This window comes from Rhinolophus sinicus, chromosome 17, assembly GCF_057876585.1.
Source record: "Rhinolophus sinicus isolate RSI-liver-muscle chromosome 17, RSI-T2T, whole genome shotgun sequence".
NCBI lineage: Eukaryota > Metazoa > Chordata > Mammalia > Chiroptera > Rhinolophidae > Rhinolophus > Rhinolophus sinicus.
In genome coordinates this window covers 187,388,758-187,510,653 of record NC_142517.1, presented here as the reverse complement: position 1 = coordinate 187,510,653, position 121,896 = coordinate 187,388,758, and the positions used below count along the sequence as shown (strand labels likewise).

The 121,896-nt window shown below is 39.3% G+C and overlaps 1 protein-coding gene across 7 annotated transcripts; it reads left to right on the top strand.

Moving 5' to 3' along the window:
* The first annotated feature begins 818 nt into the window (after window positions 1–818).
* INO80D (INO80 complex subunit D) lies at window positions 819–62,224 on the top strand. Of its 7 annotated transcripts, none has more exons than XM_074340838.2 (11): window positions 819–958; window positions 15,377–15,469; window positions 15,676–15,831; window positions 20,570–21,318; window positions 27,233–27,341; window positions 35,222–35,446; window positions 40,393–40,502; window positions 42,197–42,330; window positions 48,198–48,415; window positions 49,120–49,277; window positions 50,441–62,224. In XM_074340838.2, the coding sequence occupies exons 4-11, from the start codon at window positions 20,667–20,669 to the stop codon at window positions 51,601–51,603; spliced, it is 2,769 nt and encodes a 922-aa protein (XP_074196939.1). In that variant the 5' UTR covers window positions 819–958; window positions 15,377–15,469; window positions 15,676–15,831; window positions 20,570–20,666; the 3' UTR covers window positions 51,604–62,224. The 7 variants fall into 7 exon arrangements, with proteins under 7 accessions (XP_074196939.1, XP_019582452.1, XP_074196949.1 ...); XM_019726893.3 differs by having other exon boundaries at window positions 15,585–15,831; XM_074340848.2 differs by lacking the exon at window positions 819–958 and adding an exon at window positions 969–1,106.
* Window positions 62,225–121,896: the final 59,672 nt, after the last annotated feature.

Genomic DNA, 121,896 nt, shown 5'->3' with positions numbered 1-121,896 from the left:
TATCATGCCTTTCTGCACAGTCAATAGGTTTTATTTACATTGTATTGAGAAAAGGAGACAAAAGACATACCTTTACAATTGTCTTTCAGCAATCTCACCTTTGAGAATATATAACAAAATTTTATATATAAGGAAACATAAATATCTATATATACAAAAACAGACATAAATACACAAAGATAAAGTGGTTATCAAGTCTCTTGAAGTACAAATTTATGAACTGACCACTAGACACAGAACTTAGATCTATAATGGAAAAAAAAATCATGAGCCTGAAAAAAAACTAAAATACCACTGTCACTAACAAGAAAAAAATTAAATAGAAAATAGAAAACAATAATCACCGGAAAACCTGGGTCTTGTAAAGATTTCTTTCCATCAGAAGATGCAGAAACATTTTTCTCCCTGGTGCAAATGAAAACGTTTCTCAAGCATCCCCAGTTTCTTCCCTGCTTTTTCCCCCAGACGCCGGTGTAGACGGCCGGTGTGGATTTTTTCCCAAAGACGAGAAGTAGAAATTTGTACTTTGTCGAGAGCGGGTGCACTTTTCCCCCTCGCCCCCCTTTCCTCTGCCTCCAAGATGGTAGGAAAGTTGTCGTTTCGGAGGGCAGAGGAGCGGCTCTCTGGTGTTATGTCCTCGCAGTGCCTGTAGTGGTGCTGTAGGAGGCTGCTGCCTCTTCTTGTGCAGCCCCGGCAGCCCTGCCTTCTTGGCTGGAGAGTATATTCAGGGATTTCCCCTTAATAATCACAGACCCTGGGAGCACTTTTTAGTTTCCAAAATAAAAATATGATCCTCACCCCTCTTGCTTGACAGGGAAAGGCTCTCTCCGGAGCCCAGGGGGGAGCAGTAGCAGCGGCAGCCGAGCTTCCTAGTCCATTGCCAGCGCCTCTCACTCTGATCTGTCAGCCCAGCCGAGGGAAAAGGGGGGAAGGAGAAAAAAAAAAAAGCAGCTGAAAGGTAAGCAGAGGCGGCCCCAGGCCCGGCCCACATCCCCGGGCTCCCGTAGGGCGGCGGGCTGGGCCGCGTAGGCAGGGCGGGCGGCGAGCCCGCTTACGTGAGGCCGGGGATTCGCCGGCCCGCGCCAGGCCCCGGACAGAATGAAAGGGTGAGAGGGGCCGGCACCGGGGTGGCGGGGCCTTGGGACCTGGGGGCCTCGGGGGCGCCCGCGGGCGGCGACGGCGGGCGGGCGGACGCGGGTCCAGCCGGGGCCGCAGCAGGGCGAGCGGCGCGGCCTGCGGGCCGGGGTGGGGGTGTGGGGCGGGGTGGGGGTGCCGGCTAGGCCTTGGGCCGGCGGGCCCCGCGGCGACCGCGCCCTGCCCCCGTACTCGGGCCTCCCCGCGCCCCTTCGGGTCCCCCGGGGCCTCCGGGTCAGACGGCGTCGTTGCTGGGTTGAAGGCTGCGCGGGCCGGGAAGCTCCCCGGTGGGGCGGCAGGCCCGGGTTGCCCGGACAGGGGCGTGAGGGCCTAGGAGTGGGGAACGGGCACCCACCCACCCCTTCTCCCTGGTCTCTCGCAAACGCCCCCCTCCCCCATTCCGGTAATAAATTTATTTATCCCCCCTCCTCTGCGCTCCGGGCGGCCTGGCTGGGGCGGGGCAGGCGGCCTGGCGGGCGTGGGGTGGGGTGGTGGGGCGGTGAGGAGTCAGGTGCAGCCGCGGCCCGGAAAGTTTCCTTTTAGGCCCGAATGGGGGGCTGCCCTCCTTTTGGGGAGCCCCGGTGCTAGCGCTCGCGACCCCCGAGGGCGTTGGGGAGAGCACTCGGCTATTTTGAAACTCTTTGGCAGTTCCTGTCCATTGAAGGTACTCCGCTCCTGCACCCCTCGCCCGCGCCCCACCCCACTCCCCGGCGAGCCCTTCCTGGGCTGCAAACTCCAGCCCATTCCCCAGGATCCCCCAGGCTGGGGAGAGGGCCTTCTCTTCCCGTTTGGAAAACTTTCCCAGGGATTTTTCTTAGCTTATTAGTTAGTGACTGGGCTTTTTGCGGTGGGAAGGGAGGAGGTAAATTCAGGTGGTATTTCTACTGGGCAAGCTTTCCTAATCGCCTTTTTAGTTCTTACCCCAGAAACCGGGAGTGAGATTTTCACATCTAGCATCTCCCCCCGCCCCCACCCCACCCCGCCCCCACCCCGTCCTCGCGTCCAGGACTCCTTTGGGTCTCCAGCCCCTTTTTCTGGACTGCCCCCGCGGGGAGAAAGCTGCAGGGAGCGGAGAGGAGACTGTCAGTGAGAGGGGGCTGGGTTTCTGGAGCAGCCCCCAGATGGAGGAGTTTCCTGTCCTGTTTGGTCACTGTCCGATGACACAAACGCATGAACCGAACCCGAGAGGCAGCCTGGTTGTCAGAACGCTCGGAAGCATTAAAAATTAGGAGAGAGAGGAGGTGGGCAGGGCAAGCTCCTGAAACGAGGTCTACGGTTTAAGGATCAGTAGTTGATTTATTCCGATAATAGCTATTTGGATTGATGTGATAGCTTGTATTCCACCCTAGAAATAGAAAAATGGGGATTTTAAGGAAATTGGTTATTGCTGCCAACTCCGAAGGGTCTGTGGAAGAGCCCTCAGGGAACTGAACATAGCTGACACAGGGTGGTTTGGGTTTTTTTTTTTTTCTTTTTCCTTTTTTCTAGGTTTAAACGGATTCAATTTTAGCTATATTTTGGTGCCATGAGCTTTGGAAGTTTTTTTTAAAAGTTGAAAAGTTAAATTTCCAAATCTAGACATCCTGCTTTTCAGGGATGGGAGGTTTCCTGTGGCTACACTTAATCTCCTTCTGGTCGTTCTTTAGTATGGAAGTGGCAATGTTAATGTTCCCTGCCCCCCACTACCAGCCTCTGGTGTGGGCACGCTTGGAGAGGTTCTTTTTCCTCGTTCATTTGCCCTGCCCGCCTTCTCTTTTTAGTGGACCTAGGGCTGTATGTTGTGTGTATATGTATGTGTGTCCTGCCTGGTGGCAGGCTGGAGTTCGCTGGCAGAGGTGTTACACATTCTGAACAGTGAACCCCCAGAGCACTATCATAACCCAGTGAAACGCTGGCACTTTGCAGAGCAATTGATAACCCATGTGCGAATTCTGTCAGGCCTGGAAGTGAGACTTCTGTGATTCTTACTAAGTGTGTCTTTTTGTCTGCCTAAAATTAAACTTCTGTTTCTCCACGGTGATAGCCAGCCAGTTAGCATTATACTTAAGAAAAGCTTGATATTGAGGTTGTATAGATTTCATAGAAAAATGCAAATTACATTTAATGGTTGTTTAACTTTATTGATTAATTGAAATTGCTGATTAACTTGGGAGTTCATTTGCTTATATAGTTGTGTACTCAAAATTGTTACTTCTATTATAGCTTGTCCTTATTTTTTAGAGCATATTGGTTGGAAGAAATCATTCCATGAGTTTCTCTCTTTTTTTTTTTTTTTTAGAACGTTTTAAGGTTTTTTTTTAAAAAAATTTCTTTGTCTCATAATTTGATATTTTTAAGGTATAGTGTCGACTTCACATTCCTAAGTTTTCAAACACTGTATATGTACAAATACCAAAACTTTTGTACCTTTTCCACCCTGTCCCAAACATATATTAAATTTCCTAATCCAGTCGCCTCAAGGGCTACTTTATTTCTGAAGGAATGGCGAGTTTGATATTTTTAAAAGTTACATTTTATTTGAAACTAATAAAAGACAAATATGAAGGGTAACTATTGAATTAATTTAAAATTGCTATGGTAGTATACTTTTTCACTCTTAAATATTTAATTTCAAAAATAGATGTTTATTTTCATTTATAAGTCTGAAATAATGAAGTTTTTTCTTTCCTCTGAAAGATTGTACAATGAAATTTGTACCCCACCCTAGCTATTTTTCTCAGCATATCATGTCACTACCATTTTTAGAGAAATGAAATTTTAGTTTAGATGGATTTTAAAATTTCTAAGTCAGAGCATCCAAAATTAAACAAGTCATTTTAAAAAAAATAATAAATGCTGATCCATTCATTCTTAATCTGAGCTGTTCCCTCAGGGTTAGCAGCTCACACTATCCAGGTTTGGAAAATTGTATGGATAATGAGAGGCCATTTATATCTGAATGCAGTTAGTATTCTCAGACATGAAACACCCTGTCTCCACACACACTTGGTAACTTGTAAGCAATAGGTAGATAGGTGAGACTGGATTGGAGGCAGCAAATTGTCCCCAGAGTACATACTCCACTGCATATACAATGGAGTCACATCCAAATCCATTTAATTTATGCTAATGTAACTCTGTTTGTCCTACAGCCCTGACTGTAATGCTGATTTTAGACAGTACTTCTGGCTATTTTGAGACACTTGCAAAGAGACTCTCACTAAAGTTTAAGTTAAAACCTTAGGCCTCTCTCTTTTCTCTCCTTGCACTTAAGATGTTCGGCTACTTGGTTCTGATTCTTTCCCAGAATGTGATTTAAAACAGCTTTTCAGTTAAATTTTATTTGTAGCATGATATCCTATACACATTTGGACTGGACTTGGGTTCTCATCCCAGTTCTTCCGCTGGGTGGGTTATTCCACCTTTGGTTTCTTTATCTGTAAAATGGAAATAACATTTTTTTGATGTAAGCATTAGATGAGCTAGCCCATGTGCTTGGCTCTTAGTAGGTGTTCCTCAAATATTAATTCCCCTAGCACACCTTACCTTTCTGTTAGAGCCATCTAAATACCATTTTCCCTATTTGCTTGTTTGCGTTTTTTGGTTTTTCTAAAAGTAACACATGCTCATATTCATCCCATTCAGAACTACTTACCCCACTTAGGAGGCAACCATGGTTAATCTTTTTCTTTCTCTGTTCTTATGTTTTACAACGTAAACATAATCTTAGGATTTTCCATTTAGCAATGTTGTGTAGTTTTTTTTGTTGGTTAAAAGCTTGGGCTCAGAAGTCAAACTGGCCTTTGAATCCTACCTATGTGACTTGGACAAATTACTTAATCTCATTCTCAGTTTCTTCATCTGTGAAAGAGGGTGATAATAATACCTTCTTCATAGAGTTGCTGTGATGATTAAATGAGGAATTGCACATAAAGCCTTTAGAATGGTTCCTGTCTATGACCTTTAGGTAATATTTTCCTCTAAAGATTTTTAATACTTCTTGATGTGAATTTTTTCAATGTGAATGAGTTCTTGACTCAGTATATACTAATAATACTAGTGAGTATTTGAGTATAGATAGAATGTTATAATTACCTTCATGGGGCAAATAAATATTTTTCTGCTGGTAAAAAAATGAGAAGATATTCATAGAAACTTTCAGCAGCTTGATGTTAGCCTAGTCTTTGCTGTTGAATTCTGAGTTGTCAAATGTAAAGGAGTGCTAAGTAGACCAGTGGGCAAAGAAGGTGGGTTTACTTTCCTTCTTGCTCCTTTTAAATTCCTGAAGTTTGTCCTCCCTCCCTCCCTCCCTCCCTCCCTCCCTCCCTCCCTCCCTCCCTCCCTCCCTCCCTCTCTCTCTCTCTCTCTCTCTCTCTCTGGCACTGAATAGTTGGAGGTTTTGGTGGCTTCACCTTGGGAGGGGGGGATGTTTACCTGTGATGGTAGGAGTTGCTGAAGCCCGTGCTGTTTCTCATTCATTTAACAGTAGCTGTGGGCCTTGTAATACAAAGACACATTCTCTCCCCTTTGAGAAGTTTTTAGTGTAGTCAGGAAGAAAAGAAACCTGACATTTACAATTCTGAATGATAAGGGATATATTTGCCTGGAGGAAGGAAACCTATTTATTCTGGCCTAGGAGCAAGCCTTTAAAGTGAGCATTTTCCAGGGATGTTTCTGCCCTGAGCAGATGGGAGGAGTTAGGCATTCCAGGAGGTAAGACCTGCAAGCATGAATAAATGCCTAAGGACACAGGAGTATTCTGTGTTGCGAATTGTCGGAATTGTAGCAATAGGAATAGCGGGGAAAGGGGCAAGTCAGCCTGTCCTGGCCCAAGGACTTTATGGGTTAGGCAAAGGGGTTTGGATTCCTGTGACATTTGTAGGCAGACCCTGAAGGCCTTGGCCAAATAAAGTATTTGCATTGTAGAGGACTGAGGGTTTGAGTTGTACGTAGAATGGAAGAAAGGAGGGCAACACTGGGGTTAGGCCAGTGAGATGGCTGCTGAGAAGAGATTGAAGGTTTGAACTAAGGTGGTGGCAAATGGCAGTGGAGATTCAATTGGAAGAAGTGGAGAGTCTGCTAACTGAGGTAAGGGTGTGTGTGTGTGTGTGTGTGTGTGTGTGTGTGTGTGTGTGTGCAGGTTGACCAGATGTAGATTTGGGAATCATCCTCATGTAGATGACAGCGGGAGTTGTAGAACAATTTGACTTAGTTAGTGGTTCTTAGTCTTTTTTGAGAATATGATGAACTCTATGGACCCTTCTCCAGAAAAATGCATTTATTCACATTCAACAATTTTGTGCATTTGGTTTGAAACCTGGGATAATAACCAAGTGTTGAGGTAGATGTAGAGTAGAAATTAAAAGGAGAGCCTGTGGAAATGTTTTGTTTGACTCATGTTTGTGTGTGTGTGACTTGATCACTGCCATTTCATAGATGAGGAATCATATTTATAAAATAATCTTGTATTTTAACAATTTAAGTGAGCTGCTGACAGGAAAAAAATCGTATATTTTGTGGGAAGATTTGGATTTTTACCTTCTTTTGAAAAACATTGGAAGATCTGAAGACCCTGGTCTGCATTTTTTTCCCATTTAAATCGCGCCAGTTTGCTGGAACTGATTTGAGTCAGCCACCTTTAGAGGACCAGTTTGCCAAACTGTGCCCCTGGCCCACCCCGGTGGCCCATGTCAGCATTTCATCTTGCATCTCTATAAAACAAAATTAAGAGAATCTTGGGGAACATGGACATTTAAGTGTCGGGGCAAGAGAAAGGAAGCCATTGAGTAGTCAGAAAGGAGAGATTTTCAAGAAGGAGAAAGTGGTCAACAGAGTCAAATGGCTACGAGTAAGATAAGGATGGAACAATGTATGTGGAATTTAGCAACAAAGGAGTCATTAGTTTCAGATTGTTAGAACAAAAGAATGGTCTTTGAGGACTAGAGCTACAACTTTTCCCCTTATTCTACAATATACGGTTTCTGTAATAATTGAGAGGGACTGTGGCATGGATAGGAGCTCAGAAAGCATTTGTTGTAAAGGATGATTAACTGGAGCTAATAAATTCTGTAACCAAATCAAGCACTGCTAGTATTTTCCATTACAAGAACATCAGTATATAGAAGCTAAATAGAATGTAGAAAATATTTTTAAGGTTAGGTTTTTAATATGGAGTATAAGGAACAATCCTCAGTGGATTGTTACCATAGCCCCAAGAAGGTAGGAGGGCCCGACTTAATGGAGAATTACACTGTACATTCAGAAAATCACTAGCAGCTGGAGAGTACATTTTAGCTCTGCAGATTCTAGATTAAAATGGTAATACCAATAAACTACTACTTACAGCTTCTAATAGTAGTTAACGTTAAGTGATTACTATGTGCTGGGTGCCATGCTAAGCACGGTTCATGAAATACCTAATTCTAAACGACTCACTGAGATACATACTATTATAATTCTCTCTTTACATATGAGAAAACTAAAACCTAAATAACTTTCCCAAGGTCACAGACCTAGTAATTAGCGGAACCACATTTGAGCACATCTCTGATACCCACTAGAACCAATGAGTACGCTTAACGGCTGCCTGAGCGCTCCTTTACTTTTCGGATAAATCAGGTAAGGAATTCAAATAGCTTAAAGACTATTTTAGTTTAAATTCATATTGCAAACTTATTTGCACAGTGCAGTTTGAGCACAGTATTGGGCACATAAAAGATATTCAATAAGGATTTATTTGATTTAAAATATTCTTGTGTGAACTTTATATTGAATATTGTTTATATTTTGGGGTGATAGGCAATATTTCTCACTGATCTTTCTCTTTGAATCACATCAGTTGATAGACTTGCATCATTTCTAATTTTACTACTTTTCACACTGATATGTGAGCTGTTAATTTTTTTGTTTTTCAAATCAGTATACTCATCTGTGTAGTATTTTTTTACATTTTTTTGTGATCCATGAAGTTGAATTAAAACTCATTTCAAAAAAAGTTTAAAATTGGGGGGCGGGGGACTTTTTTTAAGACTTTAAAGTATGTGACTTTGTAATAAGTAAATATTCTTTTCATTTGTATTAGATATACTATAAAACTAACATTCTGAGGATTTAGGTTCATGCTGGATTAAAAAAAATGTAAGCTATGTTGTAGGTCTAGGCTCTTGAAAGGGAGTAGAATATAAAATTACAGATGGCAATTAGGGAAAAATGCTGGGGCCGTGAAATGAACATGCTTTTGAAACATGAGACTCAAAAGAACAGTAATGACATACAGAGATTCCACATGGAGGTGATACAGCAGCAGTCCCAAAGAGAATAATGTTCATATTTTTGTCAAATTGGTTTATGGTTGCTGTTGGAAGACCTAAAGGGCTGTAGCTTGCTTTTCTTAAAAGCTGATCTTCCTTACTTTTCTCCTGTAAGGTCTTATTCCTCTATTTTTGCCCACTATTCCTATAGAAAGGAATTGTTTTATTTTCCAATTAAATTTAGCATATAATATCAAGGGGGATTTAAAAAAAAAAAAAGTTTTTATACCTAACCATATTTCCTACTCGAATTCCAATATATGGATGTGTTTACTGTGGAAATATTCTTTCTGTGAGACTATTCTCGGTAATTGTTATTTTTGCTTTTTGGTAATAATTAAATAAGCGTATATTCTGCTGCTACTCTAAAGTGCTAATTACTTGCATTCTCCTCTTTAAGGGAGCGTGGATCCGTTTATATTCTCAGCAAGTGACTTCCATAGCTGAATATAATATCTGCTATAGCTGTTGATAAATGTAATCTGGTTCAAATTTTTTTTGTTTTGTTTTCTTTTTTAAATGATAGTCATCATGTGTTAAAAGGTAGAGCTTAGGTATAGCTTTTCTTCATGGATTAGACATGCGGTAATATTTAAATATCAGGGTCTGTAAGACATTGATTAAGATCATGTGGACTTTGTATATTCTGTGTTTCCTCTCTGTTTTGTATATGACAATGAATGTCAAAGAATGAACTTCACCTTTGGTGGAGTAGAGGTAAAGAACTTCAGTTGTAGGAGGCTACGTGTAAAGAATGAAAAAAATGGATGTTTTTCCCCTGAGATCTGCCCTAGTGCTTTTGACATGATTTCTTCCCGTTAAAATAGAGAAGACCAGATGAATAGTTGTTTCTAGGTTATAGACAGAGTGATGTTGATATGAAATACCTAGTACTCTTAGAAAGATGTGAAATTTCAAAGCAGAGGGCCATTTCCCCCCAACATTCTTAACTTTTACGGTATATAAAGTGAGTCAGATGAGGGAATTGAAAATATAAGTATAAAGATAAGTTGAACGTTTTTTTTTTTTTTTTAAGTGTGTTTTTGTAGGAGGGAAGACAACAGAAGGATAGGCAATTATCCTTAGTAGAATGTAATGAGTGCCCAAAGAGGGAAATGCACGTACCTTCATGGAGCCTGTAACTAACTCAATCTTAGGGAATCTGTCTGTGGTGCCAGCTAAGCTGTGTTCTGAAGAATTAGACTAGGGTTGGCCAGAAGAGGGGGTACAGAGAGAGGAGATGTCCATTGCTCTGGACAGAGAGAGCAGCCTCTTCTTAGGTATGGTGACACTAGAGGAACCTGGGGTGCTCAGAGCTGTGGGTGAGGTCCTCCAATTACTTCCTTCCTTGTCTTTCAGTGCATCTCATCTCCGAGATTATAAGGGCAAAAATTATATCTCTTACTTTTATATCCTCTACAGCTTCTGGGAAAATGATAGCCTTTCCATAAGTGTTTAAAATAAGTAAATACTTGTCATTAAAGCTAGAATCGTGAATTTGACATAGTGAAAATGAACTGAATCAAGTTTAGTAACTTCTTTAATAGCATGTCGATTCTTTAAAATAAAAAAATAGAAAGTTATTGCAAAAGAAACGTAAAAATTATATAATAAATTTGTTTTATGATTTTGATTTTATTTTGGTATATTTTAATATACAGAATTTTAAATGGTATTTCTGGTTAATGATGGCAGAATACCAGCATCTCTGTTCTCTCTTCTCTAAACCAACTGAAAATACTGAAAGTGAGAAACGGAAAAGACAATCTTTGATAACTATCAAAACCTTGTAATGAGAATTACTGCTATTAAGTGCAGTGAAAATTGAACAAGGGCAAGAGAAGATGCCAGGAGAGGATGATTTCCTCTATAGAACTCAGGCAAAGTGAGGGCAGCAGCTTTCTTCCAAGTAGGTGACTTACCATGGGGACAAAACGAATAACTCCATACGGGAAACGAATAACTCCATACGGGGTTGGTATGTACATTGGGCTCCCTGAGTGGCAAGAGAGGTGGGGTTGAATTACAGACTCTACAGTTATACTATTTTTGCAAGTTTAGAGTGGAGGAGAAACTGGCAGCAGGCAGCCTTACAGCTGCTGGTCTTGGTCTCCTGAAGTTAAGTAAAGTCTAAATTACCAGCCCCTAAAAATCTACGTCATGGGCCCCTGTGAGTTGGAGAAACTAGTCCAGCATTGAGTCACGCCTCAAGGGAGGACTGGATAAATGATAAGACACAGAAAGAGATAAGAGTGAATTGATGGATTCAGGGTACAAAATGAAAGAGAAAAATACAGTCATTATAGAAATGAAGGTCACTTTCAAAGCAGCAAATATACCCGGCTAGTTGGTGATACTGGAGGTAAACTTAAGAAATTTGAGCAATCCAAAATGGAAAAAGTAAACATTTATGAGGGAGGGAGGGAGGGAGGGAGGGAGAGAGAGAGAGAGAGACATGAATACAGTAAATCTAGCTTACCAGTAATTGACATCCCTGAAGAAGACAATAGAATAAATGAAGCAGAAAAAAATTTTCAGGACATTAAGGAAGAGTTTCCCACAATAAAAGAAGGCTTGAAATTCTAGCATGGTTTTTAGTCTTTAACTATAAAACCTTTTATTGTTACGTCAAAATAGAAAAAAATAATCAAGCCTCCTATAAAATAAAGAGGCTGGCGTCAGGCATTTCCATTCTGGAAGACATGGAAAAAAATATACAAAGTCGGTAGACCCCCTAAAAAATAAGGAAATATTAAGACCCAAGGACTTTATGACCAGGCAAGCTATAGTTTAAGCATAATATCGGTTTTCATAGATTTCCAAACAGGAAAACCATGGCTTAGCTCCCATAAGTCAGCCTTGGCGGGGGTGGGGTGGGGGGGGTGGGGAGTTAGAGAAGGGAGGTGACTATATTATAAACTGTTGAATCAAGAGATGAGTTGAAAATGAAATTAAAAGGATTAGTGATTAGCATTGAATAAATTTAAATGTAGAACTAACATTAAAATGTTACAAACTATGTCAATGTGGAAATAATAACATGAGGAAAAAATACTGAGTTGAGGTTGGGTAGGTACAAAAAAGAAAATTTTTCTCATTGTTCCTAACATGAAATCAATCATGATAATGCTAAGTATACTAATTTTCTTAGTATGCAGTAAAGCAATGTTATCTAAAGGACACAGACTATACATCTTCCAAGAAAACAGGCTATATGATGAAATATTTAATGAAAAGATAAACTTGAAAGCTAAATAAGCAATGGAAAAAAATAAGATGATAAAGTTAAGATGGAATATTTGCCATATAAATAATATAAAATTATAAATTAGATAAACTCATTTATTGAAAGAAAATGACACTCAGATTTGAGCAGAATGTCAACCCCATTAAGAGATGCTATCTAAAAAGGGACCAACAAATATTTGAGGCTTTGCAGTTATAAAATCTCTGTTGCAACTACTCAGCTCCACTGTTAAAGCATGAAATTAGCCATAGACATGTCCTGTAAGCCAGAGTTTTCTGACCCATGATTTGAAACAGTGACTTGAGTAAAAGGATGGGCAAAGACTTAATAGGCAACTTCAAACCAAAGAAATGTCAATCCAGATATTTGTGTCAGACTCAGTTGACTTCCAGACAAAAACCGTCAATTGAGTTTCATTTTCTAATCATAAAGGGTAATAGTCTAGTGGTTATTGAATCTCATAGGTCAAATAATACAACTTTAAAATTTATAAAACAAAAAATTTAAGGAGAAACAGACAAATCAGATTATACTAGGGGATTTTGATTGATTTCTTTCAGTTCTTGATAGAGCAACCAGACAAAATAAGTAATAACATAGAGGATGTTAATAGCTTGATATATGATATAACGAACGACATACCCTGGATACAATGAGTACTCTTTTTCAAGAACAACAATTAGGCTCCAAGAAAATCTCAGTCAAATCCAAAAAGCAGAGATATATGCAGATTATGCTCCTTATTAACTAGGACTAAAAGGAAAGCATAAAACTCTACTATCTGAAAAAAATTAAATAACTCTTGGGTCAAAGGAGAAATTAAAAAATCAATTTCAATTCAACTAGAAAGTACTGATAATCAAATGTCTGTGTATTTGTACCTATGGGATATTGCTAAAGCATCACTCAGAGGAAAATTCATAGATGTAACTAAATCACTAAGCAAAAAAAAAGTGAAAATAAAAGAATTCAGCTTAAGAAGTTACAAAAATAAAATCAATGGGAAGAAGGCAGAAAGAATTATCAAGGGTAAAAGCACAAATTGATGAATTAGAAAACAAAAAATATGAAACAGATAAACCTCTATTGATTGAACCTATCGTGAACAAAGGGAAAAAGCACAAATATCACGTATGAGTATGAATGCACACAATATGAGAGTGAATCATATATATTTAGGAAATTAAATATAAGAAGTCACATTGCTAAATTTTAAGTACATAAATTTGAAAACTTGATCCACTGCACAAAAAGCACTAAGCCGGCAGTCTTCTAAGGAATGTTATGACTGCAATGCTTTTTGACTTGTTCAAGAATGTAGAAAAAGAGAAAGATTTTCTAAATTATTTTTTGAAGTATATTGATACCAAATTCTTACAAAGCAAACACACAAAATAATAGACCATCCTCAAAATACAAACATCTTAAATATTATCAAGTATAACTCAGCAAGACATTAAAAGAATGTGTTAAAAGAATAATGACCACGTTGCTTTCATCCCAGTACTATAAGAGTTCAGTTAAAAGGATTAGTGATTAACACTGAATAAATTTAAATGTAGAACTAACATTAAAATGATACAAACTACTCGAATGTCAATACCTAAACACGATATTTTAAAAAGCACAAAAGAGAAAAATGACCATCTTCCCAGAAGCTGAAAAAGAATTTGATACAATTAAATATCAATTCTGAGTTGTTGTTTTTTTAAAGAAACAAATCTTAATGAATTAGGAATTACTTGATACTTCCTTAACATAACAGAAAATGTATCATGATAAAAATCAGCATTATTCCTCCCATTAACTTAAAGCCGTCTCAGTCATTTAAAGTTAGGAGTAATAGTGGTCATCATTATTATTAACATTGTTCCAACAGTTTTGGCCAATTCGAAAAAAATTGTGTAAGGTTGGGAAAAAGGGGAAATCAATCTTGACAGATATGATTACATACCTAGAATATGTCAGAGTAAAAAGTAAACATTGCCCTTCATATCCTTCCACCCCTGGCCTCAGACTTCTATGATTTATAAAATGTTAATAGGTATTTACATAGGCTGATTTTTTTTTTCATAATGACAATCAAATTGATTCTGTAAATTACTTTTTTCACTTACAGAAATCCAGTATATTTTTTCCCCCTGAAGTTCATTTAGATTTACTTGAACTAATTCATACAAGATTTATGTTTGCCAGGTGGATGAGCAGGCCAAAGAGAGTGTAAAAATGAAGCAGCACAGGTTTGCTTTGAAGTATTTCCTGTCCTGAATGTTCAGACCTTCAGGGCAGCTACATTTAGATCTTTAGTTCAATTTTTCTTCCTTCCACCTTAATAAAGTGAAAAGGAAACGGTCTTATTTTTGTTTTACATTTGTGTATGATTAGGTTTACTCAGTAATGACTGATTTTTATTAACTAAGCTAATATTTTAGGTTTTTGTTTTTTTCCTACCTGAAATGATTCTCAAGGGTACTACAAATTCTTTATCATCGGTAGATAGAATGTAGTAATAATAAGAATTAACATTTATAAAAATAAACTCCCATTTGTCTAGTGCTTAATGTACACAAGGCAGGGTACTTAATATGTTGTATACTTTGTATCATTTGATCCTTACAGCAACCTGTTGATAATATAGCTACTGTTATTATCCCTATTTTACAGATGAGAAAATTGAGGTTAAATGATTTGTTCAAGGTAGTACACACTGTAAGTGGCAGATTTTGGACTTGAGCAAACATGTCTTCTGATTCCTCAAGCATTTATGTATCTTGTCATTCACTGGCATAAAGAATTTCATAATGAGTTTTGTAAAGGAGAGAGTATTTCTTGAGTTTTTCTGTAGCTGGTATCTCAGCTGTTCCATTAGCTATGTGGGTGACTTTCGGAGTGTGGAGAAAAAAGTGGGTGAGACCACATCAGCTCACTAGTATGCTGACTTGACAAATTAGTCTATTTTCTTTCATTGTAGACTATGATTTTATGATATATAAATGCTATTGCTGGGCCTTTTGTGTTTGGAGAGGTAGTGAGTATTGTGTGACTTCTTCCTCCCATTTGCTTATTATACCTTCAAAGATTCATACGTCATGATTATTATTCTCCTTAGTGTAATTGAAAGTGCCATGTGGTACAGAGCACTGAACTGAATGGTGGAAGTATGGTCGGGTGACTAGTCTTTGGGCTCAAAATGTTTATAGTTTGGATGGGATAAGTGCGGGGAAAGATTAGAAGGGAAAATGACTTTTTTAAAAAAACGAATTTGTTCTTTTTTTGTATTTCATAGAAATATTTGTTACAAATTGCCAAATATTTGCCAACATGTCAAAAATGTTGACTTTCTGAGGGACGTTTTAGGTCTTTAGAATTCATTCCATTGGCATTATAAAGAGGTTTGGGTTCTGAAAATAGGCATAGTCTGCAACCACCAGTAATGAAATAAAAAGGCCTGCTTACCCTATGACCTTTGTTTGGTTGGAAGACCCCTAACGGCTTTGAGGTATTTCCAAAACTTAAACAGAGTCAAAGTTATGTAGTTCAATTTGGAGGGGTAAGATAACTTAGTATTTTATGATGCCTCTTATGATTTGAATTCAGTATTAGGATTTTGGATTACAAGAAGGGTGATATCCCAATATTTGACTTCCCAAGTGAGCCATCTTTGCTTATTTCTGTTTGTTAACTAGGCCTTTTGATATTTTTGTAGATAATCTGCTTCGTCTTGATTCTGCAGCATTCCACACTCTGGTATCCTTGGGGGTCTCTTAACAGTGCTATGGTGCAGAAGATTTAAAATCAGGTATGGCTGTGGGGCCACAAGTCCCTCAGTGAAATTCTTAACTTCAATCTGCCTTACCACTCTCTGATTTATCATTTGGGTTTCTTTTTTTATGTGTGTGTGGTGGTCTTTTTAGCTGATGTTCACAAGGAATAGAGTCACGTGATGTATGAAGGGAAACATATACACTTCTCTGAGGTTGACAATAAGCCCTTGTGCTCATATAGCCCCAAACTGTGCAAGCAGCGGCGACTCAACGGCTACGCTTTCTGTATCAGACACGTTCTGGAGGACAAGACTGCCCCCTTCAAGCAATGTGAATATGTGGCCAAGTATAACAGCCAACGCTGCACCAACCCCATCCCCAAATCAGAGGATCGTAGGTAAGAGTTAAGAATGGAACTCAATCTTTGATTTAAGTAGTAGGCTTGGATTTTTTTCTTCTTTTCATACAGTGAATTTAAATGTTGCGTTCTGGGAGTAATCCTAAGTAAACTCTGGAATGCTTCTAAAGATGAGAGATGGCAATTTTTTTAAAACGGAGTAGTAAATTTGGGGAAGTATTTGAAAAGTATCTTAGAGTGTTTCCTTTTTTTAATTGATTTAATGGACTTTCTAGGATTATGAAAAAATTTCTTTTTCCCTTGAAATTGTTGCTTGAAGTCTTGGTACTGACATGTTTGGTTTGCAGCCTTATAAAGTGTTTCTGACTTATCTTCTTAGTTTTGTCATTTGCCTAAATGAAAAAAATTGTAGGAACTACTTAGGTGTTATAATTAATGATAATAAGTTTGGAATTTTTAAATCTGTGCTTGAAAGGTAGCAAAGGGTATGTACTTATTGAAAAAGAATTATACAAAAGAATGATTACTTGAATCATTCAGAAGATTTACTTCCTATCAGACTTGTAAGCAGTGTTTGGCATTGTTTTTAAAACCTTGCCTCTTTTGGTTAAAAAGAGTCCATGTAGAGTATGTTTACTATAAATTAAAAACTGTAATTTCAGAGTAAGGGTAGGCTTTATCACTAGAATTGTGAATTTTTGCTTTGCTGAATTAAATAAAACAGGGTGGTGTTTTTAAAGAAGTCTTGTGCATGTTATTCAGCTTTCATATTCTTAGAAAAATTCACGTTATGTTTCACATACAATCTCTTTTCCACGTCTCTTTTTCTTGAGTTCTCCAGAACCCATGTTGAACATTGTAGGGTATTACAGAGAGACACGTGCTTATTTTACAAAAAATTTCAAATATTTGTTATCTTTAGGTAGAAAATTTGAATTTTTTTTTACTTCTACCTTTAATTTAAAAAATATATGCCGCCTTCAATTCATCCTTGTTCCTATGCATAAGCAAATGTCACCTCCATAAATTGGTTGAGAATGAATCATGTATTTTATCTGTCATGGTGAGCAATTTTTACACTTTTAGGGTGAAATACATAATTTGTGTTGATAGAGGTCTCACCAAAATGAGTATAGTATAATGTGGTGATTTGGGAATACTCTTAGAATTTCTTATAAGCCCTTAAGGCTTCAAATTACAATACCTGAAGGTTAGAAACAGCTGCTTAGTGAGGCAAGGAATAAAATTTTAATCTCAGGTGAGAAAGGGACCACTGTATTAGGCTAAGCTTATCTGTCCAGTTGGTTTTAGCAGACTGAAAATGATAATTTCTTACCCCTACCCTTTTTAAACTTGAAGAATGGATGAACTTGGATTAATTTTTTTTTACATTAAGCTCCACTGTAAACACATCTCTAATATTGTTTTAAATTCATTTTATCACAGTTGCAATTGTCAACCTTGGATATTTTTCATTTCAGATAAAGCAAGTATTGTGAACAAGAAGTAAAGTGAGAGTCATTCTGAATTTGTCTAAAATATTAATTCTGTGAAGCATGTCTTCACTTTTATAGTCTAGGCAATTTCCTTTTTAAAACAAGATAAAAAAGGAAAGGACTTTTTATTGCTGTGTCAAGAGAAGCTATATATAATAAGTACTAGGTTACATATATTTTTCAAAATTGGTCCGAGACTGAATGCAAATGATATTAATACTTTTATTGTTGTAGAGTTGTTTGAAAATAGATTAAAATAGGCATTAGCAGAAGGTAATATATTACCTCAAGAAATCCAGATTGAATTCATGTAATAATATGTCTAAACCTATGTATAAATATTGAGTTGTAACTATAGTACATGACATACTGTAGAAAAGATTAACATTCTTTTGAAAATATGCTTTCATTATTGTTAATGCAGCTACTCTTTGGACACTTAAGGATTTGAGGTGGCTTATGTTTTGTTTTAGGAAAAAAAATTTCCAAGGACCTTTAATTGACAAAATTATCTGGATGGTGGTCAGCTAGAGGAAGCTTCTTAATATCTGGTGTCTAGCTTATCTGGTTTGTATTATAAATGCTAACTTATGGTCTACCGTTCTGAAATAGAATAGTGTTATGTTGAGTAGAAGTACTGGTATACTTAAAAAGTAAAGTTCATTTGCTGATATACTTGTACAGTGGGAAGCTAAGGCTCATTACTGTAGCCTTTGTTTCTCAGAGATAAGAGGTTATATCAAGTTGGTTATTTTATGTAATATTTTAAATTTAAGTTTGCTATAATTTTATGTATAATTTTAGTAGTACATATGTATTTAACAAGGAATTTTCTTGTTATCTGTATGTTTATTTTTTAAAGCAGTTTAAGATATAATTCACATTCCATACAATTCACCCATTTGAAGTGTACAAGTCAGTTTTTTTTTTTAGTATATTCACAGGGTTGTGCAATTATCACAGCCTAATTTTACAACATTTTCATCCCCGCCAAAAGAGCCCTATAGCAGTTACTGCCCTGGATAGTCATTCTTTCAGACTAGAAATTCCTGTTTGCATACTTATTTTAAATGCTGTTCATAACTAAGTAAGCTTTTTAAACTCCAGTTGTGAAGAACTGCCCCTTTTAGCAGAGGCAAGGTTTTTAAGAGTTCAGACTCTGTGTTGTGACAGCGCTGCCAGAGTGGCTGGCGTGAGTTGAGGGTGAGGTTGCAGGAGGACTGTACGTGCGTTCAGGCAGCCTCTGCCCTCTTACGTAAGGAAGCACACAGTAGCCTCACTTACCGCTTCAGGCTGCCCACATGTACATGAGCAGGAAGTCTGCTTTCTAATTTAAAGAAAATACCCCATCTCATTTCCCCCCACTACAAAAACTCATCCTTTTATTAATTTGAGAATGAGTTGAAAACAACAAAAACCATTTACTCTTTTTTGGGAAGCTTCTTGGTCAGTAGTAGTTATCCCTGAAGCCCTTTCTCTTGTTCGCCACAGCTTTATGACTCTATTCTGTTTAAGGTGTATGTGGGACTTGGCTCACACCTGTTAGGTGTGTACACACACATACCACACACACACACACACACACACACACACACGCGGCGCCGAATAGGTTCTCTTTACTGTCCAGAAAACTTTTTCCTTAATAGTCGTATTGAAAATTAAAGCGTGCCTCTGATAGATTTACCGTTTTCCTAAAAATAAGACCTAGCCGGACAATCAGCTCTAATGCGTCTTTTGGAGCAAAAATTAATATAAGACCCAGTCTTATGTTATATTATATTATATTATATTATATTATATTATATTATATTATATTATATTATATATTATTATATTCTATAAGAACCGGTCTTACTGTAAAATAAGACTGGGTCTTATATTAATTTTTGCTCCAAAAGACGCATTAGAGCTGATTGTCTGACTAGGTCTTATTTTCGGGGAAACGTGGTATTTCTACGACAAACCAATAAAACAATGTTTCCCGATTATTTGGTGTATCTGTATTTTAATAATTAGTAAAAAAAAAATTTCGCTGCAGCTCAGTTTGATGATTAGCATTAATTATTTACGTTATTGCCTTTTTCCTAAACTGTGTTCTGTGGAGCTACCACAGTTGTGCTGCAAGAAAAATATGTGCCATTTTCAAATAAGTTTGGGAAATACTGCCGCATGGGTACATTTCCACCTGGAAACATAATGCACTTTATCATACGCAAATGCTCTGAGTAGTTGTTCAGCAGAAACAAATAACGAAATCGTTATCCTGTTTAAACCATCATTTCCCAAACTTATGTAAGCATGGAACAGTGTTTCCAGGGCGTGCTGGTTAACACACTGTGGGACTGACTGCATGAGGAATACCAGTTTGAAAAAACACTGCTTTTCTGCTGGTTAAAAACTTCCATAGGTTTTAAGTGTGGTTATATAACATGCATTCTACTTTCCTATTATGTAGAAGGGTTCTAGCCTTTCATAGCAGTTTTGAAATAGCATTTACATTACAAAGGTAACCTGCCCATTATTGAAGGCTTTGTGAGCTTTGATTTTTAGAACAGGTCTTAGCTCTGTCATTTTCCAGATGGATGATTTTAGGCAAGTTATTTAACTTCTATAAAGTTTAGTTTCCTTATCTGTATAAAGGGCATCATTTTAGTGCCTACTGCAGGTAGAAACTAGAGGAGATGGTCCATGACGTCCTTATATCTGGCTATTGAGGAACCCATTTCATCTATAATCCTACTGACTAGTTTTATTGCTTTACTTTCTCCTTCCTTTCTATTCTTATTCCTTCCCTCTTTCCTCCCTGCATTCCTTCCTCCCTGTAGAACATACAGTGGGCACTTGATATTCTTAAGGGTTATGTCATAAGATCTTTGTGAATCTCCAAATACTTGAATGGCATTGAAACATATATTTTTTTTCAATAAGAGAATTTTAAGTGACTCTTGATGAGTTAGTTACCTTGTTTGCTATGAATAGAGACTAACAAAGCAGTATGAAAAGCAATAGCTGGGCGGTTATCCAGGGCCACTCACTATTTCAATGACTTGGTTCTGTCTGACAACCTCTGCACATGTGCAGTTCACATATTCGCTTTAGCAAAGTTGCATGGACTTTGAGGATTGCTTGCGAGTAGTGCAAGTTGCATATATTAAATCCATGCACACCGAGAGTTACGCCTTTCTAACACAGGAGGATTCCTGTTTTATTATATGTCGTTTTATATCCTGCTTTTCCTAATATGTATCATGAGCATTTCCCATGTATATGTGTTTTTAAAGGTACTGCAACAGCCACTTGCAGGTACTTGGCTTTATCCCGAAAAAAGAGAGGAAGAAAAAGAATGATCCTATAGATGAGGTGAAGGTCAGGCACCAGATGGATGCCATGGCCTTCAGCCTGACGGTGCCCACTTTGGCCTTGAAGATGCCCAACGGACTGGATGGAATGTCCCTCTCTCCACCGGGGGCCAGGGTCCCTCTCCACTACCTGGAAACTGAGTTGGAAGACCCCTTTGCTTTCAACGAGGAAGATGATGACCTGAAGAAAGGAGCCACTGTGAGAAAGAAGTTGCAGAGCAAGTTGGCCCAGAATCGGCAGCGCCAGAGAGAGACCGAGATTTTAAAAGTTCGGCAAGAGCACTTTAGTCCCCCTCCTGCACCTTCACAGCAGCCGCCCCCGCAGCAGCACTCCCACCTGTCACCTTTGTCCACTTCTTTAAAACCTTCCGCGCCACCACCGCAGGGTTTAGTCTGCAAGTCACCTCCACCTCAGAACACCAGCCTACCAATGCAGGGAGTGGCCCCCACCACACACACTATAGCACAAGCCAGGCAGCTGTCTCACAAGAGGCCTCTGCCCCTCCTGCCAGCCAGTAGGGCTCCTGTCGCCGCCCCGCCCAGGACTGACCGGGTCCTTATGAAAGCCACAGCCTTCTCTCCACACTTCTCTTGTATAAGTCGGCTGCAGAGACTGGTGAAACTGTGCACCCAGAAACATCAGTTGGACACTGATCTGTTTCCCCATTTAGGTGAGTTAATATCTATTTTGCCTTATCATGTGTGCAGAATACAACAAAATGTGGCCTTTTGCACGAGGCTTTCTTTTAATAGCTTCCCCATAGGCGGTGGGGTAGAAGAGCCACTTGCACAGTATTCCAGTGAGAAAGCCTGTATGTTGGTAGAGCACCTTAGAGTAAATTGCTGCTGGAGAGGATAATAATCGGTGAACACAATGCAGAAGTTAGAATTCAAGTCCTAGCCTCTAGTAGTAGTAGGAGGAGGAGGAGGAGGAGGAAGAGTAGTAATAACAGCAGCAGCCGTATCAAAAGGTAGTTGTGTTTGGTTGTACGCCTCTGAGCTCAGTTGCCTGTCGGTCTTAAGTTCTCTACATGTCTTATCGTAGGACTTTGGAATAATGATAGCATTGTTAACATCTGCCAACAGTTGTGTGTTTTTTTTTTTTAAAAACAGGTCTTTGAAAAAAAATTCCCAAAGCATTACCTGTTCATGACTTAAAAGTGAAACAATATAGATAGGACCTGAATATAGTTCATGTCTTTCCTTTGTTGCTTCTGAGTTTTCTTTCTTGCTCAAGAAAATCTCTTGGATCCCAAGTTTATACAGATACTATACATTGTATATTAAGAATTTGATTGTTTTGTTTTTGATCATTTAAACTTTTCACTCATTTGGAATTTATTCTTGAATGTGGTATGAGCTGTGAGTCTGACTTTAGGAAAAATTATTTATATGACATGACAATAGAAAAATGAGAAAGGGATGGGAACAGAGGAAGGAGAAGTCTAGTCAATAAACAAATGAAACCCTCAATCCTCAGGCAGGGAAATGCAAATTAAAATAACAATGAATTATCATCAGGTTAGCAAAAATTACATCCAGTGTTGATGCGGCTATGGGATACATTGCTGGTATCTGTTAATTAAAAGTGTATGTATAGCTAGCATACTCACCTTTGGGACTCTCCTGTGGATAAAAATAATCAGAGTGTAAAGATATGTGTTCAAGGATGTTTATTACAGCATTGCTTGTAATATTAAAAATCTGTAAACAATTTTTATAACCAATAGGAAACCATGAGTAAATTATTGTACATATATGTTTTATGAAGTATTATGCAGCTACTAAAAAGAAATGAATGAAATCTATCTTTTACCTGGTTGTACCCATGATATGTTAACTAGTAGAAAATGATCAAGAGGTATTATATGATCTTATTTTTGTAAAAATAAACTCAATAAACAAGGGACATCAGTATATCTATTGATCAAGTATATGATAGATGTTTGCCTGTTAGGTCTGAGCATAGGTAAAGCGCGAGTGAATATGCATGACTAGGCCGTTAACGTTGGCTGTCACACAGGGATGGACTTGGACAGGATGTATTTTTAAGGAGATGGGAGTGGTAACTCTTCTTATATAGCTTTACATTGTTTCACCTTTTATTAAACCATGTATGACTTTGGTAATTAAAAAAATGAATAAAATTTTTAAAATATAGATAAATAAAAATAATAGATTAAAACACCTCAAACCTTATCAATACATATTTGTTAATACCTTGGTATATTCTTACAGATATATAAAAGTGGGTTCCTTCCATACATACAGTTGTTTTAAAATTTTTCCTAATGTATTATCAATTAGTAATTTTTCATACACAGCATAATTTGTTGTGTATGAAAACATAACACCTGAATACTTTCTCTAATTTAAGTCTTTTCCAGTTTATATCATTGTAAAGTATTGTAGCTGTATAGCCTTACAGTAAAATAATTACTGTCACATCTTTAATTTTTCCTTCAAATAGGTTCCTAGAAGCAGAAATTCTGATTCCAAGCTTACCATTTTTTAAAATGGTTTTTGATGTTTGTGAGTTTACCCTTTTCTCAGCAGTGTATGAGAGTGACAGGTTTTCTACATCTTTACAGCCCTGGATATTTGCATACCTTAGATCTGAGTGTTTCTTATATTTATATTTTTGGCCTTAGAATCCTTTTACAGTCTTAAAAAGTACTGAGGACACCATAGTGTGTATGTAAATTATATCTATTGACTACTGAATTGGGAATTAAAACTGAGAAATTTTAAAAATGCTAACTCATTTAAAATGAAAACAAACTCACTACATGTTAACATGTTCTTTTTATGAAAAATAACTTTTCCAGAATAAAAATAAATGTAATGTAATATTACAAATGCATTCTTTTACTTTACTTTATAAATCTTAATGTCGGATTTACTAGAAGACTGCTAGATTCACCTATTTGCTTCTGTAGTTGATCTGTCGATCTGTTGTGATACATGGTTTGGGTTAGTAGATGAAAATACGGTCTTACACATTTGTAGCTGGAGAAGGGAGGAATATTTTAATAGTTTTGTTTTCAAATAAGTGTCGACATTCTTATTTGATTCTACACCAAACCTTGACAAGTGGTAGTTTCTTGAAGATTAGTTACAATGTGGATTCTGAAACCGTATCGGGGAATCTTGCATACTGGTACATTAAAATCCATTGATCTACCTTGTACTTTGAATGGATCTTTTACCCATGCAAGGTTTTGTAACATCATGTGTTGATCATTTGGTGAAAATACTGATTTACTGAGTTTTACAGATGTTCCAAATGTTGACATATTTCATTATATAAATTTCATTATATAAAATACGTCAACATTTGGAACATCTGTACATATTTCATTATGTAAAATTTAAAAATTATATTCATTAGTTATTACCACCAATCTCATCAGAAACATCTATTAGGAAGTTTCAGTGATGAATTCAAGTTTTCAAAAAAATTGAGCTTTCAAGTAAAACTTTGAATTTTATTATTGGTAACAAGCACTATCCATTGTGTACCTTGAAGAGATGGTTTTACTGTGGTCATTTTAGAAAAAAATGACTGCCAAATATCTAAGTCTTACTAACCATAGATTGTTAGTAATTCTTTCAGATAAAAATGGTATTGAATGAAAAAAAAAAGCAGCTAGGTTAGGTCACAATTAAAAGTCACGCAAGTACTTTTCCCCAAGACAACCATCATACAGCAGAGGTGCTTTATATACTTCACATTTAGTCACACAAAATACTATAAAGACATGCTCAAGAACAATCTTTAATAAACAAGTGCTTTATCAAGGACCTTCTGGACACTTTTGTTTTTATTTCACTGCAAGTCATGGTGTGGAACATAGAATGACTACTAGTACAGTTGGGTGTCACTGCCTTGCTTCATGCTGAGGTGCCAGCAATTTTACCCGTCATGGTTTTTTTTTTAACCGTCAGTACAAATCTCAACACAGTGAAAAAGGCAAATAATGCCTTCTTAGTGTTGTTTTGAAGGTAGTATTGATTTAAGGAACTCCCTGAGAGGGTTCCTGGGACCTCTGGGGATCTGTGGACCATACTTTGAGTAAGAACTGCTATTTTGAATTAATAATGTAGTTTTGAATATTTGTTCATAGGCTATTTTGGATATTTGTATTTTCTATTTATTTTGCCTTTTCAATTTTTCACCCATTTTTAATGAAGTGTTCCTCTTTTATAGTGATTGGTAAGAGCTTTTTATACATATTTCATGTTTGTGGCAAAGCTTCTCCTTCCTCCCATTTGTTATTTGTTTTTAAATATCTGTTCTAATGATTTTAGAATTTAGAAGTTAAAAATTTTTATGTATTCTCTTTTTTAAGGATTTCTTCCTTTTGAATCAGGTGTTTTTTGTTTTTGTTTTTTTAACCCATGTTTGGACTCTCTTCATTCCAAGAGTATATAATTATATTCATTTTCCTTTAGTCCTTTTATTATTTACATTTTAGTCATCTATTTGGAACTCATTAGGCATTAGTTTTGAGACAGAGATCTAACTTTTTGCTCCCAAATATTTGCCTCTTATTCTACTGTAAGAATAAGTTTACCTCTACCATCTACAAGATTTTTATTTTTACTTTTGGAGGCTGATTTTTTTTTTTTTTTTTTTTTTTTTTTAGCTTTTGCATGTTGTGTTGGGGGCTGATTTTCCATCATTTTGAACAGAACGAAAACACAGAAAAACTATCGTCTTTTTGTTTTTTAACTCAAACATATTAGGGGCCCAAGTTTTCAAAACAAAGGTTCTTTGGAGAATCAGAAATTGTAATGCACCATTATGACCAAGCATAGTCTGCATTCATATTCGCAAAGAGTACTTCAAGACAAACGCAGTTCTTGTAATTAGCTTTTGTACTCCTGTTTGGGCTGGTTATCTCAGTTCGTTACATTAAAACTAGTGATAATGAAGCCAAGATCAAAGGTTTGCTTTATTGGACAGTTAATTTCACAACAAGAGAAATACTTCCATTTTAGTTCTTATGACTTAGATCTTGACTTTTTCAGAGAAAGCTTAGTTGTCTTAGAAATTATTGTAACTTCTCCAGATAACTCATGTTCTAATTTTTAAAAGTGCCTTAAGTGTCACTTTGTGTTTGAAAGACCTCACCTTTCAACATTTTGAAGCTGATGCTGTTGTGATCACTTAATTGTTTTTCACTTAAAACAAAACAAAAAAACAAATTACTGTTTTAGTTGAAAGAAAGTAACTTACTTTTTAAGGTGACCTCACATTTTGGATAGTCATCTTGTAACTAGATTTGAGGTTTCTTGATGCCAATTGCAATGTGTTATTTAAGTGTTTATAATTTACATTTCAGTTAACTTTTTCTTAATTTCCCTGTTTGGCACATGTAAATCATTTAAAATATGGAAAAAATCTCTGAGGTCCTTTTTTTCTTTTTTAATTGGGGAATATTGGGGAACTGTGTTTCTCCAGGGCGCAGCCCAGCTCCAAGTCCAGTTGCCGTTTTCAATCTTTAGTTGCAGGGAGCTCAGCCCACCATCCCATGTGGTAATTGAACCCCTAACCTTGTTGTTAAGAGCTCGCACTCTAACCAACTGAGCCATCTGGCCGCCCTATGAGGTCCTTCCTGATATAACTGCATCTAAGTTATGTGTCAAGAAGGAAGACGTAGAATACTAGTTATCAAGGTCTCTAAGTTTCATACTGGTATGAGTATATGAAAGTTATGTAGTCCCTACACACTGTCATATTTTAGGCTATGCAACGTCAGTGTTTATCAAGACCGCTTTAAGATGTAAAGCTTTTGAAAAGGTAAAACCCTTCTGTAGGAAGCTAGCAATTATCCAATTAAAACTAATAGCATTTAACAAAATCAAGCATTGTTCATACTATATTTCTCTACTTCTCCCTTGAAACTTGTTTTTCAAAATTGAACACAAAATGTGGCAGATATTATTTAAAAGAATTACACGAAACTCCAAGCCACGTTAGAAATAGAATTGCCATCTTACTCTTCTCTCTTCTTGTGGAGGGAATGGCCCTGTCTAGTGGATAGAGTCCTTTCCTGTAGAGGTGTTGGGATAGGGGAATGGAGTATTTACCTTGGGCAGTTTACTCTAGGGTCCTTCTTTGTTGAAGTATATGATTCCATGGACCCCTTTTGATTTTGTTGTTGCCCAAACTGCTTTTCTCACTGTCATGAATATGTTTTATATTTTTCTGATATTGTAATGATGTTTTGATACTTAAGGAATTCTACCTTTTTTGGACTTGAATTTGCTTGTGTTGTTTCTATTCCATTAGTGAAGTGTTTGACAAAAGAAGTTCATCCTTGGAATATAGATAGCCCTTTCTGTTATAATGTCATCATTTCGGACCTGACTGCATGTGATTAATATCTTTGTTAGACATTCATTGTTCATTATTACTATTAATGACTTTGTTAGGGATAAAACTCATCAGGAGGCATTTGTTCACACTATGAATGTACTTGCTGTAGATGTTGGGTTACGTATTTTAGGTGGCTTTTTATTTAAATTTTAAATAGAAGTAAAATTTTCTAACTTGCAATATCCTCTCATCTGTCCCAGGGTTGGACTGGTCTGAAGAAAGCGGAGAGGAACTGGAGGACTCAGAGCAGGCCTCACCATACCAGGTTGCATGGTCCATCCGAGAAACCCTCAGATATGAAAGACACACGTAAGTCTTCCTTTTTGTTTTTTTTCTAAATTACTGTAGTAGATTGATTCTTTCCTATATATGCAAAAGTGTTTTTTTTTTTTTTCATTATTGGATCTAGTTTTATTGTAAGGAGGTAAAATAGATTTCACTTGGGAAGAAATGTGCTATATTTTTTGAGGAAAGTTATTCTTAAGTTGCCTTGGTAAATTTATTTCTGTCTTTCCCCTTTATCACTGTAGGAAACAATTGAAATAGAATTTAGATTTGAAAGGGATCTTAGAGATGATTTGATCTCATTTCCTCACTTTACAGAAGAGGAAATCAAGGCCCAGAGAGGTTAAGGAACCTGCCCGTGGTCCCAGGGCTACATGGAGTCTCTCTGCCTGACTTCTCCATATCTTCTTTGGCCTAGCCCCACAGTAGCTGGAAATAGTGCTTTTTATTTCACCTCTAGCTTTGGCAAGATTGATCTATTCTGTAATATGTTAATGTGCTACATATTTCAAATACGCTAAAATGTTTTTCAAGATAATCTCATTAAAGGTTCTTAGTATCTACCTTACCAGAAAGCTGTAGATTAATGAACAGCCCCTGCAGTGAGAGTGAGGAAGCTAGTTTTCTTTCAGGGGACTGACTGCCTTGGCCTCACAGGAATTCACTTGGTGCAAGTTTGACAGTACTGAGGGAGATCTTTATCCGTGGGGGCAGAAGATAACTCAGAGAATCAGCTGATTATTTTTTTATTTTTTGAATGGATGCTCAGTGAGGTAGAGGGGAGACCAGATATCTGCCCCAGGCCGATACAGTATCATTGTATGGACATACATTATATAGGGTCTGGTTTTTAATTTATAGGCTTAAAAATGTGATTTGTGAGTACACCCAGAGGTGATTAGGCTAAGGGAACTGATTCATAAGAGACTACTTAGGTATTTCATATAAGTAGAATTATACAATAATTGTCCTTTTATGCCTGGCTTATTTCACTAAGTGTAACATTTTCAAGAGTCATTCATGTAGCACGTGTCTTATGATGTGTTTTTTTTGGTCTTTGTGGGGTCTATTACATTGATTTTCATATGTTGTATCCAGCTTGCATTCCTCGGATCAATCCTATTGGTCATGGTATATAATCCTTTTTTACATGCTTCTGGATTTGGTTTGTGTGTATTTTGTTGAAAAGTTTACATCTACATTCATAATGGATATCAGTCTGTAGTTTTCTTTCTTTGCGATGTCTTTGTTTAATTTTGGTATTGGGGTTATACTGGCCTGATAGAATGAATTGGGAAGTATTCCCTCATCATTTTTTCGAAGAATTTGTGATTGATTGGTGGTAATTCTTCTTTAAACATTTGGTGTAATTAACCAGTGAAGCCATCAGGTCAGGGGGCTTTTCTTTGTGGTAAGTTTTTGAGTACTAATTCAATCTCTTTACTAGTTAGAGGTTTATTGAGATTTTTCTGTTTTTTTCTTGAGTGCGATTCAGAAGCTTGTGTCTCTAAGGAACTTGTTCATTTCATCTTTATTATTTAATTTATTGGCATACAATTTTTGTAATAGTTCCTTATAATCTTTTTTCCCCTATAAGGTAGGTTAGTAATGTCCCCTCTTTCATTTCTAATTTTGGTAATATGAGTCGTCTCTTTCTTTTTGGTTAGTTGAGCTTTAAGGGTTGTCAATTTTGTTGATCATTTCAAAGAACCAGTTTTTGGTTTCATTGATTTTTCTTTATTATACTTTTTCTATTCTTTTTTCATTTATTTTTTCCCTAGTCTATTATTTCATTCCTTCTGCTTGTTTTGGGTTTAGTTTTCTCTTCCTTTAGTTTCTTAAGGTTGAATGTAGGTTATTGATTTGGTATCTTTATTTTTTTAAAAAAAGAAAGGGGATTTAGCTATACATCTCTCTCTAGTCTTCACTGTGAGATAATAGAAAAAATATATTGGTCTCTGTCCCGAGTTCCTGACACAGAGCTCCGGGAACCCTTGTAAATCGCTAAGTTATGAGAGCACAAAGAGCATCTCTTGTTCTTATGAGGTGACTCTAGGTGGGCTCCTAGATGGCTTCTGGCTGGGTGCTGGTCACCAGCAAGACCAAACCATAATTAGAAGCTTAGAGTTTTTAGCTCCACCCACAATCCTCCAGAGAGGGATGAGAAGATGGAAACGGAATTAACGATTGATCGATTGATCGTGCCTATGTGAGGAAGCTTCCATAAAATCCCAGGAGTGTGGGATTTGAGGAGCTTCTTGGTTGGTGAATTCATGGCGGTGCTGGGTGACTGGTGTACCCCTTCTTCCCACATACCTCGCTCAATGCATCTCTTCCATCTGGATGTTCATCTGTATCCCTTAATAAACTGATAAACATAAGTGTTTCCCTAAGTTCTGTGAGCTACTCTAGTATAAATTAATCGAACCTGAGGAGCAGGTCGTGTGAACCTCCTCTTTACCGCTAAATTGGACAAAAGTTGTGGGTAACCTGGGGACCTATTACTTGCGATTGGTGGCTGAAGTGGGGTGGGAGCAGTCTTGTGGGACAGAGCCCTTAATCTGTGGGATCTGAAGTCTGAAGCTATCTCCAGGTAGAGGGTGTCAGAACTGAGTTAAATTGTAGGACATCAACCTTATATTGCAGACAGTTGGTTGGTGTGGTCTGAGGAAAACCCTCCACACATTTGGTGACCAGAAAGGAAGTGTTTTGAGTCAGTAGTAAATGAAACTCACAGGAAAGAAAAAGCACTAAGGAAGAACTGGGTTTTCCTCTATTCAGGAAGGAAAAATCTGAGTTTTTCTTTTACATTCATCAATAAGTTATGGTATCTGTATTTCATTTTCACTTATCTCAAAATATTTTCTAATTTCCTTTGTGGTTTATATTTTGGCCAGTTGATCATTTAGGAGTGTGTTGTTTAACTGACATACGTTAATGAATTTCTCAACCTGCATATAGTTATTGATTTCTAATTTTCTCCTCGGTTGTCTTTAGAAACCTTCTAGGTTTAACTTTAGCTTTAACATTTAGTTCCATAACCCATCTCAAGTAAATTTTTATGTGTGGTGTTTTGGGGTCAAGGTTCATTCTTTTGTATATATGGATATTTAGTTGTTCTAGTACTATTTGTTGAAAATACATTTCATTTCCCATTCAAATGCTTTGATACCTTTGTCAAGAATTAACCATATAAATGTGAACCTATTTTTGAACTCTGTTCTGTCCCATTAATTAATTTTTAGGCTATTCTGACTCCCTGACTAGTTTTATAGTAAGTCTAGAAATTCGGTTGTTTGTATCCTACAACTTAGTTCTTTTTCATGATTATTTTGACTATCCTGGGTACTTCTCATTTCCACAGAAATCTTATAATCAAATTGTCATTTTCTGCAAACTAGCCTATTGTAATTTTGTTTTTTATTATAAATTCATTTGTGGAGAATTTATATTTTAGCAATAGTAAGTCATTCAATCCATGATTATGGGATAGATACTGCTCTAGTTAAGGTCTTCAAAATTTTTTCTCAGTAACGCTTAGTTTTTAGTATGTATGCCATGTACATATTTTATTAAATTTGTCCTGAAGTATTTTGTTTTTGATACTGTTGTAAACTGAATTGTTTTTGTAATTTTATCTTTCATTTGTTTGCTGCTTATATAGAACTAAAATTTGTTAGACTGATCTGCACTCATTAATATATACTTCAATTTTGATAAATTTACTTATTAGTTCTAGACTTTTTTGGTAAATTATGATTTTTTTTTTTTTTTGCAAATAATTATGTCATCCATGAATATAGACTGTTTTACTTCTTCCCGTCTTATGACTTTTATTGTTTTTTCTGGCCTTACTGCATTGGCTAAGACCTTCAGTAAAATATTAAATAGAAATAGTGGAGATGGGCATAATTGCCTTGTTTCCTTTCTATTGGGTAAAATGTCCACGGAATTTGGATTAAAATAATTTTTGTATGTAGGTATTACATTTATTTCCTTTTCAGATCTACTGATCGTTTCTGTTTGTCTTTTCTTGCTTTCTTACCTTTGTAAATCCATCCTTTAACATTTCATACATAACTATTTTATATTCAGTATCTCGTAATTGCAACCTTTGTAGTCCTTGTAAGTCCTTATTATTTTCTTCTTGTCATGTAAAGTGGTTTGCCTTCTCGTGTGCATGGCAATTTTGATTTTTTTTTAGGTCCTAGACTTATCCTAGAACTTTGGGTTGGGCTACTTCATCTTGTTGGAATGAGGTTTTATATCCGCTGTTAGTGCCTCTATCATCATGTGCCCTGAGTGCAGTCCATTCCCCCCGCCCTTTTGTTCCCTGCTTTTGACTTTAGCTTCAATTCTGATTTTTAAAAAAAGTTTGTTTGTTTGTTTGTTTGTTTGTTTGTTTGTTGACCAAGCGGTTTGGGGAAGAGATTCCCTCTACTTCTTTTGAGACCAAAAATGCGTCCATAAGTATGTCTTATCCTGTATGTAGTTGCTTTAGGTCCCCTGGAGTATCTAAATTGCCATATTGTCGCAAGTCTTTTATCCTGTTTTGTTTGTTTGTTTCAACTGTTATCTCTGTGAATAGCTCCCAAATCTTTTTCTCATGTCCCACCTTTCTTTTGAGTTTAAACTACCTATCAGATATTTCTCATGGAATGTTCTGCCAATACCACAAATTTAGCATTTGTAAAATTAAACTCATTATTTTCCTCAATATGTATATTTCTTCCTGACTCCCCTGTTTTATCAGAGATGTTGCCTCTTTGCCTTTTCGTTGTGTTTTAAATAAATTAAAATGAATTTCATTTGGGGAATTTCACGTCATGCCTTGAGATGACAGACAAATCTGAAGTCTTAGGAAATCAGGTTTGGAATTTACTGCTCATATTTGGAGTTATTAGTAGCATTTTAATAATAATACCTGTACTTATATTGTGATTTCACATATATCATTTCTTTTCATTCTCTTAACCTCAGGGGATAAGCAAGCCCACTGGGCATAGTTCTCATTTCACAGGTGAGGAAAGTTAAAGAAGGAGGGAAACTAACACATATTGAGGATGCAGGGGGTGCCAGGCCTGCTGTCTGCTGGTAAATGATGGGAACTGGCCTTCGTCTTCCCAGTTGCTACTCTTCCTCAGCAACCTGGTTTGAAACAGTATTGTCATGGCATCTTAGAGGCATCTTAGGAAGCATCTTGGAGATCTTAGTTTCGGACCGTGCCAGGGATGGTCTGTGGACCTATGCCAGCCTGCAAACCGTTTATTACTTACTGCTCCACATCAAGATAAGTATGGAAACCATGAATAAGCTTTGAAAACTTTTGTAATGATGTAGCATCCAGGTGCGCCTTTCTGTGGTTCACTTGAGAACCATTGCTCTAGGCCAGTCTTCCCTGCAGTAATAGTCTTTCCAAATAACACTTTTGGCAAGTGATTACTGCCCTCTCCCGTCCCCCCAGGAGCTTTACTTTCCCTTAAAGACTTGCTGTTTGTCCTCTCTCTTTCCTTTTTTTTTAATAGAATGACACTTCCATTCTCCTAGTTATGCAGATTCAAAGTCATTGAGTCATTATTGACTTTCTTATTCTTCATATCCAGTCACCAAATTGAGTTAATTCTTTTGTAATAGCTCTTATGTCTTGTTCTTCCTAGTATCTCTGTGGCCTTTTATTTTTAGTCACTCCCCTGTCTTTCAGTTGTTAGTTGTTGACTCTGAAATCTGTATCTCTTCCCTAAATGCGCTCTAGTTTATCATTTCCAACAGTTTTTCCACTGCTCCCTTGGAGATCTCATCTGTGCTTTATATTCCGTAGGTCTGAAATTTACTTTCTGCCCCAGATCTGGACTTGGCTCCCGTTCCCTGGTCTTTGCTGATGGAAACTGAGTGATAATTGTCCCTTCCATTTTCCTTGCCCAGTTGACAAAGTCTGTGTTTTATAAGTGCAGATTACCGCTCATCTTCTCCAGGCCTGCGCTGCCACCCTGATGTGGCTCCTTGTTATCTCTTATCTGGAGTTTTATAATAATTTCCCCACTGTTCTCCGCTTCTGTCTCTCCCTCCATTTTATTCTCTGGCAGTGTAATCTTTCTCATGCACAGCTCTATTACTGTTACCTATTTTCTTAAAAATCTCCAAGGTTCTTCATTGCCTGTGGAATAAAGGTTAAACTCTTTAATTTGGCATTCAGGTTCAGAAAGTTTACCTTACCAGGGTCAGTCCCCTCCCTACTCCACACCTTAGCAAAGCCAAGCTACTTAGCACTTGCTGTTCCCCATCCTGTTCATGTCTGTATCTTGGTTTATATTGTTTCATCTTTGTGATGTACCCTTCGCCTCTCATCTTCAAATTCTACCCCTTCTTCAAGATTCAGTTGTATTGTCATCTTCTCTACAAAGCTTCCATCCAATAATCTTTCTAGTGAACTTTAATAGCTCTTTCGCTGTACTTCTCTGATGTTAATTATTGTTGTCTACATCATGTTAAAGATATTTATAGCATGGGTGGCTCTACTAGAACTTACAGCTCCCAAAATGAAGATCTGCTGAGGGACTTGGTGGGGACAATTCAAAATAAAGATTCATGGGCCCCGTCCCATGGAAACACTGGTTCAGTAGATTTTGGAAATGTGAAATTTTAAAAAGCTCCCAGATATTTCTAATTCTAGGTCAGATATTTGAATCATTTGTCTGTCTGCCCCACAGTTTTAGTTATTGATTTTATCCTCTTTGCTTAACATTTGGGATGCATTTATCTTGTCTAAATTGCATTGCAGACTTCATGAAATGCTTTGTTTCTCCTCTGTAGTATTATACTTAGCATAATAGACATGCAGTAATTGAATGTTGAATAAATGAAAAGATTGAAGTAAGATCTTTCAATTGGTATATCTGTGGTAGAATGTACTCATATACTGAAGAGAACATGTTTCTTAGGACATATACTAAACGGAAGTTTACAGAGCAGCCTGTTAAGGAGCTGTTCTGAAGGGAAAAGGAGGGATACCACTTAAGAGAAACCAAGCAATGCTTTACGGAAGATCAGTAGGATAACATGTAGTTTGTAGTGTCACTGGTGTACTATTTATTTATGTTACAGTAGAAGAGAAAGAAGGTAAAGTAACATGGGTCAGTTTTCAAGTCTAGTGTGCATTATTCCTAACACTAAAAAGTGAGATCACATTTGTTCCATAGAAAGGGACCTTTCTGACCTCACTGATGGGACATTACTAACTAACTACAACACTCTGTCTTGTTGAACCAAAATGTGCCCTCAGCATCCTTTTCTATGGAGCACTTCCACCGATCAGTTGACATTAGCATAATTACAGAAAAAACCCTGGTATATGAAATGTTGTTTAGGATATCTCCTATAGTTAAAAAAAACAAAAACCAAAAAACCTGTAGAATGTTTGTGATCCCTACAATCAAAATTCTTCAAGAAAAAGGTAGTTGAAAACCAGTACATCTAAAAGGGCAGTTCTTTGATAATGCACTGCTGGAATTCGCTGCTCTATTTCTGGTATGACCTATCTTTTATGAAATTTTGCTGTATTTCCTCATAACTGCCATGCCATTTACTCAGACCCTTTTGTAAGTAAAGGTAAAGAAAATGTATTCTTCCCAAGAATTCCTAGTCATTTAAAATTTGGAAGACACTGATTGTGACATGCTAAGAAGGTTAAGCGTCTTAAAGCATTGGGTTGTCTCTATCCCCCTACTTATTGTTGAAACATAGTACTTTTATTTTCAGCTGTACTGGAATTCTCTTCCTCTAACTTTGTTAAAGTGTGTGCTCAAATGCCTGCCGCCAAGCTTTAACCCTGTGCATCTGGCTACCCTTCTTCCCCTGCTTTTATCCACGTATAATCAGTTTTTCATTTCTCTCCCTGCTCCTTCCAGGTCTGATGACGATGATATGGAGAGTAGGAGCTCCAGGGTGACCCAACTTTGCACTTACTTTCAGCAGAAATATAAGCATCTCTGCCGCCTGGAGCGGGCAGAGTCTCGTCAAAAGAAATGCCGGCATACGTTAAGGAAAGCCTTGCTGCAGGCGGCTAGTAGAGAACCAGAGTGTACTGGTCAGTTAATGCAAGAACTGCAGAGAGCTGCAAGCAGTCGAACCAGGTTAGAGCCCGATGCAGTCACTTGTTTCTAAGGAATTGTCTCGGTCTGTTTCTGTATGTTTTGAAAGGATAGTTAAGACACAATAGGTGGTAGGCTTTTAAGCCTGAAATATTTATGCATTGTATTTTGGTTTTGTTGCTCAGACAAAGTTCTATTCTACACTGGTGGAGAAATAATACTGCCATGAGCTGACAGTAAAATTAAAGCATTACTATAATTTTGCTAGAGTTTGATTAGAATTTATTCAATACAGGATTTGAGAATGTTACCTGTCTTTAAAAAAATACAATACTTAGAAATTTCTTACGTTATTTAAAAGTAATATTTAGAGTTTTTTATTACAAAAGTACCATAGTATGTTTTCTATTTACATTATTTAAAAATTTTTTCAAATGTATTTTCTGTTAATATTTACATTATCCCCCATATTACGTGTTCAAAATGTTTCATTACATTGGATTTCTTTTGAGGAAAATTCCTCTGTTTATAGTATAGATACTTGCTTACTTAAAAAAATTTGAAAAATATCAATAAAAAGGGAAAAACCTCTGTCATATCACCATTCACAAAGCAGAAAGAGCACATTTTGATTCTGTTTCATTCTAGTCTTTTTCTGTGTGTGTGTGTGTGTGTGTGTATGTGTGTGTATGTGTGTGAGAGAGAGAGAGAGAGAAAGAGAGAGACAGAGAGAGAGAGAGAGAGAGACAGAGAGAGACACAGAGAGAGAGAGAGAGAGAAATCTCCCAGGAGCTGTGTGTTCGTATTATAAAGCAAAATTGAGATCATGCTGTATGTATTTTTTTAAAAAAACTTTTATTTATTTAAGTATGTTTTTTGAGGACTCATCAGCTCCAACTCAAGTAGTTGTTTCAATCTAGTTGTAGAGGGCGCAGCTTACAGTGGCCCATGTGGGGATCAAACTGGCAACCTTGTTAAGAGTACTGCATGTGCTCTAACCCACTGAGCTAACCAGCCTCCCCATGCTATGTGTGTTTTTTATTTCTTGCTTTTTTCCCATCCATTTAACACTGAATTATGATAATTTTTTTCATGATATTAATTCTTTAAAACATGACTTTTAATGGTTTTATATTACAGATGTCAGTCCTCAGACCTTTTCTATTTTAGGTATGTAATTAAGCATAATTCGATATAGACTATTTGAATTATGTGTCCAGTTTTTTTTCCCCATAAAAATATGTCATAGCCATTCCCCTGTTTTCTTAAAGATTGTTTTGAAAACAGGATTTATAATGTTTACATAATGTTTTATTGAATGAAAATCCGTATATTGGAAATGTAGAGTTAGCTGGTATTTCAATGAAGAAATTATGATATTTTACCATTTTGGAAGTTTGTTCATTTAGGTAATAAAAACTTAAGTCAAATCATAATTGCTTATATTAGATTATATACCTTTTGAAAATACTAATTTAATTGAATTTCCAAAATATCTCCCTATTTAACTAAGGAAATAATTTTCAAATTTAAAAGGCTTAGTTCCATATTGAGTTTATTATTTCACACTTTTTACTTATATTTTAAAACAACCTTGACTATGTACAGTATATAACATTTTATGAGTTTATATATCTAAATATTAGCAGTGGTTATCTCTAGATGATGGGATTATTGATGAAGTTAAAAACATTTGTAGTCTTATATTCTGCTTTTTCTATATCGATCATGAGTTGCTTGAGGAAAACAAGGGTTTAAAACAAACAGAAAACTAAAGAAACACCTCTGCTTTGTAGCTATCATATTTTGTTATATACCTATATTTTGAAATTTCATTTTAGTTTTGTATGTTTTGGTTTTCACTATATTTGTTGTAAAAAAAAAAAAGTAACCTGTTTTTGAATTGTGTATCTTAAAAAGATACTGTGCTCTGAGGAGTTTTGTGCTTCTTGGCATATTTAGAATTGTTTGAAACTATGTATGTGTATCTAATATACTTACTTAATGACTATAGTATTTCCCTATAGTATTTTCCCTCACTCTTAGAACTCCCAGTCCTCTGTAGGGGATGTAGTGTCCGTTCTAAAACATCCTTTAGGTCTTAGCTTACGTATTCAGGGACTTACCTTTCTCAGAGAAACACTTCTGTATTCCCTTGACTATGTTAAGTCCCACTATTATATATGCTTATTGTGCTCTGTACTCTGCTTCACTGTAGAATTTTATACTCGCATCAATGACTGTCTGTCAGGCTTGACAGTAATTTCTATGAGGGCAGGAACAATGTACACTTTGTTCTTAAATCACCAATGTTGATGAACAAATGAATAGAATTGAACCAGTGAAGACACATCTGTTCACTACTTGTTGAAAGAATTCACTCAGCTTGACATAAGTTTTAAAATGATATCTAAAATTTATATTGTATACGGCATTCAAGTGTATCATTTCAGTAGAAACCTTAAATTTTGTCCAGCATGAAACAAAGTATGTGTAGAACATTGAGTCTTAAGTGCATTATTATGACCTTGTCAAGATGTAAGGGACTATTGTATGAGTTTGGGACTGTTTAGTGTTTATGTAGAACACGTATTTATCTATGATTTTTAACTACAGAAGCAACTCCTTCCTTTTCAGAGCATCTGCCAAACTACCTTCAGTGATTTTTTAAAAAAAGTTTCACGATAACTCAGTTTTGCAAAACAAATATCAAGATGAACTCTATTATAATTCTCACATGTATTTGATGTCATTTAGTTATGTCACCTATGATTAGTAAAAGATTTATTGCCCAGTGCATTACTGATAATCATCTATGAGATGATCGTCACTCCTTGGTGATTGGCAGCTTACTACTTCACATTGTATTTTAGGCTCACAAAACTCAGCTGTCAGTTGGATAATGCCCTCTGATATTTTTGCTATTGAAGACTAGTTCCACAAAAGTTGCTGTTAAATGTTTTAGAAATTCGAACTTTAATGGCTACCTCTTAATAGGTATTTTTAAAAATATAACTCGGGTATAAACTGAATAACATTCAAGTATTCTTACTAATAACTTCATCATATTTATTGGTGAATATGTGGAATAAACCATTGCATTAGCTTAAAGTATGTAAACCCAAATCTAAGTATCTTGTAGCCTACAAGCCTAAAGAGACTTGTGTTGTTTGTGTGTCATGTATTTGTGTGTTGTTTGTGTGGAAACTTCAATAGAGCATACAAAAGGGAAGCCTGTAGTATTTTCATAGTAAAAACATCAAAATGTTTTGGTAATTCTCCCTTTGTTTTGGTAATAAAACATACCCAATTTATCAGGCATTTTTATCATAATTATCCATGGAGATATCAAAATTCTAACTTTGGGTAATTTATTTGTAGAAATAGATTGGTGATTTGGAACATATTTGTGGTTTAAAAAAATGGAAAACATGGTTTCCTTTGAAGTCTAGGATAAAGAAAATGAGGGCATGCGTTGTGTGCTGGGCTTGGTAGGTGGCTGAGCATAATTATTCAAGTGTTCAATGAAAATTATCCATTCAATATAGAGAGCTACCTTCTTTTGAAATCTAGACCAAGAGAATGTGGGCTTAGCTACCACAATACTGAGGAAAACTTCATTTATTTGAAATTGTGTATCCTTTTTAGAGGGCTGAAATTAATGACCCACTTCCCCACTCTTGTGTTCCTAACAAATCTTGCAGAACTCTTAATTAAAGCAACTTCTGTGGCAGCACGGCACCTGGTTTTCTATTTTCATTTACTGTTTATATGTTATAATAGAAATATACTTTATTTAGATTATATGTAAAGTCATATGTAATTTAGATTCTTTATGACTGTCTATAGTTAGAGTAAATCATTCCTTTGAAATCCTTAGATACTAGAAACAAAGGATTCAAAAGATTTCTTGTTTCTGATGCCTGACTTGTAACTCAGTGCATTAAGTTCATTCTTTACACATGTGTATACTCAGACATGTGCAAAGGCTTAGTAGTTTGTGATGCTTTATAGAGTCACATAGGATAATTTTTGCACTACTAAGAATTTAAGTATTGTTTATTTTATTTTTTTATATGTGTATAAAACTGGAAGGATCTGCAAATTACTAAAATGAATACTTACAATAGAGGGATTGGGAACTGGCAAATCAGGACAAGAATAGAACGGAGGTTCTTCACTGGCTCCTTTCCTACTACTCTTTGATTTTTGGAACCATGTGAATGTATTGCCTATTCATAAACATTTTAAATAATATTAAAATATTTAAATATTAAATGTATGAAATGGAGATGGCATTTAATGAAAGATGGAGTTGCACGTATAATACAAGGTTAAAAAATATGTACAAAGTGAGTGCATTTTGGAAGATGAGAGCAAATCAGCCATTTCTGCATATCAGTATCCCCTTCCTTATGTTTCAGATCAAGGTTTTGCAGAATAACTGTTTAGCAGCTTGATATGCCCAAAATCTAATTAGGATGATAATAACAGCAGTTAACCATTGACTGCTTACTATGTACTGCGCTATATACTGTGTATGATAAGTGTTTTCAACATGTTATCTTATCTCTTATCTCCACTTTACAGGTAAGGAAGTTGAGGCTCAAGCAAGGCTAAGTAACTTGCTCAAGGTCACACAGCTAGTAAGACGTAGAGCTGATTTTCAGAACCAGGTCTGACTGATCTAGTCTCATGTTCTTCATCACTTCACTATCCCTTTGAGAAGCAAAAGGAAACAAAATATCACCTAAAAACAAACAAACGAAAAAAACAGCTAGGCATAGTTGAAACTGATTATAATGTAATTATTTGTTTTTCAGATTGGGGAAATAATAGGAACTGGTCATTGTAACCCATATTTATATTTTATTTAATGAATGTAGAGAGGTAAAATGTTGGTGTTGCATTGTGGTAACACAATGTAGAAAAATTGCCCTGGATTCTTAAAGCATTTTTTAAAAATTAATTTTTCTTTCCTTTCTTAGCATAAGCCGGACCAAGTTGAAGGAGGTGGAACCAGCAGCATGCAGTGGAACAGTGAAGGGTGAACAGTGCAAGAACAAAGCCCTTCCATTCACCAGACATTGTTTCCAACGTATCCTCGTCACTAAATAGAATGTGCATTGGAAAGTACTGACCCAGTCAAGGCTAGTTATTTCATTCTTTTTTTTTTTTTCATTCTTAAGCCAAGTGAATGACTTGAAATCATAACCATTTAATGTTTAAAATATTTTTTATATAACTTCCAATTTTCACACTGTCTGCTAATTTTTTCTGTTTGTGTCCTTGTGCTTCTTTATTTAAGAATCACATCAAAATAAACAAAATTGACAGCACATAGCAGGTTCTTCCAGTGGCTGTCATTTAATTAAATTTTGTCAACGGAATTCCAATCCTTCTGGGGTTCTAGGTGATTTGTAAGAAGCAGCTATAACACTCATTGATGGAAAAATCAAGTATTATTCAAAAACTGTTTTTAGTTTTCCAAGAAGGTTATACAATTTTACAGTGTGCTTTTTTGCTGTGGGAATAATTAGCTATTTGTATCAAGTACAGCACTGATTTGAGATGAATGAAAGATAAACATCACTGACTAGGACAGAAGATACCTTAAGAAAGAAAATACTTGGTTATGAAATCTTACTATTCTTACTTTTATTAAACGTTTAAAATTGAATAGCATTTAAAACATTTGTATAGTAACAATTTCTCTTTTTTACTACCTGTTTGACTTTTGCCCTCCCTTCTGTTCTTAGAGTTACAGTTTCACAACTTGTTCAGCAGCAGTAAAGGCTTTTAGAGTCTTAACTATAAAAGCATAAAAAAAAGTAGAAAGATACTTCCTTAACAGATATAAAGTAAATCTGGGGGAAATGTAGTTAGTGGCTAAAAGTATGGATGCTTAAAAATGTTGATGCTGTAAAGCTGCTATTCCAATTTTAATAGTACTGTTTTGATTTAAAAGTAATTTTTCATAAGTTGTGAGTTTGAGTGTGGTGTTGGAAATGTGAAATGAAAAATCCAAATTTGGGTAGGTGAGGTTTTTTTTTTTTTTAGAATTCTATCTTTAAATTTTTATTCTTGATGAGGATGATATGCAGAAGTTTTCCTTAAAAGAAAGGGTTTTTTTTGTTTTTTTTAAACCATTATGGTGGAACTTTTAGGAGTTAGTATGTGAAGAAGGAAATGGCCCTGCTTCTCCAAATAATGGAAGTCAGAATGACCATAAAGGAGACTCATGTTTAGGAACCCATTAACAAAATAGACTCCTTCAGACATACCGTGTTTCCCTGAAAATAAGACCTAGCCGGACAATCAGCTCTAATGCGTCTTTTGGAGCAAAAATTAATATAAGACCCATTGTTATTTTAATATAAGACCCCGTCTATGAAATAATATAGAGAAGTTTAATGAGCTGAGCCAAACTGACGACAGTTGCCAGGAAGCAAAATCTCAATGGATTAAGAAATTGCTCAGGAGAATGGCAGTTTTGCAGCTTATTTTATACATTAGAATAAAAAAAAAGTTACATTAATTTTTGCTCCAAAAGACACATTAGAGCTCATTGTCTGGCTAGGTCTTATTTTCGGGGAAACAGAGTATCATCTGATAAATAATGATGAAACTATTATCATTTTCAGGTATCAGTAGTTGGGTTGGTTCTTTAACTTTTATAGATAGTAAAATTTATACTTACACAAGGAAGGGAAGAGGAAATTTTTTTTATAAAAATTGAGCAATTAAGTAGAGTTCCAGTGTATTTTATCCCTAACTTAAAAAACAACCCAGATATCCTCTTGAACCGCTCTCAGCAGCTCTTCTCAAGCTGCACGGCCAAGTTTGCAGATGGACAGCAGTGCTCTGTGCCCGTATTTGACATCACACACCAGACACCTCTGTGCGAAGAACATGCCAAAAAAATGGTGAGTTCAGATTTTATTTCTGCAACAGAGGCTTTCAAGCTTTTGATAGCTATCCATAGTAGGAAGCATTTTGTGACTTAGTACAAACTATGTGTATACAAAATCAATGAAGCAGGTTTTATGAAACAATACTTTTGGTACCTGATATTTTCTAGTCTATTCTGTTTTACCCAAAAAAATCCTTGTTATGACCCACTGAGTTAATTTCCTACCCTCATTTAAAAAACAACAACACTGTTTTAGTAGTTACTTAAATGTGGTTATTTTGTTTATTATCTATTCTGTACCTCTCCTTTTCTTAAAATACATTTTCTTATACATTGATTTCCTAAGCTCTTTTTTGCCCCATTTCTCTAGGTTTTTTTGTTTGTTTGTTTTTAATATACCGTGTTTCCCCAAAAATAAGACCTAGCCGGACCATCAGCTCTAATGCATCTTTTGGAGCAAAAATTAATATAAGACCCGGTCTTATTTTAATATAACATAAGACTGGGTCTTTAATATAATATTATAATATAATATAATATTAGGTCTTATATTAATTTTTGCTCCAAAAGGCACATTAGAGCTGATGGTCCGGCTAGCTCTTATTTTCAGGGAAACAAGAAACATGGTATACAATTCTATGGATGTCTTGGATATTTTATAAAACTTCTGTAATTCTACTGAACTTAATTATTGCTTTTCTTAATGCTATTATCATAAGCCCTAATTAATTCAAAATAATTTGGAGGAGAGACAAGTCTGAATTTAATGAGCTATCTGAATTATATAGTCATTAAATGCATTTGTATTATTTTCACCCATCAGACACTTATTGAGTTCTATTTGCAAGGTATTGCACAAGGTATATGTACTAAAAATTTGAGTGAGACAGAATTTTTTGGGGTAAACAGGGTATATGGGCCATATATTTTGAATATTTGTATACTAAACTGCATATACAAATGAATAATTATTTTACCATTTTAACTTTAAAACATTTCAAATATAAAAAATTTTGTTAGCTTATTCAGGCTCTATCATGATTAAGAAATGATTTCTATGTTTTGAACCACTTTTGTGGACCTTCACTGATGATTTCACAGACCCTTGGTAATATAGGCACTGCACTGCAGCTTTCAAACCACTGAAGTAAGTCATCTTGGTTGTATATTTTGATTTTAAAGTTACACTGTTTAGCATACTTCTAATCAGACTCGGAAAATATTAAATAGGGAGGCTATACTTCAGGATCTCATGTATTTATTTATTTATTCATTCATTCATTCATTCATTCATTCATTCATCTATTTATTTATTTTAAAGATTTTATTGGGGAAGGTGAACAGGACTTTATTGGGGAATAGTGTGTACTTCCAGGCCTTTTTTTTTCAAGTCAAGTTGTTGTCCTTTCAGTCTTAGTTGTGGAGGGCGCAGCTCAGCTCCAGGTCCAGGTCCAGTTGCCGTTGCTAGTTGCAGGGGCACAGCCCACCATCCCTTGCGGGAGTCGAACCAGCAACCTTGTGGTTGAGAGGATGCGCTCCAACCAACAACTGAGCCATCCGGGAGCTCAGCGGCAGCTCAGCTCAAGGTGCTGTGTTCAATCTTAGTTTCAGGGGGCGCAGCCCACCATCCCTTGTGGGACTCGAGGAATTGAACTGCCAACCTTGTGGTTGAGAGCCCACTGGCCCATGTGGGAATCAAACCGGCAGCCTTCGGAGTTAGGAGCATGGAGCTCCAACCGCCTGAGCCACCGGGCCGGCCCCTAGGATCTGCTTTATTGATTTCATAAGTTTTTGATTAGTATAACAATTATTACGTGAATGCTTTTAAAGAAATTAAAAGCAGTTTATTCTTTTCATCTGATTAAATATTCCTGCTTAGGCAAATTCAGCTAGGGAAACATAAGTTTAAACTAGTGTAATAAAAATAGTCTTAAAGTAATATACATTTTATATTATATAAATAATATTAATCAGGGTTTTAAAAGGTATTCACAATACAAAGTTTTGAAAATGTTTTTTTCTCTGAACATAGAGAATCAGACACTAGTTTGAACTATTTTTGTTTTAAGTTAAAAATTACGTTAAGTGTATATAGCAAACACGTGTACCCCATCAGTCCCCCACTGGGAGAGACTTACACTGGGTGACAAACACTGTGCAAATCTCTCAGCTCTGCTTTCAGACCACATCTTGAATGCAAACACATTTTACCACCTTCACTGCTACCACCCTAGCCTTAGCTACTATCTTGTTTGCCTGGATTATTCTCATAGTCTCCTAATTGGTGTTCCTTCTTCTTGCCGTGCCCCACCAGCCACACCCAGATGTGTTTTCCACATAGCAGCCAGTAGATTCTGTGTTTGTCTCACTTTCTTTGAATTTACTCACAGTAAAGTTCACTCTTTTTGGTGTACAGTTCTGAGTTTTGACAGCGCATACAGTCATATAATCACCACCATAATTAAGGTGTAGACCAGTTCCATTACCCACCAAAATTCTCTTGTTCTGCCCCTTTGTAGTCAACCCTTTCCTTTGCCTCTGCTGAGCTGTTTCTGTTCCTATAATTTTACATTTTCCAGAATGTCTTATAAATGGAATCATACAGTATGTACCTTTAGAGCAGACGTTTTAGAATATACATCTGATCATTTTAGTCCCCTGATCAAAACCTTCCAAGGCTTTCCATTACATTGAGAACCAAATCCAAAATTCTTACTGTGGCTATAAGCCACTTCCTCATCTGGCCCTTACAACCTTTGTAGCTTCATCTTATACCCTCTCATTTCCGGAGTTCCAGCAACGTTGGCTTTCTGGCTATTTCTTGAACACCCTAAGTATGTTTCCACCTCAGGGGCTTTGTACTTGTCTTTCTCCTTTCCTTAAATGTTTTCTACATGCATCACTTCATTTATTCAAGTTTCTGATCAAATGTCACTTCATCAAAGAAGCCTTCCACCTCCCCTCTATCCTGTCAGTTTTTTATCCTCATATTCCACCGTATTTTTCTTCCTTATATTTTCATGTACCTACCATTACATTATTTATTAATTAGTTTATGTGTTTATTGTCTGTATCCCTCTACTAGAATGTAAACTTTTCAAAGGCAGGAGCAGTTTTTGTTCATTGCTGTATCCTCAGATGCTCAATAAGTAATTGTTGAATAAAGTAAAAGTTAGCACATAGCTGACGGGTTGAGATTCAGAACTAGAGGCTCGCACTACAGAAAGTCCAGGCTGGCAGACAGAACATGGTATTCAATAGGTATGAGACCATACAACAGATGGTAAGTTAGTATATGCGTTATTGTCCCAGCATATAAGTAGAATGAGACAGTCGGGAGTGAATAGTGTTTGTAGTAATAGTGTAGGTAAACGAACAGTCAGCATTAGGAAAGCCTCTAGGCTAGAGGGGTTCTAGCTCTCTGGAAAAACGGAGTGAGGGACTGCCAACGGCAAGGCAGGGCCTCAGTCATGGGCAATTCTGTGTGGGGTACTTGGCACATTACCAAAAATGTTGCTGGGTTGTGAGGCATAAGCTTAGGAGAATAAGACACAAGCTTAGAACTAGAAGCAGGTGATGTTGGAGGTCTTACAAGTAGGATTTGTGTGTCTTGGCCTAGAGCTGACTAACTTTCTCTTGCCTACAATCCACTCCGGTCCCAGAGAGAAAGCCTGGAGTGGATGCTTACCTCCTGGTGGGTTCTGCTAGTTGCTCAGTCACTATTCGTTGAATTGAATAATAGACATACATGTAAACCTCAGGTATTGACCCAAAAGAAGCAGCCTTATTTTTTTGTAGTTTTATAAATTTGTGCATTTTGACTTGAGCCTGTAATTGTGTTTGGATTCAAGTATTTGGCTGGGACTAAACTTCTTTTAGGTTTCCTAAATTTGTTTTAATTTTATTCTTTCTTGTTTTGAATTTGTTTGATGCTAATAATAGTTATTAGTCTTTAAATACTATTTCCTATACTCTTTATTTAGTTATGAGTTATTACTGAATTCATCAAATCAAGTGACATCAATTGTAAAAAAGCACTATTGTTTTATATACCAGCAAGAAAGAAAAAATGCTGCACAGTGCGTTTCTTGTCACATACAATATTTTGTTTTATACTTGCTAAAATAGCTTCTTTAGACTTAGATGTAGATTTTATCATCTGTATTGCTCCTGGTTGTAGCTGAATTACTTGACCTGTGAAAAGGCAGTATTTTCTTACATCACCTATAACACAGCTTCGTCTTCTTTGTGGTTATTTTCTTTTCTCATTTGGTTTTTGCTTTAAAAAACAAAGAAAGAAATTGTGGTCAGTTCTTTAATAATGAATATTTGTTTCACTAATAATAATTTTATACCCTGATGTTCTTTGTGCCTTTCTGCATGCACAACAGTTTTTCCTCTACATGTAAAACCAACGATGCACATACCTTAATTCACACGATATCAGACAAAGAGCTGTGACCAACTTGGAGCATGTGTGGGCTCAGTGCCAACGACTGTCCCCTGGCCTACATTATAAGATGCCATTATTGTAAAAGGTCCCCAATTGCAGAGATATTAAAATGTGCGTGTTGGAATTGGTGAAATGCGGCATTCAGCTTTAAGGGTGCTAGCTGAAAAAAGCTAGCTATGTGGTCAGTTTCTTCTTCCTTTGCCTACTCACTTCATGGCAGCAATTTTATGAAGCTGTGCTCCTTGTCTTCTGCCTTTACCTTTTCTCCCTGAACCATGTCAGGACTGAAGGACTTTTACTGTGTCATGATTTCCAAGTCGACACTTCCATCCCTTTCTTGATTCCCCTGCACCAGATACAGTTTCTCTTACCTCTTGGACATCTGCATACCTCAAACTGTATGTGAGCCGAACTGAATTCCTTAACTTTTGGTAGGAATCTGTTTATTCTGCTGTGTTCTCCATCCCAACTGATGGTGTCATCATTTAACAATTACCCGAACTTGAAACCCTAGAGACATTTTAGAGTTTTATATTCCCTTTGACCCCGCCACATCCAAGGGGCTGTCAGATCATAAGATTCGACCTCGACAGTCCCTTGCTTTCCCATTCCCACTCACTCTGCCCTTCACCATGTATTTCGTATCCACTGTTGAAAGAGCCCTCATATTGGAATTGTTGCCTCCATTCATTTCTAGCTATCTCTTTACATTGCTACCAGGGTTAAATGTGTTAATCCTTTTAACACATTTGTCAAGTCACGCTGCTCCTCTCATCAAAAATCATTCCCCATTGCCTACAAAAGAAGTTTAAAATCCTTAAACTTAGGGTATTCAAAGTCATACACGATCCGGTCCCAAACTTCTTTAAAGTGTATATTTATATTTCATCCCCTATTATGCGCCAAGCACCCGTCAAACCCTGTTGCTTGCTGTTCTTTTTCTCTGGTTTGTGCCGTTTTTTGTAGCCTAGAATAGTCTTCCACTTGCACCCAACAACTTAAAATCCTACTTTTTCTCTAATCCCACAAAATTGAAAATAATCAATTATCCTTTTGTGTACCCATACAAGGTGTGCATATCACTATTGCCCAATTTTCTCTGTACTGTAGTTAGGTAACTTGTATTCATATTTTTCTCACGGGAGAGTAAGTTCTTTGAGAGTGCAAATTTTCTTTATTTTTTTATACTATAGCACCTATCTCAATGTCTTTAAATGTAGGATGAACTATATGTGTACGTTGCATTAATCTGAGCTAAATAAAAATGAGTGTTCTATTCATTTACTTATTGTTATACCTAGTTTTAGGTAGACAGTATATTTTAGGCATGCTATAGAATATGAAGAGATACAAGTATTTTTTTAGGTAGCTGTTAGGTTTTTCCCACATAATCTCAGTTTAAAAATATCCATTTATTCATTCCAAAGGATAATTTCTTAAGAGGAGATAGCTCCCGTAAAGTTCAGCACCAGCAGCAGAGGAAACCCAGGAAAAAAACCAAGCCTCCTGCACTTACCAAAAAACACAAGAAGAAGAGAAGGCGTGGACCTCGGCGACCCCAAAAACCCATTCCCCCTGCAGTCCCCCAAGGGAACCTCAGCATGCCCACCAGCGTCTCACTGCCAGTGGGGGCCTCTCAGATCCGGTCAGTGACGGCGCCAGAGTCTGCATTTCCTTTCCACATTCTGATTGCTCTCATTGCCTTTTCTGGTGTTGGAACTAGGCTACAGAAGCCATTCAGTGTATCAACCTAAACTGTTTAGTTTTCAGCGCAATTTTTATAAAATATCTGACTGGGTTAGATCTGAAGTAAAGCTTTTGATTAAAACAGAGAGAGCAGATGTTGAAATTGAGCATTTAATGGCCTGCCCTCAGATTTTCCTATTTTAACAGAAATTCCATACATATCCCAACAGAAATGTTCCATCAGAAATCTGATGCCTTATTAATTTTGGCAGGGGTAAGCATTTTGACCATATGAATGAGGCCTCTGTTGCAGTTAAACATTTTAGTTTTATCTGTTTATTTCATCGTTTTAAATTATTATGTTGACCAGGTTTGAAATGCTCTAAAAAGTATTAAGACACACCACTTGATATACCAAACCGTATTCGTTCTACTAATTTGAAGTAAAAAATCCCATCTTGAAATGATTGTCTTAATGCATAGGTAGAGGTTGTAGAAATATGTGACCGCATATGGTGGGGTCTGTTTGCTTTCAAATTTCCTTACAGTAAGAAATGTTGAGTTAGGACTTCCCATTTTCATGTTTGATGCACTTGTCTTGCTGCCGTTTGTTTCGTGAAGCTGAAAGGGGAGTGGTGGGGCCAACCATGTCGTCTTCCCCAGGAGCCCATCCACGCCAGAGCTGAGTGCTGATGAGTTACCGGATGACATTGCCAATGAGATCACTGACATTCCACATGACTTGGAATTGAACCAGGAGGACTTTTCAGACGTCCTGCCACGGCTACCTGACGACTTACAGGATTTTGATTTTTTTGAAGGTATGGCCAATACTGGGATTCAAGAAAACTGGGTTTTTAAATGAGTTCTTAAAAAGGGAAACAGTTTTTGGAGGTGTGTTTGAAGTATTCCTCTTCACATATAATATCTTTCACTGTAGCTAGAAAATATCATGCTGCTAAAGCTAATTTACCCTTTTCAGAAGGTAAGGCATGTGCAATTTGTTTAACCATATTATATAGACTTAGTTGATGGATAGTTTGATAACTAGGTTTATAACTTCGTTCCTTTAAAATGAGTAATTTTACTTGAACATATTTTTGAGCGAAGACATTTCAAACCTGAGTTTATTGAAGCCTTTTAGAACTTGTCCTGATTTTAATACCCCACCTTGTACTTCAATTGAAGTGCTTTTCCAAAACAAACTTTACTTTGTCCCGCCAATTCTCTGGTGATTTCAGGAGACATCTTTTATATTCTTAGAGTGTTCCTTTCACTGTTAAAAACTGGATATTTTTGTGTTGATTAATCAAGTTCCTAACAATAGATGTTTTTATATTGGAAATGAAGTCAGTGTAGACCCAAAGGTTTCCATACTATGAAAAGCAGTTAGAAATGGGAGAAGAATGAGAGGGAAGGATTAGAGAATAATGCAACAGCATTTTAAAAGATAATCTATGAGATGAGCTGAGTGGGTACTTAGTGTTGTGTTAAGATCCATGTATGAATTTCTGTGTCCTAGTCCTTCCACAGCTGCCCCTCCGGCTGGAAGAGTCTAAGAGAACAACTTGGTGGACTCCTCCTGCACAGCCTTTTATCGCAAATCTGAACTGATAGGATATATTTTCTATTTTAATGACTTTAATATAACTTCAGGTAAAAACATCTGTGTATTCAGACAGTCACAATGAGTTTTGAATTGGTAGTGTTCAGAATCCCTAAGAACCTAATACTTTGGTGAGCTAATTTTTGAGAGTACTATAAATAAGCTGAAGATGTGATACAAGTTCGAGGACAGCTTGACATTTCAGACCTGTCCTACACGTGAATATTTCACTTTTTCCTTCCGGTCCAGTCCTTGGAAACTTCTCTTTCAACGGGGCCTCTGTAATAGAATATTGTTAGAAATAACTTACATGCATAGCTTTTGTGGTCTGGGACAGCTAAAAGCTCTGCTGATTCTTGATGGCTTTTGCTTACTCAGGAAAGAATGGAGACCTCCTCCCAACCACCGAAGAGGCTGAGGAACTTGAACGGGCTTTGCAGGCTGTAACTTCTCTCGAGTGCCTGAGTACCATTGGGGTACTTACCCAGTCAGACGGTGTGCCAGTCCAGGAATTGTCAGACAGAGGAATAGGGGTGTTCTCCACAAGTACTGGAGCTTCAGGAATTCAGTCCTTGAGCCGAGAAGTAAACACGGACCTCGGGGAGCTGTTGAATGGGCGCATAGTACACGACAATTTTTCTAGTCTAGAGCTGGATGAGAACCTGCTCCGTTCTGCTACCTTGTCTAACCCACCTACACCCCTGGCAGGGCAGATCCAAGGGCAGTTCTCTGCCCCAGCCAACGTTGGCCTTACTTCTGCCACTCTGATCAGCCAGAGTGCACTTGGGGAGAGAGCCTTCCCAGGACAGTTTCATGGACTTCATGATGGCAGCCATGCCTCCCAGAGGCCACATCCTGCCCAGCTGCTGAGCAAGGCAGATGACCTAATCACCTCACGACAGCAATACAGCAGTGATCATTCACACTCCTCGCCCCATGGAAGCCATTATGATAGTGAGCACGTGCCGTCTCCCTACAGTGACCATATCACCTCTCCCCACACATCTTACTCTGGTGATAATATGGCAGCTACCTTTTCAGCAGAGATGCCCATCATGACGCAGCACTTGCTCCCAACCCAACTTGAGGTGCCACTTGGAGGAGTCGTAAACCCCAGGACTCACTGGGGCAATCTCCCTGTCAACCTCGGAGATCCCTCTCCATTTAGCAACCTTCTCGACGCAGATGGACATCTTCTTTCCACGTCCCTATCCACGCCACCCACCACTTCGAACTCAGAGACCACACAGCCTGCCTTCGCCACCGTGACCCCCAGCAGCTCCAGTGTGCTCCCGGGGTTACCGCAGACCAGCTTCAGTGGCATGGGGCCTTCTGCTGAACTAATGGCCTCCACCTCTCCCAAGCAGCAGCTCCCTCAGTTCAGCGCAGCCTTCGGCCACCAGCTGAGTTCTCACAGTGGCATTCCTAAGGACCTGCAGCCCAGCCACAGCTCTATAGCGCCTCCTACAGGCTTCACAGTAACAGGTGCCACAGCTACAAGTACCAATAATGCATCCTCTCCCTTTACCTCCCCTAACTGAGTGCGTCTGTGTGTTTGCAGGCAGGTGGGGAACCTGGTGTTTTCTATCTTTGTTTCCTCTTTATCACTCCTTTCCCCTTTTCCTAAAGAAGATTTTAAAAATAACAGATGGGGACTAGAGGGGAACTCCCTTTTCCAGTTAAACAAGTTACCCTGCAGTGGACCTTGCTTCAGTGTTCACATGTGCTCCTTTGCACTGGTGCTCATTCCCTCCTGGCAGGGTCACTCTACCCCAGTGGTTTCCTTAGTGGCTCAGCACAGTGACTGGACAGAAGCGACTTTTAGCAGCGAGTCCTAGAAGTGGAAGATACCTCAGATTACCAGTGCCCTGTTTCCTAGGATTCAGATCAATGCTTTTCATTCGATTACCAGGTATTTACATAGGTGGTTCTTGGTAGAATGATGCTCTTCATTGCGTCTCTGTGTGTAAGACGTAGCACATGGTGTGCAGCGGCAGATCAAGACAAGGCTCTGACTTAGCACCAACTGCTCACTACCACATGAGGCCAGGAGTCCATTCCTAATTGTGATCATGTTTAATTAAAAAGAAAAACACGAGTCTTTTGACTGCCTGTGTGTATGTGTGCGCCCTCGTGTGTGTTTTTTGTGTAGGGCAGGAAGCAGCTGTCCCATTGTTATTGTTTTTTTTTTCCTAATGAGTATAAGGCTCTTCTCCTTTCCCACGTCTCACAACCCTAATAAGGTTGGTCATTCTTTCCCACTGAGTTAACTAAGTTTCTTTACTAAAGAGGGTGGTGGTCTGGTCGCATAAATAGCCCAACCCTTTTCTGCTAAGTTATCCCGGAACACAAAAAGCTGGATTCATATTAGTGCCGTGGGGATGTCCTGAAAAGCTCGCCTGGAGTGACTGCAGGGTGGCTGAAATTCTGAGGTCTGGTTGTTATATTGCCTTTTTAGATACGCATTTGTTCCTAAATCCCTCTGTCATGGAATACATTCGCAAGATGTAATTAAAGAAAATACTTCGATGTGAAACCCAGGATAGGTCAGATAGATTTGGAAAGATGGGATCTGTGAACTTCTTGATCCATCTTTTACTTTTAAATTTTTCATGTTTACAGTAGTGATTCTTTGGTGAGATTTGTAAAATGTTGAACACGCTTGTGGAATCAATGTACCAGTTGTGAAGTGATATGTAATATCTGAAGGATACACATTTTAAAGTTTCTTTCAAAGCAGAATATGGAAATGAGACATAAATTTTACCTACCCTTTGGTACTTTTAAAATAACTTAAGTACTTAGGTTTAATTTGGGGGAAATTGTTTTAAAGTACCAGGATTTTAGGCTTAAAAATCATGGTGGGTAGTTTAGTAAGTTGGTGACTATGAAATGAACATGTGAGTTTTCTTTTTACCTGCCTTCTCCCTTGCCCTCCCATCTCCTCCCAGAAGAAGGGTGGAACTAGATTTTAAAGGCATCTGTGCTCTGCTTTTGCCGAGATGGTTCACTGTCCCTTGAGATAACCATTGGCTATTTATACCTGAGTCTAGTCTAACTTACATATATATATTTTAAAAGATGATTAGAGAGAGCATATCTATTAATGATGTGATATAATGATTCATTTGTCAGGGAATATTTGATCTTAATTCCTTTTCAATAGGTAAAGATTTGGATGTATTTTCCTACTTCCTATAAGTATTCTCTTTATGCCATGCTAATTCTAACCAATCCCTTCTTTTGAAAGCTTTTCTTTCTCTGCTTTTTAAAGGAATGATGGTGATCAGCAGGCATTATGCAGATACCACGTGCCTGAGATTATGGAGGGGAAATGTCACATGACTGTATGAAATCATTATATGCCCTATTTTGTATTTATTGAAGTTTCTTTTTGTGGGCCAAAAATAAGTTTGTAATATATTTAGTTTTTTTTAATCATGATAATTGGAAGATTTATTTTTAATAGCTTTGTCTTTTTTGCAGATTGAGAAATTTCTAAATTATAAATTATGTCACAAAGCAAAATTATATTTGGTATCACCATAAATTTCTATTGTGAACGGTGAGAACAGATAATTTGACTATTTCTCACCTGTGAACCTGTTAGTAAGCTTTTTTATTTTAATGTACTATAAGGAAATGACTATGAGTAGTTATCTCTGCTCAAAAGTGTCATTTAGTTTGCTAAACTCTTTTCACACCCCATTGTAATCATTACTAGATAGCTGTCCATTCCCAGCTATTTGGTTTGTCCTCCATTGTGTACTAATGAAACATTGTAGGGAGCAGCGCATTGACTTTCTTCTTATCAGCCCTTCTTTGACAGCAAAGGGAAAGTCATGGGTAGTCGATCTGAATTTTCATGGCTATTTGTCCCCTCATGGTAGCTGCTTAAAATTCTTCAGTTATCAAAACTGAGTTTGCAGTAAGTTGCACATTTTATTGTTTGCAATTTTCTGTTTTATGTGCATTTAAAAGCCCTTTTCTGCTTTCTAGTAAGGAAGCAAGAAATGATCAGGAATGTTGCCAGTTACAGCTTCACACCAAAAACTTTGAGTAAATTCATTTTTGTTTAGATGCCCACGATGATCGCTTGAAGAAAGGGCACCCGGTAGAAAGTCCCAGTGTGGACTTGAGGAATTAGTAAGAAAGGAAATTTTCCTCTCATTTCATCTACTTCAAAACAAACATCTGAGCTTACAATTTGCTTTGCTCTTGCTGTTTCTTGTTTGAGTCCCTATTTGGAAGAGAGAAGAACATCTTGTGAACCCAGAGATATCTGTTGTTTTTCTTTTAGCTAACGGAGCAATTCTGGTCTATTAGTAGTAGGTTTGCTATTAATGTGTAAAGAAAGGAATGAAGTGTCTTTTACTCCAGAAATAGGAAAATTAGTCTCTTTTAATGCTATAATAAGGCAATACTGGAATCAAAAACAAATTTTATATAAGGTCCTAATTAGGTGGAAACTAGCTTTTATTCTAGTGTTCAACTCATGAGAAGTAGTAGCAAAGAAGGTTCACTCTGTTTCTGCAGTTTTTGGGGACCATTTATAAAGGCCAGTTAGACTGTGTTAATGTGATTTGATTTACAGAGTTGCTGCAGTTAGTGGATACGTTTTGTGTTCTGAGAATCTGAATTCCATTCTTATGTATGATGTTCATTGGCTGTGATCTGTAGCATCTGAGAAAAGACGTGTTTTCTCTCCTTCACTCTCTCTACATAATTGTTAATATTATTTTAATTAAAGAACTTATGACATTGTTTTTTCCTCTGTTAAAAATGGCTTAGCAATTTGCACATCTGGGTAGATTATGTAGCTAGTAAACAATTCACAATAGTTAATAGCAATTACACTTAACCCACCAAGTGACAGACTATGCAATGAAAACATTTTCTAATTATCGTCGCGTAGCTTATACGGCGAAGGATTATTTTCTCTAGTAACCTACCATGTGAGATATGACTGCTTTATAAATGACTTCCTGAGCAATTTCATGTTGGCAGGCAGCATGTTGTGTCTAGTGTCCCTCCATGAAAAGATTATAATTTAATGAGAAGCAAATAGTAGGTATGAAAATAAAGTTGGAAAAATATTTGTTTTTCTTTTCCTTTCCTTAAAATTGTAGTTATATGTTGAGTGGCTCAAGGCTAAAGAAAGCTAACTAACCCTTTATCTTTGCCAAATAATTATTTATAAGCATATTTCTTAAATAAGCCCAATCTCTCCACTCCAAGTTAGGAATCACCATTTTCTGTGACTAACACTAAAACTTTTCCTCATCAGAGCTTGTTCTCAATCCATGATCACAATCCAGAGCAGCAAAGACAGTTCTTTGATTTGGAAAGAAACGGTGTCTGGAAGACACACAGGTGCCCTCTCGGTACAATTTTCTTATGTGTAAGAATTTCTATGTCTGTGGACCTGTACCATTCAGTTCTTATCAATTGGCACTAGAATTCAAGCCTGCAGGGAACTCCTGTACTGTCAGTTGATTGACACTTGCTCCCTCCATCCTGTGCCCTGGTACCATGGCGGTGGGGGTTGGTGATGATGGGTCAGAGGCTTCATCAGCAGTGTCGTGTGAGGCAATTACCTTTTCTCCAAGTTAGTTCAATAGGTTGTCGTGGATTGGTATTATTGTAAAAAGATGAAGATATTAAAAACACTAAATGAATTAATAGGTTTGAAATTCATTTCAAATGTTTTTAGATATTTCCATTTTCTTCATCCTCTTTTTAGCCTTTTAAAATTCTTTTAAATTCTGTTTTTAATCTAGTATACATAGAATAATCTAATATAATGGTCTTCTAAATGGTCAACAGAATTCTACAGTTTATTGAGGCAATTTGAAGGATTCCTAGAAAAAGAAAATGTAGTCCTACTGAATAGTTTTCATTTGTATCTCTTTCATCACTAACACCTACATTGCTCAAAGGATTTTTTTTTTCCTGACAAGAAATATATTTCTTGGGGGTAGAGGTGGGGGATGGGAATATATATAAAAAATAGAACTTAGATTTCCCCCCACCTCAATACTTTGAAAATAATTGAATCGTCACTGGCATGCTACAGAAAGGTAAAACATTTAATGACTTCTTAATATCTTGGACTTTATAAGCATTCCAATATTCTGGAAGGAACCAAAATCCATGGTTAGTAGATTAAAGTAATATTGTAAATGCTATTTTTCAAGAGATTTGTTATAAAATACCAGTGAAGATCATATTCGTTTTCCCCTGACCAGTGAGTTAGGAAAGAAAACATAAAACATAAATTAATAATTATGTCTCTCCTAAGAACCAGTGTCATCAATGTGGAAATTGTGGGTCAAATTTAGAGAGCCTTATTTCTAACTAGCAAGAATTTTCTTTTCACTCCAGCTGTTTCTTTTTTTTGTTAGCTTTCCTCTCTCTGCACTGTGATACAGAGCTAATAAAAGGAAATGGGGCATTTCAGAGAGAGAGCAAATTTGGTAGGACTTTCCTTCCCCTAGGTTCCCAGATCTTGGGAATGTTAGGCTACTTTCAATGGCAGAGTTTTTGGTGATCCAAAGTTTAGTGTGAAAAACAGTCTCATAAGAGAAAACCTGTCAAACTTAGGAAGCTAGGCAGGCAGCACAGCTTCCTTTCCTTTTCCCTTCTGCCGGCTTGCTCAGCCCATGTCCAGTCCTGAAGTATGCACACGTACACACGTCTGTACTGATCCTGGCCTAAGAGTAGTAGAATCCTCTTCTTTCGCTTTTTGTTTATTTGTTTGTTTGTTGTTTGTTTTTAAGCTGGGGACCACTGAAGTAAGCTCTATATGCACCCAAAGTTCCCCTTGGAAAAATTTTCAACTTGCAACGCAGCAGGCTCCCATGCAGCTAAATGCCACACCATTGCTTTTACTTGGGGAATAGACTGATTTGCCCTGAAATGACTCCACCCTGCGTGGTTAAGGTACAGTGGGTTCCAGCAGATCAGTGCAGAAGTGATGGGAAGTCTTAGTCGTGACGTTGTCTTCATCTGCTTGGAAGGGTTGAATCAGTTCCTCTCAACAGTGATCGTTCTTTTCACTGTATAGTGTTGAGTATGTCTCAGGGATTCCTTGTGGAAATGAGGGCAGTTTTTAAAATAAGAAAATAGTTTTCAAGAAACTAAAGGTGACTCATCATTGAAGAGAGCGCAAGAAAGAGAAAACATTTGGATTCGTAGCCCACAGTGTCTTGCATAGGACTTTCTTCCTTTCTCCTTCAGCCTCTCATCTCAGCTTCAGCATACAGAATCCTTTCCCATCACGCACAGCTTTAAAACTTTTATTTAAAAATCTCCTTCCCCAATGAGCTTTCAGAATACTTATTGTAGATTTTAAGAGAAAAGGTATATTAATTTATGCTATTAACATCACCTCATAAATTATAAGTTTTATACTAAAGCTGTATTGAGTGTAATGAATTATGTTGCCTATGTGTTTAATAGCTAAAAAATTATATATGAGCTTTTTTTTTTTTTTTTTTTTTTTTTAAACAACAAACTAGTGAAGCACCTTTTTACACTGGATCTCTGCCGTGTCAAGGTGTATAGCTATCCTTTGCTACCTTGCAGATATATAAAATAAAAGGATATTCTGGGGCCTCAAAATGTAGAACACCATTAGACCATTTATTACTACTCATAGAACTGTTGAGAATCATGTTTCTTTAGTAAATGATCTGTGGTTTACACTTAAGATGGCTAGAAGCTTAGTTACAGGGTAAATAGAAATACATAGATCAAGTAAAATTCCCAACTACTGTAGCTGGAATTTGTAAACTAATTTAAGACCTCTTTTATTTCCTATGGATTTATTCTTTAATTTACAGTTGATTCTGTAAGTTGGGAAGTAAAATAGAGAAAAAATAATAAATCTAGATGTTCTCAGTGTCTTATTCAGGAACCTTTTTATCCCTCCTCACTAAGGAATTCCCACTGTGACTTAAACATAGAATTAAATTACTTGTGTGTATGTATATGTCTGTGTTTTTACACACATGCAAAAATATACATTGGGGGCACAAGTGTGAGAGAGATGAATGTGTGCTTCAGTAAAAATAGAGAAAGGTAACAATGTATTGTAGAAATATGATTTATTTAGTTGAGGGTATTTTGTTTAGTTGAGGGAGTTACTTTCTCATTGTCTCTTGTATAAATACACCAATTTCTTCATCATGTTATCTTATGTTAAAAGGCTAGCTCTGATATCATGTGCATTTTAACATTTTGATTATATGCTATGTTTTTAAAATGACATGAGAAACAATAGGTTTTAAGACCAGCCTCTTGCTTTTGAGCATAAAAATAAGAGAGAGAGAGAGAAAGACCAAGACATGAGCTGTGTTTATCTATTGGGGTGATGGGACCAGAGATCATCAGTTGAACTTTTTTTTTACATTAATAGATTTTGTTATATTCTGAGTTAGAAAATACTATTGACCATCTTTTCTTGGTGAAGTTACCAATATTATAGACCTTTTATAAAGAATGCCACTTTTTGAAGCAACTGCTTTGTTTAAAGTGATGGTGGGATCATTTCACCATGCACATTTCAAAGCTGGGATGATTGCTGGTATTTCCAAAAATTAAAAAAACAATTACTCAATTGTGCTATTACTTATGAAGTTAGCATGTCCCCCTACCCCGTATTTTGGCTCTAGGAAGAATTATGCTACCTTTGACTTGATTCATATGTAATTAAAAAAATACATTCCTATATTTTGAGATTTGTCATTTTGCTATACACTCATTACTGGAGTATCTGGTGGTCTAAAATAGTCAAAACTAGAGTTGTTATTAAATGCTCCAATCACATTTATTTTTAATATTAAAAAATCATGTACTTTGAAATATGTCAAAACAACTTTGGATAATACACCTGAATTTGTAGTTATCTTTGAAGCCTCATTCATCTTATATATAGTCAAGACCTTGGAAAGCTTTATATGTTGTTCTTTTTACAGTTGTATTTTTGTAGCATCTCCCAGTTCCATTCACTCTTGCTTTATAGATTTTTTAAAAATCTGCATATTTCTTGTACATATGCATGCAAATGAAAGAAGGGAGTTTGTATTGGTGCCATTTCTCCCTTCAGTTACTAATTAATGGGATTTGCTAGAATAAATTCCCCCTGATTGAAGGGTGAAAATAGACCCTTTGTGTATATCTGTACAGAGATGTGTATATGGGATGTGGTGGCACTTTGCTGAATGTGAACTTGCCTTGTCAATGGAAAGATTGAGAAGTATTATGTTTATTTATACATTTGTATAATCTATATATACACGTATGTATATGTGTGTGTATAGATAAAGCTATATACATATATTTCCCTAAAAAAATGTGTGTGTATAATAGATAAACAGCCTTTGTTAAGCAAGATTATACATCTATGGAAAATTCTGGGTTACTCTGTAAGCAGGAGGAAGTGACAGTCGAGTACATCACCAGAGCGTACTAAAATGGAAATCCTTTCTGTTCTAGTCTTGTTTATGGTTAGTATAAATTAATTTCTCTTAGAACTATTCTTACTTGCCAATTCCATTCATCTTCACTAACTTCTAAGTCAATCTTTCAACATTTAAAAAAATCACACTTCATCGTGTTTTTTTTCTCCTTTATGAGGTCCTTTCTAGCCAGAAGCATTTGTCTTAAGTGTATTTCATTAACTTCTCAATTGTTTCTTTTAAAGATCTTTATCTCTGAAATTTCCCAGAACATACAAGTTTTGGTAATATTTTCTATAGTATATTTGAGAATCAGGCATTCGTCTTTGTCTCAAAAACAAAAATCAACATTCAGTCAAAACTGATTTAAAAATTTTACCTAGACAATTTTGGGATTTTTTACTTAAATTAAAAAAGAACATTATTATGATTTTATTATTGATATTAGTGTTAGGTTTATTTCCTTATTTATTGTCATTTGTCATTTGAAAATTTAGTTTACTTTGTAATTTTATCATAAGTTTACCATTTTCATTTTAATGGAAAGTATACAAAGTTACATGTAAACGTCTTGAATTTTATAACTAACTCATTTTACTCATGATGAAACTGCTTTAATGAATTCTTGTCTAATGAATTCTGCTCTATTTCCTTTTGACTCTTCTCATATTTTGTGACATTCTGTTTAACTCTGCTGCAGCTCTTTAGCAAACTTGCATCTCTCTATATATTGTGCCTTTAAAGCTCTTATGCACACACAGACAAAAGTGTATATATACATGTCGGAGCATGTGTACATATACTTTCGTATATACTCACACAGTATGTCTCTAGTATATATTGTGGGAGTGGATATATAGATACTCAAAGGCAATGAAATGTTGCTCTCTAGATATATATGTATATAAATAATGTTGATATACTGTATATACACATGTACATGTATGAGTTTTAAATGGCAATCTTTTACATTTAGCAAAATGCTGCCCTACTGGAATATTGTCGCTGCAATGGCAGTTGTATGTAATGATTTAAAATACATTATCAAAAATTATTTAAAGAACATTTAAAAGTCTCATCTAAAGACATCCACACATTATTTATTTATCTTCCTTTTCCTTGTTATGTTATTTTTTTAACCGAAAGGGAGACTGTCATTTTTTAAATGCCATGTGTCTCATGGGAGAAGGCGAGAGCTGGAGACTCACTTGAGGAACCTTGTGCATTTTTCCTGTCTCTGAAATGGAGACGTCCCACAAACCAGCCTGTTTATTTCAGTTATAAAGCAATCCTAGTATTTCCATTAGTACATGTCATCCACCATCTCCTAGATCAACTTAATTCACCAATCTGCCTCTTCCTTTCATTAATAAATAATGATCGTCCAGATCATTTCGCCTGGGGGAAGTTAACTACTCTCTCGCTGCAGGGAAATATGTTATTCTGCCTTCTTCAAAATTCAACTCAGAGAGAAGGCAGCACTCTCATGAAGCTGTCTTAAGCATGTTTTGCTATTTATTAAAGGTCTTCCCAGACATTTTTTAAAAAAGAACTCCAAGTCTGCATGCACTTGACATAGATTTAATTCTTATTCCCCACAGCTTCAAGTATTTTTCATTAGTATATCAAATTGATAATTGATATTAGACACACCAAATGAGAGAATATTAAGAAAATACTGTTAAATATTTTATCTTGTGATGAGTTGGCAGCAGATTTCGTTTCACGACCTTACAGAGAGAGGATTGTAGATGGATAAGCCTAAATTATAAGATGTTACAACAAAACGGTGGGTTAAGAGTAGCCCCAAAGACTAAAATAGAGAGGTTGGGGTTTGAGTGATTTCAGAGTAGCTTAGCTGGAACTTGATATCAGAAGCAGCCTTTAACAAAAAGCCTCTTGGCGACTGAATGGTACTAACTAGAGTCCTGAAGTGGAAGTTAAAACCAAGTTGCAGTGGGAAATCAAAGGTGAGGTAGCTTATTTGAAACCAGTAAAGGACAGACAGGTTGCACAGTTTTAAAATCTCTTTTAACAAAGTAACTGCACGGTAGCAAGGACTAGCAGTTCTCAAAACCCTTCTTTTTCAGTGTTCTCATTCACCTTGGCACACAAGTATGTTTAACAGCGCATACATTAAAAATATTTACAAAAAGTTGCTTAAAGGGAATTTACAAACTGAGAAGCTTCTATGTATTTGTGTTAATAGTGGCTGGAAGCTTAGTTATATGCACAAAAGCAAGGAGCCACTCGTTTCTGCACAGACCATAGGAGCAAGGTGAGACTGGCAGGTTTTGGTAAGAGCCCCCCCGTTTTGAAGGAAAGGCATATCTATGGCATTGGGTGTGATATTGTGGGGGGAGACCACATTTTGGGAGGTACTGGGCTTTTGGTTTGTAATTTCCCTTTAAACAAGAAGAGATGGCTCACATTTTCCATATATATCTCAATGAATGTACTGTATTACTGTTTTAAAAATTTGATGAAATAATAATGATTGGTCTCCTTTTGTTATCTGGTCCTTGTTTAATTTGTTTAAGGGTTTTTGTATACAAAAGTTTACATTTTTATGTATATTTTTCTTGTGTAAAAACTGATGTAATATGTGTATAAAACACTGTATGTATTATCTGTATATAGTGTGACAAAATGATTTTTCTTTCTTTCTTTTGGATGTATTAATAAATCTTGCTGTGAAGTAGCCTTGTTTTGGGTATAATTTCCTTTACTTGGATATTGATGGAGGCTACTAATCCAAGGGAAGTATATTCCCCCTTCACTTTGTTATTTAAGCAGAGTAAATATTTTTTTTAATATCTTATATGTTATCAAGAATTCTAGAGAAATACATTCATGGTTCTTTATGACTAGACTGCCAATGACTAATATTTGTAACAGCATCAATTAAATGCTAGCCAAGGTGACTTTAATGTGGTATCCAACCTTGAAATCCAACCAGAAGTTGGATTTGAAATTGTTACTATATATGCTGTAATGGAGGTCCTACAAGCCAATTTCTATTTCATTTAATCAGACGCCCCTTCTCTCTTCATTTTCATAGCTTCACAAGTATAAGAGCAATTTCATGCTGTATAACCAAAGTTTAAAAAAAAAAAATCTTGAAGCAACACTCTTTTTTCCTTTAAGGTATTGCCAAGTGCGTGCCTGTATCCTTGAAATAGAATTGTTCCTTTTTTTTTTTTTTTTTTTAATATGTCAGTTGGAACTTTTCATTTTCTGTGCTGTCTTGTTGCTGAGGGATTTTGTGGAACATATAGATGCTAGGACAAAATTTGCAAAGAAAATTTTGTAATCTAAAATTACACATTCCATTGTAGAGATTCACTATTTTTTATTTTTGTGGGTCATTTTGACTTGTTTTCTTTGGTCTTTAATCCAGGCATGTTTAAGATATATTCTACAACTGTGTTTTGCTTCTCTAAAAGAAATTAACATTTTGACGCTAGAGGCAGATGTCAACAGTACTGTGTAGTAAGCTGACCAGCACGGACAGAATGTCATCCATCAATTCCTCTGCTTTTGAAATTGACCAGGTATGAAGAAGAATGCTTGAAATTATTCTGTCCTTTTCTTCAGTTACATGGTAACTTGTTGCTTTAAAACTCTTTTACTTTTTTCTAATTAAGGATGCTTCTTTTATAAATCTCTGCACAAATGCACAAACTTAATATTATTCTAAGTTCTTTATTTGATTTTTAAAAAATAGTAGCCTTAAGGGGACAAGCTATTTATTAGTGAAATGTTTGAGTTGAGGCAATATCTTTAAAGGGGTGGTGCTGAGAGCCTGTGGATGGCCATGTGACAACAAAGATTAGACTTTAGAAGAGCATATATTTTAATTCCTTCCTTAGCATATCTCCACCTCCTTGCTCTTTCCTCTGCTTCATTAACAATAATTCTTTTTTAAAAATTGTATTGTTTATAAACCTGCTTATTTGAATTAATTTATTTCTTTCAGCAATATGTGGATCTGAACATTACGATGGTATAATTTTTCTCCTTTCACATAACTAGCTCCTGGAAAATTCTTCAACTAACACGTGACTTACTCAGTTATTTTTCCTACTTCAAATCCCTGTAACGGAGATACGCCTATTCCTTAGCACTCTGAAATCTGTTGTTTCTGTTCTTCTATCTTTCCAATCTTCTGTCTTTCCATCTTCCATTCATTTTTTTTAAAGTCATTTATATTTTTGAGCACTTTGTGTTAGTGATAGCGGATGAATCACAACTGGATTCTATACTCAAAGACTTTGCCGTGTAGTAGGAGAGAAGATGGGTAGCTATACAAACAATGTAAAAACCATCAAGTGCTTAGGAGAGTGATAAAGGGCTGTGTATGTTCATGTTGGAAAGAGATCACTTCCAACCAAAGGACATGACGTTTTGTAGAGGAAAGTGCATCTGAACAGAGCACTTTCAAGGATGGGCAGTATTTGGACATTCAGAAGTGGAGAAAATTCCAGATGAAGGGAGCAGTATAAGCAAGATAACTCATGGTTGGTGTGAGAACGAAGCATTTCAACTTCAGTGTAAAATGTATGGAGACTGGTGACGAATAGAGTGGAGAAGCTAATAGGGGTGTGAGCAGAATGAACATGGAAGGCTAGGCAGTGGACAAGGGAGTGATGGGTAGCTGTGATTCAGGAAGGCTAATCTGGCGTCACAATTTAAGAGACAGGTGCATAGCAGAGAGGTAAGTGAGGGAGACTATGCAACAGACTACTTAAGGAAGTCGCAACTAGTGGCAATAAAAATGTAAAGGAGGGAGGAATTCAACGAGACATGGAAACAGACGCATGGAAACAGACGAAGTAGCTGTCGGGCAAGGGAGGAGGAGGAATCAAAACAGTCTTCACCCTTGAATTTCTGGAAGAATAGTGGTGCCAGTGGCAGAAGTGGGCTGCACTCCTCCACACTCAGTGATTGGGAGAGAGCCAAGGAGTTTTAAATATGTAAAGTGTGAGTAGGAAACGGGCCTCTACGTGGAGATTGCCAGTCAGTAGTGGTAGTTAGAGCTCAGAAAGGAGGCTCAGGCTCAAGTTCATTTAGGAAGGTACGGACATAGACTTGTGTGTTGAAGCCCTCTATAAATGATCAAGGAAGAAAGATAAGCATAGATTTTGGAGAACCGCTGTATGTAACCTGTTATATTTTATTTACAAGCCCAGAAAGAGCTTACATAATTTCCCCCGGTGTCTCCCACCTAGTAAATAGGGATCTGGAATTCAAAGGCTGGCAGGCTAACTCACCTCCTTCACATTCCACTGGGATTGGTGGTATTGAGGAAAGTCAGCCCCTCCCCCTGACCCTGACCTAGTGAGGGCCGGTGGCTGTGCACTCACCCCTCACACACCATGCTAATGACTTGTTTACCTCATGTGGACAGTATGTTCCAGTGCCTGTCTATATCGTTAGGCCCTGAGACCCCAGCCCCTAGCACAGCGTGCTTGCCTGTAATCACACAATAAATATTGCTGAATGAAGTTAGTACTCTGAAGTTCCTGAGTAGAAAGAATGCAAATTTGAAGAGACTTAGAGGATCTGGTGAAAGGCAGTGTGGCAGTTGGTTAAGGCTGTGGTCTTTGCGGCAAGACGTCCTTGGTTGGAATCGTGACTCCATTATTTGCGAACTGTGTGAGCTCGCCTCAGTCATTTAACCTCATCTATAAAATGCACTAGGAGGAATATGTGACGCAACCCGCAGAACACTTAGAATAGGCCCAGCACATATTAAGCGCTTGGTCAATTTTAGTTACGCTCATTTTATGACTAGAGGGAAAGATTGAAGCAGGATGGGAATAGACAAGAGCTTGGGCAAGACGTTTCTGATGATAAAGGGAGTCTGATAAGGGAATGCTGATCTTTGTGATGTGAGGACGTAGGTAACCAACAGAGAGGGTTCCTTTTACCCAATCAAGTTCCAAAATATTCTAGGATGTGTTCAGTTCCTGGAACCCTATTAACTGAAATATGTTTGCCTTTTGCTTTATAATACTTTAAAATTCTCCTACATTTCCTCTTACGTAGTGCAAAGCACCATTTAATGGAACAAATGATATCATTGTATCCTGGAGAATATACTCTGGGCTAAAAACTATTTAAGACAATACAAGTGTAAAGAATTAGAGGGTCCTTTATCAAAAGATGTGCTTGTCACCTCCTAAACGAGAGAAGTAGAAATGAAATTAAAAGAGCCAGACCACGTACTACTTCCACAGTCCACAACAGCCAAACAGGGTGCCCTGCCATACTTACCCTCTGTACTGTGGATGGTTAAGACTAAAATCTTCCCTCTACTTTATTTTCCCTCCAATCGCCATCGTTATTTTTACTGCTAAACACTATACTTGCTCTTTCCACTATTACTCTTTAACCTGTTGCCATTTTATTCTCCTGACGCTACTCATCCCAAGGCCATCAGTGACCTTGCTGTCCTTTAAACTCGTGGAATCAGTCAGCATCGAGGACATTCCGTTGTCCTGTTTGTCCACTTACATCTCAGATTATGTCTTTTGTCGGTTCTTTGTTAGTTCCAACTCCTTTCTTCTCCCTCAATTTGAGCATGCCTCAAACTAATTCTTCCACCTTCTCTGTTGTTCTTACCCTGCGTAGGAGCTCCCAGTGAGGGACTGCTGTCAGACTTGGGTCTCACCTCTCCATCTGCTTCCTGAGGACCTCCACCTCCCTATTCGATCAGGACTAAAAATTTAGTTTATCTAAATCCACACTTCACCTCTTTCCCTTTTAAACCCGTTCTCACTCTGAATTTTTGCCCTTGTTCATTTGTTCATGTCTGCATTCAGCAACGATAAAAACTCCCAGTCACACCAGAATCTCCAGTCATCTTGACTCTCCCAGTCTCCCTGCTTTTCATGACTTGGTGACTGAAGAGTGCCGTAGTTTCCTAACTGATGTCCCTGCTTCTAATCTCTCCTCCCTCGGCTCAATGCTTTACATACTCTCCTGCCAGACAGAGCTCCCCAAGACATTCCAAAATTGGCCAAGAGTAATTTATGATTTTGGATCTGAGCCTCCTTCATTTCATCTTCCATTTCCCCGTTGGAAGGTCCTAACATAGTTTGGTTTTCAAGGCACCTCATAATGTCTCTTATAACCTTTTTGAACCAGATTTTATTCTGTGATCATGATTAACAACACACGTTCTTCCCTTCACAGCCCATCTCTTCCCGCCAAACTTACCTACACTACACACATCTCTGCACACGCCCCTCGTCCTGTCTGGACCTATGATAGTGCATACTGTGAAGACCCTCCCTTTGCTTCGCTAAGAACTACCTTCTTTCAAACTTACTTTCAATCCATCCTACCCTTGAGAAGACTTCCCTCTCCCGAGAAATCCTTAGTCACCTTTCCTTGGCAGCACTGCCTGTAGCACTACATAATTTGATGCAGCTTATGCTTCCCCAGCTTTTATTTATCTTTCTATATCTTGTGCTTCCTCAAGAAGACCAAGCCACGTTAGGCTAAGGACCTGTCTTTTTAAGATTCTTACTGATTAAGATGGTGGCCCGATGCATGTAGCAGAACCTCAATAGACTGTTGTTCCTTATGATGCTCAGAGAAGCCAAAGAAGACATCTGATTTCTTTGGGTAGGGGGAAGACAAAGAACCTTCAAATATATCTTGATATTCAGAATTAGCGGTCTTGCCTATAACACTCATTGGTCACAGCATATGGTAGGTTATCAGCGTTTCATTTGTCCATGTCCTGTCTCCCCCAAAACATGTACAGAATATTAATCATTAAGGACGTGTATCCAGTGTCTTTTTGTTTTACTTGATTTTTATGTATTGATGGACTAGCAGTGCTAAAATTGTGTTTGAATTTTGGTATTGAAAGTATAACATGTTTTTCTGTTCATAGCTACAACATTTCTCTGAAAATAATAAGAAACTTGGGGATCTAATTTACTGGTATTATTATTTGTTTCTCATCATACTCCTGTTTAATTAACAGGCTACTTGACAAAATAAATTTATTCCTGAAAAGTTGGCAGTAAATCTGATTTATATTAATTAGTCATATTTTCTTGTTGACATAAATTACCAAATTGGAGATGCTCTCCTATGGGAAGTGTTTTGGGTCTAAGACTAAAAAGCCTTGCTGGAAAATGCAATTAAATATTAAAATCACATAGTCTTAAATTTCTGATAAAATAACGCTTACATTAACTAAGAATGGAAGCTATCCTTGATGCCACGAAATTAATCCAGTAGAAAAAAATAAGTGATTTTATGAAAGCATAATTTCAGTCTCAGAACAAGTAGAATTCTAAAAGTCTCATTTTTGCATTGGAATAATTTCTTACTGGTGTGAATTTGTATTGGCAAACCATTTATTATAGAAATGAGTAGTTCGCTAGAAATAGCACTGGACTAGGAAGAAACACTCAAGAAAAAAAAGCAAGCTGTTTCTTTAAACTAGATGTTTAACCTTGGGAAAAGAACGTCCTTCTTCTGGACCTTGTTTCCTCATCTGCACACGAAGTGAATTTAGGCTTGATGAGTGGTTTGCTCCGTGAGTGTCCTCAAGGCCCCTCAGAGTGTGGGCCGGATGGACTCTCAGACTCCACGTTCCCCCTTCCTTTTTCACGGGCTTTTGTTTGAACAGTGAGTTCCCGAGCTAAAAATTAAAAATGTTTGAAAAAAAAAATCTTTGAATTATAATCTCCAAGTTTCCTTCCACATCTAAAACAACACTTTTATTTTTGTTTTGAAAATAGTATCTTTGCTGTGAAATACAGATCGCTAAGCAAACAACGGTTTTGGACCCCCTTTAAAAAAAAAAAAAAAAAAATCACGTTTTCCCCTCGTTGTCCCACCATGTTCTAGCTTTGTAGGGTCGGGAGGATCAGGAAGGTCCATGAACAAAATCTGCTGAGCACAGTCAGGGAGCACCGAGCTATAACACTCTTCAAATGCATAGTCACGTAGCAACAATAGTTTTCTCAACGTATTTTGTTCTTTTTTTTGGTTAGCCTTTAAACGTTCTTTGTCCCGAAAAGCTGAAATCTTTCTGCTTTTGGTTTTGCGACTCTAACTGTCGTGTTTCCAGATCTGTGCTTGGGGGATACCTGGGACTTCTTTCCGCTGGTAACTAATCTGTGACTCCTGCTTCCTAATCAGAGCCCTTTGGGCTATTTTTACTGACATCTGCATGTCCTTCCTCCATCTCTTTCATAATCTTTCCCAAGAGACTCGGTCCCCAGGGGGAGCGGCTCCACCCTGGCCCCCTGGCCATCTGCATATCTCCACACTGGTCCTGTAGCTGCCTCAGAACGTGAACGGCTCGTGAGGAGATGCTGTGGGGCCATTTCCCACTCACTCCTGTACTGCAGCACCTAGAACTGTGCCTGGCATATAGTAGGTGCTCATTCGTTGAAGGAAGGAATGAATGAATGAAAAATACATGATTTGTCATTGGTCCTTATTTGCTATGAAGACTGCTTATAATTTGTTTATATAAAACATTATTTAAGTGTATTATACAAGTACAACATGTTCTTATAAAAGAATTAGAAAATGCAATTAAGCAAAAAGACTAAAATACCGAATGCTTTCACCCATAAATAACCTCTGTGATACATTAGTGAGTATTCTAGACTTTTCTCACTATATATCTACATGTATACTTACATTTTTTTAAAAAATGGGATCCTACTATACATCTGGTTTTCTAGCCTGCCTTTTAATGATTTAACATATGGTGAAAATTTTTCAACGTCAATAAATCTACATCTCTATCATCATTTTTCAAATGACTGCATAATAATCCATTGTATGGATGTATTACAATTTATTTAACTAATAGTCTTTCTGGACAATTATTATATATATATATAGGTCTCAAATTGATGTAAAGGTGTTGGCAGATTTAAATGGGAAGAGATCTAGGGCAAGCATGCCAGAACAGCTGTCTTCAATTATTTAAAGAATAGGGGTGACATGTATTTCACATAGTTCCAGAAATCAGACTTGGATTAGTGGGTGAACATTAAATGGAGGTCAATTTCAACTGGACAGAAATAGCTTTGCAATATTTCTTAAAAATGGAAAAGGCTGTCTTACTGAAGTAGTGGACTAACTCTGAAAGATCTCAAGGAAAGTTTGGCTGTCCTTGTTTCTGAAACAATTCCTGCCTTGAAGGAAGTTTGAAGTTACAGCCCTACAGTTCTGTGACTTCTGTAAGCAAATTCCGTAAAAGAGTCAGGAGTGATCCCCTCATGCTGGTTTTTATGTGGCTAAATGCTATGGTTTCAAGCTCTTCCTGTCTAGGCTAAGGCAGAAAAACTAAGTCTCCAAAATTTATCTTCTTGTGTATAGCCTGGGAACTAAGAGTGAGGAAGTAAGAAAGAAAATAGAGGTTAAATGTTTAGAAGAGTTTTTCTTTTTCTTGGGACTCTTTTATCCCCCACTTGTCTCCCTTTCCTTTTTTCTCTTTATTTTATCCTTTAATTTCTTTCTGTCCCTCTTTGAGTTCATTTTTGACTTGAAATTCAAGCCCTAGGATTGGTGGATTTGGCTGTGACATGAGGGTGTGTGGCATGGACCCTGGCAGCTCTGGATCAGGGATGGCTGGTGAGGGATGGGTGCCCAGGGAAGGAGCTCTAGGGCCTGTTTCTTGCCCTGCCTCTCACCCACTGGACTTGGCCATCGCCCCAAGCTTCTAGTGTGCTTGCCAGATTCCCTGTTAGAAGGCAAATAAGTTATTATATTAGTTACATATTGAAGTGATGATACTTTGAATTCCTGGGTTAAAGGAAAGTGTATTAACATGAATTTTATCTTTTTTTTTTTTAATTTAGTTTTTATGTAGCTACTAGAAAATTATGTATGGATCTCGCTTTTTTGCCTTGCCTTACATGTTTATTGAACAGCGCTGTTCTAGAACCTTCCAACGTAACATGTGCTCCCTGCACTGGCAGCATCAGCATTTCCTGAGAGCTTGTTAGAAATGCAGACTCTCAGAGCCCACCCCAGACCTAACGAATCAGAATCTGCATTTTCATCAGATCTGCATGGATTCGGGTGAGAGTTCAAGTTTGAGTAGTGTCTCTTAGACGGCGTCCTGTCGATTTAGTGGTCCATCTGCTACCAGGAATGCATTCAGCATGGCCATTGCCCTGTGGCATGGCGGACAACACGTGAAAGGCTTTCAGAATGTTGCTGCCAATACTGTTTGTTTTCTGTCTGCCCCCATGGGCTGTTTGGGTTGAGCTAGATTTCCACAGGGACGCTGTTGTCTGATCACACTTACCATAGTGGGCTGAGAGGTGGGGTGGCAGATGTAGCTGTGTCATAGTAGAAGGGGGAAGCATCAGAGAAAAAGACAAAGTCCTTGTTTGGCCTCAAGTTAATGGTTAACTTACCTGGAGAAGGAAGCAGTTGAGACCGTGGACTTTAGCTTCTGGCTTTTTTTTTGACAAACTTCTGTGGCCTTGGTTTAATTATACTCCCATCTTGGAGAACTGCAAACACTGGGAATGGATTGGGCTCTTTTCTATCAAGTTTTGTGAGCGAGGGGATTGAACAAGAAGCGCAAGTCTAGGCTTTTCACTGTGGCCTGCTTTTTGCCCCTTGTCTGCATAAGTCAGATGTGTCATTTAGCTTTGTGGATCCCCAGTAAGACCTCCCACCTGTAAATTATGGATTAGTGTTTTGAAAATAGTCATGAGTAAATGACTCAAGCAGAATTTGTAACAGCTGTATTGAATGTCTTCGTCCATTTGTGTTGCAATAGCAAAGCACCATAGACTGGATAGCTTATAAACAACAATTTCTGGAGGCTGCAAGCCCAAGGTCATGGTGCCAGCATGGTGGAGTTCTGGTGAAGGCCCTCTCGCAGATGACCACCTCTCTGTGTCTTCACATGGCACACAGCAGAGAGGGAAGCAAGCTCTTTCTTTGCTCTCATTAGGGCGCTAATCTCGTTCGTGAGGACTCCATCCTCATGACCTCATCTAATCCTCATTACCAACCAAAGGGGTAGTAAATTTTGGGAGGACACAAACATTCAGTCCATAACATTGAGACACAATTTACATACCATAAAATTCACCCATTTTAAGTGTAAAATTTGAGTAGAATTTTTATTAATAGCTAAGTAGGAAAGAAATGACACTTGCCTCAATCCTCTTGTACTAGAGTCAATCTCATGAAATTGTGGATGTTTAACTGCTTTGAACCTATGATGTTATTTAACCTTAGCTCTGAAATGCTGTTTGTCAAAATTTTTTCAGGCAGAACAGGAAAATATTTTCCGTGAGCATGATGTCATTCCATATTTTATCTCTCTCTTCAAAGTGCAGTGCAGTGGGAGATATGTTACACAGATCTAGATGTGATAATTCTATTTTTTCCAAATAACACTTCATACTATACTTTGTTTTACACTTGGAAAATAGATCTCTTTCTTTTTTTAAATTTTATTTTATTAGTTTCAGGTGTACAAAACAACATAATGATTAAACATTTACGCCCCTCACAAAGTGATACCCCACCAAGTCTATTGCCCATCTGACATTGTACATAGCTATTACAAAACCATTGACTATATTCCCTATGCTGTACTGTACATCCCGTGAATATATATGCATATATATATAATGGATAGATACAGATAAATAGATAGATATATAGATATAGATATTTATATTATGTAAATATAGATAAATATATAGATATTTATAACTGATATTCAATATTATTTTATGTTAGTTTCAGGTGTAGCACAGTGGTTAGGCATTTATATAATCTATGAAGTGATCCCCCGATAAGTCCAGTACCCATCTGACACCCTACATGTCTTTACATTATTAATTATATTCCCAATACTGTATTTCACATCCCCATGACTATTTTGTGACTACTAATTTGTACTTTCTAATCCCTTCACCTTATCCCCATCCCCCAACCCCCCTCCCATTTAGTAGCCATCAGTTTTTTCTCTGTATCTATGAGTCTATTTCTGTTTTGTTTGCTCGTTTATTCTGTTCTTTAGATTCCACATATAGGTGAGATCATATGGTATTTGTCTTTCTCGGTCTGACTTATTTCACTTAGCATAATATCCTCTAGGTCCATACATGTTGGCGCAAATGGGAAGATTTCATTCTTTTTAATGGCGGAGTCATACTCCATTGTATACATGTACCACAAGAAAATAGATTCATTCAATAAACAAATCTAATAACTTCTGATAAAAATATTTTTCAATATTTAGAAAAAAGAATTAAAAGAGTTTTGAGGGAGAACTAAGCATGGATAGTTTGCTGTGTATAGAAATTATGATTTTCGTTAAAAAATACATCTAATAAAAAGCAGAGATGTAATGGAGGAATGAGTAACAAGTACAAAGCAAGTAGCAGAGCCAGGCTTGCTCATGCCCATTGAGCTCCTCTGGCTGAAAATGAAATGGGAATATTAACACTCTATCTCCTCCCCTCAATTTCTTCATAACATAATGGAGAAACACATGTTTGAAGGATACAAATATCCATTTCATTTGTATATATCTGCATGTGTTTTCTTCTTGGTTACAAAGAAATGACTTGTTCTGTCCTCAGCTGTTTCTTGACATGACTTTATGGGGTCTCTGTCTCTCTCTGTCTCTCTGTGTCTCTGTCTCTGTCTCTGTCTCTCTCTCTCTCTCACACACACACACACACACACACACACACACACACACACACACACAAAATCCATTAGGCAGAAAGAAAAGAAAACTGCAAGGTGAGTAATAACGAGCCTCCCGGACTCCAGGTGGATAAAGTCTGTCCACACACCCAGGCTCCCTCATGGGTTGTTGATGCTAGAAGTGTTGTGAGGAGCCTGTTCTCTGCCCTTGGATGCCCTGTCTCTCTCTACTGGAAGTCAGTGATTTTCCCTCTCCTGCCCCATCCATCGCTCAGGCCTTTCTTACTCCTTAGTAAATTTAGACAGGTCCACAGCCCCGTGCTTGGCACCTGTGACAGGTGCTCAAACAGGTGCACCAAGCATGTATTTTGAAAGTAGACTGAGTGAACTTTTTGACCTGAACATGCAGTGGATAGGGGGCAAAAAAGCTTCAAAAGTCGATGTCAAGGAGAAACAAAATCCGCACAAAAGGGGGCAGGAAGAACGCTCCCTTGAAATCTTGTGGGGAACTTGACACGATGACCCTGGCCTCCGGGAGGACAGCTCAGGAGCAGTGGCAGCCAACTGTCTTTGCTTTTGTTTCTCATCTGGGTCAAATGCTCCATTGCTTCTCACCCCGCCTACCTCTTCCCTCTGGAGAATGGCTTTGAATGAAGGGTTGTTGTTTTTGATTTCATACAGCTCAGCCTTTGGCGCTGATCGTTTGTAGAAAGGAGGAAACCTGTAGAGGGACGTTAGATTGTTGCCTGTGGAGACTGCAGATTTTTAGGCCTCGCCTTTCAGAAATACTGCAGATTAATTTATTTTCCCTTTTATTTCCACGAATCAAGCCGAGGAAGCCCCTTACTACTTGATGTTTACCAGTCTGAATCAAAGACATTTGCTTTGTGGCTTTTGTGACTCTTCCTCCAAGAACCCCTCAGACCTTCATTTCCATTGAAATCACTGGGGGTGCACAGTGTGTAATTGTGGTAAAGGTTTGACAAGGACAAGCTTTCATTGGCACATTCATACCCAGTAAGGCATCTGTCACTGTGCCTCCAGCCTTAATGGCTTCATGCCATGCATCTAAATAGGTGGCCTCTCCCTCATTCTTAAAAAGCATACACATTATCAATCAAACAATTCTCCTAAGGCATAACACAGGAATAGCTGCGTCATTCAGTCGTTGAATGGGAATGGCTTTAGCAAAAAGAAAAGTAACTGAAAGATAACATTTAGATCGAACCATCTCTCTTTTTTACTTTCTCTCAATACCTTTCTTTCTCACCTCCCCATGTTTCCCCTACTTTGCTTCACTGCCAGCACCATAAACCCAACAGATCACAGATATCTGCATGCACACGCACACACACACACACTGAAAGTGTGCATGTGTTTGCCACCTTCTGCCAGAGACTTGCAAGGCCCTGGTGTTCTCTCTGGAGAATGGGGGAGGCTGGTGGAATGTTCTTTGCTCTGACATATGCAAATGCTCACCTGTGGCACCCTGCAGAGCAGAGCTAGACTTCTAGGTTTTTTTAATACGCCTGGAGGATGTTGTTTCAATTATTGATGGAAAGAAATTGTGGCTTGAAGGAAGGGCTGGGGGTGGAGAGTCCAGGATTCCATTTCTCTTTTTAGGTTTATTTTGGGCAGGTTGGTGTTTTTCTTTAATTGGTAATAAATTTTCCTTTTAGTATTTGAAGCTGCTATTGAGAACTGACCCTTTAGAATTTAATATCTGCAGTTGTGGTGATTCCAAATATTTTCTTTCTTTTTCTGGTTCTTGGTCTCTTTCAGTACCAAAAATGCAGTATTTTCAACTTTGCCACTTCCTCTGGCCACTCTTCACATGTGAGTACACGTGTGCGTTTTGACTTACTCAATCATGTAAAAAATATTCTTCTGCTAGAACATCTTATCCCCAGATTGCCAACTCTTTTCCTTGTTGTGCCTTTGCAGCTTCTTTTCTTTCCCCTCCACAACTTCCCTCTTCATAATCGGAGTCGTTTCCCTTTCTCCACCCAGCCCTTCCACTAGCTCAACTTTGGGGTCCAACAGCCCAGGATTTGAACCCCAGCCTCCACACTTACTAGCTGTGGCCTATGCAACTTACTTTATCCTCTTGGAACCTCAGTTTCCTCTTGACTTATAATGAGGTGGACTGTGGGTCTGAATTTGGCCCACAGACACAGATGTGTTTTCCTTGCTCTGCAAATGTGTTAAGGATATTTAACACTAAGGAAAAAAATGTATATATGTATATTTATATACACATACACACACACACAGAGGGTGCAAAAAAGTGTATACACATTTTCAGAAAAGAAAAAACTGTGTTAAAATTGTAATACTCAATATATACCGATCACAAAAGATGAATACAAGTCACGTTTGACTTTTGCAATTACAAGAGGTGCTCAAAGTGGTTACCATCAGCGTCCAGACACTTCGGATTACGGCAAACTACTGCTTGAGCAACGTTGACCAAAGTGTCCACTTGTATACATTTTTTCAGTACCCTCGGGTGTGTGTGTGTGTGTGTGTGTGTGTGTGTGTGTTTGTGTGCATAGCATTTTAAAATATATTTTTATGAAAGTTTTTCTTCTTCCCTTCTAGGTTCTTTGGCTGGCCTAATAATTAAATTGATATAAGAAAGATTAACAGAAGAAAAACAAATTTAATTTTGTACATACAGGAACCCCAGAAATATGATACTCAAGGGCAACTGGGCAATTAGGTTTCTATGCCGTCCTGAGCTAAGGACTGGGATAGGAGTCTAGGGCTTCAGAGTGGGAAGAGTAATTCACAGGAAGATAAGAAAAGCAGATGTTTGGTAATCAGATGTTTGCCCTGTCATGCAGGCAAGTTTTTCAGATAAAAAGTTATCTCTGGAAATAGCTCTGTTTCTGGGTCATCCCCAACCCCCTTCTAAATTCTTTCAGGCAGTTAAGGGAGTGGTAAAAGTTTTCTCGAGTCTGTTGGATCTTGCTTTCCTTTAGCTCAAAGTAATCCACATGCAAAAGTGGCACATTTTGGGGTGACCTATTCAGCTCCCCTTCAATATGTGTGTGTGTATAAATATATAAATATATAAATTATATATTATATCTAAATTATATTATATATTATTATATAAAAATTATATATAAATATATATATATATTTATATGTGTGAATATATATATACATATATATATATGTAGCTTTGAAAAAATCCCCAAATCTGGCTGCTGTAACTTTCCTGTGTGGCAACAATTGGGCCGAGCTGAGCAGTGGCTGTCCTCCTTAGATGACGTGCTCTTTGTCACCAGCCCTGCCACGTGTCAATATTTTAATTTCCAGTTACTGACTTATCTGAGTTGCTCTGGTGGCTCTTGGAGCCCCCTTGACTCCCTTCTGAACATTCCTGAGGACAGGATGAAAGGGCCAGGAGATAGGGGTCATTATTGAGGAGCACGGCGTTTGTCGTGGGCCTTTCTCACCAGCTTGGTATAGGACTGTCCGTCCTCGGTGCTTTACCAGAGAAGGCACCAGAGTAAAGGGTGCACATCATTTCCTTGGGTGCTTTTCCTGCTGTCCGTCAGCTTTCAGAATAAGTCCTTCCTTTCCTTGGTGTCCCTGCCTCTGCTGAGAACTGGTCTCTGTCATTTACAAGTGTGCTTTCCACGCCCTACCCCAAGGCAGGGGTCCCATCTCGCTCACCTCTCTCCCTTTCTTGCTCTCTAGACTTCTGGCCCTGAACACACTGTCCCACCCCAAGCTACGGGCTGGGTAGATGTTTATTGAATTGTATTGAATTCCTTAGGGAAATTCAATTTTCTATTTTCATATTACCAATTGAGAAACTAATGCATGAAGAAAGGTACTTGTTCAGGTCGTGGAGCTCGTGAGAGGAGGAGCTGGTTAAATCTGACTCTAACTCATTGCTTTCACAATGCCTGGCACATCATAAGAGTCCAGTAAACAATGAATAAAAGAAAGAATGAAGGAGGTATTGACAGCAAAGGCCGGAACCCAAGTCTCTTTTTCTCCTCTCTAAACAAGAATGATATGCATTAAACCAATTTAAATTCTGCACTGGATATGAATTGGCCTTCTCAAGAATGTCCTCGCTTTTGTCTCTCCAATTAAGAGACTGCATTCTGTACCCAAAGAAATGTTGTTCTTACCATCTCTAGTCGTAGGGACTTCTTGTAGAATTCAGATATTGCATTTTTCTACATTTGGCCTATGCCCCACTGAGTGGTGGAAGAAAGTGAGAAAATCTCTAATAATGAAACTGGTAGATTACTATGTCTTTGTCAGTTTGATACAGAACATCAGCTCTTTCTGTTTAACTTCTTAGACCTTTGTTCAGAGAAATCTTCACATCGACCTTCTCTAATTCAAACTTGCTCTCCAAAAATGAGTACAGCTATTATTCGAATGCTGTTCAAAGATGAGAGGTTCACACACTGGCTAGTGGCAGGTACCAAAAGACGATTTTCACCTGACTTGCTGCATTTCTACTTTATATAACTGGATGGCAGATACATCTGAAAAAGCAACATTAAAGTTGAAGTTAACTGTTAGGAAAAAAGAGTTCTCACTATAAAATTCTCTTAACATACTCCTACTTTTTCCTAGTTGATTCTACATCATACGTGACAGTTTCTAAAATCCTGGATGAAAGTGGAACTTCTTTTTTAGTGTATACAGTATGGCAGTGTGGCCCTGCCCAGGAAGTATTTTTGACGTCTTTAAGATCTAGGCATTTGGAGTTAGTTCCAAGATTTTTGCTTCCTGTTATAGGTTGGATTGGGTGTCCCCTCAAATTCAAATGTCGAAGTCCTAAGCCTTAGTACATTGCAATGTGGCCTTACTTGGAGTAAGGGTCATTGCCAATGTAATTTTCCTGCTGTCCCTCAGACAGCAGGCCCTTAATCCATTATGACTGGAGTAAGGTGGGTCCCTAGCGTAAGGTGGGCCCCTAATTCAATATGGCTCTCTCCTTGTAAGGGGGAAAATTTGGAGACAGACAGGCACACCATGTGAACATGAAGGCAGAGGTCGGTGTGATGTGTCTATCCACCAAATGAATGCCAAAGATTGCCATTAAAGCACCAGAAGGTAGGCAAGAGACTTGTAGCAGATTCTCCCTCACAGCCAACAAAAGCAACAAGCCCTGTCAACACCTTGATCTTGGACTTCCAGCCTCCAGAGCTGGGAAACCATACATCTCTGTTGCTTAAGCCATCCACTTTGTGGGTCTCTGTTTTGGCAGCTTTAACAAACTGATATACAGGCAATCCCCGTATAACACGGCACTTCTATAACACGGTTTCGCTCTAACAGGGTTCCAGGAGTAAATCCCCGAACAACACGGAACGTAATAAAAGTTGTTAAGAGCAAAAGATACCTCATTTGAAATTTTTCCATTCGAGTGTGAATGTCGTATCAGATTTGACTGCAGAATTTTAAAATTTATTAGAATTTTAAGTCCATTTTGTTAGTGGAGGATTAAGTTCAGAGGATGAAGATATCTTGTCAAAAAGAAAACACTCTCGGTTAATGGTGCTTGGTAGTGATGAAGAAAACATTATTTAATACATATTAATATGTTATACTTTTGGTGAAAGTTGCTTTAATAAAGATATTTCTTTTAATTATAAAAATATAATAGTATGTTTTTTTTTAATTTTTGGAACCTAACCCCCTTTTTTGTACTAGTTCTTTGTTTTGTTTAACATGGATTCTCATAACACGGATTCTCATAACGTGGCATGTTTAGGAACCTCACAACTGTGTTATATGGGGGTTAAACCTGTACTTTCCTTTTCATGTACTTCTCTCCCCAAAAGACTAGCTTGCAAAGGTGAGGTGCTTACCTGAAGGCCTGGAGGGGGACTCAGAGGAAAAGAAAATTCTAGCTTTTCTATTCCTGGTGTCGCTTTGGCTTCCTTTGCCAGCAACAGGATACAATGGTTAAAGGTGTGAGCACTTGAGCTGAACTTGAATTTTGACACCACCTAGTTACTTACCCTCCTTATCTCTATAAGTAGGGAATACAGAATAGCGCCACCTCCACAGGGTTGTTGTGTGGTTTAAATGCGATAAATCATAAAGTGCTTAGAGTGTGCTCAGCACACCCTAAGTGCCCAATAGATCAATGTTAGCGCCTGTTATTATTCTACTACTTGGCATTTTCCAATGGAATCTCTCCCCACGTTTCTCCCCATCCAGGCTGTTTGATTCTGGGCCCTTCCTTTTAGCCTCTATGTATCTTCATGTCACCCATCTGCTCAGGTGAGCTGGGAAAAGAGGTGAGACAGTTTACCTAGGGCGGTGGCTCTTAAAACCTGGCTGTGAAATTGACATCATCTGCATCAGTATCACTGGGGACTTGTGAATGGTGACACTTAGGCTACCGCAGACTTCCTTAAGGAGAATTGCTGGGGAGAGGCCCCAGCAATCTGTTCTAGGTGATTCCGTGCTTGCTGAAGGTTGACAGCCACAGATGCAGGATGACTTTTCTATGTCTACAAACAGCAGCTTCTCCAGATGTGCCTTCCTTCTTCCCTCCTGCATGCTGTTTCTCCAGCCCTGTTGGATCACATCTGCTCAAAACATAGGAGGTGGTGACACTGTTTATGCCCTTGTCCCCAACCTGGTTCTCTGAATTAATAATGCTTCACGGAGTCTAAGAGGAGAATGCCTTTCTCTGGCAGAGAACACAGGAGGAGCTTCTTCTGCTTTCTTTCCAACTGTGAATGTAACTATCTCCCCTACTCTGTTCAGGGGCCACATCTCAATCTCTCCATGTGCTCAGTGCCTGCAGCAAGCAGGCCCTGAAGAGGACCAGAATTTGCCATCCAGAATTTGGCATAAGGATGATTTTAGGCTGATTATTTTAAAGAAATAGCAGACATAGTAAAAGCTCTGAAAACCGAGTGGAAGTTACCCTTGTGTAAGAGCAATTTACATTTATAAGGGAAATCTCCATTTGTAGGGAAGGGTATCTCACCCTCTCTACCTGGAAGAGGAGGATGACCAAATTTGTAGAAACTCTTATCAATGGAGAAGACACTGACCTAAATCTGCATAACAACCATACCCCTGTTCACCGTGCTTTTCCTGCTAACCTCCCATAACTGGCTTCCTCCACCCCCACTCCCACATCTTCTTTAGTCTTTAGCTGAAGATGGTAGCTAAGGTGGTGGCTTGTGCCCTCTGGGGATTTACTCAGTTTTCCTGAATCTCTCCCACCTATACAGGAGGTCTACGTGTGATTAAACCTCTGTTTGTTTTTTTCCTGTTAATATATCTTTTATGACAGGGGGTGTCAGCCAAGAACCTATAAGGGTGGAGGGAGAATTATTTTTCCTCCCTACAACCCCCAGTAACGTTTACTGACATGGGGACAGAATGGTAATCTGCTGATCACCTACACATTCCTTAGTGCAATTCCTTCTATCGAGACAGGCGAGGGCTAGCTGCAGAACTTGCATCATTTGTGTTCCATTTGTGCAGAACCGAACCACAGCCAGCTACCTGAGGTGGGGGAGACACGAGTTCACCAGTCTCTCCTTGCTGTTTGCAGCCCATCCCTGGATCTCAGCGTCGTCTTCTTCCTGGGCGTGAGGCTGCCTGGGCCCTGGCATCCTTCTTAGCCTATGATGCTGTGCCAGCCAATGACTTTCACATCCTGTCCTGATCTGTTGTTAACCTACTTGAGGTCTTTCCTGATCTGTACCGTAGGCCTACTCTGATCTGATGTGGGTGTTCCCAATGTCACCTCAGGGCGTGCAGTGTGGTGAAAAGAGGCTTGGGATCTCGGCGTGGGGTGTGTGGGCTTGTCTTTGCCACTCTACCTTCACCTCCAGTACCTCACGGAAAAGCCCCAGATGTTCCCGTACTCCATGTCCTCTCTGTCTGTCCCAGATTGGGGCACCCTCCATCCTTCACCTGATCTCACCTGTGGTCAGACTCTTTGCAGTCAGGCACAGCCCCCTCCCTCCTTCCCTTCCTCCCACCACCTGCACGTGTCCACCTGCACGTGCACACATATACGCACGAGTCCAGCTGAGTCTCACAGGGGTTTTTGCAATAACACATTTGAACACAGATGGCCAGCAGCTTCTTCTACAAGTTTTTCTTCCACCTTCAGGAAAGATTGCTATTTCATTTTATTTTTTAAAGTTTTTTTATTAAAATGTAGCTAACATACAATATTATATTAGTTCCAGGTGTGCATAAGAGTTATTCAACAGTACTCACCTGGCACTATACAGTTATTACCATTTTATTGATTATATTTCCTATGCTAAAGAGGTGATCGCTATGATAAGCCTAGCAACCATCTGACACTGTACCATGCTATCACTATATTATTGACTATATTTGCTATGTTGTGTGTTACAGCCCCAAGAGTTATTTGTTTTATATCTGGAACTTTGAACCTCTTATTTCCCTTCACCTTTTCCCCACTTCTTAAAAATTTCAATTACAGTTGACATTCAATATTACTTTGTATTAATTTCAGGTGTATAGCATAGTGGTTAGATATAATTTATGAAGGGATTCCCCTGACTAGTACCCACCTGGCACTATACATAGTTATTACGATATTATTGATTATATTCCCTATGCTTTGCTTTATATCCCCATGACTATTTTATAACTACAAATTTGTATTTCTTAATTCCTTCATCTTTTTCACCCTGTCCCCAACCCTCTATCACCCCAACAAATCTAGTACCCATCTGACACCATACACAGTTATTACAATACTATTGACTATATTCCTTATGGTGTATCCTACATCCCCATGACTGCTGTGTAGCAACCAATTTGTACTTTTTAATTCCTTTCCCTTTTTCACCCACCCTGAAACCCATCTGGCAACCATCAAAATGTCCTCTGTGTCTATTAATTTGTTTGTTTATTTTGTTCTTTAGATTCCACTTATAAGTGAAATCATATGACATTTGTCTTTTGCTGTCTGATTTACTACACTCAGTACAGTACCCTGTAGTTCCACCCATATTGTCCCAGGCAGCAAGATTTCATTCTTTTTTACATTCTCTTTTGAGTAATATTCCATTGTATATATGTATCACCTCTTCTTTATCCATTCATCTATTCAGGGATACCCAGGTTGCCTCCACATCTCAGCTATTGTAAATAATGCTGCAATGAACATGTAGATGAACACATCCCCTTGAAGTAGTGTTTTGGGTTTCTTGGGCTAAATACCCGAAGTGCGATTACTGGGTCCTTCTTTGTCTCTTGTTATAGTCTTTTTTTAAAAGTCAATTTTGTCTGGTATTAGTATTGCTAACCCAGCATTTTTGTTGTTTCCATTTTCATGAAATACCTTTTTCCATCCCTTTACTTTCAGTCTGTGTGTGTCTTTCAATCTGAAGTGAGTCTCTTGTAGGCAGCTTATGTAAGGGTCTTGCTTTCTTATCCATTCAGCACCCCTATCTTTTGATTAGAGCATTTAATTCATTTACAGTGAAAGTAATTATTGATAGGTATGTAGTTATTGCCATTTTATTATTCTTTTATTTATTTATTTTTTCATGTTAAAGAAGTGCCACTAAGATTCTTTGTTAATACTGGTTTGGTGGTAATGAAGTCCTTTAGCTTTTTCTTGTCTGGGAAGTTCTTTATCTGTTCTTAGATTCTAAACGATAGTTTTGCTGGGTAGAGTCATCTTGGTTGTAGGTCCTTGCTTTTCATCACTTTGAATATTTTCTGCCAATCCCTTCTGGCCTGCAAAGTTTCTGTTGGGAAATCAGCTGATGGTCTGATGGGAGCTCCTTTGTAGGTAACTAATTGCTTTTCTCTTGCTGCTTTTAAGATTCTCTCTTTGTCTTCAACCTTTGGCATTTTAATTATGATGTGTCTTGGTTTTGGCCTGTTTGAGTTTATCTTGTTTGGGACTCTGTGCTTTCAGGGCTTGTATGTCTGTTTCCTTTGCCAGGTTAAAGAAGTTTTCTGTCATTATTTCTTCAAATAGGTTTTCAATTCCTTGCTCTCTCTCTTCTCCTTCTGGTACCCCTATAATGGGAATGTTGGTACACTTGATGTTGTCCCAGAGGCCCCTTACACTCTCCTCATTTTTTTGGATTCTTTTTTCATTTTGCTGTTCTGAGTAGGTGTTTTCTGCTACCTTGTCTTCTAAATTTCTAATTTGATCCTCTGCGTCATCTAATCTACTGTTCATTCCCTTTAATGTATTCTTCATTTCCAATATTGTATTCTTTATCTCTGATAGGTTCTTTTTTTACGTTTTTAATCTCCATTTTTATGTTTTCTATCTCTTTGTTGAAGTTCTCCCTGCGATTATTGAACATCCTTATAACCAGTGTTTGGAACTCTGAATCTGGTAGATTGCTTGTCTCCATTTTGCTTAGTTCTCTTTCTGGAGCTCTGTTGTTGTTTTATTTGGGAAATGTTTCTTTGTATCCCCATTTTGGCTGTCACCTGTTTCTTTTTTCTATGTATTAGGTAGGGCTGCTATGTCTCCTGATCTTATGTAGTAGGTATCCTATATAGTAGGTATCCTATGGGGCCCTGTGGCACAGTCTCCCTTGTGTGTCCCTTGTGTGGGTTGTGTGTGCCCTCCTCTTGTAGTTGAGCCTTGGTTACTGTTTGCACATCAATGGGAGAGATTGACCCTTGGGCTCATTGGTTGTAAGTACTGGCTGTGACTACAGTGGAAGAGTTGTGGTGCAGGGGCTGACCCTACAGAGCAGGATCTGCCTCAGTAGGGCTCTAGTGCCTGCCCAATCCACCCCTTGCATGTGTCATCCTTGGAAGTGGCTGGGTGAAGCTCCAGCTCATTTACAAGCTGGCCACTGGCTGTGCCAGCTCCAGGGCTACCTGGAAGTGGACCTGCTGCTGGCCAAGTTCAGCTGAAGCCCATACCCCATCCGCTGCCACCTGGTAGGAGCCACAAAGCAATCCACAGCTGGCCGCCACCTGTGCTGTGCTTGGAGCTGCCTTGAGAGGCCAACTCATGAACCAAAGTCAGTTGCCACTATTGCGTGGCTTAGCGCTGCTCAGATGGAGGTATGGGACACACTTAAGCCAGATGCTGCTTGTCTGGGTTCTGAGAACCTTTGAGAGACCCTAGGAAAATATGTAGCATGAGCCAAGGCAGGTGGTTTGTATGAAGAAACCACTGGAAGTGGCTTGGGTGTGCCTGAAAGTTGGGTGGGGCAGGGTCTCGAATCAGCAGGGTGTGGCCAACAAACAGCATTAGCCAGCTTGATGGAGACTCAGATATGAAGGCCACCTGTGTCTGCAAGCTGGGAAGGGGGAGGGCTCAAAAAAGAAACAATGGCTTTTGCCACAATTCCACCTGAGAGAAAGCTGCCCCTCCAGCCCTCATCCTGAAGGTAGACAACTCAGTTCCCCCCAATATGTCCCTTTCAGCTCTTCAGCTACTGCCTCAGCACTGAGCTCAGAAACAGGGATTCCATCAGTAAGTAAGTGCGCATGCGGGCCCTTTTTAAGAGGAGCGCCTGGGAGTGCAGTTGTCTACCATCTTACTCAGTCATACTCTCCACTGGTTTTCACAACCAGAAATTATGGGGACTTCTCTCCCTGGCACTGGAACCCCGGGCTGGGGTGGATCTGGGACTTCTCGTTCCTGGGGAGACCTTCGCAACTGAGATATCCCACCCAATTTTTAATGGTCACACACAGGTGTGGGACCAGTCCTTTCCGTGTCTCTGTCCCTCCTACCAGTCTTGAGGTGGCTTCCTCTGTATGTCCCTAGTTGGAGGACTTCGGATCCGCAAGATTTCAGGCGATTCTCAATGATGGCTGTTTGTAGTTTAGTTGAAATTTTGATGTGGTTGTGAGAGAAGGTAAGCACAGTGTTTACCTATTCTGCCATCTTGACTAGAACTCTGAGATTGCTATTTTATCATTCTCCCAGGAGTATTTACACATCAATAGGAGGCTCTTGACTATCAAAGCCTTTGAGTCTCAAAGTAACAAATACTTTAGGGTGGAATACAATTATCTGAGTCAGACAGTGGGGAAGCTCTACGGGGGGGGGGGGGGGGGGGGGCAGGCCTAAACCTTACCTTCCTACCAGAGGCCCTTCCTCTGGGCTGACCGCCGGCCCTGAGCCTTCTTGCCCAGCTACTCTGTAAATTCATCAGTCGGTGTCTTAGAAGGCTCTTGCATAGCCTAGTGTTTTTGTTGTTGTTTGTTTTTTATAACAACTTTATTGAGATATAATTCAAGTACCATAAAGTTCACCCTTTTAGAGAGGACAATTCAATTTTTAAAAGTACATTCAGAGACTTGTACAACCACCACCATGATCTAGGTTTAGAATGTTTTCATTATCCCCCCAAAAAACTTGGTATCCATTTGCAGTCACTCCCAGTTTCCCCTTCCCCTCAGCCCTTGGCAACTACTGATTTACTTTCTGTCTCTATAGATTTACCTATTCTGGACATTTCTTATACATACAAATATGTGATCCTTTGTGTCTGGCTTCATTCACGCAATATGATGTTTTCAAGGTTCATCTGTGATGTAGCATGGGTCAGTCCTTCATTCCTTTTTATTGATGAATAATATTCCATTGTATGTATATGCCACATTTTGTTTATCCATTCATCCACTGATAGGCATTTGGGTGTATGTTTGGTTTTGTTCACCCATCATATGACCCAGCCATTTGAATTAAACCTAATTTGTGGAGGGGAAAAAAGACCCCACTCTGTCTGGTTTCATTCAGTTTCCTTGGATGTGTATCTCCTTTTCATGGACCCCTGCACACTCAGCAAGAATAAGTTTACTATTTAGCATATTTTGTTAATCATTCTTACACTCATTTTGTGTACTAACCATGTCTTTTATTTTCTGGGTTTTGATGCTTTGTGATCTGGGCCTTTGCTGACTCTAGAGGAACTGTCTCTGCCCAGGGTGACCGATTCCTAGAAATAGTAAACAGATTATTTTCAAATGCAAACCAACCACACCCACCTCCTGTATTGGGCTTTCACACTCTGGGCCACTATCCACCTGCCCCAATCACCCTGGGGCCAGGTACCAGACAAATAGGGATAAGTTTTCCAGAGCCTGCCCAAATTATTCAAACTAGCCAACCCCAATCCTGGTTAGCCTGCTTACCCTGCCTTGCCCATTCTTTCCCACGAAAATTGCAATAATGACCCTTGCCCATGCCCCTCTTCTATCTCCTCGCTGACCTTGGTGTTCCCCGTATGCCGCCCCCCCAAGAACTGTGAGGGACAAACTAGCTTTTCTTTCTTCCTTTTATACTTTCTTTTATTATTTAAAACATTTTTTTCAGTTATGACTTACAATATTATATTAGTTTCAGGTGTACAACATAGTGATTAGGTATTTATGTAACTTATGACGTGATCACCCCGATAAGTCTAGTACCCATCTGACACCATACATAGTTATTATAATATAAAATGACTATATTCCCTATGCTGCACTTCACATTCCTGTGACTATTTTTATAACTGACAATTTTTACTTCTTAATCCCTTCACCTTTTTCACCCATCCCCCAACCCCTCTCCCATATAGCAACCATCAAAATGTTCTCTGTATCTATGGTTTGTTTCTGTTTTATTTTGTTTTTGAGATTCCACATATAAGTGAAATCATATGGTATTTATCTTTCTCTGACTTTTTTCACTTAGCATAATACACTCTAGGCCCATCCATTGAAAATGGCAAGATTTTATTCTTTTTATGGCTTAGTAATATTCCATTGTGTATATGCACCTCTTTATCCATTCATCTATCGATGGGCACTTGGGTTACTTCCATATCTTGGCTATTGTAAATAATGCTGCAGTGAAGATAGGGGTGCATATGTCTTTTCAAATTTAAGTTTTAGATTTCTTCAGATATAGGCCCAAAAGTGGCATTTCCGGGTCATAGCTTCAATTTTTTGAGGGACCTCCATACTGTTTTCCATAGTGGCTGCACCAATTTGCAGTCCCGCCAACAATGCATACATGGGTTCCCTTTTCTCTACATCCTCATCAACACTTGTTTTTTGTTGATTTATTGATGGTAGCCAATCTGACAGGTGTGAGGTGATATCTCATTGTGGTTTTAATTTGCATTTCCTTGATGATTAGTAATGTTGGGCATTTTTTCATATGTCTATTGGCCATGTGTATGTCCTCTTTGGAGAAATGTCTATTCATATCCTCTGCCCATTTTTTTATTAGATGGTTTGTCTTTTTGGTGCTAAGTTGTATGAGTTCATTAACGTATTTTGGATATTAACACCTTATCAGATGTATCATTAGTGAATATCTTCTCCCATTCAGTAGATTCTCTTTTCATTTTGTTCATGGTTTTGCATGCTATGCAAAACCTTTTTAGTTTGGTGTAGTCCCATTTGTTTAGTTTTTCTTTTGTTTCCCTTGCCTGAGGAGACATATCCAAAAAAACATTACTAAAAGCAATGTCAGAGAGTTTACTCTTTATAAGTAAACTATCTTTCAATGGCAATTGTCTCCTAACCTTTGGCTTTACCATATCTACACAGTAATACAACCTAACAAAACATCTTACCTAGGACATCATCAGATCTTTTATTAGTGTTGGCCATCACTCATCAAATTGTTTTTCTCACTAGCTTTGTATATAGATTTTATTTTATTTTTTTTATCATCTCCAGCTTACACTGTGAAATAAGACTTCAGAAAAAAGCATATCATGCAAAGCATCTTTTATGAGATTACATCTGTAATCTGCTGTAAAGAGAGGTGGCAATGGTGTGTATTTTGATCTTATTTGGGAAGGGTTGACAGGTATTCTTGCAAATGCACCTGTTTATGAATGGTCCCTTCTGCACAAGGCCTGGGACACATTCTAGCAAGCTGAGTGTGTATAGATAGTAGCGCTTTATTGTGGTAAAAGAAGAGGACAGCTAATATATATATATATTTTTAAGATTTTATTGGGGGAAGGGGAACATGACTTTATTGGGGAACAGTGTGTACTTCCAGGCCTTTTTTTCCAAGTCAAGTTGTTGTCCTTTCAATCTTAGTTGTGGAGGGTGCCGTTCAGCTTCAAGTTGTTGTCCTTTCAGTCTTAGTTGTGGAGGGTGCAGCTCAGCTCCAGGTCCAGTTGCCGTTTTTCTAGTTGCAGGGGGCACAGCCCACCATCCCTTGCGGGAGTCGAGGAATCGAACTGGCAACCTTGTGGTTGAGAGCCCACTAGCCCATGTGGGAATCGACCTGGCAGCCTTCGGAGTTAGGAGCATGGAACTCTCACCGCCTGAGCCACTGCGCCGGCCCCGAGGACAGCTAATCTTTTAATCTCATTTGTACAGTTGTATTACATGTTCTAGCACGTAGTTTTTTGGGTCAGGTAATACATTATTGGAGTTGGTGGGTGGGGGGGGACAGTCTTGTGCATTGTCAGATTTTTAGCAGCATTCCTGACTTCTACCTACTAGATTCCAGTGGTATCCTACCCCCTAGTCCCAGTTATAACAAACAAAGATGTCTCTAAACATTAAATGTCCTTGGTGATGGGGTGCAGGGGTGAGGGTGGGTGTGGGGGAGGACAAAATTGCTCTAGGCAACCACCCCTCTAGGGTTATGAGGGACCTTGAAATCCAGCCACCTTCTGGCTGTGGGAAGCCCTCTTCATCATCACCTGGGGTGAAGGGGGTGAGTGATGCTTGGACACTTCCAACAGAGCTGGGCCTCCCACTCCTGAGGGAATTTACTTCATTTGGTTAACTTTTCTTCAGTTAAACTTACTGGCTGCTGCCCTCAACCAAATCATTCTTTCCCGGAAAGCTCCAGTGTCTCTCTCATCTCTATGATCACAGCGTGGCTCCAGACTTTGAGTGGAAGGAAGAACTGCACGCAGCCTGGCCTGAGAGGTACAGGGATTGGACTGGGAGAGCACTACCCCATGTAATGGAGTCCTGAGCAGAGGTTCCAATATCACCTGAGGAGTGTATTGCAAATGCAAATCTCTGCACCCCAGCTCTGACTAGGGCTGAATAAGCCATCAGGCAAGCCTGGCGCCTGCTGAGAACACTGGCAATGCAAAGGCGTGTGCAGGAAACAGACACAGATTAGAAAATATTTCAATGTAGAAAGACACTATTTAAACTTCACAGCCATTATATATGTATTATGTATTGGATGACTTAGGGAATCAAACACAGCGTCATGGTTTGGTATTGTTTGAATTATATGACGGGTGGAGCGCTGTGGCACTCCCGGGATATTTAGGGCATCTAGAAAGGTCGGGACTCTGAGGGTGAGGCCTGTGCTTCTGCATTTTAAGTAACTCCCCCAGGTCGTTTTTATCCATTTCAACATTTTGGGACCCTCACTTTAGCATGAATATCGGTAAGTGTGTTCTTAAAAAATGTTTATTGGAGCTTTTCCACTACAAACACATTACATTCTTATTCTGGAAAATTTGGAAAATGTTAAAAAGGAGAAGGAAGTGAAAACAACGCCCAAGACCTCACTATCCAAGATTCCACAGCACCTTCTTATGTGTCTCTTTCATTCTAGTCTATTTGTTTTTCTTTTAAAATTTGTTATTATTTTTTAAAATCGAAGATATATATGTATATAGCCAAAAAAAATCAGAATCAAACGTTATATGGAGGAAAACATTACTTTTCTGCTCCATTTCTCTCTGCTCTCCATTTTATTTTCCGGAGGCCCCATTTAGATCTCTCTGATTGTTGTCTTCTGTATGGACTCCATATTTCTAAATAATGTGCTTAGCTTATTATGTATTACTTATCTATTTTGGACACAATCCTTGACTCCCTGGAAGCTGAGCATTTAGCTCCCTTACACACCCCTCCCTCCTCTCTGCCCTTTTCTTCCCCATCGTCCCAACATGGTGATATCCCAATTGGGACTTAATAGTCATGTCTCTTTACTGCTAGGTTAAATTATACAATGTCTTGCTTTTCCTGGAACTTATAATTATCTTAACTTATTTTTGTATTTTCTATGGATCTACCACTGTACAAAAAAGATTTTTTTTTTCTAAACACAACAGACCTTTCCAATAGAAATTTCCAAAAAACGTTCTAATGGTTTTTCCAAATGCTCAAACAAATCATGCAGTCCATCAGTCCTACGTATCCTTGGCGTCTCCCCACCCTCTGTGATCTGCTCCAGTTCGTGGGGTGCTCTCTGGCTGGATGCACATGTGACTTCCTGTGATTTCCCTTTACTGCTCAGACAGTTCCATTTTCTCTGTTCCTATTTTCTGGAACTTGTGTTAGATGTGAGTCTTTCTCAATTTTTCCAATTCCCTCTACCTCCATTTTTCATCTCATTGTCTTTTGGTTTAGCTTTTTGGAAGACTTTGTTAGCTTTTTCTAATTAAGCCTTCTATTGAATTTTTTATTTCAACTACCATGTTTTTACTTTGTGAAAGCTCTTTCTTCTTCCTTGTTTATTCTTGTCTGCTCCTCTCCCTCAATAGCTTCTGATTCTTTTAATGTGGGTGCTGTACACTTCTCTGAGGATTTTAATTAATACCTCATTGAAGTCTTATTTTGTTTATTGCTTTTTCCACATTTTATTATTTTTTAATGATTGTTTTATTCATTTACTTATTCATTAAATAGTTATTGAGTGCCTTTTATGTGCCATGTATTGTTCCATGTGTTGGGCATATAGTGGTTAATAAGATAAAGTCCCCCAACATTATGAAGATTATGTTCTAGCAAGGGAGAATAATAAACAAATGAATCACATTATGGCGATGAATAAAATAAAGCAGAATGAAACTGTTGTTTTAGATAGACTAGGCACGGAAGCCTTCTCTGTCTAAGGCTTCTTTACTCCCCTGTCTGCCACCTAGGCTAGGATGATTCAAAACCTGGCCTCACCTGGGCCTGTGGACCAGCGTGCCTGCATATAACCATTGCTTGTAGCTTGGGCTCCCTCACAGCATGGCGTCTGGGATCCAAGCCGGAATGTTCTGAGAGTGAGCTTTCTGAGAGACCAAGGCAGAGCTGCAAGACTTGTATTAGTCATAGGAAAATCATTAAGGCCAGCCCAGATTAAAGGAGAGGGGAATTAGACTACACTTCTTGATGGGAAAGTGGTAAGAAGAACACATAGGATGGGAGGAAGTGTTGTGGCCATCTTTGCAAAATACAGTGTACTATATGTTATGACTTTGTCCATTCTGTTAAGCCAGTTGCTATTTTTCTGTCCGCTTCGCATGTTTTGAAACTGCGTATATTTAGCTGTTTCCTCTTCTATTCTTTTTATTCTTGTATATTAATACCCTTTTATTAATCCTTCACAGCCTAGATAAGTGTGGGGAGAGGAAGGGAACAAATGTGTGTTGTCAGTTGGCTATTTCGAGAGGGTAGTCACAGATGCATGGCTTTAGATAATCTGCAATGGAAATTGTTGAAAGTTGACTGTGTATGGCAGAGTTAAGAGATGGCCAAAGTAAAATATCTTTTCTCTCTTTTTTTGCTCTTGGATTACATCTGAAGAAAAGAAGGCACACAATGCTTAGGTGACCTCCCAAAATATTGCTCAGTTAACACAGAGCTGAGACTATATTTAGATTTATGTTTCTCAAATTCTCTGGGTTATACTGAAAAATAACAATAAAAAAAAAAAGACAAAAATATAACCAAAAAAAAAAAGAAAGAAAGAAAAAAGAAAAGACAAAAACACCTATTTCGAGGTCCAAGAACCTTAGGAGATTCTGAGTTAAGCAAAGTTAAACAACTTTTCTGCAGGAGTTCTCAAGGTTGTCATATGCTAAAGTACCTTATGAGTCTCCAAGGAGGGAGAAAAGAAAGATGTGCTAGAGAAAGGGCGGGGAGAGTGCTGTCAATTTTTCAAACTCTGTGACCCGTTCTGTCCGTTGTCTCTGGGACTGGCGTTTTATAGACCAGACTCTGGGAAGTGCTCATGCAGACGCAAACGATTTAAGTACATTCACAGAGGCTCCCCGAGTGTCCCAGGTGCCTTTTCTCATCTTGTAAATGTACCACCAAAACGAGCTACTTGTTTCTCTATTTGACCACCAACACAGATGCGCATGACACAGATAGATGGCCAGTGAATACATATGGCCAAAGGGGTTTGCCGACTTAATAACCGCTATTTTTCTGCACATGTGTTTGGTAACCAGACAGGCTCATCTAACCAAGCAATGTAAGAGCCTTTCATTCATACCTGTGAGGTTTAGAGAAGGAGATTCTTTAAAATTATCTTTTTTCAGGATCTCAACTTTCACTGCGTATTGGTAGCTTGGACTTGAGAAAATCGTTTCGTTCATGATTACTGTAATTTGTATGACTCACCTACAGTATTTTCAGTCTTGGCTGAGCATTTAGGGTCATTTCACCTTTGGCCACCAGATGGCAGAGCACTGCCGGGTTATGATCATGATTTTTCTCTGCGGAAGGTTTATGCCGCTGACTGGGGAGACGTCCGCCTTTGAGGAACAGTTGTATTTTTGAAACACTTTGGACATTAGATTCTAGCTTGTTTTAATGATACTTGGATTTATTTTTGATTATGTCGGTACTTAGGACAAGATAACTGAGCCATAAACGGAACCTTTAATAAAAAGTGCTTCATTTTTCCTTAATGATTTGTCAGTTGTCCTATTTACTTGTTGGCATTGTTGTTTCAAGGTCAGTTTTCTGATAACACAACAACTACATTTTTTAATTGGAAAAAATAAATTAAGACATTTTTTATATTAAAAAATGCCCTCAATTCAGGTTGCTCATTTTGAGTATTGTAAGGAAGGCCTGAAGGACCTGAAAACACTTTTCCCTTTTTGTATTTGAATCTTAAGAACAAGGATATTGTTATAGATTTTATGGATGCAGCATAGTTTCTACTTTTCCAGTCAAAGACAAGATTATCTTTTTCAAAGGAGATGAGAATTAAGATACACCCAAGATTCTGGAGAGATGGGGCCCCTGAAGGAAGGGAGAGATCCCAGAAAATAGGAGACCCTTGGGTAGTTCAGCTGGACCTATGATTTTGGAACCCATGAAGAAGGAAGGAGTTCTCAAGGGGACTTGAACCCGGTGGAATGAGGAAAAATTAAATATTAGCATTTTTACAACTAATTTGCTGGACATTCATTCACCTCAAACTGGTTCTTCAGGATGGGAAATGAGAAGACGAGGATAACCAAAAGCAAAACTTTATTTCCTCTCCTCACTTCCTCTATCCTTTTTGTTCAGCACCAAGATTTAGTAACTGTAGTCCTCTGTCACTCTCCCCCCACATCTGGAAATACGAGCCATTCCTTAAGTGCTGGTCATGGCGGCTGGGAGGTGAAAGGTGAGGTGAGTGGCTATTCACCCTCTCATGCCACGTCCCTTCTCAGCATCTGATTAACAGCCTATAAGAGGAATGGACCTGTAAGGAGCCCTGGCTTGAATGTTTACTCTAGGAAAGAATGGGGCAGCCAGGGCTATCTACCACGTGATGGGTCTATGTCAACATGGTTTGGGTCATGGCCAGGTCCCAGGCACGTGCTGCCCCTCTAGGTGGCCAGATTGGCCATTTCCTGCCAAGGTGGCGCTCTGAGGGCCACTGCTGTCTTCTGCACCACCCAACCAGCCCTAGGCCACAAGCTTCTCCATCTCATTGGGAGGGCTCTGGAGCTCATTGTGTTTTCTGTCCTTGAGTCTGGGAGAATCGATTCCCTGAGGCAACTAGGAAACTTGTCGCATAAGTCATGGGCTGCACGTGTGTCCTCACAGCAACACAGCTGTTCCCATTGCAGTCAGAGGCCCAGTGCTGATCAGAGCAGTCAGTTAGGATGAGCTCTGGGCGAGAAGTTGAAAGGATGAAGTGGTTGCCATTTTTCAAGGTCTCTTCCTTCCCGATAATTCTAAGTTTCTGCTGTGTTTTGAGACCCTGGGATTGTTGAGGTCAAGGGAGTGAAAAGCATTACGATTATTTATTGTCACAATTGCCATCTGTCTGCTACTCTGCTGACACCCAGGGCCCCTTATCAACCTCTGTGAACGTCAGATCACCGCCATTTATGAAAAAACAAAACAAAACAAAACAAAACAACAAAAACAAACAAGTGCTTTCATGAAAGATTCATAAAAGATGCAATTTGTGGGGACCACCTCCTTGGTACGTAAAACCATCAAGAGAACAGACATAAAGCAAGTCGTCTCAAAGCACGTGGGGATGAGGAGGGTTGATCTTGAACCTGGCTCCTGTGACAGGCAGGGGTTTGTTCTTGGCTAGGATTGTTTTTGTGTAGATAGACACACCAGCTTTGGTTTCTGACACCTTGTCTCCTCCTGCAAGATACATCGATTATACTTCTCCCAACATCAGAGAATTTTTTAAAGCCTGGCTGAAAAGAATCATAATAAAAATCTATAAGTGCCAGCTTTTATGTATTCCACTTTTATTGAATTCCTTTTAGTATAAAAGTAGCCTATTTTGTAGCATTCAGAACAACGTCCATCTGCAGATAGAATGCACTGAGAGCTGAGAGGCAGAAGGCAGATATGGGGGCAAGAAAAAGGCAAAGCTAGAGGAGGTGGAGTCATTTTACATCCTAAGCTAGGGTCACTCCTGTATCTCATTTCCTGTTTTGTTTCCTGTGGGTTTTTTTTTTAATATAGGTTAGGATAATTTTCTGATATGGCTGAAGGGTGTCCTTTAAGTTTCATCTTTAAAAAATAATCTCCTCTGTTTGTTAATAGATGACAAAAAATGGCACAGAATGAACATAGCATCAAATAGCATTCTTGGGTTCTTCTTGGATTCATTTCCTCATAGGTTTTGCTCGGAAATCCAGGTGTGGAATCAGCCCGTGAACGCGTGTCAGCTGCTAACTTAAGTTTAACTTTCTGTCCTAGTTCAACGGAGAAAGATTTTACAGCAGTTGCTTTATCTCCGAGCCCCAGACTTTCTTGAGTCTCTCATTATCCTCTTTTCAAGCACTTTACACTGTTGGCATAGCCATGGTTACGAGTGCTGGGAGGTGCTTCACCAGATCATTTAGTGTTAGTGACAACGTGACAGCTTCTGCTCCTGGGCACCTCTGAGTCACGATGTAGGCTGAGTGTGGAGTTCCACATCCACGCACACCAGTGCCAGGCTGTGTGCTCGTCCTGACAGAACATGTGGTGGGCCCGGTGGGAGTGTTCCCATCTTCCCTTGGGGACCCAGGACCCAGCAGGACACCAGATTCTTTCCAAATAGCCCAATACTTTGCCCACTGGTCACATTCAATCCTCATTTCCTTTTTTTCCTTTTGGCTGGGCTTCTGCCCTGTGAGTGCTTCCAGGCGGGTTGTCTGAGTCTGAGGAGCCCGTACTCATAGAAGGTGATGTTCACTACAGCTCACAGCATGTGAGTTGGTGGCGAGCATGGCGCCTGACACCTGGGATTGCAGGGTAGGCATGTCCAGGCAGGGATTGTTGGCCCAGACAGCCTGCCCTCAGCCAACCTGACTTGAATGGCTCTGTTCTATAGATGAAGAAATGACAGCAGGATTTCCGTTGAGGTCATGGGGTCTGCTGACGCCTGCCTCAGTGGAATCACATCTCAGGGGACTCAGGGAGGAGTATTGGGGTACATCTTCCCTAGCGACAAAACTCCACACCTTTAACTGATCTTGGACAAGGGTTTGCCTGCTTTATGCCACCACAGTCCCCTCTGGGCTGACTCCCAGCACCTCTGCAGAAAGGGCAGGCTGGTTATGACAACTGGGAAGTGCTGTAGGCTCCCACCTCCCTGGGGAGGGACCACAGAAGGACGAAGGCATTAGTGTGCTCAGATCTGCGGGGCCAGGCGCTGTTCTCACTCCCAGAACACTGCGGCAAACTGTCTCTCTGGGATCTCTCAATTTGATATTTTGGTACAACCTGTTTCCAGTGCTGAAAAAATACATTTCTTCTACATTAGTTCATTATTGCTTAGGAAATTGCCTGTTCTCAATTATCCTGACATCTCACAAGCTTATAGTACTAGATTTTCTGTTTAAATCTCCATCTAGTTTTTTTTTTTTTTTTTTTTTTTTTTTAATTCATCAGGATGACTGTACAATAGTTCTTTTGTCTTTTTCTTTCCCTGCACCATGTAACTTTTCGGGATGTGGTGTTATCTTTCTCATACAAACTGGAGTTTTCTGGAGACAGGCCCCACTGGATACTTCACTTCGCCTAAGCCAACCCCCAGTTCTCTTTAGAGAAAAAGACTCTACCAGGGGTGGCGGAGGAGAGAGACAAACCCAGGCAGTAGTGATTTCTGGCTAACTTTTTTTCAAAAAAGTTAATTTTAGTTAAGATTTAATTGAACGATCTAGACCTAAAATCATCCATTGCAATATGTCAAAATATTGCTTAAAATACTATTTAACTATTTCATCTTCAGTAGGATGAAATTACACATAAAATATTATGTCAAGACAATCATCACAGAATAATAAAGCTGGAAAGGATCGTGCATATATTTTCTGATGCCCCACAGAAGAGGAAATGGTAGCTCCTGCAGAGAAGTAAGATAATCTGAGCAACTACTGAGTGGTTGTGACGGATTAGAGGGTCTTTACCCCTCTCTGCACCCCACCGAGGGGTGTAACGTTATAGTGCCCTCCAAGGTGGCTCTTGGCTCAGACATGTCAGCTGTCTTTGGCCAATGGAATGGTAACTAATGTGATACAACCAGGTGATGGAAAAGGCTTGTTCTCTCTCTTGCTTCTCTGCCACCACCATGAGCACATGGCCAGGCCAGCCGCCTGGAGGAGATAGACAAGGGCCCCTGGTACACAGGCCCCAAGTGATCCAGTCTAGATCAGTCAACCCACAGTTGGACCCCAAATATACAAGTGAGTCCAGATGAAATCAATGAACCTCATAGATGTGTGAGAAATAAACATTTGTTGTTGCATGGTGCTGAAGCTTTGTGGTTGGTTGTTTTATGATGTATAGTTGGGTAACAGACTGAATATTTGTGTCCTGCCCCTCCTCTTCACCCCCCCCCCAAGTCCATATGTTAAACCCCTAATTCCCAATGTGATGGTATTTGGAGATGGAGCATTTGGGAGGTAATTAAGGTAATAAAGTCATCAGGGTGGGGCCCTGGTCTGATGGGATCCGTGCCCTTATAAGAAAATCACCAGAAAGCCCTTTGCTTGCTCTCTTTCCCCCTCCTTCTTTGCTTTTTCCTCCTTCCCTCGCACACACTGAGGAAAGGCCACAGGAGGAGTCAACCATCTACAAGCCGGGAAGAGAGTTCCCACCATCAACTGGAGGTTCTCACCAGGTACCTCCAGAACTGAGAGAAATAAATGTCTGTTGTTTGAGCCACCCCTGAGGCATTCTGTTACAGCAGCCCAAGCAGACCAGGACAGGCAGCAATAGAGCGCCTGGGCAGTGGCAGAATGAAGACTGGGTAGGTCTTAGGTACCTCAATTGAGTCTGGAGCTCTGCCCACATTTCATGCCCCTGCCTAGTCCTTTTTTTGAATGCACATGTGCAAGTTTGAAAGTTCTTTCTTCCCCTCTCCTTTCAAGCTCTTCGCTTGGTGCCCTCTCCTTGTTCATGTGCACTGGTCAGGTCAGGGCTCGTTCACACCAGCCTGCCATGTGTGTACGGGCAGCACTCCCTGCTCCGACGAGGGTGGGCCCCCCGCCTTCTGGTGGGCTCTCTCCTTGCCAGGTGGAATGATCCCTCCTAAGCTGCCACACACCTCATTGTCAACTCAGAACCGTCTTTTTCCTTTCTTTGGCCCACTTCAAATGACAACTTGATAGAAAAAGGGACAGTGAGATGTAGTCTTAGTGTTTTCTGATTTCTTTCTCTAATAGGTAGATATACTTGTTTGGGGGGGAAGGGGGAAGTTTCTATTTGAACATAACTAAAACTGATGTTGGAGCTGGAAATAATGTGTTAGAAAGTAGTAAAAATTATCAGAGCAAAGGGCTCCCTGAGGAGCTAACTTTAAACTTTAGGCATCACATTATTTTTACTGTTCCCTAGGCATAGGATTTGTAAAAAGGAAAGAGGATTATCGTTCCTGTCTGAGTTTAGATTAAGAGGTCCACTATAGAGCTAAAAAAATATTAATTCTATTTGTAATCCAGATAAAAAAAAAGGAAATTCCATGTTGTACTATTTAGATTACATATGTGAACAAGTGTACTATTATGGAACTGTATGATGATTATATTTGTTTCATTATTCAGTATACTTTAAATGATAATTTCTATGCAAGAATATATGTATAGTCTTGTTTAGAAACATATATTTTATAATACAATATAAATTATATAATACATTATGCATAAGACATATATTAAATGGTAATATATAACATAAGCATATTATTATATACAGTGTAAATTATATATATGTATATATAATTTAAACTGTATTAAAATGTATAAGTGAAATTAAGTGTAAAGAACTATACATTATGCCCCCAGCCTTGAGGCTAGTTTAGATTTTGCTACCGAGGTTGCAGTCAGAAGACGAGGATGATTAATATGAAAATATCAGAAAAGAAAAAGGCTACGGTCAAAAGTTTATTATTTTTTGTCGAATGTATATATGCCACCCTTTCCCCCAAAGGATTTAAGATGGTTACTTTACTTGTCTCTCCGCTGTTTGCATAAAAAATGGGGACCAAGAAGAAGTAAATTATTGAAAACGAAAGTGAAGATGGGAAGCCGTGAGGGGGCGGGGCCTATTGAAAATGAAAGTGAAGGTTGGAAGCCGTGAGGGGGCGGGCCCATTTGGTACAGCTGGGTGACCCGAATCATCCTATGCTATTCAGACTCTTAGATGAAAGCGCTTTCATCTACCCCATGGCTTTATTGGCCTTCGCCTCCCATCATGAAAAGACGAAAAGGCTAGGCAAAATCTTCCCTAGGACAGGGTGGGGAGGGGTCTCCTGGAAGTATCAGAATAATGTCAACAGAAAACCCTTTCATGCATTCAGCTTACTTGAGTAAGAACTGCTGGGCTTCACCATCGATGAACCTGACCTCAGCCTCAAGGGAAAGCAGCAGCTGTGAAAGCAGGAGCGTGGAAGCTGGGAGTGGGCCTGTCCGTGAAATTTGTGTATCTCCTCAAACATGAGAAATAATACAATAGTTTAGTCACACAGGGAATCCATTAGACTTGGCAATTTAATGTCTCCTTCCTTCAGATCTTTTCTTGAGGGCTTGGGGGCAGGAGTGTCTTCATAGTTAGCATAATAGATCTGATTAGATTCCCCAGGGATTCCTGACTTGTTCTTTGGGCAATACGAAGAATGTGATACTAAAAAAAAATAAAAAAATGTCAGTCTTCTCTGAAAAGAAAATAGGTTATAAGCCTTGATCACTCATCGTTTCAGATTAACATTGAAATGCTAGAGGTTGGGTCTGTCAAATGGGGCAGCAGAAAATATGGTTATCTCCAAACAGGGGAAGGGCAGATTAACAAATTTCATATCCAATGATACTTATTGAGCGTTTGCTTTGCGAAACTCAAAGTTCACCATTCTGAGTCAGTGAGTGTTCAAAGCTTCACAGAATAAATCTGTATTAAATGAAAAATAAATCAATTCTCATGGTCATATAGCCCAGAAAATTTACAGCTGAAGTAAGACAGAGAAAAGTGACCCCGCCTTCCTCTTCCCTCTGGCTCCCCCATCACTTCACCCCTATTGTTAAGTCTCCTGGACACACACAAGTCAGTCTTTCAGCTCAGGAAAATATAGGCTCATGCGCAGAAAGGTGGGATGGGCTCATGCTTAACTGTTGTTTCTTCAGGAGCTGAGGGTTAGAGTGAGAAGCTCTGTTGCTTCATCCTGAGCTTGTTCTCCTAGCTATGCTGCCTTTCCTTTGAAAACTTCAGCAATGTGTTTTAGAAACAAAGAAAATCAACAATAGTATTTTATGTGCTTTAATGAATTCCATGTAAAGCTATAGAGAAGAGGTCTTACGCCGTCTTTGGCAGTGCTGTGCTCACCCACATTTCAAAAGGAAAAACAGATTATTTCCCATCCTAGCGTTTGAGGTGGGTGGCATTTTATTTTAATAATTAAAACAATTGCCTTACGCAGTAGCCTGTCTGAAGAATTGAGGATTTTGCTACCCAGGGTCCCAAGGTGTGGGGGTAAGAATCTGATCACTGTGCTGCACCAACTGTGCTCCCATGAGCAAATCCACTTTTCTCCAATCTTCCCGGCTGAGGCTTTAGGGGTTTGGCTCTCCGAGGTCCCTTCTACCTACGCAATTATACAAGTGGTATGTTTCTGTAATCAGTAGCTGACTTAGCCACTCATTCTAGGAGGAAACCCAAGTCTCTGATGGGGAGCTGTCCTGTAGAAGCCTGAATGCTTTTCCACCACGGGTGCATGTGCCCTCCTAGGGTGAATCTGGAAGAATGTTCCAACCTTTCGGGGTGGGAGGGCTTTCCCTGTGCAACTTAGCTCCTCTCTTTTTGTATCTTGTGTGTCCTGCAAGATTTCACTTTGTTGAGGTCATAGTATAACCTTTGGAATAGAAGAATTTGGCCTAAGACTCTTAATGCTCATTCTGCCACCATGGCTGAGCCTGTTCAAGCCAAATCAGTAGGGGAATAAGAATTGTTCAAGCCTCTTGGAAGGAGTTTTTTGGGGAAAAACGAATTTCTTTTTTTTTTTTTCCTAATTGCCAAAGGTAGTGCCAGTGAGACAGTCCAACTGCTAGTGACGTACTTATCTGAAGAGAGGCATTTAAGCTCCAAACCTCACCTCTGATAGAAACTGATTTTGTCAAATTACTGTTTGGCATGTGCAGCAGAAGCACTCTTATTATTTCATAGGTAACAATGATTTTCAGTTAGTTAATCAGAAAACTGGTTGAAGTAGGAGATCATAAAAATTGTGTTATACATACCATAAACATTGGTTGTAACTTAAAACATGCCATATTTCATGGATCCTAAGGAGCACATTTTTTTTTTACATGAACACTTCTAAAATTGGGATTGTTTTGTAATCACTGTCTGCCAGGCAAAATTCAAGATGTGGTTGTCATTGCCAGTATGAGCATATTAGTTTGCTGCTCCTGGTGGCATGACTGGACAACTACATATCTGCAATGTTTTAAGCCACAAACCCTTTAAAGACTCTCTGAAGAAGAAATGTAAGTCCCGGTTGCAGTTGACAAATATTCTGTTGACATCTTCTAGTAAGATCACGAAAGTGACAGCATCAAAACTTGCTGAATGGTATCAGAGGCTGGGGAGAATTTTTGGAAACAATTGGGGAGTACTCATTTAAGAAATCCTGCATTGCCATCACACTGATGGCACAGCAGAAAATAGCAAGTTGAAAGATATAGACTTCCGTGATTGTAGATGGAAAATGACGTGTGAGTTGGACTCTACATGTCAAGAAGTTTTGGATTCTACATGTCAAATGTGTTTTGAAAACAGATGTGTATTTAACGTAGGCACAAGGCTATTAACACCTTCTGTATCTAAAATAATTTTTTCAAGAATTATAAAACAAAAATGCTAAGTGTTAAAAAAACTTTGATTATAGTTTTGGCTGTATTTTTTCTTAGTGGTATGCATAAAATAACGCATATCTTAAAATCAATGGTATCTTAGATTTGACGAAGTAGAGTAAGCATAAATTTATTATCCACTCTTGGATGCAATCTTGGAGCAATTTTATTTGAACATCAGTTGGTGTGTCTTTTTTACATCTTCTATAATTTGTGGTTGCAGTTTCTTTAAACTAGAGTAAGAATTGAAAGATGGTGAAGAAGAGCAGATTTCAGCAATATTTAGGAGGTAAGATTGGCAGACTCATCTAGTCATTGGATTTATGGAGCGAAAGAGAGAAAGAAATGTAGCGATTTCCAGGTTTCTGGTCAAAAGGGTTGATAAATTATGACCCTAGGGACAAATCTGAGCAACCATCTGTTTTTGTAAATAAAGTTTTATTGGAATACTGTCACACCTATTTATTTATGTATTGTCTATGGCTGCTTTTACATTAGAACAGAAGAATTGAGTACTTGTGACAAAGACTTTATGATCCAAAGGCCTAAAATATTTATCATCTGGCCCTTTACAGAAAGAGTTTGCCAACTGTTGAACTAGGGGAATAGTGGTGTCCTCGAATTAGTAAAGAACCGATTTATGGGGGAAGATGATGGATTTGTTATATTGGGTTTCTCTTATGAATAGATTTAGAGACGAGTGAGCAGTGTATTTGTTTAATGAGAAATCTTGAATTCAGTAAAATAAAGAAATGAACTGAAGGCAAAAATATTTTTAGTGGTGTGGAAGGAGAGTGTTAACGCAGAGACAGATCCTTTTGCCACTGGTTCTGAACTAGAAGCATGGGAGAGAGAAAACCTGATGTTCAAAGGATTTTATTCTCAGTCTCCTGTGAGGCAAATTTGGGGTGGGTCTGTGCCAATGGAGTGCTTCACAGAGCTCTCCAATTAAATGTTATCTTAATGAGTGTGATCCAATCAACACCCAGAAAATTAAATCTGAAGGTTAGTTTCATATGGTCTTTAGTCTCTGAAGGTAAAACCAGAAGCTATATTTTAGTGGGTTTTACTTGGAGCCTGAGAAAAAGTAAAGCTAAAGAAAAAACAATGTGAGAAAGCAATTTGTAAGAAGCATGGTGATAAGTTTAAAGGATTCATTTGTTTTGGGTCCCTCAGAGTTAGGGTGTGGGGGTGTACTTTTTTTAAATTAAAGTTTATTGGGGTGATAATTGCTAGTGAAGTTACATAGATTTCAGGTGTACAATCTGTAATACATTATCTATATCTCGCATTGTGTGTTCACCACCCAGAGTCAGTTCTCTTTCCATTACCATATATTAAACCCCGTTTACCCTCTTCTAGAGCCCCCATCTTCCCTTACCCTCTGGTAACCCCTAAACTATTGTCTATGTCTATGAGTTTTTATTCCTCTTTTGTTTGTCTTGTTCTTTTGTTGTTTTCAGTTTTATATACCACATATCAGTGAAATCATATGGTTCTCGACTTTTTCTGTCTGATTTATTTCGTGAGGAGTGGATTTTATGCATAACAAAAGGTCAGTCATGTCTGGGCTCCAGAAGGATTAGAGAGTTGTCTGATGACATCAGCCTCTCTGCTTCCTGCTGACCACTGCCTTGTTACAGAAAAAATGGGAAGGTCTGGAGGAAAAGCAGGCAGATTGGGGTGGGGGGGGGAGAGGGAGGGAGTAGAGTGAGGTGAAGAGGTAGGGTGGGAGTTAGAAACACTGAGTTTTAATCTCTCTTTGGAAATCACTTGGAATGTCCGGGGAGGAGAGGCCAGCTGGAAAACTAAATAAACTGGCGATTGAAATTCATTAGACAACTCGAGTGAGTTCTGATCAAACACAGAATTACCTGCATTGTAAAAAATCAAAGAATGCCAGGAAAAAAAGAAAACACAGTTAAGATAAAGAGACGAACATTAGCCCTCTTCTAGGGAAACTTGCTAGGATATTAATTACCTGCCTGAGCTTCTGATTTTGGTGAGTGCCTCCTAAAGGACCAATCTGTTCACTGTGGGTGAAGGATTGAGCTCACCAGTTCACCCCAGATAAGAGGCTCTGCCTGCCTCAAGGCTCTCTGCTGCCCTGGGCTCTGCCCAGGGAGGGTCTGATCATTTCAGTTGCTTGAGCTCTTTGCAGTTTTTGGATAAGGAGGGAGGGCTGAGTTGTCATGACTGCTGGGCCTCTGGGAAGTGCAATGAGGCTTCTACATAGCTATGGACTCTGTCAACATGGCATTTATTTCCTCAGAGCTGGCCCTCAAAAACAGTTCTAAATATTTGAAATGGGAAGGAGATAGAAAGGAAATGAAGCACTTACACCAGCCATTTTGCTGGATTAACAGGCGGCTGTGATTGCCTCTTCAAGGTGACCTTTAGACACAGCTCTGTGAAAGTGTGGAGAAATTCCGGGGCGCCTGGCAGCCCCGGTTCCTGTATATGCGTAGTGTGTTGGTGGGCAATTACTGAGCATGGGAAAAGGGATTGCATTATTAATATATGAATTATTAATTATTATAATTGCATTTGTCATTTATGGAGCACCAGCCATGCACTAGAAGCTGAGCAGACCTTAAGCGTCCCTGCCCAGTGGGGAGTGACTGAGGTAATTACATTTGAAATAGCTGCAATCACAGGCTAACAATATCACTTGTGGCAAATACTCAGTGCATGGTGTAACTCCTGTTCTTTTACTTTCTCTAGCGCCACATATCCTCATGTGGTTTTTCTAATTTTTTTATGTAAAGATGGGGGAGGAGCTATTTGTCAGGAGGAAAGATGCTGCATCATGTTATTTTAATTAGTATTTATTACATCTTCCTACTGGCAATAAGAAACCAGGGGAGAAAATGATCCATGACAAATCACAGGCAATCCTTTTTGTCTGGCCAGCCATCTCTTGATTGAGAACTGATGGTCATAAGAGGAGTCAATACAAGGACGGGGGGAATCAATCTTGCCCTGTTGGGAAACCCCTAAGTAACAAGCATCGTATTTGCATTGTATAGGCAACACCTCTTCCTAGATAATATTTAACACTTAATATGTAGAGTACTAGAATGGTAAGGCTGTAAATGATTTTAGAAAGCATCTTGTCCAAACTTCTCACTTTGCAGATTTGGAAACCAAGATGTCACACAATCTGCCTGAGGTTATATGTTTAAGGCAGAGCTGAGACTACAATGGGGGTGTGTTAATCCTTTAGTCAGGGATCCCACAGCTAGTTCTTGTTTGACTTGCTTTGGAGAAGGAGCTAGTATAGAATTAGACTCATGAATTTGCGAGGGGAGAAGCCAAGTTCAAGTCGTGAGGGTCATTGTAAAAGTTTTCCCAGCAGACCCTTAATCAGTAATTCTTTTTTTCTGTTCTCACTCTGTTCATTGAGCAAAAGGCTCCACTGCCAATATCATTCATTACATGCAATGACTCTCCACCACTGGGAGAATATTGCTGTATCCTTCCTCCAGCTGCCATACCTCCATATTCTGGAGTGGATCAGGGGAAGGGCTTGTGAAGGTTTGAAAGCCTCCGTACCACCCCAGTGGAATCTATCCGTTTAGAAGAGCAGGCTTCCCACCCATTGTGTCAGGAAGATGGTCAGAGGCATCGGTTTTCAGGGCACAATGGTGTGACTCCCTGCAGACTGCAACTTTGGCAGTGTTCCCAAAAGGCTCTGTGAAGCACATGGAATCCAGGCACATTTTGATCTGAGTCTCAGCAAATCACTTTGGGGCCCCCAGCTGCAAATTTGATACCTCACAAGATGCATTTGCCTTTTTGTCCAGATGCGGACAGAGGTCTGTGCACTTCACCCCTTTCCTAGGCTGTCCTTAGACTGGCATGGAAGGAGGACTGCAAAATGGTAATCTTTGCCTGAGGGATGTTATTTTTCTGAAATTTTGAGCAATGTAGATATTATGTGTTCCTATTAGTCTTAAATAAGCACTCTGTTGGGAATGGTGGACAGCCTCCTGGGCAAACATTTACTAAAGGACACATCCTAAAGGACTGTGTTGGGTATTTTAATAGAATATACACAGCCTTCAGTAAATGAGCTATTTATTTAAAATGAAAATTTTAACATGGGAATATTACCTATAGCAGGCCTTCGCCATTCATTTCTGGGAATATTCTCCATGTTTCCAGACTTCATAGTCTAGGTAAAGAAGAGTCATGGAATTTCTGCATCAAACTATTCTATAACCAGGAAATGTTTACGTTGCGGTTTCAGATCCAATTCAAGCCTCCAATTTCTTTGTACTTGAGTACTATTTTTTTTTTTCCCAACTAGACTTTAAAACCTTCACTTGCCCAAACACCAGGCTCATGCCTGCCATTTTGAATGTCTGCTTCTTTACATGCATTGTGACTCATCACAAACACCAGCTAAGACCCTCCTTTCACAGTTCTATAAATGACCACATTCCCATCTATTTTTGTAAATGCTTTGGCATTTGGACGGCATATACATTTTATTGAATTTCCTTGTATTATAGCTTTTCCACAGGGAATTAAGAGGCTCATTCAGAGCCATGTGATTACAGGAAGATGTGTGAGGAAAGCAACAGGGATACCATTCTATAAGGTCTGTTGGGCCCAAACAAGGAATCCATATGTTTCCATTTCCCTAATAGGCAGGGAAAATAAAGAGGCCTAGAGACACACACCTGCATAAGCAGCCGAGCAGAAGTAACCTATAAACACATGAAAAGCAGCTCTCAAACAATTCCATCTGCATTTTATTGAAAGAAACCTTTGAAAAGGAGAGAGAGAAGGTACAATTTACAAGAACCATGGCATAAATCCTGCCACAGTGCCAATTGCTAAAAGCATTGGGGCTTGGGAAGGAGGGAGTAATCCATTCATTCATAGCCCCCAGAAAATAGGCATCCAGGCCAGCCGCACACCTCATGGGCCCTGAGGGACTTACACCTCTGACTGACTGACTGCATGAATCACCTTGGATTGATTGCTTCTATAGAGAAGGTTCCTTTATAGCATATATGCTTTCTCATTGCAAAACTCGGCTCAATTCCATTCTGTGGAGCCTCTTCCGGGACACTTTTACATGAGAGATGTGGGAGAAGGGAATTTTTTGTTTGTTGGTGTCTCTGGTACATTTCAAGACTGATTTAAGCTGGGTGCAGAGGGAAATGCCATCCTTCCCACACCAAGTGGATCCCGAATCAAGTGGCCTCCCTTCTACAAAGGCGCCTGCATTTTTCTTTCCCTTATTGTTATTACCCTTAAAAAAAAAAAAAATCTCTCATCGCACATCGCACATTATGTATCTTTCCTCTCTCTTTTTTTTATTTTCCATGGGAAAATAATTTTATTCTTCGGATTTATCATTCAGTGTGGCTGGAATTAATGGTGTGCTCAGGGCAGCTGAGTTCCTAGGTGTATGTTTTTCTCGCTGTATCTCCTTTGTCTAGCTCTTTCTGAAACATGGGTTCCCCCCCCCCCCCCCCCCACCGCCGAGGGCTGTCCACCTGTCTCAGCCTTTTCAGGATTTTGATAACTCTTGCAGTCGTTCTTTTGCTCATTGTCATCCTCACTCACGGTGGACGTTGTCCGGCCACCGAAGCCGTCTTTAGAAAACCTTTCAGATCATGTGAAGTGGCCACGTTGGCCTGAAGATTTGAGAGAAACAGCGTTTGAGAATGCTCCAGGGTATCTCCAGCAGAAACACCAATCCAACCAAAGGCAAGCCCCGCTCTCGCCGCCCGCTGCGCTCTCTGGAATGTGTTTATGCCGGTGCGGTGCACGAGGTGGCACTGCAGGCTTGCGCACGGAAGGGGGGACGCCAGCTGGCAAGCCGTCTTCCCGCAGCTTCGTGAAACCGCAGCAGTGTCTGGGGTCCGGGAAAGCGCCCAGCCCCGACCCTTTCACCAACACAGCAAGCTCCCCATTCCGTGTCTGGGTGTCTCAGAAGCTACCTGGTTTCCACTGCTTTATCTCACATTCTCATCTGTGTGGACCTGTCCGGGACCTTCCAGGATTGTGGGGGCAGGGGCTGGAGCTGGTACGAAGCATTTTAACAAATGTTGGTCTTCTCTCCACTCCCGAAGAACCCCTTTTCAGTTCGTTTATCGAAATATTAGTGTGGAACACTTCCCCCACCTCCAATGACTTCATTTGACCATAAGAAGTAGTTACAGTATTTATGAATGAGTGAATGAATGAATGAATGAATGAACGAACGAATGAACCTAAGAGCCTGCTCTGTGGGAGGCAGCAGTGGGTAAAAGAAGCGTGAGCTGGGCTGACACTTGAAGAGTTGGATTTGAGTCTATTGTCTAAACTAAGATCTTTGGATAGTGTGGGGGCAGAGCCCCAGAAAGTAGTTTACAGGCTCTCGGCCTCACGTGGAGGGGTGCTGGCTCGGGTAGTAGATGACCAATCAGCTGTGGCTGATTGGCCATCAGCTGTGGCCATTGAGCCATTGGCCACTAATATAACTGCTGTGGCTACGAAGGAGAGCCGAGGAGAGTGGAGGAGAGTCGTCGGTCGGTTGCAGAGAAAACGGACAGCAGATCGCACGTCCAGTGAACCCAGCCTCCAGTGAGACAGTAGTGGTATGACTCCCCTACCTATGGCTCCGTGGGTGTTCCTTTTTGGCCTTACCATATCCTGCGTTCTTGTGTGGGGAGTGGGAGCAGAGACCCCGCAGGCCGCCCCGCACGACAGATAGGTTGTTTAACCTCTCTGACTCAGTTTTCTTCTCTGTAAAATGGGAACGATAGTGCTGTTGTGAAGAGCAAATCAGACTCTAGTCCTTGAGGACCTCCTCTCTTCTTCCTTTGTTTTCATGGCATCACCCACTCCTGATGTTTCTTTCTTTTTTATTTTCTTAAAATATTTTTTTAAAGTTGAAATATACTTTACATATAACTCTCCTGATTTCACTTCTCTTTCTTGGGCTTTAAAAAGTCTTCTTTGTGGATTTTTTTCCTTTCCATAGTTTCTTAAATATTGATTGGTGTGTCCTGGGTTCTCTCCATATCCATTTATTCTTTTGTTGTGGTTGTTTTAAATAATCTTGGGTGCTTTCCCTGGGCAACATCACCTACCAGGATTCAGCTTGCCCTGTTGGTACCCAGATCCCCTGCTCCCCTCCGAGCTCCTATCCAGGGCTCTGGAACCAGAGGTCAGCTGAAGGATTCCGCACAGATCTCCTGAGGGTACTATGCATGGCCCAGCCTGACTTGATGACCGCTTCCTTCTCTGACCCCCTGCCCCTACCCCTGAGTTTCCTACCTCACAGCACCGTTTCCTACCAGGCTTCTCAGGCAGACCCTGGGAATTATCCTTGCTGCCTTCTCCTTCACTCCCTAGGGCCATGGGCCTCGGATGCCCGTTCATTTTCCTGTCTCCATCTGTATCTCTTGTCCACTTCCCTACAGCCACCAGGATGTAGCTCCCTCCTCTCCTACCTGCTTTCCCCGCCTCTGGCCTCCTCATTCCCCACAACACTTCCACCCATCCCCAAGTGCAGTCAGAAAGACCTTTCTCAAGGGTGGGCATGATGGCATCATTTCTCTGCTGCAAATCTTGCTGGGATTTTTGTGAGCTCAGCTCTCTGTCTAGAATCAAAACTGACCCTCATGCCTGGGCCCCCGAGTCACCTACCGCCACTAAGAAGCTTCCTCAACTGACCTCTCTCCCTGTCTGGGTGTGGAGAGGGGGCACTTTCATCACTGTGTCTGTCAGGCTGTATTCTAATTTTTCTTCCTGCCGTCATGGGAGCTCTGTAGAGTAGGGGCTCCAATGTTTTCTTTCCTGTGGCCCAGCACAGTGCCTGGCACATACCAGGGAGGTCAGCTGAAGGGACGATGGATGAGTGAGGGGGAAAGAGCCCTGTCAACTATGAAACGCAGTGCAAACGGAAGCATATAGTTGTTAGGTGGAATACCTGAAGTGGGGGACAGAAAGGGGAAGTAGACATGGCACTGCCTTCCGTGGAAACACACCTTGAAAACCATCACAGAATGCAGTGAACCGTTGATATGGCTCTTACTCCAGGTTTTCAGATCCCACTGAAGGACCACGTTATGTTACCTGCTTCCCTGTTTATCTCCGCTCAAGTCTGTTTCATGCCTGGAAACCACTGAAGGGCCCTTTTGTTTCTCATGGATTAGCCTCAGGTCCCAAAGGACACGAGTGCTTTCACTTCCTATAAATGGCCCAGATTGCCTGGCTCAACCCCTTACATGACTAGCAGGTGACTTCAACAGCAGAAGAGAGCCCCAAAAGAGGAAGGGAGGATCATGAACTCCTTGGGACTTCGAAGAGGGGGACAGGTGGGGCATGTGGAGAGACCTGGCTCGGCAGGTGCCTTGCTGTTCACCCGTGGACTCAGGAGGTTAGAGGTGCTGGGGAGTCCGTGTGATAGGAGCTCCATCATGGCCACAGGCCCATCCCACTCTTGGATGTGTGGCTATCTAGGGGCTGATTTGTTCTCGCTAAAGGGATGTGATGTAAGGTCATTGTGCAAAAGGGCTGGTGGGCTGTCTGATCTCCACACAGAGCACAAGGACTCAACATCTGTAGAACGACTGACTGGGACCTCCTGGCTGTGGATGGCATCTTCTGTCTGTGGAGAGCTTCGTCTTGCTCCACTCTTTAGTTGCTTCAGGCCTCCGTCACATTCCTTTAGAACCGTTTGGCGCTGATTTTCTGGCAATGTCTCCCAAGGGGCATGGCATCATCGATAGTGCAAGACTTTTCTTTATGCTCAGGTTCTTTTAATCACAGCCAAGGGTCCCCGAGTTCACCAGGATCAATATCCTGACGGGGTGTCATCCATCAGCTTGGGCAGCCTGCCGAGGGGAGGGCTCTGGGCATCATGGGGGCCCAGGTGGGCTTGGCTGTGCCAGGCAGAAGCCTGTGCTGCCTCACCAGGCCTCAGTCAGCAGGGCCACCCGGGCTGGTGAGAAGCCAGAGGTGCTTACATTATGCCCGGCCTCCAGGGCCCATTAGAGCTTAGGGTCCTTCTCTGTATACCTGCTGGGTGTGACATGCTTCTCCGTGCTGCTGGGCACTGAGAGACGTGAGGTCTGAAGAGCTCAGCACTTTTACTTACGTCGTCCGGTCTCACCTCCCACCAGGCAGAGTCCTCCCCAGAGTATTTTTCCTCATCTCTGTCCAGCACACTTATATGAGTCTCATGCAACAAAGTTTTGGCCACTTTCCTTGAGGGAATAATTCCACACACTTGCGCAGTTGATGGTTTCAGAAAATCTGCAGCATCATATGATGGATGCTGTGGAGGGCGAAAGCATTCCCTGGCTGAGAGTTTTGCTTTTCAAAAAAAAAAAAAGACCCTAACATCCTCTTTCCCTCTTTTTATTTTTTCTTTCTTTTTAAATTAAATAAATTGAATTGCTCTGAACAACTGCTGGCTCATTCCTAAAAACCATAGCCCTTTTGAGTCTCTTGCCTGGGTTTTCCTCTAAACTCAGGATCTTCTGCAATATTAGGTCCCTTCCTAAAAGTGCTTTCCTTAATATTTGACATGCTATGTTACTGTGAATCTAACAAGAACAAACCTATGGGGGTGTGTGTGTTCCTTTTATCTTTACCCGACTTGATGTAAATGTAGAGTTAATTGTAATCAGCCTGACCTGGGTTAGAATCTGAGAACTTTTCCTTTTTAATGGCTGTGTGACCTTGAGACCTTGCTTAACTTGTGAGTCAAGTTCTTCATCTGCAATGTGGGCTTGATGTTATTTCTTTGGAGGGGGTTGTATTAAATGTGATATTGCATGGAGGGTGCTTCGCAGAGCTTGGCACATTGCAGGGACAATTCTATTTTAAGTTTACTTGATATAAAAGTGGTAACAATAGGCAGACCCATACAGGTAGGTGTCTACTTACTGTCCTGGGATCGGGCGTACATTACTCAAGGGGAGAGAGACTCAGAAGTAAGAGTCAGGAGTCCCAGCTCTGCCCCTTACTTCCCTCTCCATCTTGGCAAACTACATGACTTCCCTCAGTCTCATTCCCTCACCCAGAAAATGGTGATTGTAAGGATTAAATGAGGGAACGTCCGTAGGAACAGGCAAGTCTGTGCTTGGTACATAGCGGGCACTCCATTTCAAAGACTGAGGAAAAGCCGTGACACTAACTGCTTGTTCCTGTTTTAAACTCCATTCACCTCCTCCTTTTCTTCCAGACAGAGGCTGAATAACAGCACCACTTTTCAAACGCTATCTCATTTAGTCCTCGCCAGCATCCTGGGAGGTGGTTCCTATGTCCAGCTTACTGATGAGGAAAACACCCTTGGCCTCTATGTGATAACGTCCCTGTGGACATCTCCACCATATGTCATGTTCCAGAGATGCCCTGATTGCTGGGTTTTGGCAAAAGAGCCTTGAGAGTTTTAAGCACTTTGAAGACATGTGGGGGAAGATACCACTATTTTCTATGGCAGGTGCTTACCTTAGAAAAACTGGTACCTATAGCAGACCAGAGTCCTGGTGAAATGTGGGCCATTTGACTTGGACTCAGTTAGGTAGAAATCAGGTAGGAGAATCTCTATTCCTATACTCATGTTCTTTGTCTCTGCAACCTCTCAAACTTGGCTGAGGAAAGATCAGGACTCATTTACATGGAGATGCCAACAATCTATGATGTTTCATGCATAGACCCTTCCACTGGAATTTTCATTGTAATGTCTGAACGAAGCCTCAAGTTATAGGAATGTCTCCCGAGTAAGTGAACTTTAGACACTATCCAGTGAAATAGGTATTGTTTTGGCCAATTAAACAACCCTAAAATCACATCAGCAATTCCAAAGTCTGGCCTTGTAGACATACAATGCATTTGATTAGTAGAGCTCCAAACAAAATGCTTGGCAACAATAAGTATTACTATTTCACGAATCCAGAACAGGCTTTTTGGAGAAAGTAAATTGTAAAGGGATAAATTAGAAAAAGAAGTGACGTAGTACTGGGAGTGCAAAGATTCACTCTGCAGATGGGTAGAATCAGTGATAGGTCTCAAGCCACCATTTCAGACAGGTGTGCCCTTGTCACTGAGCTGAGGAACACAGCACCAGAACGAGGGGGTCACTTTTCTGATGGTCCTTTCTAAGCACACAGTTCAGTTTAGTGCTCCATGGATTCCAGGAACAGAAGTCTTAGAGTTAGGAGTTGCAAAGGGACTAAGAGAGAATTGAGCTGATAAAATTGCTGGAAATGGGTGGGAAAATGAAAAGGCAAACACATATGATCAATAGAATTTCGGTTAAAGACAAAGAGGAAACGACCGACAAGAAGTCAGGAGCTTTGTGATACTATGGTCATCAAGTAGGGTAAGTAAGCTATTGCCTCCTGCAAGTGAGGATAACCAGTATGCTTGGGCACAGGAGGAAATACTACTGAGGAGGAAACAGAGTGAAGAAAGGGGCCATTGCAGTCACACTGTGGTTGGAAGAATAATGGTACTCAAGGGGAGAGATGTGCACGCCCTAATCCCCAGAATCTGTGAAGATATTAGGTTACACGGCAACCGGGAATTCAGGTTGCTAATCAGCTGACCTTACAATAGGGAGATAATCCTTGATTATCCAGATGGGCCCAAGGTAATCACAAAGGTCCTTTAAGTGTGGAAGAGGGTGGCTGAAGGTCAGGGTAAGAGAGACCGGAAGATGCTATGCTGTTGGCTGTGAAGAAGGAGGAAGCGGCCAAAAGCCAAAGACTGTAGGCAGCCTCTAGAAGCTGGAAAGGCGAGGACATGGGTCCTCCCCTAGAGCCCTCAGAAAGAAATGCAGCCCCGCTAAATCTTAATTTCAGTCCAATGAGACCTATTTCAGTCTTCTGAACTCCAGAACCGCATGATAATAGATTCTCATTGTTCTGAAGTGCTACATTTGTGGGGATTTGTTACAGTGGTAAAAGGAAGTTCCTGAGCTCACCATTTTGCTCAGGGCCATGTCGAGAATGTTGACAGCAGTTATATACATTCGCACTCGCTGTGAGGTCTGAGCTGCTTTCATTGAAAAATGGGGTGGGGACACTCAGATGTTTTAAGCTTTAACGAAATGCATAACACTAAAACGACCCCATCGGTAATATTTTTTTGCCAATTTAGAAAGCATGGGCAGATCCTAGATGGCCCTGGGTCCCCAGGAAGAACACTGATAGGTAGCCAGTGGGCAAGCCTGCCAGCTCACAGAAGTTTCTGTTTGAAGGGATGCCAGGTGAACCCACGTGCATGCCACTGTGTAACCTTCCACGCAGGGAATGTAAACACAGAAAGAACGTGGACATTGGGCCCCTTTCCTCTGAGAAGGTAAGACCAACATCTGCGTCTCTTAGACTGTGCTACCAAGTGGCACATATGCTTATTGAACTATTCATCACACTATCAAGAAGGAGATCACTGTTTCCAAATACAGGCCTCTGAAAGGTCTTCACTTTAATATAAGTCCCGGAGTGCCGAAAAAACGTATACACATGACTTGTATTCATCTTCTGTTATCGATACATATTGAGTATTACAATTTTAATACAGTTTTTTCCTTTCTTAAAATGTGTACACATTTTTTTTTGGCACCCTCTGTATAACCCTTGATTCATGAAGGAGAAAAAGAGGCATTAATTGGAGCTGGGACTGAGCTCACCCCCATCCCCCGACTCTGTGCTGATGCTCTTCCGTGGGGCCATAAAAGCAGCTGTAAAGACAGCAGCAGCCTGCAGTACAGATTCAGCCTTGTTTTTATAATACACATTTCCTCCTGCGTTAGTGCATTATCTGGATGACCTGTTAATTAGTCCTCTGGTCCCGGTAAGTCTTTTTACTTACAGGCTAGAATCTCTCTTAGCACTCCCACAATAGTAGTCACATGTGTTTGCCTATTATGTTTTGCTGTGGAAGAAAAAGCCTAGATTTCTGCCATTTCTTTCTAAAGGAAAGGAAAAGAAAAAGCACAAATATAAAAAGTGTAGCTCTGGGTGTCAGCTATGGGGCATGTCTTGGAAAACCTGATTAGGTCCAGCGGATGAGTGACTTTCTCTCACGAAGTGACTGTAAAAACTTCTTTTCTTCTGCTAGAACTTCCCTCCAGGGACTTGTTGGCAGAGAGAATGGAGTTTCTCAGCAATAATATATTTCGAAGTTATTATGCGAGTGGAGGAGAAATACTGGGATTTGGGAGAATGTTTTCATGACAGGCCAAAGTGCTAAAAAAAATAACTAAACTAGTGCAATCTCCAGACACAATCAACATTTCAGTCTGCTAAAACTCGGTTGACTGCAAAACGACTTGCTTACTTAGGGTGTACCCCAAGATAAAGGTAATAAATGATGCACTTTCCCACCTGGGGACAGAGGTGGCAGAAACAAAACCTCTCCGAGAGAATTCTGGTTCCCTAAAATTTATAGAAAGTGTTGCCATGTTGATTTCTCATTGGCATCAGCTCAGTGTCTCCTTATTTTTAAAGATGTGATTAATTGTCAAAATCACTGAATCACAATGTTGGGAGGTTAGAGTGTGGGGTTATTGGGGGTTCCTTTAAGTAGAGAGAAGGAAGCTGGAAGAGTGAAAGGACCCTCCGTGAAGACTCAGCAGGTCAGACTCACTAGGGATGGCATGAAGCATTTGGTTTAGAAAATGGATGTGCAGGTCCATCCCCAGGGCTGGAAAGCAATAAATCCAATTGATTGCAGAGCATGAAGTCTTGAAGGCGCTGTGTGGCCGAGCCAGCCGTTCAGGGACATCTGAGGGAAAGCTCTCAGGAGGGACTTTGCTACCTGGCTGAGGAAGTGGGTTATTGAATCATTTGACCTTCTGTGAGGTCAGGATGTAAGGTTGGTTAGTTTTATTGAACCGTTCATTAGGTATTGTTGAGGACTTAATTAGTGTTGACCAAGTCATGGCTGTGCTTATAAGAAAGATGAAAACACTCGAGAAGTGTTCTCGTTCTGACTTTCTTTGGCATCAGGCAATCAAACCCTTTGTGGCCTTACGTTCTTTATTCATTCGTTCCCTCATCCATTCTTTCATGCCTGTATGCATTCACTCAACAAATATTTTATTTTCCACTGCAAATCTTGGGTCCCTGTGCCACTCAATTACGGAGTAGTCTAAACCCTTCAGAAAATGAGTTGGCTGGGGAATTAGGTACCAGAGCTCAGGACGGGAGCAGGAAGAAGACAGTATGAAAGCCACAGAATTATTTGGCTGGTCTCCATTATGTAGGTGCAATGCTTCAGATGGGATTTCAATTAGCAGTGTTGTCAGTGACATTATGCGCTGAACCTTATACTGAACACTTGGAGGAACAAAAAAGTTATTGTCACCTAATGAATGGGAACAAGATGTTGCCCTCACCCCTGGGGGACATGATTAAATGGTCATCAGCATTAATCAGGCATGCAAGGAGCAGAGAACGGGCGCCTTCCCTGCTGGGGGGTTAAAATACATTGCTCTCCTTCAGCTCAGTCTGTTTTATTTTTCATTGCACCTGTTACCTGATCACATGTGAGTTTTCTTACTTCTTTTTTTTTTTTTTTTTTTTTTTACTTGGGGGAGTGGAATGAGAATGTAGTTGTACATATAGCAGTGTATTCTCAGGGAATAGATAGCATTGACACCTAACATTTGTGGAGTTCGTGCTAGGTACCAGAGACTGTGTGAAGTGATAAGCTGTCTTTCAACCAGGATATGTACGCCTCTGGGAGTACATGGAAACTGTACAGGGGCATGGCTAGCTCTAAGCAAACAGATTTCCTGAAACTCAACTTCCGTATGTACTCCATGCTAACTGACTGTCCAAGGTCTGTTTGTGGTTTGCCAGGTTTTTCTTGACTTTCCTTTCCTAACCATCTATTTTACATATTAAAAAAGTAAAGAATTCCTCTCACCAATCTTGGATTTTACAATGGTGTATTTCCTTGGAGGAGAGGGTACCCCCAGGACATCCTTAAAAGGAATAATTTAATAATGCATTGCTCTTAGGGGTGGGATCTCAGGAGACCAATGCAAAAAGAGCCTTTTAAAAAAACATTGAAGGAATATTTGCACACCCATGTGCATGGCGGCATTATTCACAATTGCCAAGAGGTGGAAGCAACTCAAATGTCCATCAATGGATGGATGAATAAAGAAAATGTGGTGTATACATACAGTGGAATATTATTCAGTCTTAAAGAAGAAGGAAATCCTGTCACATGCTACAAGATGGATTAAACTTGAGGACATTATACTAAGTGAAATAAGCCAGCCACAAAGAAAGAAATACTGTATGGTGCCACTTATATGAGGTATCTGTAGTAGCCAAACTTATAGAAACAGAGAGTAGAATTATGGTTGCCAGAGGCTGCAGGGGAGGGAAATAAGGAATTGTTCAGTGGGTATAGAGTTTCAATTTTGCAAGATGAAAAATTTCTAGAGAGCTGTTGCATAATACTGTGAATGTAGTTAACACTACTGAACGGTACACGTAACATGGTGCATTTTATGTAATGTGTGTTTTGCCACAAGTGAAAAATAGTTAGGGAGATAGCACCTTATTTTATCCATGTGGCAAAGTCATGACAACACTCTCATCCATCCATCCATCCATCCATCCATCCATCCATCCATCCATCCATCATCCATCCAACCATTTTAGAATTAGAATCCAGAACAAATGAAATTGTCATGAGCACTTGTATTAACAGACCTGTTTGAGTTAACAAGGTAAAATGAGACTTTTTCTGACTTCAAGTAAGTTTGACTTGGTAGTTGGTTTGACAATAAGGTTTGGCTTTTCCCAACAGGTTATGTGGGAGACATTTTCCACAAATTGGAGCTAAATCCTCAGCTCCAAGATTATTATAAAAACATCTTTAAAACATCTATCTAGTATACTGGAAAATGCATCCTTTACAACTATTTAACCAATATACAAAAATGTGGGGTGTTAATGTAATGATATGCAAGAGGAAAATAAAATATGAGACCAGGACTTGGAGGGAAAATATATTGGTCATTCCAGTGATCAGCCTCTTTAATTAGTAACTTAGCTGAAAGCTGAGAGTACCTCCTTAAAAATATAAGAATTTTCCTAGTATTGCTTACACATGAACAACATTTCCAAGTATAGTAATGATGATTTAAGGTTTAATTTCCATTGCTTTGATCAACAGAAAATTTGTACTAAGTAATTCCTACTGACAATGGAAAATGCATAAGATGCTTCCTGTCCCTTCTTGCAGTCTGTAGTTATCATGTTTAGCAGGGAAACCCAGTGAGCTGCATACTTTGTCCTCCGTAGCCTTATCCTTTTGGCCATGAAGTGTGAAGCCAGGTCTGAGAGAGCCTCTGGCCATGAGGATTCCCTACCCCAATGGGGGTCAAGCTTATTTGTTCAGTAGCGTTTGGTCCTGGTAGAATGGCAGTGGCTAGTCCTGTCGTACCCAGGGCCTTATTACCCTGACCTGCCCTGCTCGCTGACATGGTCTCCACTTGGAATGCAGGTTACTAGTTCCAAAAAATCAGAGTCAAGAAATCAGAGGCCAAATCTGAAAGGCGGAATCTAAACCTGGAGGTGGATTCCCAGCACACCCCCTCCCTGGGAGGTTGTGTGGGCTACGTAGTCATAAACCCTGGGTTTCTGGAGTCAGACTTCCTGGGTTCAAATGCCAGCTCCCCCACTTTTTACCTGTGTATCCCCGAAGAAATGAGTTAGACCTATTTGATTCTGCCTTCGCTGCATGTGAAGACTTATCCATGAGGTTAGATAGACTCTCCGGAATTCCAGAAATTTGAAGATGTAGGCAGAGAGTTTTCTCTATGTCTAGAATGGCGTAGGCACATGAGTTTGTTTATTTATTTATTTTACCCATTCAAATTTGTCCTGAGAGTGCCTTTTTTTTTTTTTAACCCCTTCTTCCACCCCATGAGATATTTGTTGAAGGGTAATCCATCAATGCAAATGCTGCAAACCCGCCACCATTTTCTTCCTTATTTATGTCAAGGGAACAAGGAAGCAATGGGGAGATAGGGACAGGAGAAACGAGAGATCCTGGGTACAGAGAGAGAAAAGGTGTAGAGCATATTCTGAGATAGCTATGCTGAGTGCACACAACAGTGTCTCAGCCATTAGTGGATAGAAGACACCTGGGTACTTGGAGCAAAAATGAAGGAATCTTTCTAGAAGCATGAATTCAACTAAAAATAAAAATGGGGAAAGTCAACAGGCCCAAAGTTCTTTTCCTTTTTGGTCTCTTGATGGAAGTTCTTTCTTCAGGGCTAAATGAGGTTGTGGAGTTGAGGTTTCATCGTCTTGCCAGAGCCCCTGCACTGGCAAGGTTGTGTTCCCCAGGAGGGGCCCGGCTGAGGAGAAAAGTGGGAGCTGATCACCACGCTGCGTACCCCGCTGTAGACTGAGTCTGCCAGGAGGAAGGGATACCTCCTTCTACCCCATGAAAGTGCCTTCTGCTCTCCCACCCTCGCTCACTGCACTGTGTCCTCAGCACCTGTTCAAATTTGGGGAAAGTGTCCATAATTTGGGAGGCCAGTGGGGACTCCGCGCCTGACCTCCATTTCTCTTGCCCTTAATCTACCTGAAGCCCTTAAATCTGGATTTTTCCTTTGCTGAAGAATTTGAAAATGATATGCATGTTAATGAGCAAGGGATTTGACTTATGACCTCTCCTAGCGGGAGTGTGTATTCTAAGAGAGTGCCTGGGAGAAGGTTATTCCCAATACACAGAAGTAAATTAGTGATGGGGAATCATCAGGCATCGTGGGGGAGGTTTTTTTGGAAGGAACTATCTTCCTCTTCTACATTCTCTTTATACCATGAGAGGCTTTATAGAAAACCAGGTCTCTCTGTCTCCTGGACTTAAAAGGGTGTGTTCTTGGTATAAATGCACAAAAACTTAGGATGAGAAGAATTAGCTAACAAAAGCCAATTATTTATTTAGTCAGTGGCTTCCTTGTGACTTTTTATCTTTTCTCCTGATTCCTTCTGTTGCTCTTCCCTCTCTCTCCTTTCCTGGGAGTCCCTGCAGGAGTTTTGCGCTCAGGGTAGGAACTGCCATCTTTCACTCTTGGCAAAATGGAAGATTCGTTTATTTCCAAGATGAATAGCTATGACCCAGCAGGAACTAAACAGTTTCATGTTCTCCAAGAGGCGAATGAAACTCCTGTTTCCTCCAGTGAGGAAACCCCTATTTTCCAGTAGTGAGTGAAGAGATCAATGTTAACGAATGGAATTCTGAATTTCAGATCACAGTTTTAAATTGCTTAGGATATCACCTTTGTTCTCACGATCTGTTCAGCTCGTGAAGATTTGTTCTATGAATCAAAAGCTAAAAATTTGGCATCTCTGAACTTGCAAGGTTCAATAGACTGCTTGCTCTCTGGCTCATAATAAAACTGAATTTTGTTATTGTATTAACTCTGGCTCCTTATATACTGTTATTCTAAATCACATGTTGAAGAAGGAGAGAACTGCCAAAATGCTGAATGGTATAAAATATAGCTCTATTCTAACCAAAACCTTTTTGGGATGCATAGATAAAGGATTTGAGGGAAATACCCTGGGCTGTTTCAGGCTTGTCAGGCAAATCCTTGTTCTGTGTAACAGTTGGATGACAGTGTCCCAGGAGAGGTTTCATGGCTGCCGAGCCTCCCTCAAGAGTGACATTGGAAGACAAGCCGGGGTTGGCTCCTGATCCAAATGGCCATCCAGCTGGCAACCACTGCCGTCTGCTTGTGGAGGGGCTTCCTGTCTAACAGAGAGGGTCATGAGGGAGCCTGCCCTGTGGGCTTGGGGTGACTTCTCTGGCTGCATTTACTTTTCTTCCTGGACTGTGAGTAATAAACATGGTTAACAACCTGGCTGGCAAGTTAATGCCAACCCAGCAGAAATAAAACAGAGTAGGCAGAACTATTACAAAGAAAAGAAAGCTATCTAATTCTATCATTTTTATGGAGGTATTGGAAACAGGCAATGAATCAGAAAGAATTCCCTCCCCCCCCACCCCTCCTCCTTGGCTGTGTCTCAGTGCAGAGAGAGCTTGTGAGGCTCCTAAGAGACCGAGCCTGTCACTGCAGGCCGGTGAGCTCACGTTCGTGGTTGTGACCGAATTCTTAACGTTCAACAGAGGTGGAAAAATCATGATGTTTCCTCTCCGTGGTGGAGCAATCAGACTACAGAGTGTGTGTATGTGTGTGTTTACGTGTCTGAGCATTTTGGAAGGAATGAATGCATGCATGACATATATGAAGGCAGGGATACAGGCCCGGGAGGGGAGAGCTTAATCACTGTTTAACCATTTTTAAACAAATCATAAAATCACATTGACCAAAGGCCTATTGGGCATTCTCCATGTGTCCACATCTTCTAGTGAAGTTGTTTCCCAAATGGAGGATTTGTTAACAAAGCTTCAAGCATTGAAGTTGTCACAGTCCTGTGGCCTCCACCTAAGCGTGCAGTTTCATATTGGCCCTTGTTAATACGCTTAAGTAACCCCCTCTGACAACAGCTGTCTGGGGTTTCTACCTCAGAACCTTGAAGTGTTTCATGCTCTGTGCTCTGAGATTCTCTGGGCCCCTAAGAGAGGGGTAACTGGCTGGTCACCGAGGATGATATAGTATTCCTGCCGTTAGCACAGGCAACCTTGAGGTACGTGGGAAAGAATTTTCAAGACATCAGGGTGAGGAATGAGCCACATCCACTCCTCATCTTGGCAGCAAGAGTGTGTCTGAAACCATTTGCATCGCACAAAAATTGTAGCTTATGGAGACCAGTTTGTTGATTCAGCCCTAAAAATGTGACCTACAATATGTTTGTTGAAGAGAGTGAGATCTGTTTCTTTTTTCTATTGAATAATATACATTTCATGCTTGAACCCAGCTTCTGCTAAAGAAAGTCATCTGAAGTTCTGGTTGTTTTTATTGCTTTTTCGTCCTTTCAGGGCCTGAGGAGGTGGTTTCTACAAAGTCTAATTTCACTGTTCAGCCCATGTTAATTTGTAAGATCAATGGCTAATGGACACCTGTGATTTAGGAATAAGAACCAAGATTGAGTGTTGCAATTGGCTGAACAATGGTTCCCCAATAGCTGGTTCTAATCCCTGGAACCTGTAAATACTACCGTATTTGGGAAAAGGGTCTTTGCAGATATGATTAAGTGAAGGATCTTGAGATGGTGATGTTATTCTGGATTAGGTG

Coding starts and splice junctions, on each gene's coding strand:
- INO80D (XM_019726893.3), top strand. CDS start 15,614: ATGTATGAAGGGAAACATATACACTTCTCTGAGGTTGACAATAAGCCC. Junction 40,503..42,196: donor CACCAGACATTGTTTCCAAC/GTATCCTCGTCA, acceptor AAAACAACCCAG/ATATCCTCTTGAACCGCTCT. Junction 48,416..49,119: donor GTGGGGGCCTCTCAGATCCG/GTCAGTGACGGC, acceptor CGTCTTCCCCAG/GAGCCCATCCACGCCAGAGC.